Genomic DNA, 124899 nt, shown 5'->3' with positions numbered 1-124899 from the left:
CTTTTTATACACAGGCTGCAGGTGCAGATAATTGAGCAGCAGCCTTGTCCTACAAACAGAGATGGACTAGGTATTGGGGAACCCGCCCTGCTCTTCCCCAATCCAACTCCAGTCCCTTTTTCCGGTTTTTCCTTAAGCCGAGATTGGAAAGCTAGAGCTTTCTATTGCAAAAAATGCTCATTCCCTGGAGCCTAGGATACATATGACAGGATTCTAGGGGAAATGTACCTTCCCTCAATGACTTTACCTGTCACTGTCTCACAATATGTATGTGTGTACGTACGTTTGTATGTGTGTTTGTATGTGTGTATATGTGTGTGTATGTATGTATGTGTGTATGTATGTATGTATGTATGTATGTATGTATGTGTGTATGTATGTATGTATGTATGTATGTGTGTATGTATGTATGTATGTATGTATGTATGTGTGTGTGTGTTGGATCAATTAGTCCCTTCATGTGGCTCTTGCCCCCTGTTTGTACTTAGTGAATGTGCACATCTAGTTGTGTAAGGAATGTGTTTGTATATATGTAATTACAGGATTCTCATAGGGGGCAGGTCACTTTCAAATCTTGGACTAGTCGGGGCCCCCATGTTTTATACAGCCCAGCGCCCATAGTAAGCCTTAATATACCCCTAGGATTAGAGACACCAGCTCGGTTGCACATGAGAGGTTTAGATGTATTAGCTCAGTAGCAGTTTCACGCGTGAGAGGCTTAGATACACCAGCTCCATAGAACAGAATCACACATGAGTGGCTTAGATACACTGGCCCCATTGCAAAGTATTACACATGAGAGGCTTAGATACACCAGCTCCATAGAACATTATCACACATGGGAGGCTTAGATACACCAGCTCCATTGCACAGTTTTACACATGAGAGCAGGATTGGCGTTAGCAGCCAGCAAACCCAGGTAAGTGCTGGGGCCCATTGCCCCAAAGGGGTCCGCCAGGTGCTTTACACTGCCACCTTACATAGCGGTTGCGGACTGGCCCACTATCTTGTGTGCTATAACGGCTTTTGCTGCATTACCTTCTCTTTACCAGCAGGTGTTGCTGTTGCTGCTCTTTCTCATTTTTCACTCTGATATCTGTAATAATGTTGCGAGTTGCTGAGATTGGCGCATTTGTCAGTTTTTCATTTGAGACGATCTCCCAGACTGAGAGCGATGGTATCTATGATGATTACATGGTAGCGAGAACTATTTTCACCTCACTTGTATTGAAGATTCATGGCTTATTTACATGTAGATTTCATTATTCATTTTTATATTGGGTTTCACTATCTTAAATGACAGAAGACGAATACCCTAATAATAATAATATACATAGAAATACACAGTAATATATATACATATACAGCAGACAAAAAATGGTGACCGCACACTACGAACACCAATGCAACCTAAACCACTAAATATATATACACACACTACCGTTCAAAAGTTTGCGGTCACCCAGACAATTTTTTGTTTTCCATGAAAACTCACACTTATATTTATCAAATGAGTTGCAAAATGACTAGAAAATATAGTCAAGACATTGACAAGGTTAGAAATAATGATTTTTATTTGAAATAATAATTTTCTCCTTCAAACTTTGCTTTCGTCTTGGAATGCTCCATTTGCAGCAATTCCAGCATTGCAGACCTTTGGCATTCTAGCTGTTAATTTGCTGAGGTAATCTGGATAAATTTCACCCCATGCTTCCAGAAGGCCCTCCCACAAGTTGGATTGGCTTGATGGGCACTTCTTGCGTACCATACGGTCAAGCTGCTCCCACAACAGCTCTATGGGGTTGAGATCTGGTGACTGCGCTGGCCACTCCATTACAGATAGAATACCAGCTGCCGGCTTCTTCCCTAAATAGTTCTTGCATCATTTGGAGGTGGCTTTGGGTCATTGTCCTGTTGTAGGATGAAATTGGCTCCAATCAAGCGCTGTCCACAGGGTATGGCATGGCGTTGCCAAATGGAGTGATAGCCTTCCTTATTCAAAATCCCTTTTACCTTGTACAAATCTCCCACTTTACCAGCACCAAAGCAACCCCAGACCATCACATGACCTCCACCATGCTTGACAGATGGCGGCAGGCACTCTTCCAGCATCTTTTCAGTTGTTCTGCGTCTCACAAATGTTCTTCTGTGTGATCCAAACACCTCAAACTTCCATTCGTCTGTCCATAACACTTTTTTCCAATCTTCCTCTGTCCAATGTCTGAGCTTTTGCCCATATTAATCTTTTCCTTATATTAGCCAGTCTCAGATATGGCTTTTTCTTTGCCACTCTGCCCTGAAGGCCAGCATCCCGGAGTCGCCTCTTCACTGTAGACCTTGACACTGGCGTTTTTCGGGTACTATTTAATGAAGCTGCCAGTTGAGGACCTGTGAGGCGTCTATTTCTCACACTAGAGACTCTAATGTACTTGTCTTGTTGCTCAGTTGTGCAGCGGGGCCTCCCACTTCTCTTTCTACTCTGGTTAGGCCTGTTTGTGCTGTCCTCTGAAGGGAGTAGTACACACCGTTGTAGGAAATCTTCAGTTTCTTGGTAATTTCTCGAATGGAATAGCCTTCATTTCTAAGAACAAGAATAGACTGTCGAGTTTCACATGAAAGCTCTCTTTTTCTAGCCATTTTGAGAGTTTAATCGAACCTACAAATGTAATGCTCCAGATTCTCAACTAGCTCAAAGGAAGGGCAGTTTTATAGCTCCTCTAAACAGCAAAACTGTTTGACTAAAAATACAGATGTCAAAGATTTTTCTGATACAAAGTTCCAAATCCTCTGTATAGACAAAGATTTAGGGCATGACCACACGTGGCGGATTTCCTCCGCAACTGTCCGCATCAATGCCGCACAGAATCTGCGTTGCAGATTCTGCTGCGGATCTGCACAAAATGTGCAGTACATTGATGCGGACTAGCTGCTGCGGACTGCGGGAAAAGTGCTTCCCTTCTCCCTATCAGTGCAGGATAGAGAGAAGGGACAGCACTTTCCCTAGTGAAAGTAAACGATTTTCATACTTACCGGCCGTTGTCTTGGTGACGCGTCCCTCTTTCGGCATCCAGCCCGACCTCCCTGGATGACGCGCCAGTCCATGTGACCGCTGCAGCCTGTGCTTGGCCTGTGATTGGCTGCAGCCGTCACTTACACTGAAACGTCATCCTGGGAGGCCGGACTGGAGACAGACGCAGGGAGTTCTCGGTAAGTATGAACTTATATGTTTTTTTACAGATACATGTATATTGATATCGGTAGTCACTGTCCCGGGTGCAGAAACAGTTACTGCCGATCGCTTAACTCTTTCAGCACCCTGGACAGTGACTATTTACAGACGTCTCCTAGCAACGCTCCCGTCATTACGGGAGCCCCATTGACTTCCTCAGTCTGGCTGTAGACCTAGAAATACATAGGTCCAGCCAGAATGAAGAAATGTCATGGTAGTAAAACCAATACGCTCCGCAGCACACATAAGATCTGCGGACTTCATTGCGGAATTTTGACTCTCCATTGAAGTCAATGGAGAAATTCCGCCATGAGTCCGCCACTGCTCCGCAACAGACAGAGCATGCTGCGGACACCAAATTCCGCTCCGCAGCCTATGCTCCGCAGCGGAATTTTACGCCTCGTCTAAACGAACACTGCTAAATTAAAGTGTAAGTCAATGGACAAACGGCACCGCTGCGGATTAACGCTGCGGAGTGTCCGCAGCGGAATTTTAGTGAAATTCCGCCACGTGTGAACCCAGCCTTAAAAGATAACATTATGTATACCTGCAGCCTCCACTAGGGGGAAGCTTAGGACCTTAGTGCATACTGTGTTATTATTGAGTTCACCCTCTTATGAGTATGCAGTAAGCTCCTGGGCTCCCCCTAGTGGTGGCTGCAGGCAGACAGAATGTTATCTGTATAAAAAAAAAACGAAGATTTGACTGCTATACATATGTTAAGAAATCAGAGGGTTGTCCCATGAAGGCAATGCCTAGTTGTATCAAAACCGTGCAGACACTCAGCCTTTTTAAATCAGCACAGATTTTGAGTCTATTTAGATTAACCATTTTACTGCCAGGGATTTTGGAACATTTTGCATTTCCGGTAGACAGGACAATTTTTCACACTTTAAACATGTACAAAAAAAAGCTACATTATAAAATAAAGAATTATACTAAACCACCGAAACCTATATATTGTCTCAAAGTAGACACCTGGCACATTGTCAAAATGCTATTCAGCACTTTATACACACAGGCACCGTCATGCAATTTTGTTTCAAAGTGTAATTTTTCATAAAATCTGCATAAAAATTATATTTGTGGCTACAAGTGCGATTCAAGCAGGAAATTCGATGCACCGCACATCCTAAAAATAAAAGTTCAATCAGTGCGGAGTTCATGCATAAAACGTATGCCTATGTCTACATGCACACCTCTTCATAAAGTCACTAAAGAGACCAAAAATCTGGTTTTAAGCTGGAAATGGAAAAGAGTCACAACCTATAAAATACAAGGATTACGCACCTTAAAAGCAGGTGCACCCCAAACCCTATGTATTCCCTGAAAGCAGACAACCTGAAAAGTGCAATGATCTTAACGTCCTGTTGGCGGCCATGTCCAACTTTGTAACAAAAAGGAAACATTTTTGAAAAAAAAAAAATTGCCTTAAAACTACTTTTTTGCCTAAAACTCACATAGAAGCAGAGGATTGCCCCCCCCCCAAATGTCAAAATAATAGCTCAAGGTGTGAAAAGTTCATATATACCAGAAGAACCTACATCGACAACAGCTTATTCTCTCAAAAATGCTGAAACCGAAGGCATGAAATATTTTTCCGTCATCCACAAATGGGTTCAAATCTATACTGCATATGGGGTCTTAATAAAACTTTCTTTAAAAAAATGTAAAAATAATCTATACTGCACACCACAAACAGCTACCAAAATCTACTTTTTTTGAGAACGCACAGTGAAATGTGCATAAAACCACAACTTAATACTACACACAACCACCTTCATGCAACTTTGCATCAAACATTAATTGACATGCGATCTAGCCCCAGATAAATCCTTCAGTAGCAGAGACGCATCAGATTCATCTTTGACTACTGAAGTGCCTCGATGCCGGGACATTTCTCTTTTTGCAGATGACAACAAGCTGTGGAGTGACGTTCAGTCTATGGAGGATGTTCACAAATTACAAACCTGGACACGCTGAGTGTTTGGGCGTCCACTTGGCAAATGAGTTCCATTTGGATAAATGCAAAGTTCTGCTTCTTGGAGGAATAATCTGCAGCATCATATGTCCTAGGGGGGCTACACTGGGGGAGTCACTTGTTGAGAAGGATCTGGGTGTAATAATCTGCAGCATCATATGTCCTAGGGGGCGCTACACTGGGGGAGTCACTTGTAGAGAAGGATCTGGGTGTAATAATCTGCAGCATCATATGTCCTAGGGGGCGCTACACTGGGGGAGTCACTTGTTGAGAAGGATCTAGGTGTAATAATCTGCAGCATCATATGTCCTAGGGGGCGCTACACTGGGGGAGTCACTTGTAGAGAAGGATCTGGGTGTAATAATCTGCAGCATCATATGTCCTAGGGGGGGCTACACTGGGGGAGTCACTTGTAGAGAAGGATCTGGGTGTAATAATCTGCAGCATCATATGTCCTAGGGGGCGCTACACTGGGGGAGTCACTTGTAGAGAAGGATCTGGGTGTAATAATCTGCAGCATCATATGTCCTAGGGGGCGCTACACTGGGGGAGTCACTTGTTGAGAAGGATCTGGGTGTAATAATCTGCAGCATCATATGTCCTAGGGGGAGCTACACTGGGGGAGTCACTTGTTGAGAAGGATCTGGGTGTAATAATCTGCAGCATCATATGTCCTAGGGGGCGCTACACTGGGGGAGTCACTTGTTGAGAAGGATTTGGGTGTAATAATCTGCAGCATCATATGTCCTAGGGGGTGCTACACTGGGGGAGTCACTTGTTGAGAAGGATCTGGGTGTAATAATCTGCAGCATCATATGTCCTAGGGGGCGCTACACTGGGGGAGTCACTTGTTGAGAAGGATCTGGGTGTAATAATCTGCAGCATCATATGTCCTAGGGGGCGCTACACTGGGGAGTCACTTGTTGAGAAGGATCTGGGTGTAATAATCTGCAGCATCATATGTCCTAGGGGGAGCTACACTGGGGGAGTCACTTGTTGAGAAGGATCTGGGTGTAATAATCTGCAGCATCATATGTCCTAGGGGGCGCTACACTGGGGGAGTCACTTGTTGAGAAGGATTTGGGTGTAATAATCTGCAGCATCATATGTCCTAGGGGGCGCTACACTGGGGGAGTCACTTGTTGAGAAGGATCTGGGTGTAATAATCTGCAGCATCATATGTCCTAGGTGGCGCTACACTGGGGGAGTCACTTGTAGAGAAGGATCTGGGTGTAATAATCTGCAGCATCATATGTCCTAGGGGGGCTACACTGGGGGAGTCACTTGTTGAGAAGGATCTGGGTGTAATAATCTGCAGGTATCATATGTCCTAGGGGGCGCTACACTGGGGGAGTCACTTGTAGAGAAGGATCTGGGTGTAATAATCTGCAGCATCATATGTCCTAGGGGGCGCTACACTGGGGGAGTCACTTGTAGAGAAGGATCTGGGTGTAATAATCTGCAGCATCATATGTCCTAGGGGGCGCTACACTGGGGGAGTCACTTGTTGAGAAGGATCTGGGTGTAATAATCTGCAGCATCATATGTCCTAGGGGGCGCTACACTGGGGGAGTCACTTGTAGAGAAGGATCTGGGTGTAATAATCTGCAGCATCATATGTCCTAGGGGGGGCTACACTGGGGGAGTCACTTGTAGAGAAGGATCTGGGTGTAATAATCTGCAGCATCATATGTCCTAGGGGGCGCTACACTGGGGGAGTCACTTGTAGAGAAGGATCTGGGTGTAATAATCTGCAGCATCATATGTCCTAGGGGGGGCTACACTGGGGGAGTCACTTGTAGAGAAGGATCTGGGTGTAATAATCTGCAGCATATGTCCTAGGGGGAGCTACACTGGGGGAGTCACTTGTTGAGAAGGATCTGGGTGTAATAATCTGCAGCATCATATGTCCTAGGGGGAGCTACACTGGGGGAGTCACTTGTAGAGAAGGATCTGGGTGTAATAATCTGCAGCATCATATGTCCTAGGGGGCGCTACACTGGGGGAGTCACTTGTAGAGAAGGATCTGGGTGTAATAACCTGCATGCATCATATGTCCTAGGGGGAGCTACACTGGGGGAGTCACTTGTAGAGAAGGATCTGGGTGTAATAATCTGCATGCATCATATGTCCTAGGGGGGGCTACACTGGGGGAGTCACTTGTAGAGAAGGATCTGGGTGTAATAATCTGCATGCATCATATGTCCTAGGGGGGGCTACACTGGGGGAGTCACTTGTTGAGAAGGATCTGGGTGTACTTGTAGATCATAAACTAAATAACAGCACAATGTCAATCAGCTGCTTGTAAGGCCAGCAGGATATTGTCGTGTATTATAGAGGCATGGACTCGCGGGACAGGGATGTAATATTGCCACTTTACAAAGCATTAGTGAGGCCTCATCTAGAATATGCAGTTCAGTTCTGGGCTCCAGTTCATAGAAAGGAGGAAAAATACAAAGAAGAGCAACGAAGCTAATAAGGGGCGCGGAGAATGTAAGTTATGAGGAAAGATTAAAAGAATTAAACCTATTTAGCCTTGAAAAAAGACGACTAAGGGGGGACATGATTAACTTATATAAATATATTAATGGCACATACAAAAAATATGGTGAAATCCTGTTCCTTGTAGACACTGAAGCGCCTAGGGAGAGTGTCAGGGACTGCAAGGGGTTAAGAAAGGATGGAACGGTTTAAAATAATGCCCAGGACCAGGATTGGTCAACAAGGGGTAAGAGGGGCGTGGTTAAGAAGATATAAGGCAGGGGTTTGGAGCGGGAAGCCCTCTTACCTTCAAGCTGCAGTGGAAGAAACACCTTTGCTGCTGCTGTGGAGATTCAGAGCGTTGGTCGTTTGAGAAGATGGCAGAAGAACTGTTGCGGAAGGTGGCACAGCGGGTAGCGTCGGAGGGGCCTGCCTGGCTGGAATCCCTGTTGGAGGAAGGAGAGAAGCGAGGATCTGAGCGGGGCACGGAACAGTCGGGAGCGGCTACCCGAGGTAGGCCTCAGCGCGTTACACGCCCCCCAGTTCGACTGAGCCCTAGCCCTGTTGCTATGAGGGGTGCTGTGACTGCTGCACAGTCATGCGGTGGTCCCAGCAGGTCCCCTAGGCCTATGTCGACGGGTGCCTCGTCGGTCGACATAGTGCCCCCCTCCCCCCCGCCCACTCGTCGCGCTGGCGTCCTTCCCCATGGCGGTAAGAGGGCGGCTGTTAAACCGGCACGGGCACGGTACAACCCGCCTCGAGCTGCTGATGCGGGCGCGGAGGCAGCGGCCGGCTATCGTGACAGCGGGGTTAATATGGCGGACTCAGGCGACTGGTCCGACATGGTCGCTTACCATGCGGCATGTTCACAGGAGCTGGGACTTGCTTCCGGGGCCTGTGTGCAGCCGGGGTCGGCGCCATCTTTCCCCGTGCTGTTCTCTACGCAGCCAGAATTGGCGGCGGGGGGAACAGGGGCGGGACGTCCTGGCAGGCGCAGTGCGGCCTGGACACAAGATGGCGGCTCACGAAAAAAGAAGATGGCGGCGGGTGCGGGGAGGCGGACGGTGAGCAAGCAGCCCAGCCAGGGGGCGGGGGCTTCTGCGGTGTCTGTCGCTTCTCCACCCCGGTCCCCCCCGGGCCCCTGTCAGCATGGGTCAAGGCCAGGGGGGGAGGGTGCTAAGAAAGATAGGGTTGAGGGTGTTTTGGATTCTATTTGCCCTTCTCCTGCCTTGTCATCTTTCTCTCCTGCAGGTCCAAGAAGGGAGCGTTCCAGGCGAGGGAGGAAACGCCGGGCTGGTGGACATCGCCGGCACGGCCATCATGGACGTCGCAGGTCAGGTGACGGGAAGAGGCGTGGTCGACGGTATTCCTCGTCTTCCAGCGATGGTTTCTCCTCCTCGTCTGCGACGACGTCCGCATCATCTGGATCATGGAGGAGGTCGTCGAGGAGATCCTCACGGCCGCAGAGACGCAGTCGACGCCGGGAGGTGCAGCGCTTGTCGGTGGATCAGGAGCAGCTGTCCCAGGTTGTCCCTCCCGCCGGGCCGGTGGAGGAGGTGCAGGCCGTGGTTCCAGTGCCGCGGCAAGTGGCGGAAGGACCCTCTGGAGTCGGTGGGACCTCTGGGAGCGGTGAGTCGGCCTGCGGTGACGCATGGCTTAATAAATCTAATGCAGCGGGTGCGGATTTGATTTCTGTTTTGAAAGCCGTGGTGGCTGGGTTAAAAGTGAATGAGGGAACGTCGTGTCCCTCGGTGCCACCAGAGGGAGCTATGCCCCCGTCTGAAAAAGAGAATGCTTTAGCTAGTTTGATGTTTAGAGATTCATTGTTTTGTGGAGTCGCTCCTCTCGGGACTCATTTGTCAGCTGCAGGGCCGCCATCAGGAATTTCAGGGCCCCCTACAGCTAAATTTTTTGGGCCCCCCTACCGTGGCACCGCCTGTTAACGGTACTCCGTCCAGCACTATATCATGGTACCCAGGGCGGCCATCAGGGGGGGTATTAGGGGTACTGATGTGAGAGGCCCGGCCAAACCTAATTGAAAGGGGGGCCCGGCAAACTGCCGCGACTTGCCTTTGGTAGAAAAAAAAACAGGCCCCTGCAATGGGGCCCGTTTTTTTCACCAAAAGAATGTTGTGAGCTGCGGGCCCCCCTTTCAATTAGGTTTGGCCGGGCCTCTCACATCAGCACCCATAATACCCCCCCTGATGGCGGCCCTGGGTAGCATGGGGGTCGTCATGGGGCCGTCAAACACCGCCGCCCGTGCGACCGATCGCGCGCACCCGCAAACTCCTGCGCATGGGCACCCGCGACCGCCTGGAACCGCGCACCGAATTTTGAGGCAGATATTGACCTGCCCACACTATCTTGCCGCGTTTTTTGCCCACGGCGATTGATGACAGCAGACAAAAAACGCAGGGAAAAATGCATTTTCTGCCTCCCATTGATTTCGATGGGAGGTCAGAGGCAGAACCGCGGCAAGAAAGGACGTGCTGCTTTTTCTTTTTTCCGCGACTGGCTCCCATTGATTTCAGATTAAATCAATGGGAGGCGGTTTTGGAAGTTTTTTGGTGCTGATTCTGACGCCGTGTCCGAGTCAATATCAAGGCCCAAAAACTCTGTGAACTGGGCCTTATTGTTAGGGCTTATTCAGACGAACGTGTAATACGTCCGTGCAACGCGCGTGATTTTCACACGGACCTATGTTACTCTATGGGGCCATGCAGACTGTCAGTGATTTTCACGCAGCGTGTGTCCGTGTGTCCGCTGCGTAAAACTCACGACATGTCCTATATTTGTGCATTGTTCGCGCATCACGCACCCATTGAAGTCAATGGGTGGGTGAAAATCACGCCCAGCACTTCCGCAGCAGTATAAACTATGAATGAAAACAGAAAAGCACCACGTGCTACAAACATACAAACAGAGTGTCATAATGATGGCGCGAAAATCACGCAGCCGCGCATCATACGCTGCTGACACACGGAGCTGTTATGGAACTTTTGCATGCGCAAAACGCCATGTTTTTGCGCGCGCAAATAGCACGCGCTCGTGTGAATCCGGCCTTAGGGTAGGAACACACTAGGCATGAACACTGCAGATTTTATGCAACACATTTTATTGTGGAAAATCCGCAGCGTATCACAGTCGCAGCAGAGTGGATGAGATATGAACAAATCTCATCCACACTCTGCAAAAAAAATTGACCTGCAGTGTAGCTTTTGGCTTTTTAAGCCGCAGCGTGTCAATGTATTCTGTGGAATCGCCGCTCCTCTGTTGTGGAAATGCTGCGATTCTGCCGCAAAAATCACAAATGAGAAAAAATAAAAAGGCACTTTTTTAAATTTATAAAAAAGTTTAGACTTGCCCCGGCCGTAGTCCTGGTGACGCGATCCTCTAGTCTTAGCGCAGCTCAGCCTTCTGTCATGACGTTTCATCCCATGTGACTGCTGCAGCGGTCACATGGTCTACAGCGTCATCCCAGGAGGCGGGGCTACGTTCAGAAGAGAGAGATGCGTCACCAGGACTACGGCCGGGGGAAGTCTAAACTTTTTTTTCCCTGCAGGATTCCCGCAGCGGACACGCCTCACGAAACCTGCACCACTACTTGGTGCGGTTTTGCTTGCAGAATTCCCTGCGGCTCCCGCGATAAGCTGTGGAGTTTTTCTCAGCATATCCGCCTAGTGTGTCCCTTATGATGTCGCTCCTGGAGCTGCTGCCGGTCTCTAAATAGGCAGTTGGTCCAGTAGAATTTGGAATTATTTTTTTTTGTGAACCAGCTTAAAAAAATACAAAACTTTTGTGTTAGGGCCTGTTCACATCACCGTTCGCTTCCGCTCCGGGGTTCCATCTGAGGTTTCCGTCGGGTGAACCCCGCAACGGAAAGTGAAAGTGACAGCACAGCTTCCGTCACAATTAGCGCAGTCGACTGCACTATTGATTCCGTCCGAAAACCAGCCGGAATGGTGACGAACGGAAACCATTAGCGATGTTTCCGTCACCATTGAGATCAATGGTGACTGAAACGGAAGCTGTACTGTCACTTTCACTTTCCGTTGCGGTGTTCACCCGACAGAAACCTCAGATGGAACCCCGGAGCGGAAGCGAACGGTGATGTGAACAGGCCCTAACACAAAAGTTTTGTATTTTTTTAAGCTGGTTCACAAAAAAAAATAATTCCAAATTCTACTGGACCAACTGCCTATTTAGAGACCGGCAGCAGCTCCAGGAGCTGCGCTAAGAATAGAAGATCGCGTCACCAGGACTACGGCCGGGGTAAGTATAAACTTTTTTATCAATTTAAAAAAGTGCCTTTTTTTTTTCTCTTTTGTGATTTTTGCGGCAGAACCGCAACATTTCCGCACCAGACGAGTGGCGATTCTGCAGCATAAATTGACATGCTGCGGCCTAAAAAGCCACACTGCAGGTCAATTTTTTTTGCAGCGTGTGGATGAGATTTGTTCATATCTCATCCACTCGGCTGTGACTGTGATACGCTGCGGATTTTCCACAATAAAATGTGTTGCATAAAATCCGCAGCGTTCATGCCGAGTGTGTTCCTACCCTAAGGCCGGATTTACACGAGCGTGTGATTTTTGCGTGCGCAAAAAACGTGGCGTTTTGCGCATGCAAAAGGTCCATAACAGCTCCGTGTGGCAGCAGCGTATGATGCGTGGCTGCGTGATTTTCGCGCAGCCGCCATCATTATGACACTCTGTTTGGATGTTTGTAGCACGTGGTGCTTTTCTGTTTTCATTCATAGTTTATACGGCTGCGGGAGTGCTTCCATGTGCTGGGCGTGACTTTCACGCACCCATTGACTTCAATGGGTGCGTGATACGCGAACAATGCACAAATATTGGACATGTCGTGAGTTTTACGCAGCGGACACACGCTGCGTGAAAATCACTGACAGTCTGCACGGCCCCATAGACTAACATAGGTCCGTGCGAGGCGCGTGAAAATCACGGGCATTGCACGGATGTATTACACGTTCGTCTGAATAAGCCCTAACAATAAGGCCCAGTTCACAGAGTTTTTGGGCCTTGATATTGACTCGGACACTGCGTCAGAATCAGCACCAAAAAACTTCCAAAACCGCCTCCCATTGATTTAATCTGAAATCAATGGGAGCCAGTCGCGGAAAAAAGAAAAAGCAGCACGTCCTTTCTTGCCGCGGTTCCGCCTCTGACCTCCCATCGAAATCAATGGGAGGCAGAAAATGCATTTTTCGCTGCGTTTTTTGTCTGCTGTCCTCAATCGCCGAGGGCAAAAAACGCAGCAAAAAACGCGGCAAGATAGTGTGGGCAGGTCAAAATCTGCCTCAAAATTCTTTAAGGAATTTTGAGGCAGATTTTTTTGGCCTGCAAAAATACTCTGTGTGAACAGGGCCATACATAAACAGCACTTTCAGACACTTTACTCACTGTGTCAGAAGAGCTGCTCCCTCTCCAGTCCTCGTCAGGCGATGTCTTCGGTCCAGATGTCGTCCTTCACCTCCAGGCTCCAGAAAATTGCGGGGATCGAAGAACTCCTGCCGTCGCGCAAGAACTGGACTCCTCCCCCTCTCCTTACGCAGCTACGCTCTGGAGGAGGAGAAGAAGGAGGAGGCGGAGGCGGAGTCGGACGAGGAGGCGCTGGACGAGGAGGCCGAGGAGGAGGACGAGGAGGCGGAGGAGGAGGACGAGGAGTCGGAGGCGGGCCAGCAGGTAATTAGACTGTGCGCCGCTGTTCTTGCCAGTTGATTGGTCGCTGTACTTTTGGTGCGTGCGCACCGCATCCCTCTCGGCGGCGGGCACGAGCGGGTTGCTTTCCAGCCTTCCCCAGGTCGTTCGCGCGTGAGCGCGCGTTTGCGGTAACGAGCGCGCCGGCGCGCGCTTGCGGTCGTTCGCGCGCGCGGTCGCGCGCGGTGTTTCGCGGCAGTGTTAGATGAGAGGGGGGCCCGCAGCTCACAGCGGTGTTTGATGAGAGGGGGGCCCGCAGCTCACGACATTGCTTTGGTGAAAAGAACAGGCCCCATTGCAGGGGCCTGTTTTTTTCTAACAAAGGCAAGTCGCGGCAGTTGCCGGGCCCCCCTTTCAATTAAGTTTGGCCGGGCCCCCTACAGTAGTACCCCTAATACCCCCCTGATGGCGGCCCTGGTCAGCTGAGATCAAGGACAAGATTTGGAGGAATGAATTTGTGGATATTTGGTCCTTGGTCTCGGTGGAGCAGGTGACTGTCGACAAAGAGCGGGGTTTTGAGAGAGGGTCAGATAGGAAAGCGAAGGTAGCAAAAACATTTGGCAACTGGGTACAGTGTTACGCTACACTGGCTCATGTTATTTGCCAACGCTATCCTGGGAAAGGGGCCGAGTTGTTTGTCTATTTTGACACAATTTTCAGCGCCCACAGGCTGCACGGTGGTGCGGCCTGGTGGCGTTATGATGAAGAATTTCGGCGTCGTTTGGCTTTGTCGCCTGATATTAGTTGGGCGACGAAGGCAACGGATGTGTGGTTGCAGCTTATCTTAGCGCAAGGGAGCAGGCAACAACGCCCCTTTCCCAGTGCGGCCGCAGCGCCGGGCCCCGCCCCTGGAGTTGCGGCCGCTAGGCCCACGGGTGCCTGTTGGCTCTACAACGAGGGCCACTGTCGTTTCTTTGCCACGTGCAAATTCCGACATGAATGCTCCATCTGTGGGGGCGCTCATGCGGCGCTCCGGTGTTTCCGGAGAGGTAAGCAGCCGGTTAAGGCACCTCCTTCCGGCGCAGCGGAGAACGCCGGTGAACGTGCTCGAGATGGGCCCATGGTTAGAGCGGTACCACAGGAGGCGGGAAGCAGAGGTGCTCACTAGCGGGTTTTCGTTTGGTTTTGAGATTCCTTTTGAATATTCTGCGACATTGTCATTGGCTGACAATTTGAAGTCGATCAATGAGAATGTGGGCATTGCGCGGCTAAAATTGGCAAAAGAAGTGGAATTAGGGAGAATGGCAGGTCCATTCAGTGAGCCGCCGTATACGAATCTGCGAGTTTCCCCCCTTGGTTTAGTTCCAAAGAAGGAACGAGGAAAGTTTAGGCTGATTCATCACCTTTCCTTTCCTCGCGGTGGTTCTGTTAACGACGGTATTTCTAGGGCGGAGGCGGCGGTTTCGTATACGTCTTTCGATGTTGCAGTAAGGCTGGTACAGGCGGCTGGACAGGGGGCGTTGTTGGCTAAATCTGATATTGAAGCGGCCTTTCGTTTGCTGCCGGTTCATCCGGAGTGTTTTCACCTGCTGGGTTGTTGTTTAGATAAAGGGTTTTACGTTGATATGTGCCTTCCCATGGGTTGTTCAATATCATGCAGTTACTTTGAGATGTTTGCGTCATTTTTAGAATGGGTAGTTCGTTTGGAGTCTGGTTGTGACTCGGTTATTCATTATCTGGATGATTTTCTTTTTGTGGGCCCGGGGGGCTCTGGGTTGTGCAGCACGTTGCTGAGAGTGTTTCGACAGGTGATGTCGCGTTTCGGGGTACCTATTTCCGAAGATAAGACGGAAGGTCCTGTTACTGTTTTGTCATTTTTGGGTATCGAAATAGATAGCGAGCGGATGATTTTTCGCTTGCCCGATGATAAATTGGCAAGGCTAGTGACGCAAGTTGACCAGGTCATGGGGTCGAAAAAAGTGACGTTAAAACAGTTACAGTCGTTAATGGGATTGCTGGTGTTTGCTTGTCGTATAATTCCAATGGGTCGTGTTTTTTCTAGGCGTTTGTCTTTAGCCACTAGAGGTATTTCGAAGCCAAATCATTTTATCCGGGTAACTTCTTGTATGAAGAAGGATTTGTTTGTCTGGCATTCTTTTTTGAGTTCGTTTAATGGGAGGTCGGTGTGTCAGGAAGCTGAGTTGTCTAATGTAGACTTGGAATTGTTTACGGATGCAGCCGGAAGTGATGGTTTTGGAGCAATTTTGGGCCGAAGTTGGTGTAGATCCCCTTGGCCTTTGCATTGGAGTGATTTGGGAGTTTTACGTAATTTGACGTTATTGGAATTGTTTCCTATTATAGTTGCAATAGAGTTGTGGGGTAACGTAATGGTGAATAAGAGGATTGTATTTTGGACAGACAACATGGCGGTGGTGCATGCGGTGAACGGGTTGTCGTCTAGTTCATTGCCGGTATTAGCTTTATTAAGACGGTTGGTTTTGAAGTGTTTGCGTTTGAATGTGTGGTTTCGTGCGAAACATGTTCCGGGTGTCCGTAATGTGATGGCTGATGCTTTGTCTCGTTCACAGATGTCCCGGTTTCGGGAATTGCACCCGGCAGCTTTGGCAGAAGGGGTGTCCCCCCCCCTTCACTTATGGGCCCTGGTCGAGGACAACTTATGAGGCTGTTGAGGGGTTCGGTGGTACCGGCGACTTGGAAGAGTCATTGCAGAGCGTGGGATCGGTGGTTGGAGATTGCGGGGAATAACTTCCCATCACAGGATGGTTGTCACCTGGACGTCACGTTAGCAAGTTTGGTACAAATACGTCAGGAAGGGGGTAGTGCGGCCACAGCGAGCAAGTTTTTAGCAGGGGTGGCCTTTATGTTAAAATTGTGGGGATGCAGAGATGTTACAAAAGAGTTTGTAGTTCGGCAGTCTTTAAAAGGGTGGAAGAAAGAGGCGTGTTCCAGGGACACGAGGCGGCCAGTATCTTTTTCACTTTTGGGTCGGCTTCTAGCCGTTTTATGTTTTGTGTGTCGGGATGAATATGAAGTGTCCTTGTTCGGCGCGGCGTTTTCTTTGGCTTTCTTTGCCGCATTACGGGTTAGTGAGCTGGTTCCGCACAGCGTAAGTGCAAGCGGTGGTCTTCTCGGATCGGATGTAGTGACGTTGGGAGATTCTCTCAGGGTCTGTGTGCGGCGGTCAAAGACTGATATGGTAGGGAAGGGGGCTTGGTTGTCGATTGGGAGGATTGGGGGGCAGTATTGCCCGGTAAAATGGGTCCAGGAATTCGTGTTGGTCCGAGTGGCCGGGGCTCAATTCTTGATCCATCAGGATGGATCCGCAATGTCGCGTTTTCAATTCGAGGCGATTTTTAAGGCCGGTTTGAAGTACCTAGGTTTGCCACCGGGCGAGTTTGGTACACATTCGTTTAGGATAGGTGCGGCAACGGAGGCGGATGCCTTGGGCCTGGATTCAGCGGCTATCATGAGTCTGGGTAGATGGCGTTCTAATAGCTATAAGTCATATGTGCGACCTGATTTGGTTTTAAAGACTTTGTAAGCTGGAAGTTTGCATAGAAAAAATGTCGTCCCCTCATCCCCCCCTTCCCCCCCCTCCCCCCCCCACCCCTGTTTTCCTTCCTTGTTAGATGGAGTGATATGTTAATCCTGCCTGTTTCTTCATTTGACCGGAATGTAGCTTAATTTCTTTGTTAGGGTCGCGGCGCCCCAAGTGTGGATCTTGGGGCATTCGTATGTGCATTGGGCAGCGGTTCGAGCGGGTCGAAGGCCATTAGGTCCGAATTTGGGCCTCGCACAGGCCGACGTCCATTGGAGAGGTGTCCGGGGATTACGGTGGGTGCAGTTACTGCCAGAAGTAGTGGCAGTTACAAGGCACACGTACGGACCTGTTGTCCTGATCATACATGCGGGTGGAAATGATATCGGCCAAGTGAAAATGGCTGAGTTATTGTCATTTATACGGACTGATTTGGCGCGTTTTCAGGATCTGTTCGCCCGTTGCGTGATAGTTTGGTCCGAAATAGTGGCGCGTACGGTGTGGCGAGGAGCGAGGAATATGGCAGCGTTGGAGAGAGTGCGCAGGCTAATCAATGTGCGGGTGTCGCGGTTCATTCGCTCTATAGGGGGGATTGGGTTGCGACACCAATCCCTGGAGGGGGATAATGCAGATCTGCTGGCGCCGGATGGAGTGCATCTGAATGATATCGGGCTCGATATCTTTTTATTGGATCTCTTGGATGGTGCCGAGAGAGGGTTGGCGTTGCTTGGTGGGGGTGGTCGGGGGACTGAGTAGGTTTCTCAGTTCCCCCTTCTTGGCGGAAAGTACGGCAGATGAAGACGGAGGTAGCACCCTACATGCCTGATGGAGACAGGGAGCATCGGCATTTCAGGAGAAGGAGAGAAAATAAATATATTTATGTCTTCATGCCGATGTTTGTAAATAAGAATAAAGCTGTGGCCACTTCCACATTTCCATAAAGAAGGTGTTGGTGTGTTAATTCAAAGAAGGATGGTTAAGGTCCTGGGCAGGTAAAGTGGATAATGGGTCCTTGCAGTCTTGTAAAACCCCCTCAAAAAACAAGGGGGCGCTCCCTCCGTCTGGAGGAAAAAAGGTTCAATCTGCAGAGGCGATAAGTCTTCTTTACTGTGAGAGTAACACCATTTTTTAGGGGGTTTTGTTTTTACTGCGTCCATCAGGCGGCAAAAACGACATGTGCACCTTATTCTACAGGTTGATACGATTGCGGCGATACCAAACTTATATGTTTTGGTTTATATTTTACCACTTTTAACAACTATTTGCTAAAATAAATGTATTGTGCCGTCGTGTTCTTTGTTATTTTTCCGTCAATTTAGCGATGTGAGGGCTTAATTTTTGCGGGGCGAGCTGTAGTTTTCACCGGTACCATTTTGGGGTACATCGGGGACTTTTTGATCACTTTTTATTACATTTTTTTTTAGAGCGAATGTGACCAAAAACCAGCAATTAGTGTGTTTTATAATTTTTACGGCGATCACCGAGCGGGTTAAACGCAATATTGTGATAGTTCGGACTATTTACGGACCCCCCGCGATACCAGTTATGTTAACTTTTTTTAACATTACTTTAGGAGAAATGTTAACAGTTTTTTTAACTTTTTTTATTAGTCCCCCTAGGGGACTCGAACCAGCGTTCGTTGGACCGCTTGCATGATACACTGCAATAATAATGTACTGAAGTATTTAGTGATGCGGACTGTCTCCCTTGAAGCCCTGCCGGAGGCAGAGCGTCAAAGAAGTACAAAGATGGCGGACCTGGGGGCCTTTATTAGACCCCCAGGCTGCCATAACAACTATTGGAAACGGCCGATTGCGCTGCAGGGGTGGGGGTGGCGTGTTTGAGGGGGCGCCCCCCTGATTCTAACAATTTAAATGCCGCGGTCACGATTGACCGCGGCATTTAAAGTGTTAAACGGGCGGAATCAAAGTGAACTTTGATTACACCCGCTGGAGTGAAGTGTCGGCTGAAGTGTCGCCGAGTATGGAGCGCGCTCACCCCGTGAACCCGCTCCGTACTTCCCCTTGGCGACATCTCAGGAATAGTACGTCGGATTTCGGCCAAGGGGTTAAAATTGCCATTATGATAATTCAGAATATGATCAATCAGGCGTGGAGAGCCCTCCCCCGTAATAATAGATCGCATGTGCTCCCCGAATATCTTGAATATCGGGCTGATGTAGAAGAGACCACAGGGACCCAAAAAAGGCGAACCCCAACCCCTGGGCGATCCTCAGGTGGGTTAGTCCAACTCTGTTAGCAAATATGTCCAGCAGTTAACGGGTTAACATAAAATAAGGGCTTGTACCTCTCTTAAAATGTCATTGACCATTCACCTGCATTATTTTACGGTCAATGAGAGATAATTTTATTACCTGTTTTTTTTTACCAATTTTCCTTTGCTGCCTTTTCCTATTAAGCCGCAAAAACCCTGGAGGCGCTGGCAGCGGAGGTCAGGAGATCTACAGATCTATCCTCCCGCGTCACCACTGCGACATACAAAGAGATCGCTCTAATGCCTGAAGCCACAGACAACACAGCAGCAGCAACTGACGGACCAGCGGATTATCAGGTTTAGCTGCCGGCGCCATAAAACTGGCTGATAAGTGCCCAAAATGCTCCTAAGGCCTCATGCACACTTCAGTGTTTTCCTTCAGGGTGCTATCTGTTTTTCTGACGGCTCGCACCCTGACCCATTCATTTCAATGGGGCCATGCACACTTCAGTTTTTTTGACGGTCCCGTTGCTCGGTTCCGATCCACAGTTGAGCATGTCCTACTTTGGTCCGAGATTCCGTGACCGTGAGGCCCATGCAAGTTAATGGGGCCGTCAAAAAAACTGAAGGCACACGGAAGGCATCCGTGTGCCGTCCGTGTGTGACGGAGCCGTTGCCTAGCAACCGACGGGCGGGCAGAAAAACATTACAGAAATATTACACTAATCGGCAGCCACTTCTCTCTATCCAGCACTGATAGAGAGAAGAGGCTGCTGATAAAAAATAAAATAAAAAACATTTCATACGTACCCGGTCGTTGTCTTGGTGACGAGTCCCTCTTCTTCCTCCAGTCCGACCTTCTTTTGTGACGCGGCAGCCTGTGATTGGCTGCAGCGGCGACATGGATTGAACGTCATCGCTGAAGGCCGGACAGGAGGAATGTAAGTATGAACTTTTTTTTTAAATTATATTAAAATTGTATTTTCCCTGCGTCGAGCATGGTACTGTCACCCTGGACAGTACCATGCTCGGCGCACGGAAACGGAAACACGGAGCGCACATGGAAACCACACAGCCGCTAAAACGGGTTCACGGACCCGTCAAAAGCGGCCGTGAAAACGGTGATGTAAGTGTGCACGAGGCCTAATACGACACTGAGACCAGGTGGGAAATTTAAAGTAAAACTCCCATCATCCCATAATGTGACCCTAGTGTCCCCCGGTAGGACCCCAAACATGATTAGACTTTAAAATGACAGAATGGAAATGTATATTTCCTGTATTTCTCTATTACATGATGGGTATTTTGATATTATCATATTATCATTTTAGAGACCTCCCGTGCTGTGGGCGGAGCTTAGTTGTCACAGGACTAATAAAGAAAGAAACAGAAGGGGAGTCTGATACCTACTTGGTCCGTGTGCCATCAGTGTGCTTTGTGTGTGGCATCCGTTTTTCCCATCCGCGATTATCCTCGGCACGCACTTCCTTTTTTTGTTATTCCTCTGCGTTTTTTTAGCAACTGACACGTGAAACACCGACAGCCCACGGATGTCGTCCGTGTGCTGTCCGTGGTTTTCATGCACCCGTAGACTTTATTAGGCGTCAAGGTCCGCAAAAACGGAGCAATATAGGACATGCCGTGAGTTTCACGCAACGTACACATGCCGCATGAAAATCACCCAGGTCTGAATAGCCCCATTGATTACGATGCCATGGGTCGTCCGTGTGCTGTCTGTTATGTCAACGGACAGCACACGCACGCGGAACAAGCTCATCTGAATGAGCCCTTACTGGCAGGGGAAAGGGTGGGAAACGGAGATAAGCTGCAACAAATGTAGAAACTGTTCTGTTACCCTGTAATGTAAATTAGAGTAAATCCCTGCCCAATGTTTATTAGGGTGGGTTCTCAACTGTGAAACCTGATGTGGAGGTACAAAATGTTGCATGGAAATAGATGCGCTATTATTCTATGGTCTCCTCCAATTAGACGGAGAGACCTCTTGGGCCCCCTCATGCTCCAGGGCCAGGGTGCGACTGAAATTGCTGCACCCCCTATAGGAACGCCCATTATAAACACGTGGGGTGTGTGACATCATCAATTTGTCCACAACATAAAAATCTTGTAATACTAATAGTAATAAAGTCACTTCTAAACTTCTATTCCCAGAACTAAATAACGCCAACTTTGTTAATCTTTTATTACACCCGAGTTCACACATCCCGTTAACCATGTTGGTTGCCGGCCCCTGAACTCTCTCCAGCTCTGGTAATTATACAATACAGCATGTGTGTTTAGACTAGTGATTTGTATGTTCCCATCATGTTCATGTACATCTCCTTTTGATGCATCCCATGATCTCATTTGCCTTGGCAGCAGCTGCCTGGCACTGGTTGCTTCAGTTTAGCTAACTATCCACTAATATACTTCATTATATTGTTACAATGGCAGCTAATAAGGGGTGGGATATATTAAGCAGGGGTGTTACTCTTATGTAGTGGTTAGTGCCTACTATAAGTGCTCCAAGGAAGGGTAGCTGGTGAACCGGTGACAGGGTCTTGGACCCTCATTGATGTGTGTGGGGGGAGGGAAGGCTAGCCCGTCTGGTATAATCTCACGGAAGGGCTGCTGTAGCAGGAATTGCTGAAAAAGTTCCTGCTGACTGTGATAGAAAGGATAGTCAGAACACGCAGAGCATCGCAGCTTGCTGTGACTGCATGGAAGGTCCGTACTTACATATTTCCTTAGCCCATTCGCTTTGTAACTTAACTAAAATAAAGACCAGGACACTTCTGGGGAATGGCCACAGCTTTATTCAACATAAACATTTAACTTAAACACTTGGCCTGAAGGCATATTTATCCACTCGTGTATCTTTTCTTATCTCCTGATACGCCCCACCTGCTGTCCAGCCTTCTAGACCATAACTCCGCCACGGAGGGGAAGCGAGACGCCTCCTCGCTTCACCGACCACCCCACCCAACATAGCCAAACCCCTTTACGCACCTTCCAAAAGCCCCAACAGAAAAAAAATCAAACCCAATAACGTTAAGGTGCACGCCATCCGGACCCAGCAGATCGGAGTTGTCCCCCTCCAGCTCGCGATGCCGGATCGCAACTCCTGACAAACGTACAAAACGTGAAAGACGAACATTCAAAAGGCGACGTGCCCCTTCCCTCGCGTTTCTCCAAAACCTGCGAGCAACCACCTCAGACCACACTAGCACGCACCATATAAATTGGCACCCCATGCGATCCAAATCAGTTTTTATCAGGGACAACAACTCAGCCAACTTGATCTGACCCAAGTCATTGCCCCCCGCATCAATAATGAGAACCACCGGCCCGTAAACATTTCCTGTTAATGGATACCAGTTCGGGCAACAGTTGTACCCACCGTAGACCCCTAATGCCTCTCCAATGCATGTCGCATTGCATGAGACCCAAATTGGAGCCAGTGGGGTGCCGGGCAGCGCGCCTGGAGGCCCAATGGATATATGAATGTCCAACAATCCATATCTGTGGCCTTGAACAACCTAATCAAAACAGAAATTAAGAAAATGAACAAAAACTAAAACCATTAACACAGTAAATCAGGCCGCACATAACAATCTAACTTCGACTACATACACTCCTGATCTCCCCCTCACCCAAACCCAGCGAGGCGGCCTCTGTAGCCGCACCTATGCGAAAAGAGTGAGTCACAAACTCCGCAGCCGGCAAGCCCAACTTATCCAGGCAAGACTTAAAAATCGCTGTAAACTGAAAATGGGTGAGAGGGAGGCCATTGGTGTGGCTCAGATATTGCAGACCGAAAGGCTGCTGGGACCCGAAGTACCAGACGGCCGATACAGGGCACGTCTCCCCCCCCTACCCAGCCGACTGACAACCATTCACCTCTACCCATCCGATTCGTTTTGGATTTACGAACTGCATCTTGTAATAAGATCACGTCGTCTGCCAATAAGCCCCCCACCTTACTAACACTGGGGGCAACCAGCTCACTAATGCGAAGCGTGCAGAAAAATGCTAGTATGAACGCCGTCTTAAATAAACACTGTTTGTACTCATCCATACATACGACCCCCAAGCCGCCCACATTTCTCACCAGCAATGCAAAGGACACGGGCCGCCGCATATCGCGCGAGACATGTTTTGGCGTACTACAAAGTCCGTTGTGATATCACGAGCACCCCACAACTTCAACATAAAGGCTACCCCAACCAAAAACTTGACGCGCTGCTACCCACCTTCCTCAAATGGACCGGTAAATCCAGCGTGATTTCGAGATGCCTAGTCGCATCGCTCGGGAATACACCGGCAGCAAATTCCAACCACTTAAACCAAGCCCGACAATGACTTTTCCAGGTAGATGAAACCACTGAACCTTCCGGCAGGCTCACAAGTTGTTCTTGACCAGGGCCCACAAGTGAGGGGGAGAAACCCCCCTTCCCTCGCAGCCTGCGGATGCAACTCCCGAAAAACGGACATCTGCGAACGAGATAAAGCGTCAGCTAATTTGTTGTCAATGCCAGGTACGTGCTTCGCACGGAACCATACATTGAGACACAAATATTTCATAACTAGACGACGTAGCAGAGCGAACACGGGCAGAGAGCTGGAAGACAAACTATTAATTGCCTGGACAACTGCCGTATTATCAGTTCAAAAACAAATGTGTTTGTGTGCTATATCTGCCCCCCATAACTCCAGAGCCACTACCATAGGGAAAAGTTCCAACATAGTGATCTTCTTAGTCAACCCGAGGGACTGCCATTGCACTGGCCAGGGTGCGTTGCACCAGCGCCTACCTAAAACTGCTCCAAAACCACAGCTACCCGACGCATCGGTGAACAAACAAAAATCTACATTGGAAACCTCACTGTCCTGACAAACTGCACGACCATTAAACGAATGTAAGAAAGAGCGCCATACGATGAGATCCTCCCGCATACTCTTGGACACCCTAATAAATTGATCCGATTTAAGGACGCCCTTAGTAGCTAAAGACAACTGACGAGAGAACACCCTGCCCATGGGCATAATCCGACTAGCAAAGACTAAGAGACCCAATAGAGACTGTAGCTGCCTATGGGTAACCTTTTTAGACTTAGCTACCTGATCTACCTGAGACACCAAACTCATAAGCTTCTCAGCCGGAAGTCTAAACACCATTTCGCGCTTATCTATCTCAATACCTAGGAAAGACGAAATCGTAACTGGGCCCTCCGTCTTTTCCTCGGACACTGGAACCCCAAAACGCAACATGATCTTCCTGAACGCGCTTAGTAACATAGCGCAAACTCCGGAATCACTTTGGCCTACAAAAAGGAAATCGTCCAAATAGTGTATGATGGAAGACACACCTGTTTCAGAACGCACTACCCATTCTAAAAACAAAGCAAACATCTCAAATAACAACATGAAGTAGAGCAACCCATCGGGAGACACATATCTACATAAAACAGCCCATCCAAACAACAACATAATAAGTGAAAACAGTCCGGGTGAACCGGCAACAGACGAAAGGCATATTCTATATATATTTGCCAATAGAACCCCGCACTACGAACTAGGTGTACCGCTACATCAGACGACGTGTACGGCACCGCCGCCTCCTTTTCGATATCCCATCGTTGACAGAGCCCCCACGAGGAAATGATGGATGGTGAATCATCCTAAACTTAGCACTACCTTTTTCGGGGACCAAGCCAAGAGGGGAAACCCTCAAGATTGGGTAAGGGGGCTCCTCAAAGGGGCCAGCCACCCTACCCAATGCAACTTCTTTAGACAATTTTTGCCTAACCACTTCCATATTATCCCTAGCAGATTTTAAGTTATCCGACAACAGCATAACTGACGATTCTTCAAAAGGAATAATGAAATCCACACTAAAACCGTTAGCGAGGGCCTCGGCTTCCTGTCTCCTGTGGTACCGCTCTAACCAAGGTCCCATTGCGAGGACGCTCACTGGCGTTCTCCGCTGTGCCGGCAGGGGCCCCTTTACCAGGTTGTTTTCCCCTGCGGAAGCATCAAAGTGCCGCGTGAGCGCCCCCGCAAATGGAGCATTCGTGACGAAACTTGCAGGTTGCAAAGAACCTGCAATGTCCTTCGTTGTAAAGCCAACAGGCTGTTGTAGGGCATGCGGCTGTGGTCCCTGGAGCTGCTCCCGAACCAGGCTGATGCCCCACATCCAATACTTCTCCAGCTCCTGCAAGAGCAGAAGGGGCAGTACCTTGCAGCACTCCTGCTGTTGCACCCCTGTGGCGATTCCTCTGCCCAGCCTTCCTCCTACGTACATCCTCTTGCGCAGATACCGCTGCCCCTGACACCTCACCTGTTCTCAGATTCAGCGGAGGTGCAGCGGTAAAGGTTAGGGGGGGGCGCGCTGTAGGCCGCACCCTGTGCGCATGCACGGCCCATCTCCTCTGCACAGGCATCGTAGTAGGCCACCATGGCGGCCATATCCTCCGGAGCAGCCCTAGCAGAGCACGGCGGGTGGAGGACGCATCCGGAGCAGCCCTGCCAGCAGCTATGCCCAGCACACCGCTCCGGCCGGCACCCAGGTTAGAAGGGAGGGCGCGCACAGCATGGAATGCCTGAAGTGCGCGTTGGGACGGGGGAACTACCTCGTCAGAGGATGAGGCCGACATTACAGGCCAGGCCCGGTCTGTATGTTCAGCAGCACTAACAGGGGGAGCGACCGCTGCAGAGCGGGCCGCTCTGGGAAGGGGACTGGAGCTGAGGTGCACGGGAGGGCGGGTGACGCATTGGGGCCTACCTCTAGTTGCTGCAGCAGCACGTCCAGGAGCCGTTGCATCCACTTCACCCTCCTTTCTCCTCCAGCCAGGTGGTACATTCAGCCGCCACCCACCGGACCACTTGCTGCAAAAGATCATCAGCCATGCTGGAACAGATGAAATGGACAGAGAAGAAAAAGAGACAAAATATGAAAGAAAGAAAATTCTGCTCACTACACGAAGTGTCACGCAGAGATGTTACTTCACGCTGCAGCAGAAGGTAAGGGAGGGCTGTGTCCTTGAACTCTCCCCTATATCCCCTATAGCCACTCCTCCCTTAACTTATTAGCCCAATCACGCTCCTGGGCATTTTTTAATTTTCTCACTCCTCCTCCTTCTCTTCCCTGCAGTCCCTGAAGCTTTCCCTATGCGGTTCAGTTTCTCCAAATATGGGGCTGTGTAGCTGCAGACCGGTCAGAGCGCCCATGCCGACCCCTGTCCACTGCCGAAACTGCCTACAATGGGCAAGTGATCATCAGAACTGGAGCAATGGAAGAAGGCGTCTGGTCTGATGAATCATGTGTTACATCATGAGGACAGCCGGGTGTGTGTGCGTCACTTACCTGCGGAAAAGAGATGGCACCAGGATGCATTATGGGAAGAAGAGAAGCCGGCGGGGGCAGGGTGGTGATCTGGATAATGTTCTGCTGGGAAACCTTGTGTCATTCATGTGGATGTGACACGTACCCCCAACCTAAACATTGCTGCAGAATCCCCATCATTGCAGCGTATTCCCTAATGACAGTGCCCTCTGTCAGCAGGATAACGCCCCCGCCACACTGCAGACATTGTCCAGAATTAATGAGGAACTTGACAAAGACTTCAAGATGGTGTCTCCAAATTCAACAGATCTTAATCCGATCATCTGTGGTATGTGCTGAAAAACCATGGAGGCCACACCTCACAACTTACAGGATTTACAGGATCTGCTGCTCATGTCTTGTGCCAGAGACCACAGGAGCCTTCAGACGTCTTGTGCCAGAGACCACGGGAACCTTCAGACATCTTTTACCAGAGACCACAGGAATCTTCAGACGTCTTGTACCAGAGACCACAGGAACCTTCAGACGTCTTGTGCCAGAGACCACAGGAACCTTTCAGACATCTTGTGCCAGAGACCACAGGAACCTTTCACAAGTCTTGTGCCAGAGACCACAGGAACCTTTCACAAGTCTTGTGCCAGAGACCACAGGAACCTTCAGACGTCTTGTACCAGAGACCAGAGGAGCCTTCAGACGTCTTGGGCCAGAGATCACAGGAATCTTCAGACGTCTTCTGCCAGAGACCACAGGAACTTTCAGACGTCTTGTACCAGAGACCACAGGAGCCTTCAGACGTCTTGTACCAGAGACCAGAGGAACCTTCAGACGTCTTGTACCAGAGACCACAGGAGCCTTCAGACGTCTTGTACCAGAGACCACAGGAGCCTTCAGACGTCTTGTACCAGAGACCAGAGGAGCCTTCAGACGTCTTGTGCCAGAGATCACAGGAGCCTTCAGACGTCTTGTGCCAGAGACCACAGGAACCTTCAGACGTCTTGTACCAGAGACCACAGGAGCCTTCAGAAGTCTTGTAACAGAGATCACAGGAACCTTCACACACCTTGTGGAGTCCAGGCTTCGATGGGTCACAGCTGTAGGGGCGGCACGAGGGCGACTACACAATAATAGGCTGGTGGTTATAATGTTATGGCTTAAGGGTGCATGTGAGGTTCCTGTTCATTTCCATTCAACCTTCAGACGTCTTGTGCCAGAGACCACAGGAGCCTTCAGACGTCTTGTACCAGAGACCACAGGAGCCTTCAGACGTCTTGTACCAGAGACCACAGGAGCTTTCAGACGTCTTGTACCAGAGACCACAGGAGCCTTCAGACGTCTTGTACCAGAGACCACAGGAGCCTTCAGACGTCTTGTGCCAGAGACCACAGGAGCCTTCAGACATCTTGTACCAGAGACCACAGGAGCCTTCAGACATCTTGTACCAGAGACCACAGGAGCTTTCAGACGTCTTGTACCAGAGACCACAGGAGCCTTCAGACGTCTTGTACCAGAGACCACAGGAGCCTTCAGACGTCTTGTGCCAGAGACCACAGGAGCCTTCAGACGTCTTGTGCCAGAGACCACAGGAGCCTTCAGACGTCTTGTACCAGAGACCACAGGAGCCTTCAGACGTCTTGTACCAGAGATCACAGGAACCTTCACACGTCTTGTGGAGTCCAGGCTTCGATGGGTCACAGCTGTAGGGGCGGCACGAGGGCGACTACACAATATTAGGCCGGTGGTTATAATGTTATGGCTTAAGGGTGCATGTGAGGTTCCCATTCATTCACAATCAAGTTGCACCAATTTTATATAGAATCATGTGACATGTCGCACACGCTATTTTGTAAATACTTCTTAATGGCACAATTAGCCGACATGTAAAAAAATCGTACACAGCGTCGAACGTCTCTCTTTTATGAAAATACAGAGTTCAATCAGTCCTGGCGACTGGGATATTAGAATGTTTATTACATGCTGCTATTACATGGTAAGCAATCTCTTCATTACCATATTCATTAACTGCATTAATATCGCTGTAATCTGACCGGCAACCTCTCAGGCTTTTCATTTAATCTCTCCGTTAATGCATCTAAAGCTTTAATTCAATAAGTAACAATTCTGCAAAGTGCATTACGAGGCTCTCCCCCGGAGTATTGGCGAGTGACTCATTCCTTTTTCGCTAGTTATTCTAATAAGGTTAACGTCTTCTTCAGTCAATGACAATAATGCAATTAGCTGCACATCCAGAACTATTCCTTTTATTACAATTCGGTATCACGTCGTCTTGGGACATAACACAAAGCTGTTTATTAAAATTTCCGGAGCGGCAGAGTCGTCTCGTCACGTTCAATTTTGCAAGTTTTCGGGGATTTTTAATCAATTGTTTCACAGTAAAGGCTTTATAAAAGTTTATGGTTCGTTTTCTGGGTACAGATAGTATGGAGAATCTTCTTAAAGGAAAACACTGGCAAGGAGACAACGAAAACGATGAGGGAGTCTGCCGGGTGGTGCAAGTCGCAATTGGAGCGGTGATACACGTGGGGCCTTTATCCCCATGTATGGATGTATCTTTCTCCTTATAAGAGATAAGTGAAGCGTTTCTAAGCGACTCAAATTTGGGCCAAATTTTCCCAAAATTTGGGATTTGGCAAAATAGAGGCTAATTCGATTTGGTCCGAATAAATTTGCCGTGATTTGCAAGAGCTCCAGTTGCTCTTTCTGACTCTCTGATGTATTCTAGAACTGTATCCAAGTTAAATACAGTCCTAGAAGACATCAGAGAGTCAAACAGGGCAATAGGGGCAGTTGCGATTCTACCCCTAAAATTTTGCACAGGAGCTACAAGTTACACCTTTGCATGCAATACTGATCGGGAACATCATGATCTACAATCGACAATCATCAAGTGATTTTACTGTCATGTCCGTGGCTGCCTGCTGTCAGCTCCGTTCCTCCCCTGACAGCCACAGCCACGAGTCGGCGAGCACTGGCCCCAGCCTCCTCCTCAGGAGAAGCCAACACTCGCGTCTACTCACCAATGCCGGATCCCGTAGGGTGCGCGCGCACACTCGTGCCCGCTCTTAAAGGGACCTCGTTCCTGACCTGTGAGTACTCTGGACTATAAGAGGGGTCCAGCCCCCTAGTTCTATGCCTGAGCTTTGTTGTTGTATCCCTAGTCTGTCTTGCAAATGGCCCCCTAGTGTTTCCTGCTCCCAGTGTTTTCCTGTTCCTGTTTCCTGTTCCTGTATCCTGAATCTAGTGTTGTGCTTGCTGTAGCCGTGCTGTATTCTACGCCTGTCCTGCCTCTCCACACCTGTCGTCCACCTGCTGCCAAGTTCCTGCCTAGCCTGCCTCGCTACTATCTGAGCTGCCACAGGTACCTTATACGAACTATAGACTTTGACCTGCGTCCTGTTGGCCAGCTGCCTTACCGCCAAGACGGTACGGCCCAGTGGGTCCACGAAGCCCTCGTAACAGTTACTGTCACCTGATAACGATCTTTTTTCACAGAGGGCATCAATGTCGCATTTGCCGTAACAAGACCTCATACAAACCAACATTTGAAACCTAAACGGCCAATTATTAGTAAGCCCCAACCCGTTCCACACAGAAGCAACCCCTGAACCACCAGTAATGCACGTTGTAATGCAACATTGGCATAAATTCAACCCTTTTGGGGTCCGGTTCACAGGACAATACCGCAATGGTCAGTGTCATCCTCTGCTATATCTATATGACTTACTTCTACGCTGGCCAGTGCCCCTCTCCTACAATCCACCTCTGCTGTTATTGTTACCTGTCCGTGAATAGTATCTCCTAGTATTATTACCCTTTTGATCCTGGTTATGAGTAACGTCCTGACCTTGCACTGACCGTGCCCCGTCAGATTTACTATGTCCTGACTTTGGCTCCAGCCTCTGGCTATGTCTTGGATCGTCTCTAATACCTCTGCTGTCTATAACCACCTTCCTGGTATCGGACCTTGCTCATCCCGACCTGCTCATCACTACATTCCTGCTTGTCATTCTCTGTAGCGCTCCTGCTGCCATCCGGTGACTTCTCTGGGGGCTGCGATCCGGGATCTGACCCGGAAAGTAAATAGCTATAGAGATAAGGGTGAAGAACAGGCTCCTTAGGCTCCGTGCCCTGGTTACTCAGCACCAACCTGGTTGTGACACTAGAAGTTCCAATTCTAATTCTTCTCTATTGTCATTGTATTATATTATTTTTTTTTTTTTTTTTTGCAATACAATATACACAGTCGAGTCCTATTATGGTGACCACCTCCTACTTTCGACATTGGCAGCGTGCAGCCCATGAAAGAGTGATGTGTCGGGGTCTTGGTGGGTATATGAGGTGTGCGGTCGGCTGTCTGATGACATATCAATCGTTGTCATGTGTAAAAGGGGCGGTATTTCTCAAACAGCACAGTTTGTGAAGTGTTTGCGTGCTGCTGTGGTGACAGAGTATCGTGAGTGGACAAATGGCGCCTTTAGGAATAACCGGCATGGAAACTGTGGAGCACCACGCGCCATTGATGTGAGAGGTGAACGTCGGCTACAAAGGTAAGCGAGGGCCGACCGACACGCTACAGTGGAGCAGCTCACCGGGAAAATAAAATCGGGGCTACCAGACGTGTGTGTAAAACAACAGCGAACCCGACTGCGTATGGGGCTCCGAAGAAGACGGATGGTCACCACTCCTATGTAACAAAGGTGCAGCGGAAAAAAAGGCTTCAATTTGCCCGGCAGTATCGGAATAGGACCACAGATGATTAGATAAGGGTCGTCTTCTCCGATGAGTCATGTTTTCTGCTTCATGGAACGGATGGACGTTGGCGTGTCAGGCAAAAAACATCAGAGAAAAAACACCCGGCGACCATTGCTGGAAGGACACGAGCCGGTGGCGGCAGCGTTATGGTCTGGGGAATTATTTCATGGCATTCTCTGGGCCACTCATCCATGTGGACGGCTCTGAAGCGATTTGGGTATGAATCCATGGCTGCAGATCACGTCCACCCCATACATACTGATTGTCTTCCCCGGGGCGGGTGGAATCTTCCAGCAAGAGAACGCGACATGTCACACGGCTAGAAATGTCTGACAGTGGCTGGAAGAGCACGACCAAGACCTCCAAGTACTTCCCTGGCCCCCTAATTCGCCAGACTTAAACCCAATTGGGCATCTGTGGGGCATCTGCGATCGTCTTGTTCGCTCTATGGATCCCCCCCACGCACCCTCCAGCAAATGTGCGATGTTCTGCAGTCAGCATGGCGCCAGATACCGGAGACCACCGACCAGCACCTTATTGAGTCACTGCCCGCCCATCTAGCGCTGTCCGTGCTGCACACGGCGGTTACTCTGGATATTAGTGCTGCTCAGAATAATGGGACTCCACTGTGTATGACATGAAGTGTAAAATTACTTGCAGGAAAATGTCTAAAAAAGCTTTACTTTGAAGTTACAAATGTATATTTTCTATTTCATAGAGATCAAATAAACACAATTTTCACGGCACAAAGGAAACAATTTTCAATCTCAATTTAGAAGGAAATAACATCCTGTGTCACCTTTATAATAGTGGACGAGAGAGACGGCACAGACGTTCCATGTCACACATTGAAAGTTACCCGTGTTTTCCTTCATCGGATATTTTGATAACATAGACGCCCAAAATCACAGAAGACGAGCCTCGTGTCATGTATAGCAACTAGAAGCCCAGTAATCGTACACATGGCTTCATCTTCTACTAAGATACAGTCACCTGAAGAAAAGATCAATAGAGATGAGTGAACCAACAGTCAAACGCAAATTACCTATTCATAAACATGAAGACACCAAGACTTAACCCCCTCCACTCTCCCAGACCACCAAGGAAGCTAACATTAACCCTTTCACTACCCTAGAACACCAAGGAAGTCTCAAATTAGTGGGAAATTCTTAATAAATATTTATTTTCTTTTGTCTAAACATCTATGCATCTTATAACTGTTATAATTAATAAATATAAACTCAGGATCAGTACAGGATAAGTAATGTAATGTATGTACACAGTGACTCCACCAGCAGAATAGTGAGTGCAGCTCTGGAGTGGGTGGAGTAGGACGTGTGGAGAGAGCTGCTGAGACTACCGTGCAGGCCTTGGATCCAGGGACTTTCCTTATCCTATCTGCCCAGGCCTCATACCATCTGCCTGGGCTTGGAAAGTACCCTGAGGGGGGTTCCATCCTAGGATGGAGCCTCAGACCTCTACCTCCCGGAGCATGCCAGCGGGGGGTAGAGGGTCATCCCAGCTGGCTGGGAATATGAAAACAGTCGCGGGGGTGAGGAGATCATCTCGGGGCAAGGCTGTCCTGGCTCACCCTGAGGCTGGAACCCTGGATAAGGGTATGGAGACGCGGTCCGGCAGGGTGATAGAGGTTTTGTCGTCTGGAGAAGGACCCGCGCTGTCCGGACATTTGGATGGCAGTCATGTGGAGGAATGGGGACAGCTGAGGACCGGAGAGACGGTGGAGAACTTCAGCTCCCGTCTGGCTATGCGGTTGGAGGAGTATCGGGACCTCAGGAAGTCGCTGCAACGGCTCCGTGCGGACTTGGCGGTCGCCAGAGGAAGAGCTGCAAAAGCCTCAGGAGGTAAGAGGTCCCGATACCTTTTAAATGTGAAATCCTTGTTGGAGGAAATAAAAGAAGTGGAAGAGAGACGTGATGAGATTTTGGCAGGCGGAGGGGTGTTTGGTGAAAAATTAAAAAATGAAGAGAGGTTTGCCGAGATGGCAGCACCTATAAAAATAGAAAGTGTGGAGGAAGATAGCAGAGCCCCAGACACAGCAAAGGAAAATGTGGGGGAGAAAATGGAGCATGAGAATGCAAAGTCCAGAGAAGGCTCAGATTCTGATGCACCCAGGAGCAGTGAGGAGGAGGAGGGTGGACTCACAGCTGGGAGAAATCAGGAGAGTTTTGATACTGACAGTGAGCGGCCTCCAGGATTACTTACACTGATCCGTAACGTGGAGTCGCCGGTATCCTTCCAGGGATTTTGTTTCGGTGCAGAGTTACCCGCAGAGGAGGAAAAGCAAAAGAAAAAAAAATTTAAGAAGAAAAAAAAGACAAAGGAAAAAAAATCTGCTGAAGGTTCATTTAAAATGGTGTATACAGCAAGATCCTTCCTGTGCTCTGAGCCAGATGCAAGTCAGGATCAGGGCGCAGGTCCCGCAAGACCCCCAGCTCAAGCCTCTGCAGTGGGGCTGGAGCGGGAATGCGGGGAGAGTGTTACGGGTCCGGCATTAGAACACGTGGTGGTCAAAATGGCGCCGGACGCCAACCCCTGCAAAGGGGGTGGTACTGGTGGCCTGGTGACGCCAGGGGGTGTGTCCCCGTGTCCGGTTAATGGCGAGCCCGGGAAACTGGTCTCTGATGCGAGTCAGCGGTCTGGAGAACGGGTAAACCAGAAACCGGATGTGGTGTCTGAAAGCCGGAAGTCTGTCGGTGTCAAGCCGTCAGACGTTCCGGACAAGGGCGGTCACAGAGGGGGCTCCGGCTCTGTTGGCCACTCCTCTGTGGGAGGGGGGAGTGGTCCGGCGCCGGAGGCGGCTCCAGTGACATCAGTGGCTCCTTCGTCCGCATCACTGAAAAGTGGTGTAGGCGAGAAGGGGGCTGCTGGCGTCGGGGGCGGCGGTGGCCCCTTTCCGAAAAATGTTCCGCACATAGAAAAGATGGAGGTTAATGAGGCGGAGGGCACAGCGGGGACACCGCTTATAACATCTGGTGGCGTCCCTGCAAAGGTGCCTGATGATGCGGAGACTGAAGCAGTGTCTACCCACACAAAATGTACAGGAAAAATACATAACATAGAACCAGGCCTGGCCAGAAGGATGACTGCAGGGGGACCTGGTGGGTTAAATAAAAAAGTTGCGGCTGTGGATGTGGGAACTGCTGGGGGTATGCAGGTGTCTGTAAATAAAGTTGCTGGAGTGTCTGCTGGTAATGGGGTGTTGAGTGCTGTGTCTGTAGGTGGTGAGGTGGTGGGTGGTGGGGATGGGGTATCAACCAGGGGCAATGGGCCTGGCGCTCCTCTTGCTGTGACATCCGGCAGGTCTTATGCTGGTGTGGCAGCGGGGGGACAGCGGGCCCACCCATCTTCATCCTCAAGGTCCGGGGACGGTAACTTGCAACAACGTCTCTTGGACGCTTTAAGAGAGGGAAAGCAAACCCTAACCATAGGGGGAGTGCAGAAGGACCTGTCTTTCTGGATAGACAGATATGGTCTAAATGCCTTCCGAGAGCAACGAGGAGATCAGTGGTCGCTCCCAACAGCCGGGCAGGCTGTAGCCAGGAGGAATGTGGTCCGTCTCCGGTGGCGTGGCAATGATGCGTGCCCTCCCAGAAAGAGGGTGGTGGAGCTGCTGCTGGGGATGGGCTTCAAGGCGAGTGACATCTTTGCCTTGATACATCCTCATGGCTCGGTCGAGTTTGACATCAGCTTTGTTCACCTAGGGGGCCTTGAGGTCTTCTGGGGGAACTACGAGCTGATGAAGGACGAGCCTGGCTGGCGAGACTTTGCTGCACAAGCAATTTCTCGCCAAAGTGGTCCCAAGAGAGTGACCGTTCTTACCCGTAATGAGTCACTCTCTTGTATTGATATCATGACCTGGTTGGGAAGGTACGGAGAGGTAGTAGAGATGCCACGGAAGAACATGGATGAGTTTGGCATCTGGTCAGGGGCCTGGACGTTCATGGTTAAATTAAAGCGTCTGGGACAGACGGTGTCCCACATACCATCGTCTGCTTTCCTGGGAAGAGATCGGATCCTTGTCTTCTACCAGGGGCAGCCGAAGTTGTGTCACCGGTGTGGCGACCCCTCACATTTGAGTGCAGGCTGCAAGGTGCAGAAGTGTGCTCATTGTGGGGGGATTGGTCATCTAGCCGCATCGTGTGACCGTATTCGGTGCAACCTGTGTGGTGACTTAGGTCACCCGTTCAGTCGGTGTCCTCGCTCTGTTGTCAATGCTTGTTCCAAACCTGCGGAGGATGAAAGGAGGGAGGCCTCCGTGGGTGAGGGTGCGGGCAGGGATGATGGGGCACAGGGGCAAGGGAAGAATGCAAAGAAGGGTCCCCCTTCTCGCCAGAGAAGGGCGGAGAAGCGAAGGAAGGAGAGGATTTGGAGGGCGCTCCAGGAAACTGGGACAACCTCTGATTCGGATCTGGATGCCCCCCCTGAATCTGATGCCCCTGGGGAGGCCGAATTGAATGGGGAGATGAGGAGGATCCAAAGGGAGCAGAGGGCTGAGGACTCTCAGTCCTCCCACTATGAAAGTGTGGGAGAGGAAGAGAGGACTCAGCCTACAGCAAAAGGGACACCGGGCAAAACCCAAGGGCCAAATACATCTGGCCCCGCCCTGGCCCAGGAAGGTAAATCCTGTACCCCCCTGGTGCGCTCTACTGATCGATACCATGCTCTCGTGGACATTCCAGCCTCTCATACTAAGAGGGAGGGCATGGTAGGGCACCCTAGAGTCGTTGAGCCTCCCCTGCTGCAGGGGCCGTTGCCCCCAGAGGGGGAGGTTGACCCGGTACTTGGGGATGAAGATGGGAATAGGGTGGTGAATATGGACTCCTCAGTTTGCAAGAAGCGAGGCAAAGAAGGGGGGTCCTCATCAGATAGAGGGGGGGGTGGGAAGAAGAAAGCCGTCTAACTCAAACATCCATGATGGCGGCACCCACTCCGTTGACGCTGGCATCAATTAACGTTGCCAGCATTAAGTCAGATAGGGCGAGATTTGCAGCCTTTGATTTTCTTGGCCGAGTTGAAGCCGACATTTTGTTTTTGCAGGAGACCAGGCTGTCACTTTTGGCAGACGTCGTTAAATCTAGGAGGGAGTGGCGACGCGGGCCCTCCTACTGGTCTCTTGCGGCTGAGCCCTATAGCGGAGTGGCGGTCCTTTTCACCGCACCGGTAACATGCCGACGGATGATTGAGTTAGAAATTGGGAGGTGCTTGATCTTAGATGTCCTCATGAGGGGACAGGAATTAAGATTAATCAATATATACGGACCCCAGAGCAAATGGGACCGTAAAAGTCTCTTCATGAGGATTAAGCCTTTCCTTTTTTCAGGTCGACAAGTTATCTTTGGAGGGGACTTCAATACTGTCATGAGACCCCGAGATAGAGGAGGTTCCGGAGATAAAAAATTGACCTACGATAGTGTAGCATTAAAAAATATAGTTAGCGATGCTCGCCTGGTGGATATCCACATCAGGCATACCCCAGGCCACTCGGGTTTCACCTATCGTAGAGGTAGTTGTAGGTCTAGGATAGACAGGTTTTTTTTGAAGGAGGAAGCCATCTCTTCACCAGTGTCCGTTGTTGAGGTGGAGTTCTCCGATCACTGTATGATTATTTTCTCTTTGAACATTGCAGAGTCCCTCCAGATGGGAAGAGGTATATGGAGGCTGAATTCTACTCTCTTGGAAGAAGCGGAGATAAGACAGGCCTTTGAGGATTTTCTTCAGAGCCAGGTACCTTTGTTGGATCTCAGTGGTACTAAGTCTGAGTGGTGGGAGTTGTTTAAAGTCCGGGTGGCAGGATTTTTCCGCAGGCTCTCGAGCCTCAGGTCCATGAGTAGGTACCGCCTATATCAGGAACTGAGGAGGAAACTCGAACATCTGGTCTCAACCGGGGGTAGTGGGGAGGAGATCTCCGTGGTGAAAGCTTTGCTCAGGAGGTGTCAGTATGATAGGCACACATCTTTAGTTCTTGAAAGGGATTTCGGGAGGTACCGCTCGCCCGACCCCTACAGGAACTGTAAGATGTCAGTGAGTCGTAAGGTTGTGACAGGACTGATTGATAGTACAGGATCTCTGAAGAGATCCAAATCAGGGATCTTGGAGGTCGTCAGATCCTTCTACTCGCACCTCTTGGGGAAGCAAGATCCAAACCGAGACGAGATGTCGGCTTTCCTGGCTGAAACCATCCCTGAGCCAGGGGTAGACCCCTCTCTCGGTGTTTTGATAGATTCGATCAAGGAAGAGGAAGTGGGATTGGCGATTGATGGGCTTGCCCTCAAAAAATCGCCAGGGCCGGATGGCTTAACATCCGAGTTTTATAAGACTTTTAAAGGAACCCTAGTTCCCCTCTTGACTGAGGTGTTTAATGAGTGCCTTTCCTCGGGTACTTTGCCAATGTCAATGAGGAGGTCGGCCTTGATCGTTTTATCGAAGGGTAAAGACTCGACCCGTATTGAGAATTGGCGTCCCATAGCGCTGCTCAATACGGACAGAAAGGTTCTCGCAAAGGTGCTGTTTAATCGGCTGGTGAAGTTTGCATCCCGGCTCCTTTCGCCGGTCCAGCATTGCTCTGTTCCATTCCGCAGCACATTTAGTGCTGTCCTCAGTGTCAGAGAGGCAGTGGAGCAGGGAAATTCTGGTCGGTGGGAGGGGTACATCCTGTCCTTGGACCAGGCCAAGGCTTTTGACCGGGTGGACCACGAGTACCTCTGGTCGGTCCTTCTGAGGTACGGCCTACCGGGGGGGTTTGTCAATTGGCTACAGACCTTATACACTGGGGCTGAGACTTTTGCGCTGGTGAACGGTTGGGTTGGAACCCCCTTTGAGGTTGGGTCTGGTGTCCGCCAGGGTTGTCCCTTGAGCCCTTTGCTATATGCGTTCGCAATTGATCCTTTTCTTAAAAGGATCGATCGTGGGCCATTGGCGGGAGTCGGGGCCGGCCTGGAGGGGCCGGAGGCCACTCAGAGGGTGGTTGCGTACGCAGACGACGTCTCCATTTTTGTCTCCTCGAGAGGGGAGGCAGAGTGGGTGATGTCGGAAGTGGAGCGTTACTCATTGGCATCTGGGTCCAAGATCAACCGGGATAAGTGCAAAAGTCTCTGGCTGGGAGGAGGAGATCCTGGTTTTGATCTCCCGGACACCCTTCCAGAGCCTCAGGGGTCTGCTAAGATCTTAGGAGTCGAATTTGGCCCGGGTGATTACCCCAAGAAGAACTGGGAGGATAGGCTGAATCTAGTTGCCCAGAAGGTCGACCAATGGAAGGGTTGGTCCTTAACCCTGAGGGAAAGGGTTCACTTGGCCAAGGCCTACCTGGTGCCCATGTTGCTTTACCTGGGCAGTGTGTGCATCTTGCCAGAACCTCTCTGGACTCGGGTCTATAGCCTGTTCTTCCAGCTGTTATGGGGGAACAGGCTCAACCTAATCAAGAGGGAGGTTACTTACCTACCAAGGACACTAGGCGGGTTAGGTATGGTTAACCCGGTGGTGTTCCTAGTGAACACCTTTGTTAAGATCAACCTGGCAAACCTCTGGCAAGAGAGGGCTCCTTGGTGGATATCCTCCTGCAGGGGGTGGTTTCGGCCTTTCTTCCAGGAATGGGAGAGAGGAGGGCAAGTGAAAGACCTGCGTACACCTCACGGACATCTCCCGGCTTATGCCACCCTGGCGCTGAAGATTGTTCGCCGGTGGGGTCTGGAGGTGTGGGAGATCAGGACCATGTCGAGAAAATTTCTTGACAGGAGGGTCCTGATGACCCACTTCCAGAAGCCCCTGGCGCTCAAAGACTGCCCAAGTAGTGACCTCGGGGTGGGATTAAAACTTTTAAATTCAGCGAGGATTCCCCAGAAGTTTTGGGATCTGGCTTGGCGTTGCTTCCATGGGAGACTGTATGTGAGGGACAATCTAAAGTGCAGAAGCTCTGATGATCGGGATTGCCCCCGGGAGGAGTGTGGCGGAGTGCTGGAAAGCATGGAGCATTTCCTGCTTCATTGCCCTTTCAATACAGAGGTATACAAAAGGGTGGGAGCCTCCATTGGTTGGCCAGGCCTAACCAGCCTCTCCTATGCTGGGTGGGCCTATGGAGTGTTCGGAGACCTCGGTGGTAGGGACCATTGCACCTTGTTTCTAGTCAGTATAGTGGTCAGGCACTTTATGTGGAATGCACGATGTCTAGTTTCTACCCAGAAGAAAATCCTCCTAGTGGATGAGGTTGTTAGCAATATCATGGGTGACCTGGTGAAGGTGCATTCTTTGGAGGTTGGCAGATTGGGAGCATCCAAAGCCTCTCGTCTTTGGAGGGGCTTTTCCTTTTGGGTGCCTTAATGTGTCTGCCTTCATGAGGGAGGGGGAGTCGTCACCGGTGCTCAACTGGAGGTGGGGGTCTGCGTTCCGCTGAGGCACCAATAAAAAATATAGCGATAGGACTCGGAATAAGGGAAAGGTGAGGGTCAGCATAGGGTCAGCTTTCAATAGGGTCAAGAAAGGGTTAGTAATAGGGTAAGGAGATAGGGCAAGCGATAGGGAGGGTGCAGCGGTGGACGTGGTACCTTGGCCTCTGGGGGGGAGCTGGGGGGGGCTTTCCCTTCTCTCTATCTGGTGATGGGCTAGGTAAGCACTGGAAGATTTTTGTTTTGTTTAGGATTGAAATGGCAGGAAAAAGGTTTACAAGCGACCGAACTTGGTGCTTTCGGGTACGGTGTATTTTGTATATGGTTTGGTATTTGGACAGGTTGGTGACGTGTATTGTATTATAATGTAGAAATGTTGTTAGAATAGGGATAGACTTAAGGGGGTTAATAGATAGGTTGGGAGGGGGTCGGGGGGGGGGGGGGGGTTTGCCTGACCCAGCCCCGGACTATGCGGACATGGGAGGACATGGGGCGGGGGGCTGGGCTGGGGTGTTGGGTGTGGTGGTGGGGGCCAGCATCTGGACTATGCGGACGTGAGAGGACATGAGGCGAGATGCTGGCTGGGGTGGTGGAGTTTAGGTAAGAAGGGTAAGGTTAGGGAAAGTCAGGATGTGTATAGTGTGATTAAAAAATATATATATATAAAAAAAAAAAAACGGATAAAAAAAAAAAAAATTGGGATTAGTATTATTATATTTTTGATTTTTGGGGTTATTATTATTATTATTTTATTATTATTATGTTGTTGTTTTATTATTATTATCATCATTATTATGTTGTTTCTTTAGGCCCTTGGTTGACGCGGGTCGGGGGATTTTCTGTTGGTACTTTGGATTACGTTTATATGATGTTTGTATATATTCTAGTTATTGTTTAGTTTCGGATGAAGTGTAGATGTAAGTATATAAGAGTGGGGTGTATGTGGCCGGGTCTGGTATCGTTTTCTCTTCTCATATACAGAGATGTATATAAGAAAATTTGTTTATAAGAATTGGGTTGTGACTTTTTGGTTATATGGAATTAGTTATGTATTTGTTTTTCAGTTTATGTTTTGTAAATTTATATAAAATAAAGAGATACAGGATATAACTCAGGATCAGTACAGGATAAGTAATGTAATGTATGTACACAGGGACTCAACCAGCAGAATTGTGAGTGCAGCTCTGGAGTATAATACAGGATATAACTCAGGATCAGTACAGGATAAGTAATGTAATATATGTACACAGTGACTCCACCAGCAGAATAGTGAGTGCAGCTCTGGGGTATAATACAGGATGTAATTCAGGATCAGTACAGGATAAGTAATGTAATGTATGTACACAGTGACTCCACCAGCAGAATAGTCAGTGCAGCTCTGGAGTATAATACAGGATGTAACTCAGGATCAGTACAGGATAAGTAATGTAATGTATGTACACAGTGACTCCACCAGCAGAATAGTCAGTGCAGCTCTGGAGTGGGTGGAGTAGGACGTGTGGAGAGAGCTGCTGAGACTTCCGTGCAGGCCTTGGATCCAGGGACTTTCCTTATCCTATCTGCCCAGGCCTCATACCATCTGCCTGGGCTTGGAAAGTACCCTGAGGGGGGTTCCATCCTAGGATGGAGCCTCAGACCTCTACCTCCCGGAGCATGCCAGCGGGGGGTAGAGGGTCATCCCAGCTGGCTGGGAATATGCAAACGGTCGCGGGGGTGAGGAGATCATCTCGGGGCAAGGCTGTCCTGGCTCCCCCCATGGCTGGAACCCTGGATAAGGGTATGGAGACGCGGTCCGGCATGGTGATAGAGGTGTTGTCGTCTGGAGAAGGACCAGCACTGTCCGGACATTTGGATGACGGTCGTGTGGAGGAATGGGGACAGCTGAGGACCGGAGAGACGGTGGAGAACTTCAGCTCCCGTCTGGCTATGCGGTTGGAGGAGTATCGGGACCTCAGGAAGTCGCTGCAACGGCTCCGTGCGGACTTGGCGGTCGCCAGAGGAAGGGCTGCAAAAGCCACAGGAGGTAAGAGGTCCCGATACCGTTTAAGGCCTCATTTACACGAGCGTGTGCGTTTTGCGCGCGCAAAAAACGCTGCGTTTTGCGCGCGCAAAAGGCACTTGGCAGCTCCGTGTGTCATCCGTGTATGATGCGCGGCTGCGTGATTTTCGCGCAGCCGCCATCATAGAGATGAGGCTAGTCGACGCCCGTCACTGTCCAAGGTGCTGAAAGAGCTAACTGATCGGCAGTAACTCTTTCAGCACCCTCGACAGTGAATGCCGAACACAATATACACCAACCTGTGAATAAAAAAAGACTTTCATACTTACCAAGAACTTCCTGCTTCCCCCAGTCCGGGCTCCCGGCCGTTGCCTTGGTGACGCGTCCCTCTCTTGTCATCCGGCCCCACCTCCCAGGATGACGCCGCAGTCCATGAGACCGCTGCAGCCTGTGATTGGCTGCAGCCTGTGCTTGGCCTGTGATTGGCTGCAGCTGTCACTTGGACTGAACTGTCATCCCGGGAGGTCGGACCGGAGTTATCGGTAAGTCAGAACGTCTTTTTTTTTTTACAGGTTCATGGATTTTCGGAGCGGAAGTCACTGTCCATGGTGCTGAACCAGTTTAACGCTGGACAGTGACTGTCTCCTGACGTCGCGTACCCGAACATTTTTTACCGGTTTCGGTCAAAACGAGTTTGGCCGAACCTGGTGAAGTTCGGTGCGCTCATCTCGAATTTGACACTCCGTTTGGATGTTTGTAAACAGAAAAGCACGTGGTGCTTTTCTGTTTACATTCAGGAGTTTGACAGCTCTTGCGCGAATCACGCAGTTCGCACGGAAGTGCTTCCGTGCGGCATGCGTGGTTTTCACGCACCCATTGACTTCAATGGGTGCGTGAGTGCGCGAAAAACGCACGATTATAGAACATGTCGTGAGTTTTTTTCTGCGCACACGCGCTGAGCGCAATTCACGCATCGTCTAAACTGCCCCATTGACTAATATAGGTGCGTACGACATGCGTGCAAAGCACGCGCGTCACACGCGCGTATATTACGTTCGTGTAAATGAGGCCTAAATGTGAAATCCTTGTTGGAGGAAATAAAAGAAGTGGAAGAGAGACGTGAGGAGATTTTAGCAGGCGGAGGGGTGTTTGGAGAAAAGTTAAAAAACGAAGAGAGGTTTGCCGAGATGGCAGCACCTATAAAAATAGAAAGCATGGAGGAAGACACAGCAAAGGAAAATGTGGTGGAGGCAATGGAGCATGAAAATGTAAAGTCCAGAGAAGGCACAGGTTCTGAGGCACCCAGGAGCAGTGAGGAGGAGGAGGGTGGACACACAGCTGGGAATAATCAGGAGTGTTTTGAAACTGACAGTGAGCGGCCTCCAGGTATACTCACTCAGATCCGTAATGTGGAGTCGCCGGTATCCTTCCTGGGATTTTGTTTTGGTGCGGAGTTACCCGCAGAGGAGGAAAAGGAAAAGAAAAAAAAATTTAAGATGAAAAAAAAGGAAAAGGAAAAAAAATCTGCTAAAGGTTCATTTAAACTGGTGTATACAGCAAGATCCTTCCTGTGCTCTGAGCCAGATGAAAGTCAGGATCAGGGCGCAGGTCCCGCAAGACCCCCAACTCAAGCCTCTGCAGTGGGGCTGGAGCGGGAATGCGGGGAGAGTGTTACGGGTCCGGCATTAGAACACGTGGTGGTCAAAATGGCGCCGGACGCCAACCCCTGCAAAGGGGGCGGTACTGGTGGCCTGGTGACGCCAGGGGGTGTGTCCCCGTGTCCGGTGAATGGCGAGCCCGGGAAACTGGTCTTTGATGCGAGTCAGGGGTCGGGAGAACGGGTAAACCAGAAACCGGATGTGGTGTCTGAAAGCCGGAAGTCTGTCGGTGTCGCAGTAAAGCCGTCAGACGTTCCGGACAAGGGCGGTCACAGAGGGGGCTCCGGCTCTGTTGGCCACTCCTCTGTGGGAGGGGGGAGTGGTCCGGCGAAGAAGGCGGCTCCAGTGATGTCAGTGGCTCCTTCGTCCGCATCGCTGAAAAGTGGTGTAGGCGAGAAGGGGGCTGCTGGCGTCGGGGGCGACGGTGGCCCCTTTCCCAAAAATGTTCCGCGCATAGAACAGATGGAGGTTAATGAGGCGGAGGGCACAGCAGGGACATCGCTTATAACATCTGGTGGCGTCCCTGCAAAGGTGCCTGATGATGCGGAGACTGAAGCAGTGTCTACCCACACAAAATGTACAGAAAAAATACATAACATAGAACCAGGCCTGGCCAGAAGGATGACTGCAGGGGGACCTGGTGGGTTAAATGAAAAAGTTGCAGCTGTGGATGTGGAAACTGCTGGGGGTATGCAGGTGTGTGTAAATAAAGTTGCTGGAGTGTCTGCTGGTAATGGGGTGTTGAGTGCTGTGTCTGTGGGTGGTGGGGATGGGGTATCAACCAGGGGCAATGGGCCTGGCGCTCCTCTTGCTGTGACATCCGGCAGGTCTTATGCTGGTGTGGCAGCGGGGGGACAGCGGGCCCACCCATCTTCATCCTCAAGGTCCGGGGACGGTAACTTGCAACAACGTCTCTTGGACGCTTTAAGAGAGGGAAAGCAAACCCTAACCATAGGGGGAGTGCAGAAGGACCTGTCTTTCTGGATAGACAGATATGGTCTAAATGCCTTCCGAGAGCAACGAGGAGATCAGTGGTCGCTCCCAACAGCCGGGCAGGCTGTAGCCAGGAGGAATGTGGTCCGTCTCCGGTGGCGTGGCAATGATGTGTGCCCTCCCAGAAAGAGGGTGGTGGAGCTGCTGCTGGGGATGGGCTTCAAGGCGAGTGACATCTTTGCCTTGATACATCCTCATGGCTCGGTCGAGTTTGACATCAGCTTTGTTCACCTAGGGGGCCTTGAGGTCTTCTGGGGGAACTACGAGCTGATGAAGGACGAGCTTGGCTGGCGAGACTTTGCTGCACAAGCAATTTCTCGCCAAAGTGGTCCCAAGAGAGTGACCGTTCTTACCAATAACGAGTCACTCTCTTGTATTGATATCATGACCTGGTTGGGAAGGTACGGAGAGGTAGTAGAGATGCCACGGAAGAACATGGATGAGTTTGGCATCTGGTCAGGGGCCTGGACGTTCATGGTTAAACTAAAGCGTCTGGGACAGACGGTGTCCCACATACCATCGTCTGCTTTCCTGGGAAGAGATCGGATCCTTGTCTTCTACCAGGGGCAGCCGAAGTTGTGTCACCGGTGTGGCGACCCCTCACATTTGAGTGCAGGCTGCAAGGTTCAGAAGTGTGCTCATTGTGGGGGGATTGGTCATCTAGCCGCATCGTGTGACCGTATTCGCTGCAACCTGTGTGGTGACTTAGGTCACCCGTTCAGTCGGTGTCCTCGCTCTGTTGTCAATGCTTGTTCCAAACCTGCGGAGGATGAAAGGAGGGAGGCCTCCGTGGGTGAGGGTGCGGGCAGGGACGATGGGGCACAGGGGCAAGGGAAGAATGCAAAGAAGGGTCCCCCTTCTCGCCAGAGAAGGGCGGAGAAGCGAAGGAAGGAGAGGATTTGGAGGGCGCTCCAGGAAACTGGGACGACCTCTGATTCGGATCTGGATGCCCCCCCTGAAGCTGATGCCCCTGGGGAAGCCGAATTGAACGGGGAGATGAGGAGGATCCAAAGGGAGCAGAGGGCTGAGGACTCTCAGTCCTCCCACTATGAAAGTGTGGGAGAGGAAGAGAGGACTCAGCCTACAGCAAAAGGGACACCGGGCAAAACCCAAGGGCCAAATACATCTGGCCCCGCCCTGGCCCAGGAAGGTAAATCCTGTACCCCCCTGGTGCGCTCTACTGATCGATACCATGCTCTCGTGGACATTCCAGCCTCTCATACTAAGAGGGAGGGCATGGTAGGGCACCCTAGAGTCGTTGAGCCTCCCCTGCTGCAGGGGCCGTTGCCCCCAGAGGGGGAGGTTGACCCGGAACTTGGGGATGAAGATGGGAATAGGGTGGTGAGTATGGACTCCTCAGTTTGCAAGAAGCGAGGCAAAGAAGGGGGGTCCTCATCAGATAGAGGGGGGGGTGGGAATAAGAAAGCCGTCTAACTCAAACATCCATGATGGCGGCACCCACTCCGTTGACGCTGGCATCAATTAACGTTGCCAGCATTAAGTCAGATAGGGCGAGATTTGCAGCCTTTGATTTTCTTGGCCGAGTTGAAGCCGACATTTTGTTTTTGCAGGAGACCAGGCTGTCACTTTTGGCAGACGTCGTTAAATCTAGGAGGGAGTGGCGACGCGGGCCCTCCTACTGGTCTCTTGCGGCTGAGCCCTATAGTGGAGCGGCGGTCCTTTTCACCGCACCGGTAACATGCCGACGGATGATTGAGTTAGAAATGGGGAGGTGCTTGATCTTAGATGTCCTCATGAGGGGACAGGAATTAAGATTAATCAATATATACGGACCCCAGAGCAAATGGAACCGTAAAAGTCTCTTCATGAGGATTAAGCCTTTCCTTTTTTCAGGTCGACAAGTTATCTTTGGAGGGGACTTCAATACTGTCGTGAGGCCCCGAGATAGAGGAGGTTCCGAAGATAAAAAATTTACCTATGATAGTGTAGCATTAAAAAATATAGTTAGCGATGCTCGCCTGGTGGATATCCACATCAGGCATACCCCAGGTCACTCGGGTTTCACCTATCGTAGAGGTAGTTGTAGGTCTAGGATAGACAGGTTTTTTTTGAAGGAGGAAGCCATCTCTTCACCAGTGTCCGTTGTTGAGGTGGAGTTCCCCGATCACTGTATGATTATTTTCTCTTTGAACATTGCAGAGTCCCTCCAGATGGGAAGAGGTATATGGAGGCTGAATTCTACTCTCTTGGAAGAAGCGGAGATAAGACAGGCCTTTGAGGATTTTCTTCAGAGCCAGGTACCTTTGTTGGATCTCAGTGGTACTAAGTCTGAGTGGTGGGAGTTGTTTAAAGTCCGGGTGGCAGGATTTTTCCGCAGGCTCTCGAGCCTCAGGTCCATGAGTAGGTACCACCTATATCAGGAACTGAGGAGGAAACTCGAACATCTGGTCTCAACCGGGGGTAGTGGGGAGGAGATCTCCATGGTGAAAGCTTTGCTCAGGAGGTGTCAGTATGATAGGCACACATCTTTAGTTCTTGAGAGGGATTTCGGGAGGTACCGCTCGCCCGACCCCTACAGGAACTGTAAGATGTCAGTGAGTGGTAAGGTTGTGACAGGACTGATTGATAGTACAGTATCTCTGAAGAGATCCAAATCAGGGATCTTGGAGGTCGTCAGATCCTTCTACTCGCACCTCTTGGGGAAGCAAGATCCAAACCGAGACGAGATGTCGGCTTTCCTGGCTGAAACCATCCCTGAGCCAGGGGTAGACCCCTTTCTCGGTGTTTTGATAGACTCGATCAAGGAAGAGGAAGTGGGATTGGCGATTGATGGGCTTGCCCTCAAAAAATCGCCAGGGCCGGATGGCTTAACATCCGAGTTTTATAAGACTTTTAAAGGAACCCTAGTTCCCCTCTTGACTGAGGTGTTTAATGAGTGCCTTTCCTCGGGTACTTTGCCAATGTCAATGAGGAGGTCGGCCTTGATCGTTTTATCGAAGGGTAAAGACTCGACCCGTATTGAGAATTTTGCGTCCCATAGCGCTGCTCAATACGGACAGAAAGGTTCTCGCAAAGGTGCTGTTTAATCGGCTGGTGAAGTTTGCATCCCGGCTCCTTTCGCCGGTCCAGCATTGCTCTGTTCCATTCCGCAGCACATTTAGTGCTGTCCTCAGTGTCAGAGAGGCAGTGGAGCAGGGAAATTCTGGTCGGTGGGAGGGGTACATCCTGTCCTTGGACCAGGCCAAGGCTTATGACCGGGTGGACCACGAGTACCTCTGGTCGGTCCTTCTGAGGTACGGCCTACCGGGGGGGTTTGTCAATTGGCTACAGACCTTATACACTGGGGCTGAGACTTTTGCGCTGGTGAACGGTTGGGTTGGAACCCCCTTTGAGGTTGGGTCTGGTGTCCGCCAGGGTTGTCCCTTGAGCCCTTTGCTATATGCGTTCTCAATTGATCCTTTTCTTAAAAGGATCAATCGTGGGCCATTGGCGGGAGTCGGGGCCGGCCTGGAGGGGCCGGAGGCCACTCAGAGGGTGGTTGCGTACGCAGACGACGTCTCCATTTTTGTCTCCTCGAGAGGGGAGGCAGAGTGGGTGATGTCGGAAGTGGAGCGTTACTCATTGGCATCTGGGTCCAAGATCAACCGGGATAAGTGCAAAAGTCTCTGGCTGGGAGGAGGAGATCCTGGTTTTGATCTCCCGGACACCCTTCCAGAGCCTCAGGGGTCTGCTAAGATCTTAGGAGTCGAATTTGGCCCGGGTGATTACCCCAAGAAGAACTGGGAGGATAGGCTGAATCTAGTTGCCCAGAAGGTCGTCCAATGGAAGGGTTGGTCCTTAACCCTGAGGGAAAGGATTCACTTGGCCAAGGCCTACCTGCTGCCCATGTTGCTTTACCTGGGCAGTGTGTGCATCTTGCCAGAACCTCTCTGGACCCGGGTCTATAGCCTGTTCTTCCAGCTGTTATGGGGGAACAGGCTCAACCTAATCAAGAGGGAGGTTACTTACCTACCAAGGACACTAGGCGGGTTAGGTATGGTTAACCCGGTGGTGTTCCTAGTGAACACCTTTGTTAAGATCAACCTGGCAAACCTCTGGCAAGAGAGGGCTCCTTGGTGGATATCCTCCTGCAGGGGGTGGTTTCGGCCTTTCTTCCAGGAATGGGAGAGAGAAGGGCAAGTGAAAGACCTGCGTACACCTCACGGACATCTCCCGGCTTATTCCACCCTGGCGCTGAAGATTGTTCGCCGGTGGGGTCTGGAGGTGTGGGAGATCAGGACCATGTCGAGAAAATTTCTTGACAGGAGGGTCCTGATGACCCACTTCCAGAAGCCCCTGGCGCTCAAAGACTGCCCAAGTAGTGACCTCGGGGTGGGATTAAAACTTTTAAATTCAGCGAGGATTCCCCAGAAGTTTTGGGATCTGGCTTGGCGTTGCTTCCATGGGAGACTGTATGTGAGGGGCAATCTAAAGTGCAGAAGCTCTGATGATCGGGATTGCCCCCGGGAGGAGTGCGGCGGAGTGCTGGAAAGCATGGAGCATTTCCTGCTTCATTGCCCTTTCAATACAGAGGTATACAAAAGGGTGGGAGCCTCCATTGGTTGGCCAGGCCTAACCAGCCTCTCCTATGCTGGGTGGGCCTATGGAGTGTTCGGAGACCTCGGTGGTAGGGACCATTGCACCTTGTTTCTAGTCAGTATAGTGGTCAGGCACTTTATGTGGAATGCACGATGTCTAGTTTCTACCCAGAAGAAAATCCTCCTAGTGGATGAGGTTGTTAGCAATATCATGGGTGACCTGGTGAAGGTGCATTCTTTGGAGGTCTGCAGATTGGGAGCATCCAAAGCCTCTCGTCTTTGGAGGGGCTTTTCCTTTTGGGTGCCTTAATGTGTCTGCTTTCATGAAGGAGGGGGGGTCGTCACCGGTGCTCAACTGGAGGTGGGGGTCTGCGTTCCGCTGAGGCACCAATAAAAAATATAGCGATAGGGCTCGGAAAAAGGGAAAGGTGAGGGTCAGCATAGGGTCAGCTTTCAATAGGGTCAAGAAAAGGGCTAGTAATAGGGTAAGGAGATAGGGCAAGCGATAGGGAGGGTGCAGCGGTGGACGTGGTACCTTGGCCTCTGGGGGGGTGCTGGGGGGGGCTTTCCCTACTCTCTATCTGGTGATGGGCTAGGTAAGCACTGGAAGATTTTTGTTTTGTTTAGGATTGAAATGGCAGGAAAAAGGTTTACAAGCGACCGAACTTGGTGCTTTCGGGTACGGTGTATTTTGTATATGGTTTGGTATTTGGACAAGTTGGTGATGTGTATTGTATTATATTGTAAAAATTTTGTTAGAATAGGGATAGACTTAAGGGGGTTAATAGATAGGTTGGGAGGGGGGTCGGGGGGGGGGGGGTGTGCCTGACCCAGCCCCGGACTATGCGGACATGGGAGGACATGGGGCGGGGGGCTGAGCTGGGGTGTTGGGTGTGGTGGCGGGGGCCAGCATCTGGACTATGCAGACGTGAGAGGACATGAGGCGAGATGCTGGCTGGGGTGGTGGAGATTAGGTAAGAAGGGTAAGGTTAAGGAAAGTCAGGATGTGTATAGTGTGATTAAAAAAAATAAATAAAAATAAATCAATTTGGATTTGTATTATTATTATATAAAAAAAGAAAAAATGTGTGGATTAGTATTAATATATTTTGGATTGTTTATTATTATTATTTTATTTGCTATTATTATGTTGTTTGATTATTATCATCATTATTATGTTGTTTCTTTAGGCCCTTGGTTGACGCGGGTCGGGGGATTTTCTGTTAGTACTTTTGATTACGTTTATATGATGTTTGTATATATTCTAGTTATTGTTTAGTTTCGGATGAAGTGTAGATGTAAATATATAAGAGTGGGGTGTATGTGGCCGGGTCTGGTATAGTTTCTCTTCTCATATACAGAGATGTATATAAGAAAATGTGTTTATAAGAATTTGGTTGTGACTTTTTGGTTATATGGAATTAGTTATGTATTTGTTTTTCAGTTTATGTTTTGTAAATTTATATAAAATAAAGAGATACAGGATGTAACTCAGGATCAGTACAGGATAAGTAATGTATGTACACAGTGACTCCACCAGCAGAATAGTGAGTGCAGCTCTGGAGTATAATACAGGATGTAACTCAGGATCAGTACAGGATAAGTAATGTAATATATATACACAGTGACTCCACCAGCAGAATAGTGAGTGCAGCTCTGGAGTATAATACAGGCTGTAACTCAGGATCAGTACAGGATAAGTAATGTAATGTATGTACACAGTGACTCCACCAGCAGAATAGTGAGTGCAGCTCCGGAGTATAATACAGGATATAACTGAGGATCAGTACAGGATAAGTAATGTAATGTATGTACACAGTGACTCCACCAGCAGAATAATGAGTGCAGCTCTGGAGTATAATACAGGATGTAACTCAGGATCAGTACAGGATAAGTAATGTAATATATATACACAGTGACTCCACCAGCAGAATAGTGAGTGCAGCTCTGGAGTATAATACAGGCTGTAACTCAGGATCAGTACAGGATAAGTAATGTAATGTATGTACACAGTGACTCCACCAGCAGAATAGTGAGTGCAGCTCCGGAGTATAATACAGGATATAACTCAGGATCAGTACAGGATAAGTAATGTAATGTATGTACACAGGGACTCCACCAGCAGAATAGTGAGTGCAGCTCTGGAGTATAATACAGGATGTAACTCAGGATCAGTACAGGATAAGTAATGTAATGTATGTACACAGTGACTCCACCAGTAGAATAGTGACTGCAGCTCTGGAGTATAATACAGGATGTAACTCAGGATCAGTACAGGATAAGTAATGTATGTACACAGTGACTGCACCAGCAGAATAGTGAGTGCAGCTCTGGAGTATAATACAGGATGTAACTCCGGATCAGTACAGGACAAGTAATGTAATGTATGTACACAGTGACTCCACCAGCAGAATAATAAGTGCAGCTCTGGAGTATAATACAGGATGTAACTCAGGATCAGTACAGGATAAGTAATGTAATGTATGTACACAGTGACTCCACCATCAGAATAGTGAGTGCAGCTCTGGAGTATTATACAGGATTTAACCCAGGATCAGTACAGGATAAGTAATGTAATGTATGTACACAGTGACTCCACCAGCAGAAGAGTGAGTGCAGCTTTGGAGTATAATACAGGATGTAACTCAGGATCAGTACAGGATAAGTAATGTATGTACACAGTGACTCCACCAGCAGAATAGTGAGTGCAGCTCTGGAGTATAATACAGGATGTAACTCAGGATCAGTACAGGATAAGTAATGTAATGTATGTACACAGTGACTCCACCAGCAGAATAGTGAGTGCAGCTCTGGAGTATAATACAGGATGTAACTCAGGATCAGTACAGGATAAGTAATGTAATATATGTACACAGTAACTCCACCAGCAGAATAGTGAGTGCAGCTCTGGAGTATAATACAGGATGTAACTCAGGATCAGTACAGGATAAGTAATGTAATGTATGTACACAGTGATTCCACCAGCAGAATAGTGATCACAGCTCTGGAGTATAATACAGGATGTAACTCAGGATCAGTACAGGATAAGTAATGTAATGTATGTACACAGTGACTCCACCAGCAGAATAGTGAGTGCAGCTCTGGAGTATAATACGCCTAAATTCCCAATAACATGGGGCTTTTTTTTTAGCACTATTTAGACTGTTATAAAATATGGCACATGACCTTGATTCACTGTTATATTTTTTCTTTAATATGGACAAATCTGGTACATTTTTTTGCTTTTCTGTTAAAGTTGTATTATTTCAAAATTTCACTTGGAGACCCTTTTTTCCTGCACTGCCTCTCATTGAGCACCGGGAGGTCTCTTTACGGACATAACGCTGCATTCAGGAAGGTAGTATCCTGTGCCGGTTGGTTGGAAGTTACAAGTCAAAAATGGCAAGTTCATGAGGGAGACGTGTGCTGTGCTTAGCGTGGACGCAGTGGCTGTAAGGAAGACATTGTGGCTGGCACTGGCGGCACTCTACACATCCCTCTTTTGGCATGTATATCGACAACTAGTGACGCCCGGTCATCGCTATGGTTTATCCGTTGAGGCGCTAGAAGAAAAAGATCCTCTGGTCTAGAAGGTTTCATCGTAGTCCTTTTGGACCACATAACCAGCTGAGAGGACATACCGTATAACACGAAGCAGTATGGCATTTAGGAAATGGTGGGCATTTAGTAGATGCAAATACAGGGATCTATCATTGTGACACGGGCTCAGATCCGTGGTTGTGGTCAATTCTCTTTAACAATCTCAAGTACTTTATCCAGATTAAACAGGTCTGGCAGAAATAAACATTAAGTTGAGAATTTAACAGTCTACATAAATTCTCAAGACAAAGACTTGGACAAATCCAGGAGGTAATTTAGTTAATGCACTACGTATAAATTTCAAGCCAGAGCGTGTAAGAACCCAACTTGTAAAGTCAGTAAAATTACTAAGGACGGCTTACGTCTCTACAAAGTGAGGACAGGCTGAAATTTATGGCTTGGCTAAGTATCCGGTGGGGATAAACATTTCATTACACTCAGGGGCGTAGCTAAAGGCTCATGGGCCCGGGTGCAAGAATTCAGCTTGGGCCACCCTACCCCTCCCCAACACCACTATCATCAGACCCCTGCGCACGCCTATGCGCAGACGCCTTGCCCAACAGCCCCCATAGTATAATGCCCCTACACAGAATAATGCTCCCATAGCTGCCCCCACACAGTATAATGCCCCATACAGTATAATGCCCCATAACAGCCCCATACAGCATAATGCTCCCCATATCAGCCCCCACAGTATAATGCCCCACATAGCTGCCGCCATACAGTATAATGCCCCCCATATGAGCCCCCCTTATCAGCCCCCCATACAGTATATTGCCCCCATATCAGCCCCCATACAGTATAATGCCTCCATATCAGCTCCCCATACAGTATAATGCCCCACACATCAGCTCCCCATACAGTACAATGCCCCGCCATATCAGCTCCCCACACAGTATAATACCCCCCATATCAGCCCCCATACAGTATAATGCCCCCCATATGAGCTCCCCATACAGTATAATGCCTCCATGAGCTCCCCATACACTATAATACCCCCATATGAGCTCCCCATACAGTATAATGCCCCGCCATATCAGCTCCCCATACAGTATAATACCCCCCATATCAGCCCCCCATACAGTATATTGCCCCCATATCAGCCCCCATACAGTATAATGCCTCCATACAGTATAATGCCCCCCATATGAGCTCCCCATACAGTATAATGCCCCCCACATCAGCTCCCCATACAGTATAATGCCCCGCCATATCAGCTCCCCACACAGTATAATACCCCCCATATCAGCCCCCCATACAGTATAATGCCCCCCATATGAGCTCCCCATACAGTATAATGCCTCCATGAGCTCCCCATACACTATAATACCCCCATATGAGCTCCCCATACAGTATAATGCCCCACCATATCAGCTCCCCATACAGTATAATACCCCCCATATCAGCCCCCATACAGTATAATGCCTCCATACAGTATAATGCCCCCCATATGAGCTCCCCATACAGTATAATGCCTCCATATCAGCCCCCCATACAGTATAATGCCCCCCATATCAGCTCCCCATACAGGTAAATGCCCCCATCTTATCAGCCCTCATACAGTATAATGCCCCCCCATAACAGCCCCCCCATACAGTAGAATGCCCCCATATGTGCATAATAGAAAAATAGCATAATTACTTACCTATCCCCGTTGCTTCGCCTCCTCCGGTGTGTGCTATGAGTGACTCGGCGCAGACAGGCGCGATGATGTCGCTACATCCCACCTGCCTGTGTCGAGGCGCTGAGGGCACAGTGAATGCTGGACGTCAGCTCCTTGCTGAAGCATTGAATATAAACCGGGACCTCAGTGAGGGACTCGCGACCCCCGGAGGTTCTCACACGACCACCCCAGAGGGACGCGACCCACAGTTTGTAATGTATTGTGTTGTATTGTGCAGTTTGAGGTGGAGAGAGGAGGGGGGCTGTAATTTAACGGGCCCCCAGTCTCCACCGCAAACAGCACAATACATTACAAGGCAACACAATACATTACATTATATTACAAGACAACACAACACAACACATTACAATACAATACAACACAACACATTACATTATATTACAAGACAACACAACACATTACAACACAACACAATACATTACATGACAACACAACACAACACAATACATTACATTACAATACATTACAAGACAACACAATACAATACAAGACAACATATTACATTACATTACAGACTCTGCAGCTCACCTGGAGTCCTCCGCACTGACTCTTCCACTGCACTGGCTGGAAGACGTGTCACGTGACAAAACGGTCACATGGTACACGAAGTGTACCATTTGACCGTAACTAGGAAGTGCCGGCTTCACGGCACAGAAGATTTATTTAACAAGCATGCTGTATGGCAACGGGGGTCCGTGGGTCCCCCAGGCTTAGGGGCCCGGTCGCAACTGCGACCCCTATAGCTACGACACTGATTACATTGGTGATAAGCAAGATTGTAACTGCAAATGCATATAAAAGTTACCTCTGCAAATGTTGGTTCGGGTATATTTTCCCCTTTGCTCTCCTGCTTTGACTCGGATGCTGTAAACTGTAATATCTTGTGCTTCCTGTTGCCTGAGTTGGAGAGACCTAAAAAAGTCTGTGCAGCAAGGAGAGGTAATCTACTGTATGGCAGGTAGAACTCCCTGTGACCACATCGATACACGTTGCTACACGGACTCAAATAGTAGTCACCCAGACAGGAAGTTAAGTGGTCGATAGGTAATTTGTCGTATCACAGGCGGCAGAGTACACTAAGGGGAGTTGCAAGAACAGAAATAGACGTAGCAGTGAGTAAGTGAGTAGTACTTATTATACTCCGTGTATGTAGGTCATGTAGTGAAGTTATGCCATAAAGTGTTTCTACCTTTTTTAAAACCTTCTGATTCTGACATGTTAGAAGTTTTGATTGGTTTAGGGGAAAGGGGTATTAGAAGATTTTGCCGTTAATGATGCATCTATTAGCGCATTCTTCCATGTGTTTCTAACGTGACCTACACTCTTCTGGGATTCTCCACTTGATCGTGGCTGTAGGGATTCTCACCAGTTCAGGAATAGGAGCATTAGTAAGATCAGACCCTATTGTTGGGTGATAAGACCTGGCTCATAGTTAGAGCTTCTTTTCATAAGACATCCAATTTCAGAAGCAGTCCATGACCATTATTTTTTTCTCTACCAGACTTCAAGGGGTTGTCCCATGAAGTCCGGTTTCTCTCAGCCCCGGCAATGAACTGTTAACGCCAGGGGAAACTGCGGCCAGCCATGCATCTCCCGCGCAGCGGGCGTAATGTACCATTACATGCTGGTTCTTTCAATAAAATGCAACGATGACGGGTTAGGAGTGGCTCTTACGGAGCGGCTCTCTGTTCCAGCACATAGATGGGGTCCCAAGCGGAGGACTCTCTCTATGACATTCATATGTACTAATAGGACGTGGGGACTGGGGTTGTACTGATGGGACAGTCATCACGATAACCTATTAGGGCATTTGGATATCATAGAGGGGATCGCCTGCTCAGGACCCCCTTCTATGAGCCAGAGCAGCTTCATCTGAATGGCCGTCGTGTAATATTATATTTAACCTTTTGCATTCCTTTCATTATTTTTTTTAGTGGTGCCCACCCCTCTTCTATGGTTCATTAAGACTGATGTATTACTGCGCTGTATAACTGCTTGACGCAGAATAATACGCCAATTTTTGGTGGCACTATTATTAGCAATTAGATATATGCAAAACAGTAGTGACATCACATCGGTGACATCTGTATCAGCAGGCAGTGGCACGCTATCAACACCAGAAATTTAATTTAAATTAAAATCTATTTATTTAAAAAAAAGATTAGTAGACTCAAGTATAAAGGAGCAGTATAAATGCTTGACGTAGAAGACTACGCTATTGTTTGGTGGCACTATTAGAAATATGCAAACCAATGAGTGACATCATGTCTGTGACATCTGTTTCAGCGGGCAGCGGCACGATATCAGCAACAGGATTAATATTATTGAAGATTTGTGAATGATGTGATGAAGAATGGTGATTCACAAATTAATGTAAGATTTGTATAGCTGTAGCAGCACTCACTCACAGCAATGGCTGCTTGTCTAACTAAACGGCCTTTTACACCGGCCGACCCTCTTCCGGTGCATCGAGCTCCGATCAATGAGACATCGTTGATCGGTGTTCGTTTGCTCCTGTCACACGAAGCTATGGATTGGGATGAGCGGTCGTTACACCGATCGCTCGCCCACATACATTATTACCATGTCGGCAGTGCGTCTCCCGGTTTACACAGGGAGATGTGCTGCTGACAACGATAATATTTCACTTTTTTAAAACGATACAACCAGCAGACGATCGAGAATTTGCTGATCGCTGCCCTGTTTACGCAGGGCAATTATTGTCAACGAGCGTTATGTGAACGCTCGACTGCACGATAATCGCCCAGTGTAAAACCCCTTTTACACACTGACACTGACTGACTCCTAACTCTCTCTGAAATCTATGTAAATCTAACTATCTATTCTCTTCTCCTCACTAAAAACCACCCTCACTGACACTAATCCACTAGCTATCTGTATTCTGTGTTTTACTATCTCTCACTCTCTGTCTGACGTCCTCTCTCTCCTATCTGCATCCCCACAAAGCAGCAGCATTTCCTGGATGAGCTGTTTTTGACGCAAATGACTGTCATCCACGGAGTCTTCTGTGACACACCTATACCCGTCATGATTGACTGTGCTAGAGGGAGGGCTGCCTAAAAGGCATTATAGGGTAGCATGCCGGCCGCCGGCCGAGGTCATGTGATCTTTCTTCTCTGACTTCTTGTCTTGTCTTCTTCTTATCTGTAAAATGGCAGCTGCCTTTTTGAGAAATTCATGCGGGATGAATCTCAAAAATGTGGGATTCGCTAAAATACGAATCTTTTGGAAAATTTGTAACTTAATATTCGTAGAATAATTCACTCGTCTCTAGTCATAGCAATCCTTGCTCTATTCGGCAGTGAGGACTCTATTTGTATGCAGCTCCTCCTGTTCCACCTTCATTAGCTTCCAGAATCCTAAAAGCCGGAGAAATGTGCCGAGTCAGACTTATAATAATAATAATCAGTGCATTAGGGTATTACAGTACAACTACATATTAAAGAACGTTATCCTAGAGGGAATTTTACCAAAGAATTAAAAATCTCCATTTGGAGATGACGAGCAGGTTATAAGCAAGGCTGAAATGAAATATAAAAATTAATTAAAGAATATTAAATATCTATTACAGACTCCAATTAATTGACAGTGGGCAAGAAGCCATCAAATCCATTATTCTATTATATGAATATCTCAAAGCAACTGTACAGGAATAAAAAATATATATCTTTTTGTAAATTGTATTTTCCACAAACTAATTTACCAGCGATTTTTTCCCCCTTCTATTTAGCTACATCCTGTATTATTGTAAAGGATCTGCCAGGCACAACTTCTGTGTATACGCCCATAGGTAATCAGTCTGCACCTGAGTCTATGTCTCTGAGACTGACTCCAGCTTCCACCACTCAGGATGGCAGGCTTAGGAGTGGGAGAGCCTATCGCAGCCTGGCCAGACGGAGCTAGCTCCCGCCCTCTGTCTATTTATACCTGCATTTCCTGTTCCTCCTTTGCTTGTGATTCTTCTCGTGTAGTTTCCCGGCCCAGCTACAGCTTCTGACTATTTGATCCTCCTCCATACTGACCCTGGCTTTCTGACTATTCTCCTGCTCTGCGTTTGGTACCTCGTGCACTCCTGGCTTGACTCGGCTCGTTCACCACTCTTGTTGCTCACGGTGTTGCCGTGGGAAACTGCCCCATTTCCCTTTGCTTTGTGTTCCCTTGTCTGTTTGTCTCTTGCACTTACTGAGCGTAGGGACCGCCGCCCAGTTGTACCCCGTCGCCTAGGGCGGGTCGTTGCAAGTAGGCAGGGACAGAGTGGCGGGTAGATTAGGGCTCACTTGTCCGTTTCCCTACACCGTCATTACAATTATACCCCAGAGCACTCACTATTCTGCTGGTGGAGTCACTGTGTACATACATTATTTATCCTGTACTGATCCTGAGTTACATCCTGTATTATACTCCAGAGCTGCACTCACTATTCTGCTGGTGGAGTCACGGTGTACATACATTACATTACTTATCCTGCACTGATCCTGAGTTATATCCTGTATTATACTCCAGAGCTGCACTCACTATTCTGCTGGTGGAGTCACGGTGTACATACATTACATTACTTATCCTGTACTGATCCTGAGTTACATCCTGTATTATACTTCAGAGCTGCACTCACTATTCTGCTGGTGGAGTCACTATGTACATACATTACACTACTTATCCTGTACTGATCCTGAGTTATATCCTGTATTATACTCCAGAGCTGCACTCACTATTCTGCTGGTGGAGTCACGGTGTACATACATTACATTACTTATCCTGCACTGATCCTGAGTTATATCCTGTATTATACTCCAGAGCTGCACTCACTATTCTGCTGGTGGAGTCACTGTGTACATACATTACATTACTTATCCTGTACTGATCCTGAGTTACATCCTGTATTATACTTCAGAGCTGCACTCACTATTCTGCTGGTGGAGTCACTGTGTACATACATTACATTACTTATCCTGTACTGATCCTGAGTTACATCCTGTATTATACTTCAGAGCTGCACTCACTATTCTGCTGGTGGAGTCACTGTGTACATACATTACATCACATCCTGTACTGATCCTGAGTTACATCCTGTATTATACTTCAGAGCTGCACTCACTATTCTGCTGGTGGAGTCATTGTGTACATACATTACATTAATTATCCTGTACTGATCGAGCTGCACTCACTATTCTGCTGGTGGAGTCACTGTGTACATACATTACTTATCCTGTACTGATCCTGAGTTACATCCTGTATTATACTCCAGAGCTGCACTCACTATTCTGCTGGTGGAGTCACTATGTAAATACATTACACTACTTATCCTGTACTGATCCTGAGTTATATCCTGTATTATACTCCAGAGCTGCACTCACTATTCTGCTGGTGGAGTCACGGTGTACATACATTACATTACTTATCTTGTACTGATCCTGAGTTACATCCTGTATTATACCCCAGAGCTGCACTCACTATTCTGCTGGTGGAGTCACTGTGTACATACATTACATTACTTATCCTGTACTGATCCTGAGTTACATCCTGTATTATACTTCAGAGCTGCACTCACTATTCTGCTGCTGGAGTCACTGTGTACATACATTACATCACATCCTGTACTGATCCTGAGTTACATCCTGTCTTATACCCCAGAGCTGCACTCACTATTCTGCTGGTGGAATCACTGTGTACATTACATTACTTATCCTGTACTGATCCGGAGTTACATCCTGTATTATACTCCAGAGCTGCACTCACTATTCTGCTGGTGGAGTCACTGTGTACATACATTACATTACTTATCCTGTACTGACCCTGAGTTACATCCTGTATTATACTCCAGAGCTGCACTCACTATTCTGCTGGTGGAGTCACTGTGTACATACATTACATTACTTATCCTGTACTGACCCTGAATTACATCCTGTATTATACTCCAGAGCTGCACTCACTATTCTGCTGGTGGAGTCACTGTGTACATACATTACATTACTTCTCCTGTACTGATCCTGAGTTATATCCTGTATTATAATCTAGAGCTGCACTCACTATTCTGCTGGTGCATTCACTGTGTACATACATTACTCATCCTGTACTGATCCCGAGTTATATCCTGTATTGTACTCACTATTCTGCTGGTAGAATCACTGATCAGGACCTACCTCTGTTAGCCTTAGCAGACAACCACCGAAAAAAAGCTCTGAAAAATTCATTTGAATAGATGGGACGTATTTAATTTACCCAACTGACCACCAGGCCTTGACAATTGCAAGGCTCTAAGTGAGTAACATTTGAAAAAATTAATATTTTTTTTTGTCCAGGATAGAGGTTGAAAAAACTGGGCAAAAATAAAACAAAATAGTTTTCTCTTCTTTTTAATTGTTTTTATTTTACCCTTTAACTCCTTTGTCGAATTTGTCTGGAAATCAAGTAAATTTTTATGTTTTGATATGTACAAATATAACCTAAACTGCTAAATAAAACATTCATACTAAACCCCCATAACTATGTATTTTCTAAGAGTAGACACCCGATACTGGTTAAAATACCACTCAGCACTTAATATATCAAGACGCCTTCATGCAATTTTGAGTCAAATGGCAATTTTCCTTATACAAATGCAAGGCAGGATTCTTGGTTTTGATACAAGATCAAGATTGCGGCTCCAGCTGTGATCTAACTCGAGCTCGGGCCATTTGTAGCAAGGACGTATCCAATACGTCCTTGGCTACTGAAGTGCTTTCCTGCAAGGACGTACGAGATACGCCCTTAACAGGGAAAGGGTTAAAAAATATCACTTCTATGTGAAATAGACACAAATCTCAGCTCTTGTACAATAAACACAACTTGCTCAGTGCACTCTGCTCAAGTTTAATTATCTGTTGTAATGAATTGATGCATTTGTAGTCTGATAAAACTGGTTAACAAATGGCGCACCAGCGGAGGGGTCATAAAAATGTTTTTAACTTTTTGAATTTTTGACGCCAATTTCTGAAACAACAAATAATTAAAGCTAGAAATCAGATTATTGGGACGAGTCTGTGTAGACGGATCTGATTAGCGGTGCTCATAGAGCGAATGTTCTTTTATATTACACAGGACACCTATGGGCATTAGCCAGAATTAAGATGCTGGAAAAACAAGAAAAACTTCTGCCTGATCTCCTCACAGGATTCTGGTGCCGGAAGTTTCCGAGCAGTGTTTTCCTTCTACTTTGTGGTCTTCTTTAGACACCATGTTTAACCTGCTAATAACCTGCCACTGGTGTTATGCTGGAAGCTAGCTACACCTGACCGACTATTTGTAGGATTTGCTGGCTTATTACAGGGCTGGACAAAATCCACCCTCCAGGTCGCCAGGGTGACGTCAAAATTGACCATGGCAATGGGATTTTGCGTCCCTCACTCAGCGGCCACCTGGTGGCAAATTCATTGAGCTGGATAAATGTCATATTATCTAAAATAATTTTTTCAATAGTTTTTCACATTTTTGGGATGTTCTGGCCAATTATTTGGACTTTATGATGCCGGGTCTTTCCTTTATGGGGTTAACCCTTAGAGTGTGATTTATGTGATGTTACAAGCAGAGTCATTGATTTAGCTCTATGCCCCTGGTTACGTGTGTCTGAATTGAGGACCCCCGATGTGATGACAGTGCTGTTCCTATAACGCACCCACCACATGCAGGTGCGGGTGGTGAGCCGTAGGAGCACGGTCACTGCGATTTTCCTGCCTTACACATGATGGTGGTATCACAACGACCTGGTCTAACCATATGATTGTTTTGTCATGGACATACGTGCAGAATAAGTGACGACAAGTGTATCGTTAACCCCTTCCCGCCGCACCCATTTTTTGGATTATCATATTCGCTTTTTTCCTTCCCGCCTTCCAAAAGCAATAACTTTTATACTTTGTGTTGATATAATCCTATGAGGACTTTATCTTTGCGGGTCGAGTTGTAGTTTTTCCTGGCACCATTTATTGTACCATATGATGTACTAGGAAACAGGAAAAAAAATCTTTGTGGGGTGGACTGGGAAAAAAACATTAATTACTCCATTGTTTTTTGGGCTTGGTTTATATGGCGTTCACCGTGCAATTAAAACAACAAGTTAACTTTATTCTTCGAGTCAATCCGATTACGGCGATACCAAATTTCTATAGTTTTTTGTTTTTTTTTACTACTTTTACACGGAAAAACATAATTGTTAAAAGTAAAACTTATTTTTTGTCAGCACATTCTGAGAGGCAGAACTTTTCTATTCTTCCGTCGATTGATACAGGGGCGTAGCTAGGGGGGGGGGGCAGGCGGGGCATGTGCCCCGGGCACAACTAGGTGGTAGGGAAGGGGGCGCGCCGTGGCAGAGCAGCTGATTAGGAAGAGCCAGGAATTCATGTGGCGCAGGCAGCGGCGGAGTTCCTTCTGACTAGGGTCTGTGACAGCCAGGGAGTGGACCAGTCCAGTCACCTGACCTGTCACCTGACCTGTCACCTGACCTCATGTCAGTGACATGAGGTCAGATGACTCAGGTCAGGTAACTGGACTGGTCCATTCCCGGGCTGTCACTGACCCTACTCAGAAGGAACTTCGCCGCTGCCTGTGCCGCATGACCTCCTCGGCTCCTCCGGTGAGTCACGTCAGGCAGAGCGGAAAGTGGTAGAGCTAGGCTACCACTCTCTGCTCTCTTTACAGTGTGATGCTATTTACAAGGGGTGGGGAGTGTGGCGCTATTTACAGGGGGGTGGCGGGCTGTGTGTGGCACTATCTACAAGGAGGGCTGTGTGTGGCGCTATCTACAAGGAGGGCTGTGTGTGGCACTATCTACAAGGAGGGCTGTGTGTGGCGCTATCTACAAGGGGGACTGTGTTGGGCACTATTTACAAGGGACTCTGTGTGGCACTGTTTACAAGGGGGGGGGGCAGTGTGGCGCTATTTTACAAGGGTGGTCAGTGTGGCGCTATTTACAAAGGGGTCAGTGTGGCGCTATTTACAAAGGGGTCAGTGTGGCACTATTTACAAAGGGGTCAGTGTGGCACTATTTACAAGGAGGGGCTGTGTGGCGCTATATACAAGTGGGGCGGGGATGCATTATCTACAAGGGGGGCTGTGTGGCAGTATCTACAAGGGGGCTGTGTGTGGCACTATCTACAAGGGGGGCTGTGTGTGGCGCTATTTACAATGGTGTACCTTTATCTACAACAGGGGGGCTATGTGGCGTTAACTACAAGGGGGGCTGTGTGGTGCTATCTACAAGGTAATCTGTATATGGCACTATCTACAGGGGGCTGTGTGTGGCGTTATATACAAGAGGGGGCTGTGTGGCGCTATCTGCAAGGTAATCTGTGAATGGCACTATCTACAGGGGGCTGTGTGTGGCGTTATATACAAGAGGGGACTGTGTGGCATTATATACAAGAGGGGTCTGTGTGTGGCGTTATCAACAGGGGGCTGTGTGTGGCGCTATCTACTGGGGGCGGTGTGTGGCGCTATCTACAGGGGGCTGTGTGTGGCGCTATCTACAGGGGGCTGTGTGTGGCGCTATCTACAGGGGGCTGTGTGTGGCGCTATCTACAGGGGGCTGTGTGTGGCGCTATCTACAGGGGGCGGTGTGTGGCGCTATCTACAGGGGGCTGTGTGTGGCGCTATCTACAGGGGGCTGTGTGTGGCGCTATCTACAGGGGGCTGTGTGTGGCGCTATCTACAGGGGGCTGCGTGTGGCGCTATCTACAGGGGGCTGCGTGTGGCGCTATCTACAGGGGGCTGTGTGTGGCGCTATCTACAGGGGGCTGTGTGTGGCGCTATCTACTGGGGGCTGCGTGTGGCGCTATCTACAGGGGGCTGTGTGTGGCGCTATCTACAGGGGGTTGTGTGTGGCGCTATCTACTGGGGGCTGCATGTGGCTCTATCTACAGGGGGCTCTGTGTGGCGCTAATTACAGGGGGCTGTGTGTGGCGCTATCTACTGGGGGCTGTGTGTGGCGCTATCTACAGGTGGCTGTGTGTGGTGCTAGCTACAGGGGGCTGTGTGTGGCGCTAGCTACAGGGGGCTGTGTGTGGCGCTTTCCAGCAGCACAGGCTTAAATTAAAGTTGGTGCAAGCCTTAGGCAACTGAGCACAGTCCCTCGAAAACAGTGGTCTCAAACTCGGCCGGGTAAGTGGGCCACATATAGAAAAAAAGTTGATGGGCCCATTACTTTCAAATTTAATACAATACAAAATTATTGTTAATCAATTCGTTATTTGAACTACTATAACAATACTACATCACTATAATAATACTACATTACTATAATACTACATTACTATGACAATACTACATTGCTATAATACTACTACATTACTATAACACTACATTACTATACTACTACATTACTATAATACTACATGACTATAACAATACTACATTACTATAATACTACATTACTATAATAATACTACATTACTATAACACTACATTACTATAACAATACTACATTACTATAATACTACATTACTATAATACTACTACATTACTATAATACTACATTACTATAATACTACATTACTATAACACTACTACATTACTATAACACTACATTACTATAATACTACATTACTATAATACTACATTACTATAATACCACATTACTATAATACTACATTACTATAATACTACATTACTATAACACTACATTACTATAATACTACATTACTATAATACTACATTACTATAACACTACATTACTATAACACTACATTACTATAATACTACATTACTATAACACTACATTACTATAACAATACTACATTACTATAATACTACATTACTATAATACTACATTACTATAATACTACATTACTATAATACTACATTACTATAACACTACATTACTATAACACTACATTACTATAACACTACATTACTATAATACTACATTACTATAACACTACATTACTATAATACTACATTACTATAACACTACATTACTATAACAATACTACATTTCTATAATACTACATTACTATAATAATACTACATTACTATAACAATACTACATTACTATAACACTACATTACTATAATACTACATTACTATAATACTACATTACTATAATACTACATTACTATAACACTACATTACTATAATACTACATTACTATAACACTACATTCCTATAACACTACATTACTATAATACTACATTACTATAACAATACTACATTACTATAACACTACATTACTATAACACTACTACATTACTATAATACTACATTACTATAATAACACTACATTACTATAACAATACTACATTACTATAATACTACATTACTATAATAATACTACATTACTATAATACTACATCACTATAATACTACATTACTATAATAATACTACATTACTATAATACTACATTACTACAACACTACATTACTATAATACTACTACATTACTATAACACTACATTACTATAACACTACATTACTATAACACTACTACATTACTATAATACTACAACATTACTATAATACTACATAACTATAACACTACATTACTATAATACTACATTACTATAATACTACATTACTATAACACTACATTACTATAACACTACATTACTATAACACTACATTACTATAACACTACTACATTACTATAATACTACATTACTATAACAATACTACATTACTATAATATTACATTACTATAACACTACATTACTATAACACTACATTACTATAACACTACATTACTATAACACTACATTACTATAACACTACTACATTACTATAACACTACATTACTATAACACTACATTACTATAATACTACATTACTATAACACTACATTACTATAACACTACATTACTATAACACTACATTACTATAATACTACATTACTATAACACTACATTACTATAATACTACATTACTATAATACTACATTTCTATAATACTACATTACTATAACACTACATTACTATAACACTACATTACTATAACACTACATTACTATAACACTACATTACTATAATACTACATTACTATAATACTACATTTCTATAATACTACATTACTATAACACTACATTACTATAATACTACATTACTATAACAATACTACATTACTATAACACTACATTACTATAATACTACATTACTATAATAATACTACATTACTATAATACTACTACATTACTATAACACTACATTACTATAATACTACATTACTATAATACTACATTACTATAACAATACTACATTACTATAATACTACATTACTATAACACTACATTACTATAACACTACATTACTATAATACTACATTACTATAATACTACATTTCTATAATACTACATTACTATAACACTACATTACTATAATACTACATTACTATAATAATACTACATTACTATAATAATACTACATTACTATAATAATACTACATTACTATAATACAACATTACTATAATACTACATTACTATAACACTACATTACTATAATACTACTACATTACTATAATAATACTACATTACTATAATACTACATTACTATAATAACACTACATTACTCTAACACTACATTACTATAATACTACATTACTATAACAATACTACATTACTATAATACTACATTACTGTAATAACACTACATTACTCTAACACTACATTACTATAATACTACATTACTATAACAATACTACATTACTATAATAACACTACATTACTCTAACACTACATTACTATTATACTACATTACTATAACAATACTACATTACTATAACACTACATTACAATAACAATACTACATTACTATAATAATACTACATTACTATAACACTACTACATTACTATAATACTACATTACTATAACACTACATTACTATAACACTACATTACTATAATACTACTACATTACTATAATACTACATTACTATAATACTACATTACTATAATACTACATTACTATAACAATACTACATTTCTATAATACTACATTACTATAATACTACATTACTATAATACTACATTACTATAACACTACATTATTATAATACTACATTACTATAATACTACATTACTATAACAATACTACATTACTATAACAATACTACATTAATATAACAATACTACATTACTATAATACTACATTACTATAACAATACTACATTACTATAATACTACATTACTATAACAATACTACATTACTATAATACTACATTACTATAATACTGCATTACTATAACAATACTACATTACTATAATACTACATTACTATAATAACACTATATTACTATAATAATACTACATTACTATAATACTACATTACTATAACACTACATTACTATAATACTGCATTACTATAACAATACTAAATTACTATATCAATACTACATTACTATAATACTACATTACTATAACAATACTACATTACTATAATACTACATTACTATAATACTACTACATTACTACAACAATACTACATTACTATAACAATACTACATTACTATAACACTACATTACTATAATACTACATTACTATAACACTACATTACTATAACAATACTACATTACTATAATAACACTACATTACTATAACAATACTACATTACTATAATACTACATTACTATAATAATAATAATAACAATAATAATAATAATAATAATACATTACTACATAACTATACTATAGCAATACTATATTACATTACTATAATACTACATTACTATGATAATACTACGGGTTTTCCTCCGCAGCTGTCCGCATCAATGCCGCACAGAATCTGCGTTGCAGATTCTGCGGCGGATCTGCCCAAAATGTGCAGTAAATTGATGCGGACTAGCTGCTGCGGACTGCGGTAAAAGTGCTTCCCTTCTCTCTATCAGTGCAGGATAGAGAGAAGGGACAGCACTTTCCCTAGTGAAAGTAAAAGAATTTCATACTTACCCGGCCGTTGTCTTGGTGACGCGTCCCTCTTTCGGCATCCAGCCCGACCTCCCTGGATGACGCGGCAGTCCATGTGACCGCTGCAGCCTGTGATTGGCTGCAGCCGTCACTTAGACTGAAAGGTCATCCTGGGAAGCCGGACTGGAGACAGAAGCAGGGAGTTCTCGGTAAGTATGAACTTTTATTTCTTTGACAGGTTGCTGTATATTGGGATCGGTAGTCACTGTCCAGGGTGCAGAAACTGTTACTGCCGATTGCTTAACTCTTTCAGCACCCTGGACAGTGACTATTTACTGACGTCTCCTAGCAACGCTCCCGTAATTACGGGAGCCCCATTGACTTCCTCAGTCTGGCTGTAGACCTAGAAATACATAGGTCCAGCCAGAATGAAGAAATGTCATGTCAAAAAAGCAAGACGCATCCGCAGCACACATAACATGTGCATGACAGCTGCGGACTTCATTGCGGAATTTAGAATCTCCATTGAAGTCAATGGAGAACTTCCGCCATGAGTCCGCTACCAGTCCGCCACTGGTCCGCAACATCCATTGTATGCTGCGAACACCAAATTCCGCACCGCAGCCTATGCTCCGCAGCGGAATTTTCAGCCACGTCTAAACGAAGACTACTAAAAAGAAGTGGAAGGCAATGGAGAAACGGCTCCGCTGCGGATTAACGCTGCGGAGTGTCCGCAGCGGAATTCAAGAGCAATTCCGTGGGGCTTTGCCCTAATACTACATTACTATAACACTACATTACTATAATACTACATTACAATAATAATACTACATTACTATAACACTACATTACTATAATAACACTACATTACTATAATACTACATTACTATAATACTACATTACTATAATAACACTACATTACTATAACAATACTACATTACTATAACAATACTACATTACTATAATAATACTACATTACTATAATACTACATTACTATAACAATACTACATTACTATAATAATACTACATTACTATAATACTACATTACTATAATACTACATTACTATAACAATACTACATTACTATAACAATACTACATTACTATAATAACACTACATTACTATAACAATACTACATTACTATAATACTACATTACTATAACAATACTACATTACTATAATACTACATTACTATAATAATACTACATTACTATAATACTACATTACTATAATACTACATTACTATAACAATACTACATTACTATAATACTACATTACTATAATACTACATTACTATAACAATACTACATTACTATAATACTACATTACTATAATAATACTACATTACTATAATACTACATTACTATAATACTACATTACTATAACAATACTACATTACTATAACAATACTACATTACTATAATAACACTACATTACTATAACAATACTACATTACTATAATACTACATTACTATAACAATACTACATTACTATAATACTACATTACTATAATACTACATTACTATAATACTACATTACTATAACAATACTACATTACTATAACAATACTACATTACTATAATACTACATTACTATAACACTACATTACTATAACACTACATTACTATAACAATACTGCAAAACTATAACACTACATTACTATAATACTACATTACTATAACACTACATTACTATAACACTACATTACTATAATACTACATTACTATAACACTACATTACTATAATACTACATTACTATAACACTGCATTACTATAACACTACATTACTATAACACTACATTACTATAACAATACTGCATTACTATAACACTACATTACTATAATACTACATTACTATAAAACTACTTTACTATAATAACACTACATTACTCTAACACTACATTACTATAATACTACATTACTATAACAATACTACATTACTATAATACTACATCACTATAATACTACATTACTATAATACTACATTACTATAATACTACATTACTATAACAATACTACATTTCTATAACACTACATTACTATAACAATACTGCATTACTATAACACTACATTACTATAATACTACATTACTATAACACTACATTACTATAATAACTCTACATTACTCTAACACTACATTACTATAATACTACATTACTATAACAATACTACATTACTATAACACTACATTACTATAACACTACTACATTACTATAACAATACTACATTACTATAATACTACATCACTATAATACTACATTACTATAATACTACATTACTATAATACTACATTACTATAACAATACTACATTACTATAATACTACATTACTATAACACTACATTACTATAATACTACATTACTATAACAATACTACATTACTATAACACTACATTACTATAATACTACATTACTATAACAATACTACATTATTATTACTATAACACTACATTACTATAATACTACATTACTATAACACTACATTACTATAATACTACATTACTATAATACTACATTACTATAAAACTACATTACTATAATACTACATTACTATAATACTACATTACTATAATAACACTACATTACTATAATACTACATTACTATAACAATACTACATTACTATAATACTACATTACTATAACAATACTACATTACTATAATACTACATTACTATAACACTACATTACTATAATACTACATTACTATAACAATACTACATTACTATAACACCACTACATTACTATAATACTACATTACTACAATACTACATTACTATAATACTACATTACTATAACAATACTACATTACTATAATACTACATTACTATAACAATACTACATTACTATAATACTACATTACTATAACACTACATTACTCTAATACTACATTACTATAACAATACTACATTACTATAACACTACATTACTATAATACTACATTACTATAACACTACATTACTATAACACTACATTACTATAATACTACATTACTATAATACTACATTACTATAACAATACTACATTACTATAATACTACATTACTATAATACTACATTACTATAACACTACATTACTATAACACTACATTACTATAATACTACATTACTATAATACTACATTACTATAACACTACATTACTATAATACTACATTACTATAACACTACATTACTATAATACTACATTACTATAACACTACATTACTATAACACTACATTACTATAATACTACATTACTATAATACTACATTACTATAAAACTACATTACTATAATACTACATTACTATAATACTACATTACTATAAGGGCATGACCACACATGGCGGAATTCCTCCGCAACTGTCCGCATCAATGCCGCACAGAATCTGCGTTGCAGATTCTGCAGCGGATCTGCACAAAATGTGCAGAAAATTGATGCGGACTGGCCGCTGCGGACTGCAGGAAAAGTGCTTCTCTTCTCCCTATTCAGTGCAGGATAGAGAGAAGGGACAGCACTTTCCCTAGTGAAAGTCAAAGAAATTCATACTTACCGGCCGTTGTCTTGGTGACGCGTCCCTCTTTCGGCATCCGGCCCGACCTCCCTGGATGACGCTCCAGTCCATGTGACCGCTGCAGCCTGTGCTTGGCCTGTGATTGGCTGCAGCCGTCACTTACACTGAAACGTCATCCTGGGAGGCCGGACTGGAGACAGACGCAGGGAGTTCTCGGTAAGTATGAACTTATATTTTTTTTTACAGATACATGTATATTGAGATCGGTAGTCACTGTCCCGGGTGCAGAAACAGTTACTGCCGATCGCGTAACTCTTTCAGCACCCTGGACAGTGACTATTTACAGACGTCTCCTAGCAACGCTCCCGTCATTACGGGAGCCCCATTGACTTCCTCAGTCTGGCTGTAGACCTAGAAATACATAGGTCCAGCCAGAATGAAGAAATGTCATGGTAGTAAAAACAATACGCTCCGCAGCACACATAAGATCTGCGGACTTCATTGCGGAATTTTGACTCTCCATTGAAGTCAATGGAGAAATTCCGCCATGAGTCCGCAACCAGTCCGCCACTGCTCCGCAACAGACAGAGCATGCTGCGGACACCAAATTCCGCTCCGCAGCCTATGCTCCGCAGCGGAATTGTACGCATCGTGTAAACGAACACTGCTAAATTAAAGTGAAAGTCAATGGAGAAACGGCTCCGCTGCGGATTAACGCTGCGGAGTGTCCGCAGCGGAATTTAAGTGAAATTCCGCCATGTGTGAACCCGCCCTAATAACACTACATTACTATAACAATACATTACTATAACAATACTACATTACTATAATACTACATTACTATAACAATACTACATTACTATAATACTACATTACTATAACACTACATTACTATAATACTACATTACTATAACAATACTACATTACTATAACACTACATTACTATAATACTACATTACTATAACACTACATTACTATAATACTACATTACTATAATACTACATTACTATAACAATACTACATTACTATAATACTACATTACTATAACAATACTAAATTACTATAATACTACATTACTATAATACTACATTACTATAACACTACATTACTATAATACTACATTACTATAACACTACATTACTATAATAACACTACATTACTATAATACTACATTACTATAACAATACTACATTACTATAACAATACTACATTACTATAATACTACATTACTATAACAATACTACATTACTATAACACTACATTACTATAACACTACATTACTATAATACTACATTACTATAATACTACATTACTATAACACTACATTACTATAACACTACATTACTATAATACTACATTACTATAATACTACATTACTATAACACTACATTACTATAATACTACATTACTATAATACTACATTACTATAACACTACATTACTATAACACTACATTACTATAACACTACATTACTATAATAATACTACATTACTATAACACTCCATTACTATAATACTACATTACTATAACACTACATTACTATAATACTACATTACTATAACAATACTACATTATTATTACTATAACACTACATTACTATAATACTACATTACTATAACACTACATTACTATAATACTACATTACTATAACAATACATTACTATAACACTACATTACTATAATAATACCACATTACTATAATAATACTACATTACATTACTATAACACTACTACATTACTATAACAATACTACATTACTATAACACTACATTACTATAACACTACATTACTATAATACTACATTACTATAGCACTACATTACTATAATACTACATTACTATAACACTACATTACTATAACGATACTACATTACTATAACACTACTACATTACTATTATACTACATTACTATAATACTACATTACTATAACACTACATTACTATAATACTACATTACTATAATAATACTACATTACTATAATACTACATTACTATAATAATACTACATTACTATAATAACACTACATTACTATAACACTACATTACTATAACAATACTACATTACTATAATACTACATTACTATAACAATACTACATTACTATAATACTACATTACTATAACACTACATTACTATAATACTACATTACTATAACAATACTACATTACTATAACACTACATTACTATAATACTACATTACTATAACACTACATTACTATAATACTACATTACTATAATACTACATTACTATAACAATACTACATTACTATAATACTACATTATTATAACAATACTACATTACTATAATACTACATTACTATAACACTACATTACTATAATACTACATTACTATAACACTACATTACTATAATAACACTACATTACTATAATACTACATTACTATAACAATACTACATTACTATAACAATACTACATTACTATAATACTACATTACTATAACACTACATTACTATAACACTACATTACTATAATACTACATTACTATAATACTACATTACTATAACACTACATTACTATAACACTACATTACTATAATACTACATTACTATAATACTACATTACTATAACACTACATTACTATAATACTACATTACTATAATACTACATTACTATAACACTACATTACTATAACACTACATTACTATAACACTACATTACTATAATAATACTACATTACTATAACACTCCATTACTATAATACTACATTACTATAACACTACATTACTATAATACTACATTACTATAACAATACTACATTATTATTACTATAACACTACATTACTATAATACTACATTACTATAACACTACATTACTATAATACTACATTACTATAACAATACATTACTATAACACTACATTACTATAATAATACCACATTACTATAATAATACTACATTACATTACTATAACACTACTACATTACTATAACAATACTACATTACTATAACACTACATTACTATAACACTACATTACTATAATACTACATTACTATAGCACTACATTACTATAATACTACATTACTATAACACTACATTACTATAACGATACTACATTACTATAACACTACTACATTACTATTATACTACATTACTATAATACTACATTACTATAACACTACATTACTATAATACTACATTACTATAATAATACTACATTACTATAATACTACATTACTATAATAATACTACATTACTATAATAACACTACATTACTATAACAATACTACATTACTATAATAATACTTCATTACTATAATACTACATTACTATAATACTACATTACTATAATACTACATTACTATAACACTACATTACTATAATACTACATTACAATAACACTACATTACTATAACACTACATTACTATAATACTACATTACTATAATACTACATTACTATAATAATACTACATTACTATAATAACACTACATTACTATAACAATACTACATTACTATAATAATACTTCATTACTATAATACTACATTACTATAATACTACATTACTATAACACTACATTACTATAACACTACATTACTATAATACTACATTACTATAACACTACATTACTATAATACTACATTACTATAATAATACTACATTACTATAATACTACATTACTATAATAATACTACATTACTATAATACTACATTACAATAACAATACTACATTACTATAACACTACATTACTATAAGGGGAGATACAGACGGACGTTGCGTTTTTGCGCGCGCAAACAACGCTGCGTTTTGCGCGCGCAAAAAACATTTGACAGCTGCGTGTGTCATCCGTGTATGATGCGCGGCTGCGTGATTTTCGCGCAGCCGCCATCATAGAGATGAGGCTAGTCGACGCCCGTCACTGTCCAACGTGCTGAAAGAGCTAACTCTTTCAGCACCCTCGACAGTGAATGCCGAACACAATATCGAAAAACCTGTTGAAAAAAAAGAAAAAGTTTGTACTTACCGAGAACTTCCCGGCCGTTGCCTTGGTGACGCGTCCTTGGTGACACGTCCTTGGTGACGCGCCTCTCGACATCGGGCCCCACCTCCCTGGATGACTCGCCAGTCCATGTGACCGCTGCAGCCTGTGCTTGGCCTGTGATTGGCTGGAACTGTCACTTGGACTGAATTTTCATCCCAGGAGGTCAGACTGGAGGAAGAAGCCGGGAGTTAACGGTAAGTCAGAACTTCGTTTTTTTTTCTACAGGTTCATGTATATTGGGATCGGAAGTCACTGTCCATGGTGCTGAAACAGTTTAACTCTTTCAGCACCATGGACAGTGACTATCTCCTGACGTCGCGTACCGATAATTTTTTTGCCGGGTTCGGCCAAAACGAGTTCGGCCGAACCCGGTGAAGTTCGGTTCGCTTGTCCGGCTTCGCTCATCGCAAAGACACTCCGTTTGGATGTTCGGAAACAGAAAAGCACGTGGTGCTTTTCTGTTTACATTCATCCTTTTGACAGCTGGTGCGCTGTTTCAGTCAGTTCGCACGGAAGTGCTTCCATGCAACCTGCGTGGTTTTCACGCACCCATTGACTTCAATGGGTGCGTGATGCGCGAAATACGCAGAGTTATTGAACCTGTCGCGCTTTTTGCGCAGCTGACAAACGCTGCGCAAAAAGCACGGACTGTCTGTACTGCCCCATAGACTTGTATTGGTCCATGCGTGCCGCGTGAAAACCACGCGGCCCGCACGGACCGAATACACGCTCGTGTGAATCCCCCTTAACACTACTACATTACTATAACACTACATTACTATAATAATACTACGTGACTATAATAATACTACATTACATTACAATAATAATACATTACTATAACACTAGTACATTACTATAATAATACATTACTATAATACTACATTACTATAACAATACTACATTACTATAACACTACTACATTACTATAATAATACTACGTGACTATAACACTACATTACTATAATAACACTACATTACTATAACACTACATTACTATAACACTACATTACTATAATACTACATTACTATAATACTACATTACTACAACACTACATTACTATAATACTACATTACTATAACAATACATTACTATAATAACACTACATTACTATAACACTACATTACTATAATACTACATTACTATAATACTACATTACTACAACACTACATTACTATAACACTACATTACTATAATACTACATTACTATAACACTACTACATTACTATAACAATACTACATTACTATAATAATACTACTACATTACTATAACACCACTACATTACTATAACAATACTACATTACTATAATAACACTACATTACTATAACAATACTACATTACTATAATAACACTACATTACTATAACAATACTACACTACTATAATACTACATTACTATAATACTACATTACTATAATAATACTACATTACTATAATACTACTACATTACTATAACACCACTACATTACTATAATAATACCACATTACTATAACAATACTACATTACTATAACACTACATTACTATAACAATACTACATTACTATAATAACACTACATTACTATAACACTACATTACTATTATACTACATTACTATAACACTACATTACTATAATAATACTACATTACTATAACAATACTACATTACTATAATACTACATTACTATAATAACACTACAATACTATAACACTACATTACTATAACAATACTACATTACTATAATAACACTACACTACTATAATACTACATTACTATAATACTACATTACTATAATAACACTACATTACTATAACACTACATTACTATATCAATACTACATTACTATAACACTACATTACTATAACACTACATTACTATAACAATACTACATTACTATAATACTACATTACTATAACACTACATTACTATAATACTACATTACTATAATACTATATTACTATAATACTACATTACTATAACACTACATTACTATAATAACACTACATTACTATAACACTACATTACTATAACAATACTACATTACTATAATACTACATTACTATAATACTACATTACTATAACACTACATTACTATAATACTACATTACTATAACACTATATTACTATAACACTATATTACTATAACACTACATTACTATAACACTACATTACTATAACACTACATTACTATAACACTACATTACTATAATACTACATTACTATAACACTACATTACTATAATACTACATTACTATAATACTACATTACTATAACACTACATTACTATAACACTACATTACTATAACACTACATTACTATAACAATACTACATTACTATAATACTACTACATTACTATAACAATACTACATTACTATAATACTACATTACTATAATACTACATTACTATAACTATACTACATTACTATAATACTACATTACTATAACACTACATTACTATAACAATACTACATTACTATAATACTACATTACTATAACACTACATTACTATAGCACTACATTACTATAATACTACATTACTATAACAATACTACATTACTATAACACTACATTACTATAACACTACATTACTATAACAATACTACATTACTATAATACTACATTACTATAACACTACATTACTATAACAATACTACATTACTATAATACTACATTACTATAACACTACTACATTACTATAATAATACTACATTACTATAATACTACATTACTATAACACTACTACATTACTATAATACTACATTACTATAACACTACTACATTACTATAATACTACATTACTATAACACTACATTACTATAATACTACATTACATTACTATAATACTGCATTACTATAATACTACATTACTATAATACTGCATTACTATAACAATACTACATTACTATAATACTACATTACTATAATACTGCATTACTATAACAATACTACATTACTATAATACTACATTACTATAACACTACTACATTACTATAATAACAGTACATTACTATAATACTACTACATTACTATAACAATACTACATTACCATAACACTACATTACTATAATACTACATTACTATAATACTACTACATTACTATAATAATACTACATTACTATAACACTACATTACTATAACAATACTACATTACTATAATACTACATTACTATAACAATACTACATTACTATAATACTACATTACTATAACACTACTACATTACTATAACACTACTACATTACATTACTATAACACTACATTACTATAACACTACTACATTACTATAATAACACTATATTACTATAATACTACATTACTATAATACTACATTACTATAACACTACATTACTATAATACTACATTACTATAACAATACTACATTACTATAATACTACATTACTATAACACTACATTACTATAATACTACATTACTATAACAATACTACATTACTATAATAACACTACATTACTCTAACACTACATTACTATAATAACACTACATTACTATAATAACACTACATTACTATAATACTACATTACTATAATACTACATTACTATAATACTACATTACTATAATACTACATTACTATAATACTACATTACTATAATAATACTACATTACTATAACAATACTGCATTACTATAACAATACTACATTACTATAACAATACTACATTACTATAACACTACATTACTATAACAATACTACATTACTATAACACTACTACATTACTATAATACTACATTACTATAACACTACTACATTACTATAACACTACTACATTACTATAATAACACTATATTACTATAATAACAGCGCTAGGTTTAAAATTAATGGAAATTTGCGGGTTTACTCCACGTGCTTATTTTAACAATCCATTGGGCTACCCCTTTTTAGATAATGCCACAGTGCTCTCTGTAGATACTGCCACACACCCACCTGTAGATAATGCAACACCCCCCTAGATAATGCTACAGTGCCCCCTGTGGATACTGCCACAGTGCCCCCGGTAGATAATGCCACACCTCCACTAGATAATGCCACAGTGCCCTCTGTAAATAATGCCACCGTGCCCTCTGTAAAGAATGCCACACACACACACACACACACCTGCCTCTATATATCTTAATTGGGGCACCCTCTAGAAGTGGAATCCTCAGCCAGAGCGTTGCTGATGCTTAGGCCGGGGCTCCTCTGCTGGAGGAACCCCAGACGTTACTGCCCTTAGACCGTGACGTCAGGGGATCCTCCTGGACCGGAAAGTGATATCATGGGCAACCCCGGAGCTGGAGTCCCAGAGCAGAGCACTAGTATAGGCTCTACTCCGGAACTCTGGGGAAGCCCCTGACATCACTCACACTGTACATATATGGACAGTAATGTCAGTGGCAACCCCAGAGCCAGAGTCCCAGGCTGAGCACTAGTAGCTCTCTTCCTGGGACTCCAGCTCTGCTCCTAACATCACTGTTCATATATAGACAGTGATATCAGGGGCTTCTCCAGCCGGAGTCCCGGAGCAGAGCTGCTTCTAGCATTCTGACTGGGACTCCAGCTCTGCTCCTGACATCATATATGAACAGTGGTGTCAGGGCCAAGCCCAGAGCCGGAGTCCCGGACAGAGCGCTACTGGCGCTCCGCGTGGGACTCCAGCTCTGCTCCTGACATCACTGTCCATATATAGACAGTGATGTCCGGGGTTTCCTCAGAGCAGGAGTCCGGGAGCAGATCGCTGGTATAAACTCTGCTCTGGGATGTCATGAAGGGGCGCTGGCGCACTCCTCCTTCGGCCTGCTCTCTCTCCTCTCCCGAGGGAGCTACGTTGCCCCTCGGGCCGCAGATGACAGCCTCAGGGGCAGCACCCACAAAGGCTTATGGTGAAAAAAGAGGGTGCTTTATTGACCCCAAAAGTGCGATGTTTCGGCTCACACAACCTGAGCCTTTCTCAAGCAGAAAGGTGACCAAAACTTATTAGCAGTGTACTCTCTGCAGTATGCGAGTACAGTCGATAATATACATTCCGCTCCCCCATTGCCCTGATTCTGAGATTTTCACTGATTTTTATAGTGCTGGTGGGGGACCGGAAGTCTAGTTGCACAGTCTTCTTTGATGACGATACGACTCCTCATCATGTGACCGATCCTGCTGTACTCCATGTACTTGCTGTACTACTACTCCTGCTTGTACACAGAATACAGCAGGATCGGTCACATGACGAAGAGTCGTAAGTGGAGAGCGGTTACATAGAGCGTGTCTCTCTCTCTGGAGGATCTGTCCTGTCCGGATGTCACTCACCTTCATTTGACTATCTGTAAATTGCGCTCATTTACAATGATGCATTTTCTGCTGTTTGGAATAAGCAAATAGAAAGCACAAAATTAATGAAGAAGGTTAATTAACGTGACAGCCACGACAATCAATTCCTCCACTCTCTGCTGCCAATACAAAAGACAAATTGATGGCTGGAAATCAAGGGAGGTGTGTGATAATTAACTCATTTCACATCTACCCGAGCTGTCGACTGATCAATGAAGCCGCTCTATGGAGAAATGGACCCAGTTGCTGCTCCATGGACTGATTATTATTGATAGAGAGATATGGAGGCAGTTAATTTTCCAATTTTTATTCCAAAATCTTTGGCAGAAGGTTACTAAGCCATCTCCGCGGCCACGGATGCCGCATTGTTACTGATAAGTGTTTTGCAGTGCTCCACTATCTTCGATGGAGTTATCGCTCGGTTTATTCTGAGCTTGAATACAATGCTAAAGCTGCAGTAATGGGAGCGACGAAGCAGGGCGCAGTCAAGGCGAAGTAAGGGGGCTTAACGGTGGTTGACGTGAGAGTCAATATTCGGAAGATGGGTTCTGTTCCGAGTGGGATAATAGGGCTACAATATGCCTTTTCATGGGTTATTTAGGCTTAGGTAGAAAGTAGGAAATACGTAGGGGCAGACATGGATGCTGTCATGGAGGGCTAACATGTCAGTTTTGGTCGGCAGCCCTGCAGAATGGTGAGGAGTGGATGCAGGCCATCCTGGGGAGTGGGGGAGGATGCGGGCACGACGCTCAAGACTGTTAAGATTAGAAGCCACTGCACAGTCCGTTGTCAATTTGGGAACCCCAGCAGGCACCCTAGGGCCATGTTCACGTGTCTGATTTTCACGTATATTTTGTTGCATAAACCGTGTGTATTCTGTGTTGAAATACTCAATGAAAACCAATCATGAAAAGCGTCCTATTGATCTTAATGGGGAACCACCCCATTGCGAATACAGTGCAGAATTTTGCAAGCGGAAAATAAGTTACAATCACTTCTTGATGCATTTCTGCGCATATTAAATGTGGAAAAAGTGTTTTGCGTAGCCACACGCAGATTGTAATAGCCCCATTGAATTTGCATGCGGAGCAGCGGCAAAAGATAATGCAAATCTAAATTCTTTGGAAAATCCAACATCTAAATATAGTCTAAGACACCTGGAGCTAGGACCCAGACATTTTCCTTGCCGTGGGTAGCCAGGAGAAATCAGCTATCACGACCGGATGGGAGGTCCGGAAGAGGTCCTTCGGGGGTTTTCCCGCCCCGACATGACTGAGAAACACATAGGGGCACCATACAGCCAAACACAAAGTAATACAGAACTTCTGTATGCCCCTGTACAGAATCTGTGCCCACAGCTCTGCAGTGTTCTGGAGACCTTAGGGGAATGAACTAGAAAGGTGAGAGCTCATGGCAGCAGAATGTTGGTAGTAGAGGAAAACTAGACCAGATAGAGGCAGAAAAGTGGTTGTCCTAAGAGAGCTGCCACTCAGTATGGTCAATTGGACTATCTATGGAGAGCCAACCAAATGAGGAGGTGCTAAGTCTAAGCTGGTGTCTTGGATCCCCCAAGAAAGTTGACAGGTTTGGGACCATGAACTTCTCACACTAACTCAAGAGACAGAGCTCATGGCAGCAGAATGTTGGAAGCAGAAGAAACCTAGACCAGGTAGAGACAAACAAGTGGTCTGTCCCAAGAGGGCTGGTATTCTGAGGAATGCTTAATTTGACTATCCAACATGGTGAGAAGATGCTTTGCCTGAGCTGGTGACTTGGATCCCCAAAAAAGAGTAAGAAGATCTGTGACCATGACCTTCCCACACTATCTCCAGAGGTAGAGCTCATGGTAGCAGAATTTTGGAAGTAGAAGAAATCTAGACCAGGTAGAGACCGACAAATGGTCAGCAGAATGGTCAATTAAATTACCCATAGAGAGTTAACAGGCTGAGGAGAGTCCTATGGCTGTGCTGATGACTTGTATCGCCCAAGGAGGTTGACAAAGTCTTGGAGATAACTGCAGAAGGAGATCTCATAACAGCAGAATGTTACAAGCCCAAAAAATTGGGATCTGGTAAAGCCTGACGAGCGGTCTGTCCCAAGAACGTTCGCATTCAGAAGAATGGTGAATTGAACAACCTGGGGAATGAAAACAGGGTTAGGTGGATGCTATGCATGAGCTGGTGACTTGGATCCTCTAAGAAAATTGGCAAAATCCAGGACCATTCCAAGCCATTTAAAGAGCCAGAGCTGATGGCAGCAGAATACTGGAAGCCGGTAAAATCTGGACATGGTAAAGACAATTAGATTATTCGAAGAAAGCTGGCATTCAACAATTCAGTCAATTGGACTACCCATCAAGAGCTGGGTAGGATTTTATGACTGTACTAGTGACTTGGGTTCTCCAAGAAGGTTGATAATGTCTGTTTCTAGGACCATCTCAAGCCAATTGAAGAGGTAGAGAAAACATGGTAGCAAAATGTTTGAAGCAGGAGAAATCTGACCAGAAACATAGTCTGTTTCAGGAGAGCTGCCATTCAGAAGAGTGGTCAGCAGTACAGATGAGCTTATCGATTCTACATAAATCGAAGACAATCCAAATTTCCCAAAAGTTTTGGATTTGGTGAATTCCGAAACATTTGAGGTTTATGGTGCACGAATCGCGGCAATATGTCGACCGTCGGTGAGAGCCTGCCACCTTTTTACAGATTAGAAAAAGTATTGCATGACCTCAGGAGTACTTTTCTATAATGCCTTGCAGGCTGCTTTTACAAAATGCACTATAGTTATCCCTCCCTCTACCCATGTATTATCTACTTTATGTCACAGTCATGTTGACATTACACGCTGGCCTGGTATGAACGATCTTGAATGAGGTTGGATTTAACTTGGATATAGTCCTAGAAGATATCAGAGAGTAAGACACAAGTTTTCAGGGTATTCGGAGCATTTTTGCTCATCTCTAGTCAGTAGGAAACCCCATGGAGGGCCAACAGGCTGAGGAGCATCCCATGCACGTGCTGATGACTTGAATCCTCCAAGAGGAATGACAAGGTATGTGTTCAAAACAGCAGAAAAGTAAAATTAATACTATCAACTAAAAAGGTTAGAGTGATCATGTAGATACAAAATGAAGAGGGTCCTGCTCATATGAGATTACACTAAAGGTCACGGGATTGAAAACCTGGGATTTTGGATGAAGGGTTAGCTGTGTCTTGGTAGCCCTGGGGTAGCAACTGAAGAGATGGTCTAAGAGCAATACTGAAAAGAGAGTCTAAGACTAAAGAGATGGTCTAAGACCAAGACTCAAGAGATGGTCTAAAAACAAGACTCAAAAGATAGTCTAAGACCAAGACTCAAGAGATGGACTAGGACCAAGACTCAAGAGATGGACTAGGACCAAGAGTCAAGAGATGGACTAGGACCAAGACTCAAGAGATGGACTAGGACCAAGAGTCAAGAGATGGACTAGGACCAAGAGTCAAGAGATGGACTAGGACCAAGAGTCAAGAGATGGACTAGGACCAAGACTCAAGAGATGGACTAGGACCAAGACTCAAGAGATGGTCTAAAAACAAGACTCAAAAGATAGTCTAAGACCAAGACTCAAGAGATGGACTAGGACCAAGACTCAAGAGATGGACTAGGACCAAGAGTCAAGAGATGGACTAGGACCAAGAGTCAAGAGATGGACTAGGACCAAGAGTCAAGAGATGGACTAGGACCAAGAGTCAAGAGATGGACTAGGACCAAGAGTCAAGAGATGGACTAGGACCAAGACTCAAGAGATGGACTAGGACCAAGACTCAAGAGATGGAATAGGACCAAGACTCAAGAGATGGTCTAAAAACAAGACTCAAAAGATAGTCTAAGACCAAGACTCAAGAGATGGACTAGGACCAAGACTCAAGAGATGGACTAGGACCAAGAGTCAAGAGATGGACTAGGACCAAGACTCAAGAGATGGTCTAAGATCAAGACTCAAGAGATGGTCTAAACCCAAATCTCAAGAGATGGTCTGAGATTGTATGCCTGTGAATGTTAGGTTGCTTTGAAAAGTTTGGAGAGTAGAAGAGATTGTTGACTGAGGAGGGTAGAGGCGTTTCAAAAGTCCTGGAGATGAGAATGTATAGAAGAACCAGGTAGAGAAGAAAAGAAGGTCATCTTCAGAGCTGAGATTATGTCTGGGCTTATATCCAGAGGCTAATGCAGAGATGTACGGAGGAGCCAGGTTCGGAGGAGCTTTGTAAGTCAGTGTTAAGATATTTAACATTATTCACAACATAATTGGTAGCTTGTGGTGCCAACCTGTGCGATGGCCTGCTGGAGAACAGTGAGTGGTAGCAGTTAGGTTCTTTTGAGTGCATGTACTAACCTCATAGTGGTGGCCGGCCGGAGTAAGAAAGGGGTGGATGAGCTGGCAGGAGAAGGAGTTATTGGAATTCTCAAAAACAGCAACTGTTAGTTTGGGCAAGGGGCTGCTGAAGATGGCGGAACGATTATGAGTTGGAGATGTAATAAAGAGAGATGGGACATAATTCACTAATATAGTATATGGCAATGGGCTTTCTAAACTGGACAATCCCTTTAAGCCTCCTCAGGTAATGCAATACATTTACATTTCTGTAGTTGTGTTCCTGTACGTGAGGACATTACTACCCCCTCTCTATCTGTTCTCCTATTTTCTACTCCATTAAGACCAACCATTAATACCAGTTCACAGCACATCTATCTGCACTGAATGGTTTGCATTGAAAAACACAGCAGGAGAACGTCTTGTGAAATCTGGTTATTAGAGCAATGTTTGCAGAAAATGACATTCATGTGCACTGATACATTGTGACAAATTGTCACATTTCTCTGCATGCTGTGGACATGAATTGTTAGAAGAAATGGTGTGAGGTTTATTCAGAGGCTACAGAGATGCAAAACTTTTCGTGGGACAGAGAGATGGAATTTTGGTGGCTAATGAGGCAGTTGAAGAAATGGAGCAAAAGCCAAAGTTGGTCCAATGTTTTCCTGTCTATCATTATTTGCTGAGGGCCCCCATCCAACCCTTGGAATTTCTATAGTAGCCACATAGGGGCAGCCAATGGACCTATCCAAGTTATAAATATAGCCGAGCCAGTGACTCCTCTTAGACTCCAAAAGAGAGAGCCATACACATGCTTCTGCACCTTTTCTCGGCCGGAGACAATTGCTGAACAGCCTTCAGGGGATTCCTGTCATCCCGAGAGGTGGGGTCCCACTGGCCCTCTCTCCTCAGTGTAGGCCCGTAGGACATAAATGCCTAATTAAAGGGTCTTTTAAGCAATATATAGATCAATATAAGAGTGATAGACAGATATAACCTGCTGTTGTGGAGGCTTCCTAGGTTCTCAAAGTGATGGAGGCCTTGGGGCACTAGCCCCTTGTACCCTTTGTATAATCCAGCCCTCGGGGTTCATTTAGTTGACACAGATCCTCTTCCTGGGCATGACCTACTACTTTGCTTGCCGAGCAGCAATAAAAAACATTGAAACAGTTTTTTTATGAGACCATAGATATGAGATTTGATGTGAAAGGTAAATGGACAATTGTATTTTTGGCCAATGCTACCACAAACATACATAAAAAAGATCGTCAGATTCAGCAGGGAGCAGGAGAAAGCCTGGCAGTGAACCACCCAACCCCTTTTTATTTTAAATTTGACATTTGGAGGAATGGAGCGCCACCACTTGAATAGAAGATATTTATAATTAGAGACGATTACATTTTTGGAAATCCACTTCATTGGCTTTTCAACTTATCCAAATATTGTATTTGCTGCAAGACGAATATACAACAGGTGAAACAGGTAATAAAGGTCCATATTCTTTCTATAGAACAGAACGGAGGTGTATTATGAGTCTGTAGTTTTAGATTCCATTGACTCTTATTACGAGAATTCGGATCCATAGGTTCTATATTTGTCTGTGGTAAATCAGAACTTTTATGTAACTTTTTGGAAAGTTGTGAACACTTTAGAACATCTCTTTTTACAATATCTATGGGTAACTTTCTAATTTAATGTATTGTTAAAATCTGAGCCAGATTGTAGGGCAAGAACACTGGGGACGTGCCCCCACCATCCTGAGGGCCTATGGAGCATCCATTTACCCACATTTGCTGCTACGGCTAGCTCTGCTTGTTATCCTGAAAAGTCAAATGAAACGACAGGTGCCCTTTAAGAATTATATCGAATTGGACCTTATATAATGAATAAATAACAGTATACAAGTCGATGTCATTGAGTCCAGTCCTGACCTGCTCCCCATCACTAATGATCTTACTTTGAAGGATCTCAAACAAACATGTCAATACAGCAGACACGATGCCGGGAACACTCATTTTCATCTAATCGATACGATCGATCATGGTCTCGCTCATACTATCTGTGCCTCATACTATTATAAATATATGTTTTATTTAATTACAGTATTTTTAAATCATGGATTATAATATATAAAATTATTCTGTATAAGATGGTGTCATGAGGTCGCCTGTGACTCCCAGTGAAATTAAGGCCGTAACATGATGCGACTTCAATGTTTCCCTTTGGGGAAATGAAATCACAGGCATCAAACATGAGTTGGTCGCAAAGTCGATTGAGATTGTGTTGTTGTAATCCCACAATTTTACCACAACTCTTGAGTGGCGCTGCGTCGCAGTGTAGCCTCATTTTGTTTCCATATTCTTCCATATACAATACACGGACGTGTGGTGGTAATCAAATTTTCCATCCTTCATTTATACATGGAATCAATATCATCCATCATTCCCATCCGTTACATTCATCATCCCATTGAATTGAGAGTTTTTCCTGGTGTGATATAAGATGTACTGTTTGTTCTGACCAAGCAGCTTGCTGCTCCCCCTCCCCTCTCACAGCATGACTCTCACGCACAAGCTGAGGCAGAGTGACTGCAGCTTCAACTCCCTCCTCTCCCATCCTTTAACTTTTCCCTGTATCTACAGTTACTCTGTTACTGAAGATGCGTTTTTATGAAGGAGTAGGTTTCTGGACATGCAAAGAACCTGCCGGCCGGGAAAGGAGAACTACAAACTGCTGGAACCATAGGGTCACATAGCAAAATTCTAAATGTGCCCCACTCCCAAAACTTCCTGGGCAGATCATGACAACCACTAACCATGACCTGAGTGTATAGGCTGCAGGATCGGCCTGCCTGAAACCGCCCATGGATTCCCCGATCAGGGTGGACCATGTAGATGAGACTTTGGGGGTTGGGTGGGTGTCTCTATTCTGGACAATTGCTTTATTTTAAACTTCTGCCCAGAGAATAACTTAAAAGTTAATTTTCAACAATTTTTTTTTTAACTCATTTTTTATTCTTGCTTCCTTTAAATAACTAAACATTTTGGCGCCTGCATGGATTTAAATTGATATTTTTAACAGCAAAGAAATCATAGCTCAGGAATCAGGCTGCAGATTTAATTACACCTAAAATGTTGTTTAGTTTGATTTCTATCCACAATTTACTAAGACTATGTTCTAATATTGACCAGCCATTATAGGATACAGATCGTTCTATGGGGTGTAATTAATGGTGGAAGTTAATTGCTCTGTACAGATGGAGTAGAATAATAAATTACCAGCCCTAAGGAAACTGCACATAAATGTTCTAGAACATCCATTTTTAAAGGGATGTCTCGTTTAGAAAAGCCATTTTCCTCTATCCTTTAAAGAAGTTCAAAAGTTTAAAAGAGATGGCGTCCTCTGTTCAGGAGCCTCATCGAATAGCAAAAGTGCAAAACAGTTACAAAGCGTTTCTCACTCTTTCACTCACCCTGTCCTGCATTACACAGATAAGGCTCTGTTCACATGTGCGTTGGGGTCCCGTTCTGACGTTCCGTCTGAGCTTTCTGTCAGAACGGGACCCTGAACAGATACAAACTGACATGAACAGAAACCAGAAGTTTCTGTTTCCATCACCAGTGATTTCAATGGTGACGGATCCGGTGCCCATGGTTTCCGTATATCTCTGTTGTGTACCGGATCCGTCGTTTTACCAGAAGCAATAGCGTAGTTGAATATAACTACTATAATCCTGCTCCTATATACAAGAATGTAACTACTATAACACTGCCATCTATATACAAGACTATAACTACTATAATACTGCCCCTATATACAAGAATATAACTACTCTAATACTGCACCCTATATACAAGAATATAACTACTATAATACTGCCCCCTATGTACAAGAATATAACTACTATAATACTGCCCCTATATACAAGAATATAACTACTATAATACTGCTACTATATAGAAGAATATAACTACTATAATACTGCCCCTATATACAAGAATATAATTACTATAATACAGCCGCCTATATACAAAAATATAACTAATATAATACTGCTTCCTATATACAAGAATATAACTACTATAATACTGCTCCTATATACAAGAATATAACTACTATAATACTGTTCCTATATACCAGAGTTTAACTTCTATAATACTGCCCCTATATACAAGAGTATAACTATTATAATACTGCCCCCTATATACAAGAATATAACTACTATAATACTGCCCCCTATATACAAGAATATAACTACTATAATACTGCCCCCTATATACAAGAATATAACTACTATAATACTGCTCCTATACACAAGAATATAACTACTATAATTCTGCCCCTATATACAAGAATATAATTACTATAATACTGCTGCCTATATTCAAGAATATAACTACTATAATACTGCCCTATATACAAGAATATAACTACTATAATACTGCCTCCTATATACAAGAATATAACTACTATAATACTGTCCCTATATACAAGAATATAACTACTATAATACTGCCCCCTATATACAAGAATATAACTACTATAATACTGCCCCTATATACAAGAATATAACTACTATAATACTGCTCCCTATATACAAGAATATAATTACTATAATACTGCCCCTATATACAAGAATATAACTACTATAATACTGCTCCTATATACAAGAATATAACTAAAATAATATTGCCCCTATATATAAGAATATAACTACTACAATACTGCCCCTATATACAAGAATATAACTACTATAATACTGCCCCTATATACAAGAATATAACTACTATAATACTGCTCCTATATACCGGAATATAACTACTAAAATACTGCCCCTATATACAAGAATATAACTACTATAATACTGCTCCTATATACCAGAGTTTAACTTCTATAATACTGCCCCTATATACAAGAGTATAACTATTATAATACTGCCCCCTATATACAAGAATATAACTACTATAATACTGCCTCCTATATACAAGAATATAACTACTATAATACTGCCCCCTATATACAAGAATATAACTACTATAATACTGCTCCTATATACAAGAATATAACTGCTATAATTCTGCCCCCTATATACAAGAATATAACTACTATAATACTGCCTCTATATACAAGAATATAACTACTATAATACTGCTCCCTATATACAAGAATAACTACTATAATATTGCCCCTATATACAAGAATATAACTACTATAATACTGCCCCCTATATACAAGAATATAACTACTATAATACTGTCCTCTATGTACAAGAATATAACTACTATAATACTGCCTCCTATATACAAGAATATAACTACTATAATACTTCCCCTATATACAAGAATATAACTACTATAATACTGCTCCTATATACAAGAATATAACTGCTATAATTCTGCCCCTATATACAAGAATATAATTAATGGTGGAAGTTAATTGCTCTGTACAGATGGAGTAGAATAATAAATTACCAGCCCTAAGGAAACTGCACATAAATGTTCTAGAACATCCATTTTTAAAGGGATGTCTCGTTTAGAAAAGCCATTTTCCTCTATCCTTTAAAGAAGTTCAAAAGTTTAAAAGAGATGGCGTCTTCTGTTCAGGAGCCTCATCGAATAGCAAAAGTGCAAAACAGTTACAAAGCGTTTCTCACTCTTTCACTCACCCTGTCCTGCATTACACAGATAAGGCTCTGTTCACATGTGCGTTGGGGTCCCGTTCTGACGTTCCGTCTGAGCTTTCTGTCAGAACGGGACCCTGAACAGATACAAACTGACATGAACAGAAACCAGAAGTTTCCGTTTCCATCACCAGTGATTTCAATGGTGACGGATCCGGTGCCCATGGTTTCCGTATATCTCTGTTGTGTACCGGATCCGTCGTTTTACCAGAAGCAATAGCGTAGTTGAATATAACTACTATAATCCTGCTCCTATATACAAGAATGTAACTACTATAACACTGCCATCTATATACAAGACTATAACTACTATAATACTGACCCCTATGTACAAGAATATAACTACTATAATACTGCTCCTATATACAAGAATATAACTACTATAATACTGCTCCTTTATACAAGAATATAACTACTATAATACTGCTCCTATATACAAGAATATAACTAAAATAATATTGCCCCTATATATAAGAATATAACTACTACAATACTGCCCCTATATACAAGAATATAACTACTATAATACTGCCCCTATATACAAGAATATAACTACTATAATACTGCCCCTATATACAAGAATATAACTACTATAATACTGCTCCTATATACAAGAATATAACAACTATAATACTGCCCCTATATACAAGAATATAACTACTATAATACTGCTCCTATATACAAGAATATAACTACTATAATACTGCCCCTATATACAAGAATATAACTACTATAATACTGCCTCCTATATAGAAGAATATAACTACTATAATACTGCTCCTATATACAAGAATATAACTAAAGTAATATTGCCCCTATATATAAGAATATAACTACTACAATACTGCCCCTATATACAAGAATATAACTACTATAATACTGCCCCTATATACAAGAATATAACTACTATAATACTGCCTCCTATATAGAAGAATATAACTACTATAATACTGCTCCTATATACAAGAATATAACTAATATAATACTGCCCCTATATACAAGAATATAACTACTATAATACTGCTACTATATACAAGAATTTAACTACTATAATACTGCCCCTATATACAAGAATATAATTACTATAATACAGCCGCCTATATACAAAAATCTAACTAATATAATACTGCTCCCTATATACAAGAATATAACTACTATAATACTGCTCCTATATACAAGAATATAACTACTATAATACTGCTCCTATATACCAGAGTTTAACTTCTATAATACTGCCCCTATATACAAGAGTATAACTATTATAATACTGCCCCCTATATACAAGAATATAACTACTATAATACTGCCCCCTATATACAAGAATATAACTACTATAATACCGCCCCCTATATACAAGAATATAACTACTATAATACTGCTCCTATACACAAGAATATAACTACTATAATTCTGCCCCTATATACCAGAGTTTAACTTCTATAATACTGCCCCTATATACAAGAGTATAACTACTATAATACTGCCCCCTATATACAATAATATAACTACTATAATACTGCCCCTATATACAATAATATAACTACTATAATACTACCCCCTATATACAAGAATATAACTACTATAATACTGCTCCTATATACAAGAATATAACTGCTATAATTCTTCCCCTATATACAAGAATATAATTACTATAATACTGCCACCTATATACAAGAATATAACTACTATAATACTGCTCCTACATACAAGAATATAACTACTATAATACTGCCTCCTATATAGAAGAATATAACTACTATAATACTGCTCCTATATACAAGAATATAACTACTATAATACTGCTCCTATATACCAGAGTTTAACTTCTATAATACTGCCCCTATATACAAGAGTATAACTATTATAATACTGCCCCCTATATACAAGAATATAACTACTATAATACTGCCCCCTATATACAAGAATATAACTACTATAATACCGCCCCCTATATACAAGAATATAACTACTATAATACTGCTCCTATACACAAGAATATAACTACTATAATTCTGCCCCTATATACCAGAGTTTAACTTCTATAATACTGCCCCTATATACAAGAGTATAACTACTATAATACTGCCCCCTATATACAATAATATAACTACTATAATACTGCCCCTATATACAATAATATAACTACTATAATACTACCCCCTATATACAAGAATATAACTACTATAATACTGCTCCTATATACAAGAATATAACTGCTATAATTCTTCCCCTATATACAAGAATATAATTACTATAATACTGCCACCTATATACAAGAAATATAACTACTATAATACTGCTCCTACATACAAGAATATAACTACTATAATACTGCCTCCTATATAGAAGAATATAACTACTATAATACTGCTCCTATGTACAAGAACATAACTACTGTAATACTGCTCCTATATACAAGAATATAACTACTATAATACTGCCCCCTATGTACAAGATTATAACTACTATAATACTGCCCCTATATACAAGAATATAACTACTATAATACTGCTCCTATATACAAGAATATAACTACTATAATACTGCCCCCTATATACAAGAATATAACTACTATAATACTGCTCCTATATACAAGAATATAACTACTATAATACTGCCCCTATATACAAGAATATAACTACTATAATACTGCTCCTATATACAAGAATATAACAACTATAATACTGCCCCTATATACAAGAATATAACTACTATAATACTGCTCCTATATACAAGAATATAACTACTATAATACTGCCCCTATATACAAGAATATAACTACTATAATACTGCCTCCTATATAGAAGAATATAACTACTATAATACTGCTCCTATATACAAGAATATAACTAAAATAATATTGCCCCTATATATAAGAATATAACTACTACAATACTGCCCCTATATACAAGAATATAACTACTATAATACTGCCCCTATATACAAGAATATAATTACTATAATACAGCCGCCTATATACAAAAATATAACTAATATAATACTGCTCCTATATACAAGAATATAACTACTATAATACTGCCCCTATATACAAGAATATAACTACTATAATACTGCCTCCTATATAGAAGAATATAACTACTATAATACTGCTCTTATATACAAGAATATAACTAATATAATACTGCCCCTATATACAAGAATATAACTACTATAATACTGCTACTATATACAAGAATTTAACTACTATAATACTGCCCCTATATACAAGAATATAATTACTATAATACAGCCGCCTATATACAAAAATATAACTAATATAATACTGCTCCCTATATACAAGAATATAACTACTATAATACTGCTCCTATATACAAGAATATAACTAATATAATACTGCTCCTATATACCAGAGTTTAACTTCTATAATACTGCCCCTATATACAAGAGTATAACTATTATAATACTGCCCCCTATATACAAGAATATAACTACTATAATACTGCCCCCTATAGACAAGAATATAACTACTATAATACTGCCCCCTATATACAAGAATATAACTACTATAATACTGCTCCTATACACAAGAATATAACTACTATAATTCTGCCCCTATATACCAGAGTTTAACTTCTATAATACTGCCCCTATATACAAGAGTATAACTACTATAATACTGCCCCCTATATACAAGAATATAACTACTATAATACTGCCCCTATATACAAGAATATAACTGCTATAATTCTGCCCCTATATACAAGAATATAATTACTATAATACTGCCGCCTATATACAAGAATATAACTACTATAATACTGCTCCTACATACAAGAATATAACTACTATAATACTGCCTCCTATATAGAAGAATATAACTACTATAATACTGCTCCTATGTACAAGAACATAACTACTGTAATACTACCCCTATATACAAGAATATAACTACTATAATACTGCCCCTATATACAAGAATATAACTACTATAATACTGCCCCCTATATATAAGAATATAACTACTATAATACTGCTCCTATATACAAGAATATAACTACTATAATACTGCTCCTATATACAAGAATATAACTACTATAATACTGCTCCTATATACAAGAATATATCTATTATAATACTGCCCCTATATACAAGAATATAACTACTGTAATACTGCCACCTATATACAAGAATATAACTACTATAATACTGCCCCTATATACAAGAATATAACTACTATAATATTGCCCCTATATACAAGAATATAACTACTATAATATTGCCCCTATATATAAGAATATAACTACTACAATACTGCCTCCTATATACAAGAATATAACTACTATAATACTGCTCCTATATACAAGAATATAACTACTATAATACTGCCCCTATATACAAGAATATAACTACTATAGTACTGCCCCTACATACAAGAATATAACTACTATAATACTGCCTCCTATATACAAGAATATAACTACTATAATACTGCCTCCTATATACAAGAATATAACTACTATAGTACTGCCCCTACATACAAGAATATAACTACTATAATACTGCCTCCTTGCTGTGAGGTTGTGTGTCTGTAGCTCTCCTCATGTCTGGAGATAGCCCAGGGCGGGGCCACCCCGGGCGGGGACTCTCCCCACGCAAGGCCCAGGCTTCCAGGCCTCTACTGGGAGAAAACTCCCAGGCTCTTTCTAATGTGGATACAAGTCCCAAAGTGAATGTTGAGCATTGTAACACTCAGGATGGAAGCACCAGCGGCACAAGGAAGGAAGATGAAGAATGTAAAGTGAGTAAAGCTAATGTTGCAGCAGTAAGAAGTACTTGTGAGAGTGAAGCACTGGTGGGGCAGAGCACATTACAGGCACCTGGGGTGCAGCTCACCCCTCCAGCATCCAGACAGCGGAGAACATCCCTGGAGAGACTGACATTGCAGCAGAGTGAATGGGTGGCCAGCGTGGCGTGCTCAGGCCGCACAAGGTCTAGCAGCAGTAAAAACATTGAAAAGTCTGTGGAGGCAAAACCTGCAAGGAATACTCAAGGTGTTTCTACAACTGTTACAAGCCTTGGAGAGTGTGATCCAGCAGGGTGTGAGACCAGTGGAGCTGGGACGGTTAATCTGGAGGGGTCAGCGGCATTCAGACAGCCTGAGATCCTGCACCAGCAGAGCCCACAGTCTAAAGAGACAGAGCGTGCGCCTGAGCTGCAACTGGCGGAGGAAATCCCTGCTCTGGTGAGGAGGATGGGAGAGTTACAGAGCCAAAAACAAATGCTGCAAATACAAATTGACTGTGTATATAAACTGAAGAACGCCAATCCTAAGAATGAAGCCGTATATGCTGCTCAGCTTTACTCACTCGGGATGCAACTCGCACAAGTGGTGGGGGAGATGGACTCTGTCCTGGAGAGGATGGGGCCACTCGCAGAATCCTATAAAAACAAGGAACGGTTTTCTACTATGACCGACAGACAGAACTTTGATCCAGAGTTCAGATTCTCTGAGGCGGACTCGGGGTCAGATATTTTCCCAGATGATCCCCGGCCAGAGACCAGACTAGTGCTGCAACCTGCAAGGTTCTCATTTCTAGAAGCGGACGCACAGAAAGAGGAGAAAGAAAAACGGCAAAAATCTGCAGCTGTGTCTGAACAGGGGCATGGAAGTCGGATACTAGCACAGGCACCACAAGTCCCAGGATGCTCAGCACAACAGGACAGTGGACGTTCATCCATGGGTCAGGATGATGCGCTGACACAGCAGAGCTGTACTGCTGGGGCACAGACTGGGGGGAGTGGGAATGTACCTGAAGGGTTGTTGGTTGGAGGGAACGCACGGCTTGTGTATGATGTAGGTTTATCTGATGATGACATAGAGGTTGATGGGTCAGAAGATGTTCAGAATAATGTGCTTGATTTCCCCCCTCTAATTGTAAGTACACAAGGTGTGACAGACCCCTCTAGAGCAGACACTCGCCCTATAAGTCAGGACAGTGAGACCCGCCAGCCTCCTCCCAGAAATGCCTGGAGCCGCGGTGCTCCATCTTTTACCTCTGGCGCTAGCTATACAGGCCAGGCCTTTAAAAGGAGGAATGTGGTGAGGTTCAAGCACAAGGGCGCCAAGGAGGACCTTCCAGATAGGAGGTTTGTGGTCCGAGAACTTCTGTGTCACCAGATGGGTTTTGTGCCAGCAAATATCTTGGCAGTAATAAATCTACCAGACAGACAGGGCTACGATGTCAGCTTTAAGCTTACGCCTGACTTGGATAGATTCTGGGCACATTTTTCCAAGTTCAGGGACAAAACCGGTTGGGACAAATTTAGCTTTATTCCAGTGTCCAAGCCAGATACCGTTGGTGTCAACATCATTTTTTGGAATGAAGCTGTTCCTCCCCAGGATATTGTGGTCTGGCTCAGGCGACACTGTGACCTGGTGTCTGACCTGACCAAGAACAGAGACGCTGATGGTATCTGGACTGGAGGGTGGAGGGTTCTGGTAAAACTGCGCCAGCATAACACGTCACTTTACATTTACCCAATTCCTTCTTCATTGGGAGAGAAAAGGGTGTTTGCTTTTATCCTGGTCAACCCAGAAAGTGCTTCAAGTGTGGTAAGACCGGTCACCTGGCAAACATCTGCACCGTGGTAAAGTGTAACCTGTGCGGTGAAGTTGGCCATCTAAGTTCCAACTGTCAGAATGTCCGATGTAATCTGTGTGGGAGGGTGGGTCACCCGCACAGGGACTGTCCTGACGCGTGGCACAATATCTGTAAACAGATTCCGGTTGAGGAGTTTATGACTGAGACGGACGCTGTAGAGGAGGAGGCTCTAATGTCAGGGTCAATAATGACCAGACAGGAGGTCCAGCAGGAGTCAGGTCATCCAGGTCCAGAACACCAGCAGTCGGACAGTACACAGGAGACCATGGAAGTTGTCCCTCGTGACCAGCCACCGGCAGCCTCTTCTTCTGCATTACCATCTGAGGAAAGGAGGGGTATGCAGAATAAGAGGAAAAAAAAAGACACGTCCTCTCGTAAGCCTGAGGGAGAGGAGGAAAGAGGCAGGAAGAAAGGGACCAGACCAGAAGTAATGGTCGTATCTAATAGATTCAGTGTCCTGTCAAAGTCAGATGGGGATTTTGAACGAGAGTTATTAAAAATAGATGGTGAATACGAAGAAGACACAAGGGACCATCCCTTAATAAAAAAGAAACCTTGCACTGTAGAAACCCCAGGACCGTTAGATATGGAAACAGGTGGTCGGCAGAGTGACCCCAATTCTTAGCCATTATGATGGGGGTCATTTATTTGCTTTTCTTTTTGTGTTGTGCTCTGATGGCCGGGTTTTCCTTAAAAGTTGCTTCCAGCAATGTAAACAGTATTAAAGTGAGGAAGACGAGGTTTACAGTCTATGATCATCTCCGATATCTGGATGCAGATGTCATCTTCTTACAAGAGACTCGTTTAACCACAATAGGGCTTATACGTGAGGCGGAGAGAGAGTGGAGGTCCGGTCCTTCTTTCTGGTCACTGGCTGTGGAGCCTTATGCCGGGGTCGCTATACTGTTTAACACCAATCATGTGACTGTACATAGGTTAACGGAGGTGTGTATGGGACGGTGTCTGGTCCTAGAAGTTACAATCCACGGTAGAAGGCTCCGACTCATTAATATATATGGCCCACAGACAGTGACCGACAGGGTCCAGCTTTTTAATGATGTGAAACCATATGTCTTTACCTCTGTTCCTGTGGTGATGGCTGGGGATTTCAATGTCACGAGGACATCAGGTGACAGATCCTCTGGCAGAGCAGTGACCAGGGACTCGAATGTCCTAAATAAAATGATCTTACAGGCAGGCTTGAGTGATGTCTTCACACAGGGTGGTAGGAAGCCAAAATTCACATATTGTTGTGCGGACAGGAACAGTAGGATCGATTTGGCTTTTGTCAACGCTACAGAGATGGTTACTGGGATAAGTGAAAAAGTGGTGCCTTATTCAGACCATATGGCACTGTGTTTCTGCTTAGGAGCCACTAAACGGCCAGACATTGGTAGGGGGCTATGGAAACTTAACTCTAGTCTCTTGGACGATAGTCATGTGCAGAGTTGTGTTGTCTCCCTTTTGCAAAGTCAATTGGAGAGAGTAGATTTTTACGATGGTGCTGCTGACTGGTGGGAGGATGTCAAGAAGGACATTGCATCGCTCTTAAAGAGACTGTCCATTAATAGAGGCAGGAGTAAGTACAGCCAGTATCTGAAGCTGCGTAGGGAACTGGAGTCACTTTGTTCAGAGGATAAGGATGACAGAGCAAAGATTGATCGGCTGAAATCTGAGATCAAGCAGTATCAGTATAGTAGGTACACGTCCCTGCTTCTGGAGAGGGATTATGGGCATTTAGGGAAGCCTGATCCGTTTGAAAGTTGCCAAGACCAGGTAAAAAACAGAGTGGTCACAGGTTTGGTGGATTCCCAGGGTGTTCTTCAGGAATCTCGGGAGGGCATTCTGGGTGTGGTGAAATCCTACTATTCTGTCGTGTTTCAGAAGAAGATATTGGATAAAGAGAAAATGACTCAATTTTTAAGGGCAACTCCAAGCCCTGATACTGCTAATGTGGATTTTTCACCCTTGACAGCAGAATTGACAGTGGAGGAAGTTATTGAGGCCATCAACAACTTGCATCAAAAGAAGGCACCAGGTCCGGACGGTATAACAGCCGAATTTTATAAGAAATTTAAAAACCTTTTAGCACCAATTCTGGTGAATGTGTACAAAAGCTGCCTAGAAAACCACCTGATGCCTTCCTCCATGAGAGTGTCTTCGTTGATTTTGCTGTCCAAGGGTAAAGACCCTGGTGAGATCAAGAACTGGAGGCCAATTGCCCTCTTGAATGTTGACAGAAAGATTTTTGCAAAAATTCTGTTTTCTAGATTGGTCTGTCTGTCCCCAGCACTGTTGGCAGGCTCCCAGTTCGGCACAGTAAAAGGGCGGAACATCTCTGGGGCCGTTATCTCCATCAGGGAAATGTTTGAGAGATGTAAAGCTCTTGGGTGTGGGAGATATGTTGTTGCTCTAGACCAGGCTAAAGCCTTCGACAGAGTAGATCAGGATTATCTATGGGCCACTTTGTTAAAGTACGGTGTTCCGGGACAATTTATTGATTGGCTTAAAACTTTGTATTGTGAGGCAGAGAGCTTTCCTTTGATCAATGGCTGGCAGGGAGACAATTTCGGGGTTGAGTCGGGGGTGAGACAGGGTTGCCCGTTGAGTCCACTTCTGTATGTTTTTGCCATAGACCCATTTCTGCGGTTACTGCAGCAGTGTGATTTTCGAGGTGTACCGATCCCGCTTTGCTCACCCCTGAGTGTTGTCGCCTACGCGGATGATGTGACGGTAGTGATATCTGAGCCTAGTGAGGTGCAGATGTTGTCTGCAGCCATCAGAAGCTACTCTGAGGCCTCTGGGTCTCTGGTCAACTTTGAGAAGAGTGAAGCTTTCTGGGTATTGCACAGTGATCCAGACTTTGATCTGCCACAATTTGCGAAAGCCTCCACCGATATTAAGATTCTGGGAATTAAATTTGGGAGGGATGATAATGCCAAACTAAATTGGGAGCAGAAATTGGAAGCCGGAAATGCAAAGGTTCAGCGATGGAGAAATTGGAGGCTGACCTATAGTGAGAGGGTTAAAATGTTGAAGACTTACCTGGTCCCCGTCGTCTTGTATGTTTCTGTCATTTTTCCTTTGCCAGAATCTTTCTCCGCTAGGCTCTTTAGCCTGTTCTTCCAACTTTTTTGGGGGAACAGGTTGAACCCAGTAAAAAGAGGGATTACTTACCTACAGAGGAGAGAGGGTGGGTTGGGTATGTTGAATCCAAGGGTTTTCTTTGACTCCTTGTTTCTTAAAACAAATTTTGGCAACCGGGACGTAAATAACAGTGCCCTGTGGGTAAACAGTATCAGGGATTGGATATTGCCTTTTGCAGAGTCTTGGATACGGGGCGGCAGTCTCAAAAGGGGGCGATTGACACGAGACTTCCTTCCCCAGTATCTGGATTATGGTCTTAGATGTCTGAGGAGATGGGGAATAGACAAGTCCTATATTGAGAGTAAGACCAGGAGAGATCTATATTTCACCGTATGTAGGACTTTCTTTTCTTTACAGCCGGCACTTAAAGATTGCACAACAGCAACCTTACAGGAGAGTCTGAGGTTTCTCAATGGAGCAAGACTCCCGGGTAAACTTTTTGACATTGCATGGCTGTCACTGCATGGGAAACTTTATGTTAAAGGGAATCTAAAATATTTGAGTGTGTCAGATCGGAAGTGTCCCTTGGGTTGTCAACAGGAGGAGACAATGGAGCATTTTATAACCGAGTGCTGGGGAGGACAAGATATATGGCAAGAAATATCCTACAAGTTAAAAATCCCAAGACTACAGTCTCTAAAATACCCAGAAATTATTTATGGAGTACCAGCTAATGTAAATAACATTGACCGGGGGACCTTGTATCTGATAATTAATGTAGTCAAATATTACCAGTGGCATACAAGAACCAGAATGTCCATTTATAACGAGCCATTTCACCATATGTCAGCCGTGAACCTGATCATGTCAGAACTAAGGTGGATCAAATCCCTATAGAAATTAGGAAAAATGAGAAAAACACCGCATTATGGAGGAATGTATATATGGAATAATGCTAGTTCTCTGTATAATGCAAACTTGTTGGTTTTTCTCCCTCCTTCCTTTTTAACAGCAATGGACTCTTGTTAAGTTAAAGTTATTTTCTAGTTTATTTTTCATCGTCATGTATGAGTTCTGTTAAATGATCATTTGCTTTGGAATTTTAATGGAATGTTAAATTTGTTTGTTTTTTTACTAATAAAAATCGCCTCCTATATACAAGAATATAACTACTATAATACTGCCCCTATATACAAGAATATAACTACTATAATACTGTCCCTATATACAAGAATATAACTACTATAATACTGCCCCTATATACAAGAATATAACTACTATAATACTGCCCCCTATATACAAGAATATAACTACTATAATACTGCCCCAATATACAAGAATATAACTACTATAATACTGCCCCAATATACAAGAATATAACTACTATAATACTGCCCCCTATATACAAGAATATAACTACTATAATACTGCTCCTATATACAAGAATATAACTACTATAATACTGCTCCCTATGTACAAGAATATAACTACTATAATACTGCCCCCTATGTACAAGAATATAACTACTATAATACTGCTCCCTATATACAAGAATATAACTACTATAATACTGCTCCTATATACAAGAATATAACTACTATAATACTGCCCCTATATACAAGAATATAACTACTATAATACTGCCCTCTATATACAAGAATATAACTACTATAATACTGTCTCCTATATACAAGAATATAACTACTATAATACTGCTCCTATATACAAGAATATAACTACTATAATACTGCCCCCTATATACAAGAATATATCTACTATAATACTGCCCTCTATATACAAGAATATAACTACTATAATACTGCCCCCTATATACAAGAATATATCTACTATAATGCTGCCCCTATATACAAGAATATATCTACTATAATACTGCCCCCTATATACAAGAATATATCTACTATAATGCTGACCCTATATACAAGAATATATCTACTATAATACTGCCCCTATATACAAGAATATAACTACTATAATACTGCTCCTATATACCGGAATATAACTACTAAAATACTGCCCCTATATACAAGAATATAACTACTATAATACTGCTCCTATATACAAGAATATAACTACTATAATACTGCTCCTATATACAAGAATATAACTACTATAATACTGCTCCCTATATACAAGAATATATCTACTATAATACTGCCTCCTATATACAAGAATATAACTACTATAATACTGCACCCTATATACAAGAATATAACTACTATAATACTGCTCCCTATATACAAGAATATAACTACTATAATACTGCCTCCTAAATACAAGAATATAACTACTATAATACTTCTCTCTATATACAAGAAAATAACTACTATAATACTGCTCCTATATACAAGAATATAACTACTATAATACTGCCCCTATATACAAGAATATAACTACTATAATACTGCCCCTATATACAAGAATATAACTACTATAACACTTCCTCCTATATACAAGAATATATCTACTATAATGCTGCCCCTATATACAAGAATATAACTACTATAATACTGCTCCCTATATACAAGAATATAACTACTATAATACTGCCTCCTAAATACAAGAATATAACTACTATAATACTTCTCTCTATATACAAGAAAATAACTACTATAATACTGCTCCTATATACAAGAATATAACTACTATAATACTGCCCCATATATACAAGAATATAACTACTATAATACTGCCCCTATATACAAGAATATTACTACTATAATACTGCCCCCTATGTACAAGAATATAACTACTATAATACTGCTCTCTATATACAAGAATATAACTACTATAATACTGCTCCTATATACAAGAATATAACTATTAGGGCATGCCCACACGTGGCGGATTTCCTCCGCAGCTGTCCGCATCAATGCTGCATATAATCTGCGTTGCAGATTCTGCGGCGGATCTGCCCAAAATGTGCAGTAAATTGATGCGGACTAGCTGCTGCGGACTGCGGTAAAAGTACTTCCCTTCTCTCTATCAGTGCAGGATAGAGAGAAGGGACAGCACTTTCCCTAGTGAAAGTAAACGAATTTCATACTTACCGGCCGTTGTCTTGGTGACGCGTCCCTCTTTCGGCATCCAGCCCGACCTCCCTGGATGACGCGGCAGTCCATGTGACCGCTGCAGCCTTTGATTGGCTGCAGCCGTCACTTAGACTGAAACGTCATCCTGGGAAGCCGGACTGGAGACAGAAGCAGGGAGTTCTCGGTAAGTATGAACTTCTATTTTTTTGACAGGTTGCTGTATATTGGGATCGGTAGTCACTGTCCAGGGGGCAGAAACAGTTACTGCCGATCGCTTAACTCTTTCAGCACCCTGGACAGTGACTATCTACTGACGTCTCCTAGCAACGCTCCCGTAATTACGGGAGCCCCATTGACTTCCTCAGTCTGGCTGTAGACCTAGAAATACATAGGTCCAGCCAGAATGAAGAAATGTCATGTCAAAAAAGCAAGACGCATCCGCAGCACACATAACATGTGCATGACATCTGCGGACTTCATTGCGGAATTTAGAATCTCCATTGAAGTCAATGGAGATATTCCGCCACAACTCCGCAACATCCATTGCATGCTGCGGACAGCAAATTCCGCACCGCAGCCTATGCTCCACAGCGGAATTTTCATCCTCGTCTAAACGAACCCTACTAAATAGAAGTGGAAGTCAATGGAGAAACGGCTCCGCTGCGGATTAACGCTGCGGAGTGTCCGCAGCGGAATTCAAGAGCAATTCCGCCACGTGTGGCTTTGCCCTTATAATACTGCCCCCTATATACAAGAATATAACTGCTATAATACTGCACCCTATATACAAGAATATAACTACTATAATACTGCCTCCTAAATACAAGAATATATCTACTATAATACTGCCCCTATATACAAGAATATAACGACTATAATACGGCTCCTATATACAAGAATATTACTACTATAATACTGCCCCCTATATACAAGAATATAACTACTATAATACTGCCCCCTATATACAAGAATATAACTACTATAATACAGCTCCTATATACAAGAATATAACTACTATAATACTGCCCCCTATATACAAGAATATAACTACTATAACACTGCCCCTATATACAAGAATATAACTACTATAATACTGCCCCCTATATACAAGAATATAACTACTATAATACTGCCTCCTATATACAAGAATATAACTGCTATAATACTGCACCCTATATACAAGAATATAACTACTATAATACTGCCTCCTAAATACAAGAATATATCTACTATAATACTGCCCCTATATACAAGAATATAACGACTATAATACTGCTCCTATATACAAGAATATAACTACTATAATACTGCCCCCTATATACAAGAATATAACTACTATAATACTGCCCCCTATATACAAGAATATAACTACTATAATACAGCTCCTATATACAAGAATATAACTACTATAATACTGCCCCCTATATACAAGAATATAACTACTATAACACTGCCCCTATATACAAGAATATAACTACTATAATACTGCCCCCTATATACAAGAATATAACTACTATAATACTGCCCCCTATATACAAGAATATAACTACTATAATACTGCCCCTATATACAAGAATATAACTACTACAATACTGCTCCTCTATACAAGATTATAAGTATTATAATACTGCCCCTATATACAAGAATATAACTACTATAATACTGCCCCCTATATACAAGAATATAACTACTATAATACTGCCCCTATATACAAGAATATAACTACTACAATACTGCCCCCTATATACAAGAATATAACTACTACAATACTGCCCCCTATATACAAGAATATAACTACTATAATACTGACCCCTATATACAAGAATATAACTACTATAATACTGACCCCTATATACAAGAATATAACTACTATAATACTGCCCCCTATATACAAGAATATAACTACTATAATACTGCCCCTATATACAAGAACATAACTTTTATAATACTGCCCCTATATACAAGAATATAACTACTATAAGGGCATGACCACACATGGCGGAATTCCTCCGCAACTGTCCGCATCAATGCCGCACAGAATCTGCGTTGCAGATTCTGCAGCGGATCTGCACAAAATGTGCAGAAAATTGATGCGGACTGGCCGCTGCGGACTGCAGGAAAAGTGCTTCTCTTCTCCCTATTCAGTGCAGGATAGAGAGAAGGGACAGCACTTTCCCTAGTGAAAGTCAAAGAAATTCATACTTACCGCCAGTTGTCTTGGTGACGCGTCCCTCTTTCGGCATCCGGCCGGACCTCCCTGGATGACGCTCCAGTCCATGTGACCGCTGCAGCCTGTGCTTGGCCTGTGATTGGCTGCAGCCGTCACTTACACTGAAACGTCATCCTGGGAGGCCGGACTGGAGACAGACGCAGGGAGTTCTCGGTAAGTATGAACTTATATTTTTTTACAGATACATGTATATTGAGATCGGTAGTCACTGTCCCGGGTGCAGAAACAGTTACTGCCGATCGCGTAACTCTTTCAGCACCCTGGACAGTGACTATTTACAGACGTCTCCTAGCAACGCTCCCGTCATTACGGGAGCCCCATTGACTTCCTCAGTCTGGCTGTAGACCTAGAAATACATAGGTCCAGCCAGAATGAAGAAATGTCATGGTAGTAAAAACAATACGCTCCGCAGCACACATAAGATCTGCGGACTTCATTGCGGAATTTTGACTCTCCATTGAAGTCAATGGAGAAATTCCGCCATGAGTCCGCAACCAGTCCGCCACTGCTCCGCAACAGACAGAGCATGCTGCGGACACCAAATTCCGCTCCGCAGCCTATGCTCCGCAGCGGAATTGTACGCATCGTGTAAACGAACACTGCTAAATTAAAGTGAAAGTCAATGGAGAAACGGCTCCGCTGCGGATTAACGCTGCGGAGTGTCCGCAGCGGAATTTAAGTGAAATTCCGCTATGTGTGAACCCGCCCTTATACTGCCCCTATATACAAGAATATAACTACTATAATGCTGCCCCTATATACAAGAATATATCTACTATAATACTGCTCCTATATACAAGAATATAACTACTATAATACTACCCCTATATACAGGAATACAACTACTATAATACTGCTCCTATATACAAGAATATAACTACTATAATACTGCCCCCTATATACAAGAATATAACTACTATAATACTGCCCCCTATATACAAGAATATATCTACTATAATACTGACCCCTATATACAAGAATATAACTACTATAATACTGCCCCCTATATACAAGAATATAACTACTATAATACTGCCACCTATATACAAGAATATAACTACTATAATACTGCCCCTATATACAAGAATATAACTACTACAATACTGCTCCTCTATACAAGATTATAAGTATTATAATACTGCCCCCTATATACAAGAATATAACTACTACAATACTGCTACTATATACAAGAATATAGCTACTATAATACTACCTCCTATATACAAGAATATAACTACTATAATACTGCTCCTATATACAAGAATATAAATACTATAATACTGCTCCTATATACAAGAATATAACTACTATAATACTGCCCCTATATACAAGAATATAACTACTATAATACTGCCCCTATATACAAGAATATAACTACTATAATACTGCCCCTATATACAAGACTATAACTACTATAATACTGCCCCTATATACAAGAATATAACTACTATAATACTGCCCCTATATACAAGAATATAACTACTATAATACTGCTCCTATATACAAGAATATAACTACTATAATACTGCCCCTTTATACAAGAATATAACTACTACAATACTGTCCCCTATATACAAGAATATAACTACTATAATACTGCCCCTATATACCAAGAATATAACTACTATAATACTGCTCCTATATACAAGAATATAACTACTATAATACTACTCCTATATACAAGAATATATCTACTATAATACTGCTCCTATATACAAGAATATAACTACTACAATACTGCCCCTATATACAAGAATATAACTACTATAATACTGCCCCTATATACAAGAATATAACTTTTATAATACTGCCCCTATATACAAGAATATAACTACTATAATACTGCCCCCTATATAGAAGAATATAACTACTATAATACTGCCCCCTATATACAGGAATATAACTACTATAATACTGCTCCTATATACAAGAATATAACTACTATAATACTGCCCCTATATACAAGAATATATCTACTATAATACTGCTCCTATATACAAGAATATAACTACTATAATACTACCCCTATATACAGGAATACAACTACTATAATACTGCTCCTATATACAAGAATATAACTACTATAATACTGCCCCCTATATACAAGAATATATCTACTATAATACTGACCCCTATATACAAGAATGTAACTACTATAATACTGCCCCTATATACAAGAATATAACTACTATAATACTGCCCCTATATACAAGAATATAACTACTATAATACTGCCCCTATATACAAGACTATAACTACTATAATACTGCCCCTATATACAAGAATATAACTACTATAATACTGCCCCTATATACAAGAATATAACTACTATAATACTGCTCCTATATACAAGAATATAACTACTATAATACTGCCCCTTTATACAAGAATATAACTACTACAATACTGTCCCCTATATACAGGAAAATAACTACTATAATACTGCCCCTATATACCAAGAATATAACTACTATAATACTGCTCCTATATACAAGAATATAACTACTATAATACTACTCCTATATACAAGAATATATCTACTATAATACTGCTCCTATATACAAGAATATAACTACTACAATACTGCCCCTATATACAAGAATATAACTACTATAATACTGCCCCTATATACAAGAATATAACTTTTATAATACTGCCCCTATATACAAGAATATAACTACTATAATACTGCCCCTATATACAAGAATATAACTACTATAATACTGCCCCTATATACAAGAATATATCTACTATAATACTGCTCCTATATACAAGAATATAACTACTATAATACTACCCCTATATACAGGAATACAACTACTATAATACTGCTCCTATATACAAGAATATAACTACTATAATACTGCACCCTATATACAATAATATAACTACTATAATACTGCTCCCTATATACAGGAATATAACTACTATAATACTGCCCCTATATACAAGAATATAACTACTATAATACTGCCCCCTATATACAAGAATATAACTACTATAATACTGCCCCCTATATACAAGAATATATCTACTATAATACTGACCCCTATATACAAGAATATAACTACTATAATACTGCTCCTATATACAAGAATATAACTACTATAATACTGCCCCCTATATACAAGAATATAACTACTATAATACTGCTCCTATATACAAGAATATATCTACTATAATACTGCTCCTATATACAAGAATATAACTACTACAATACTGCCCCTATATACAAGAATATAACTACTATAATACTGCCCCTATATACAAGAATATAACTTTTATAATACTGCCCCTATATACAAGAATATAACTACTATAATACTGCCCCTATATACAAGAATATAACTACTATAATACTGCCCCTATATACAAGAATATATCTACTATAATACTGCTCCTATATACAAGAATATAACTACTATAATACTACCCCTATATACAGGAATACAACTACTATAATACTGCTCCTATATACAAGAATATAACTACTATAATACTGCACCCTATATACAATAATATAACTACTATAATACTGCTCCCTATATACAGGAATATAACTACTATAATACTGCCCCTATATACAAGAATATAACTACTATAATACTGCCCCCTATATACAAGAATATAACTACTATAATACTGCCCCCTATATACAAGAATATATCTACTATAATACTGACCCCTATATACAAGAATATAACTACTATAATACTGCCCTCTATATACAAGAATATAACTACTATAATACTGCTCCTATATACAAGAATATAACTACTATAATACTGCCCCTATATACAAGAATATAATTACTATAATACTGCCCCTATATACAAGAATATAACTACTATAATACTGCCCCCTATATACAAGAATATAACTACTATAAGGGCATGGCCAGACGTGGCGTATTTCTAGAGACACTGTAGGCATCAATGCTGCACATAATCTGCGTTGCAGATTCTGTTGCGGCTTTGCCTAAAATGCGCAGTAAATTGCTGCGGATTAGCCGTTGTGTCTTTTAAAACATTTCATCTCAGTCTGGCTATAGACTTCGAAACATATAGGTCCAGCCAGAATGAAGAAAGTATTACAGTAGTTAAAGGGGTTATGTGGGGACCGAAAATGATTATCAGTGTAGTCCATGCAGTATGTGAGTACTCTCACTAATATACATTCCGGTCCTCCGTCATGCTGATTCTGAGATTCTCATAGATTTTTATAGCGCTGCCGGGGGATCGGAAGTCTACTTGCACAGCCTTCTCTTGCTGTACTCTATGTACAAGCAGGAGCAGTACTACAGCGATTACATAGAGTACAACGGGATCGGTCACATGAGGAAGAGTCACACCATCATCCAAGTAGACTGTGCAACTAGATTTCCGGTCCCCCGTCAGCGCTATAAAAATCTATCAAAATCTCATAGTCAGCGCGACGGGGGACCGGAATGTATATTAGCGAGTGTACTCACATACTGCAGGGACTACACTGATAATCATTTTTGGTCCCCGCATAACCCCTTTAAATTGAAGTCATATCTACAGGGGGAGCTGTATGGTGCTATCTACAGGAGGGGGGGTCTGTATGACGCTATCTACAGGGGGAGCTGTATGGTGCTATCTACAGGAGGGGGTCTGTATGAACAGGGGGAGCTGTATGGCGCTATCTACAGGAGGGGGTCTGTATGAACAGGGGGAGCTGTATGGCGCTATCTACAGGAGGGGGGTCTGTATGACGCTATCTACAGGGGGAGCTGTAGGGCGCTATCTACAGGAGGGGGTCTGTATGGCGCTATCTACAGGAGGGGGTCTGTATGGCGCTATATACAGGAGGGGGGTCTGTATGACGCTATCTACAGGGGGAGCTGTATGGTGCTATCTACAGGAGGGGGTCTGTATGAACAGGGGGAGCTGTATGGCGCTATCTACAGGAGGGGGTCTGTATGAACAGGGGGAGCTGTATGGCGCTATCTACAGGAGGGGGGGTCTGTATGACGCTATCTACAGGGGGAGCTGTATGGCGCTATCTACAGGAGGGGGTCTGTATGAACAGGGGGAGCTGTATGGCGCTATCTACAGGAGGGGGTCTGTATGGTGCTATCTACAGGAGGGGGTCTGTATGGCGCTATCTACAGGAGGGGGTCTGTATGGCGCTATATACAGGAGGGGGGTCTGTATGACGCTATCTACAGGGGGAGCTGTATGGTGCTATCTACAGGAGGGGGGGGTCTGTATGAACAGGGGGAGCTGTATGGCGCTATCTACAGGAGGGGGTCTGTATGAACAGGGGGAGCTGTATGGCGCTATCTACAGGAGGGGGGGTCTGTATGAACAGGGGGAGCTGTATGGTGCTATCTACAGGAGGGGGTCTGTATCAACAGGGGGAGCTGTATGGCGCTATCTACATGAGGGGGTCTGTATGACGCTATCTACAGGGGGAGCTGTATGGTGCTATCTACAGGAGGGGGTCTGTATCAACAGGGGGAGCTGTATGGCGCTATCTACAGGAGGGGGTCTGTATGACGCTATCTACAGGGGGAGCTGTATGGCGCTATCTACAGGAGGGGGGTCTGTATGACGCTATCTACAGGGGGAGCTGTATGGCGCTATCTACAGGAGGGGGGTCTGTATGACGCTATCTACAGGGGGAGCTGTATGGTGCTATCTACAGGAGGGGGTCTGTATGACGCTATCTACAGGGGGAGCTGTATGGCGCTATCTACAGGAGGGAGGTCTGTATGACGCTATCTACAGGGGGAGCTGTATGGTGCTATCTACAGGAGGGGGTCTGTATGAACAGGGGGAGCTGTATGGCGCTATCTACAGGAGGGGGGGTCTGTATGACGCAATCTACAGGGGAAGCTGTATGGCGCTATCTACAGGAGGGGGGTCTGTATGACGCTATCTACAGGGGGAGCTGTATGGCGCTATCTACAGGAGGGGGGTCTGTATGGCGCTATCTACAGGAGGGGGGGTCTGTATGGCGCTATCTACAGGAGGGGGGTCTGTATGGCGCTATCTACAGGAGGGGGTCTGTATGGCGCTATCTACAGGAGGGGGGCTGTATGGCGCTATCTACAGGAGGGGGGCTGTATGGCGCTATCTACAGGAGGGGGTCTGTATGGCGCTATCTACAGGAGGGGGGGTCTGTATGGTGCTATCTACAGGAGGGGGGGTCTGTATGGCGCTATCTACAGGAGGGGGGGGGGTCTGTATGGTGCTATCTACAGGAGGGGGCTGTATGGCACAATCTACAGGGGGGCTGAATTTCACTATCTATATGGGGCACTATCTACAAGGGGGGGCTGTGTGTGGCACCCAGGGGAGGGGGTCCCAGTCAAACATTTTCTATGGGGCCCAGTCTTTCCTAGTTACGCCCCTGAGAGAAGGATAACCGCAGTGCATTCTGGGAAGCCCATCTGAGTTCATGTGATCTTTTTTTCTTATCTGTAAATTGTCCATGAACACCAAAAGTTTGCCGAATCCAAAACTCGCTGGAAATTTTGACCGAGTTCAGTTTGCGTAGAATCGATTCGGTCATTTCTACCGCTGTTACTTTTTGTGTCCATGGGGTACAAATAGACTTAGAAGCCCCCCACCCCTTAGCTTCAGAGCCCTTACACAATGTCTACGCATCCTGTGGTGGAGACAGCGCCTCATTTTTTGGATTACTCGAATCCAAAAACATTCAACTTTTTGAAGGAGAGCGATGTAAACGTGTAATTCCCTCTGACTTCCAGATTCCCGCTCCATCCTGGGAACCATCATTTCGATCACCGCCTGTCGTCTGTGCCAGCAGTTTTGACTTAACAGCTAAAGTGGTTGGGAACCAGCGAAGGTTAGACAATGAAAGTAAGTACACCCATCGCTTTCTTTTGTTTAGTCCCCGTTTCACTGTGTAAACTGATCAGAGGCCAAATGAATGAAACTTTTTAAGAAGGCGGGATGGGGAATTTACTTATTAGGGGAATCAGATGGAGGGAACGTGTTGTCGTTTCAGGGCTAAGCAGTTTTGCTAGATCGCTGTGACCTTCACAAAACCCTCAAATTTTTGTATTAAGTGAATTTCGCTTCTGTGGGACAAAAGTACAAGCTGTAATTTAATTGTTATGACTCAACATTCACTGGCAATAAACCTTTCAAAGGACCAATTCATGGAGGCGACATTAAGAAGAAATTAGCAGCTGGCAACGTGGCGAGAGATATTGAATTTTGCTGCGCTGTGATTGGCTGTGAGAGATCAGCACCGGTCCATTGTTACGGGTAATAATGTTATTCCAGTGAACTCTTGGTGGCCGTCTCTCAATTGTGCGAAGCTCCTTGACATCAGCAAGGGTTAAATGAAGCGCTGGGTTTATTATTGGTGCCCGCTCCATGTTTATGTGGGTCCTTGGGCACCAGAGTGGCAGCGGACGGACAGTAGAAAAGTGTCAAAACCCTCTGAGCATTTCCACTTGACTAAGTTTGTAATGATTGTACACTATATAGAGAAAAGTATGTGCCCCCCTCTCAATCATTGTCTTCCGGTGTTTCCCCAATCCCCCCGTTGTATAACGCCCGGCAGTCACGTTACAGACATTACTGATAGAACGGGTCGTTGTAAGGAGATCAGTGACCTCCAGCGCGGTCCTGTAATAGGACGTCACCGATGTAACAAGTCCGTTCCGGAAACTTCTTCCCTCCTAGATATTCCACCCTCACCTGTGAGTGATATTATTGTATCCCTCTGGATAAATGGGCAACAATTACCACAGACACCCCAAAATCTTGTAGGAAGAGTGGAAGATGTTTTACTGCTGAGAGGAACAACTCTATATTAATGTCTATGGATTTATAATGGGACGGCTATAAAAGCAGGTGAAATGTGGAAGTGTCCCAATACTTTTGTCCATATAGTGTATATTGGGGGGTCAAGTGAGGATGTTTAAAACCCACAAATACAAGCCCGAGCAGGTCCAGGGGTGGAGGGGTTGGTTTGCCATCTCACGGACCCCTCAGCAGCTTCATAGGTGGTCTCTATGACCCAGCAGTTCAGCTTTCAGTGCAAAGTCTTGAGGGTAAAATATCCTTGCAGCATGCAGACCCCCTCAGGGCAGTGGCCCCCGATATTTGCCCAGGTCATACTTCACCCTAAATTTATGTAAACTTTCTTGTTAATCTTATATGTAAATGTTTATGGTTTGTTCTGAAAATTTCTGATATATTTTGTGTTTAAATACCTCATCCTTCTCAAGATCTCTGCTTGTTGTCAGTGAATGCAAACATTCTTGTTTACACCCAGAGACTGAAAATCATTACAGACCTCATACTTCTCACAGCTGGGAATTTGCTACAATGTATCCAGTCTAGACAATCCTCTGAGAGGACATCAACAGCACAAATCTCTCTCCTGTTCTGATTTTTTGCTACAATGTATCAGTGCAGGTAAAATGTATCAGTTCAAGCTGCAAAAATTTGCTCTGTAATCGGATCGGATCGGCTCATACTGTTTATGCAGTACACAGATTTTAATCAGCACAACTTTTCACGATGATAAGAGATGATCATATGGGTTTTCAGCAGCGGGAAAACCTGCAATCTACTAGTGGACGAAGCCCCTTGTAACAAATACGGGTTTTCAAACTGTACATTACCTTTAAACATGAGTACACGAGCATCGGTAATGCTTATTGACCGCAGGATTGGATTTCATGCCCATGTGAGAAAGCCACTCTGGTCCTCTGCCTTCTGCAGCATACAAAATTATATACATCTGAATCCCTATACCCAACTGCCACCTAAAAGCATCTTGCAAGACTGGTAGAGAAGATTCTGTAGTAAAAATAACTGTAAAAAAGACATATATGTCAGTTGGCAGGAGCACTCAATGCCAGGCAGCTGGTTAGCAATAAGCAGAGGATGAGCGCTCAATGCCAGGCAGCTGCTGCAAAAGCCACTACAATCTAGTTGCATAATTAAAGATACATTTTAATGTTGAGAATGTTCTGCACCTAGTTGGTAGGCAAAGTACCACTACTATAGTATAACTGGGAAAAACTAGAGAGTAGAATAACCTCTATATACCAGTTAGCGTTACGCTGAGGATGAGCACTTAATGCCAGGCAGCTGCGGCAAAAGCAACTAAAATCTTACATTGCATAAATAAAAATACATTTAAATGTTGAGGAAGTTCTGCTCCTAGATGGTAGGTAAAGTACCACTACTATAGTATAACTGGGCAAAACTAGAGAGTAGAATAACCTGTATATACTGGTTAGCAATAAGCTGAGGATGAGCACTTAATGCCAGGCAGCTGCAGCAAAAGCAACTAAAATCTTACATTGCAAAAATAAAAATACATTTAAATGTTGAGGAAGTTCTGCTCCTAGATGGTAGGTAAAGTACCACTACTATAGTATAACTGGGCAAAACTGGAGAGTAGAATAACCTGTATATACTGGTTAGCAATAAGCCGAGGATGAGCACTTAATGCCAGGCAGCTGCAGCAAAAGCAACTAAAATCTTAAATTGAATAAATAAAGATATACAAAATCCGTGGGATATGTTTGTAGTGTATAAATAGGGAGTACTGTGTAAATAATGAGAAACTGGTTATTGTATTTTTATCCAGGATGGATCAGTAAAGACGAATATGTATATTTATGTATTTCATTTATACTCTCTGAGCCAGACAGTGAAAATAGGATGTTCATGGGCAGAGCACTAAATTACCCAGACAAACGCTGCAGGAAGCTTTCCTCTTTGATCAGTCGTCTCATTCCTCAGAACATCTTCTTTTGAAACCTAAAGTATTTGCTATTCACATTTTCCTAGATGCCGAAGATTGGGGAGAAAACTGTCAGCGGCCCGACGTGTGATGGAGATTAATGAACATGTGGAGACGTTTTTCTGCTGCGATCACAAATATCACATAGAAAACCAACTAATCTGGAGCTTTCCGATCAGGAGAGATGAAGATAAAGCCGACACCGGGACGTTCATTCATTTTTACGGCTTATGTTTTACTTATAAGAAAACGGAAATTTAGCATCAAATACAATTTTCAATAACAAAGTTGAAGGAATGTTGGAAATTATTGTCAAACTCCTTTTACTCTATAATGTAACAGATTACAGCGCGAAAACCATTTCGAAACATCTTAAAGGGGCATCCACGGAATAGGTGATAAATATTACATCAGTGGAGACCCAACGGCGGGGGTGATCACCAGGAGAACAATCATTAGTCCTCCGTCCTTGCAAACCTGTACGTCTGTGGTGAGGTGGAGTTGCACGGAACTTGCTGTCTTATTAGGACAACTGATTTTCTAAATACGAACCCGTCAGCGGATCGTCAAGGGTCCGGCAGCTAAAACTTCTGGCGATCAGCTGCTATTACCAAGAATCAGCACTGGGTGATCGCGGGTTTTCCCTGCAGTGGTCATTGCAGGGAAGAGGTTGTATCAGGGCGGATACGCTGCGTAAAAGTGCACAGCGTATCCACCCTGTGCGCCGCAGGGAAGTCCGGCCAGAAAACCGGACCAAATTGTGGTGCAGTTTTTCGGCCGGAATGTCCGCTGTGGAAAACTGCACATAAAAAAAGTTTCATACTTACGTAGCCATGGCGAGACGTCCCTCCGCTGTCCTGCAGCCCGCAACAAACAGCAGATGTTTCAAAAAAGCTGCAATTTCACCGCAAAAAACGCAACTCAGAAAAAAAAAAGTTATACTTACCCAGATCTCGATACATCTGCGTCCAGCCCGGCCTCCAGGGATGATGTTTTATCCCATGTGACTGCTGCAGCCAATGACAGGCTGCAGCGGTCACATGAGATGAAATTTCATCCCGGGAGGCCAGGATGCAGTACGTCAGAGGGACGCGTCGTCATGGCTACGGGTAAGTATAGGCTTTTTTTTTACCAGCTATTTTCCACGGCGGATATTCCGGACGAAAAACTGTACCACAATTTGGTGCGGTTTTTCAGCTGGGATTCTCTGCGGGCTCCAGGGTATATACGCTGTGTACTTTTTACGCAGCGTATCCGCCCTATGTGAACTTGGCCTTGGAATGTGTTGTCTGCTCGGTTCACGCTCGCTCTTAAAAGTATAGTATGCAGCACTATTCTTGTCATTAAAGAGACAATTTCCTAAAATTCGATTTGGAAAAAGAGCTAACCCTAAACTGGCTAAAAGGAATATGTCTTACCAGGTTCGTGACAGAAATGCCATACATATTTCTGCCACTAGGTGGCACTTTAAAGCCTTGCACTGCATGAGCCTGAATGTAACCACTTTGTGCTCTTTATTGATCCTAGACCTTTTTATCTCTAACAGCACACCATCAGGTCAGACATGGTATTGCAAATTAATCAATAAATGGGTATTCCAGGCAAGACTCAAAAAGTTTTGCTCATCTTTCTTCCAACCTAAAATCTAATCGAGGAGCATTGGTGGTAGGCCACAGGGCACAGCTTGTCATGTGACATACTCCATGCCATCGTTCTCTATTTCATACATTATTAAACGTAAGATTTTACCTAGAATGTACCTTCAGTGTTATCAGATATTTATGATAGTTGTATTTATGAAGGTCACAGACATCTCTGACTTCATCCACTTTATAGAAAAGGGGGACAATAAAACTTTTCTTAGCATTTAAAATGTCGTGAATTATTTTGACAGAAATCTGTTATTACATCTGTTGTTGAGTCATTGGCCTCTCAAACCCACTTCCCGAAATTATAGTTTTAAGATTGTGCTACTTAATTTCTCAAGAGCTTTGTCTCGTTGAAAAACTAAACCCAACGTGAGAGGCTATATCATATAAAGCCCCATTTTCTTTAGGTTCTCCATCTAAAATACAATGAACCTGCGCCATTTGTTGCACATTATTGATGGAAAAATAAATGTTTGGTCACGGATACCAGATGTGAGAGGGATGTGCAGGTTCTCTCATTGTGAGCTAAGTGAGAAAAGGTGAAATACCCTCTGAGTGACCGAGTGACATATAAACTATCCTCACTAAAGATAAGATGGTGGACAGTGGTAGCTCTTGAAGGCAGGAGATGTCTGGAGCCAAGTGTTAAAACAGGCAAAAACCTGCGCACAGTGGGGGACATTTACTAAACACGTGCAAATTGCACCAAAAAGGTGGTGTAGATGGTGCCAAATTTAGTATGTTTTAGACGCTTTTGGCACCTTCCTCCACAGCCTTGAAAAGTGCCTAGAAATGAAGGCGTGGATAACATTACACCGTGTTCCAAATTATTATGCACATTGGATTTAAGTGTCATAAACATTTAATTATTCGTTTTTCAATGAAACTCATGGATGGTCTTGTGTCTTAGGGATCTTTGGATCATTGTAATCAATCTTAGACACCTGTGATAATTAGTTTGCCAGGTGTGCCCAATCAAAGGAAAACTATTTAAGAAGGACGTTCCACATTATTAAGCAGGCCACAGGTTTTAAAGCAATATGGGAAAGAAAAAGGATCTCTCTGCTGCCGAAAAGCGTGAAATAGTGCAATACCTTGGTCAAGGTATGAAAACATTGGATATTTCAAGAAAATGTAAGCGTGATCATCGTACTGTGAAAAGATTTGTGGCTGATTCAGAGCACAGACTGGTTCGTTCAGATAAAGGCATAATGAGGAAGGTTTCTGCCAGACAAATTAATAGGATTAGGAGAGCAGCTGCTAAAATGCCATTGCAAAGCAGCAAACAGGTATTTGAAGCCAGTGGTGCCTCTGGAGTCCCGCGAACCTCAAGGTGTAGGATCCTCCAGAGGTTTGAAAGTGTGCATAAAGCTATTATTCGGCCACCCCTAAACAATGCTCACAAGCAGAAACGGTTGCAGTGGGCTCAGAAATACATGAAGACTAATTTTCAAACCGTGTTGTTTACTGATGAGTGTCGTGCAACCCTGGATGGTCCAGATGGATGGAGTAGTGCATGGTTGGTGAATGGCCACCATGTCCCAACAAGGCTGCGATGTCAGCAAGGAGGTGGCGGAGTCATGTTTTGGGCTGGAATCATGGGGAGAGAGCTGGTAGGCCCCTTTAGGGTCCCTGACGGTGTGAAAATGACCTCAAAGTATGTAGAGTTTATGACTGACCACTTTCTTCCGTGGTACAAAAAGAAGAACCGTGCCTTCCGTAGCAAAATTATCTTCATGCATGACAATGCACCATCTCATGCTGCAAAGAATACCTCTGTGTCATTGGCTGCTATGGGCATAAAAGGAGAGAAACTCATGGTGTGGCCCCCATGTTCCCCTGACCTCAACCCTATTGAGAACCTTTGGAGCATCCTCAAGCAAAATATCTGAGGGTGGGAGGCAGTTCACATCAAAACAGAAGCTCTGGGAGGCTATTCTGACATCCTGCAAAGATATTCAAGCAGAAACTGTCCAAATACTCACAAATTCAATGGATGCAAGAATTGTGAATGTGATATCAGAGAAGGGGTCCTATGTTAACATGTAACTTGGCCTGTTTAGTTTTTTTTTTTAATTTAAAGTGCTTTTGATTTCTGTAAATATGACCTCCTGATGCTGCAAATTCAACAAATTACCACTTTACTTCTCTTTACAACCTTTACAATGTTTTGATCTCTGTTGTGCATAATAATGTGAAGCATTTTGAGGTTTTTATTTCTAAAAAAAATCTGTTATCATTAGGAGATTTGTTCAATAAAATTTGCATTATACTCCAACGGTTGATGCTTAAAGATTATACTGACTGTCATTTGCATCGACTATTTAGGAAAATCATCGAAAAATAACATTTGCATAACAATTAGGAACGCGGTGTAGTTACATACTGTCCTAGATGTATTAATGGCGTGTAACCATTTTTTGGCCGCACAATATTTATGTCAAGTATGACAGCCATGAGGTTACGTAAGAAAGATAAATGTCTAACATGTCTAGCAAGATGCGCCAAATTTATCATACCGCGTGTGATAAATTTGGAGCAGGTTCAGCCTGTCTGGTATAGTCTTATCCTAACTTTAAGGCAATATTAATACATTTCCTTCAATGAGTTTGATGCAGTATGTACCAGGGGTAAGTAATTGCAATGGTCGCAGACCGCCGGCATTACCCGAAAACGGCCGCAACCGCAGACCTGTGATCTCTCCCTCCTCTGAGACGCCGACACACAATATTGCCCTCAGCTGCTGCTATTACACCAAGAAGCCCACAGAACATTTCCTTCCCTACTGGAAACCAAGAAAACAATTGTTTAATTGAGTCTAATTCTTGAAAACTAAGGTGTCTATTGTAACAATGTGCTGAGCTTACCATGATGAGAACATTTTATGAAATACAAAAAAAATAAAAAATGCGAAGGAAAAAATTGCAAAACTTTTTCGATTTCTGAAACATTTTAGAAATGGATATTTGTATGCACCATCAGTATTGGGAGCTTTATTCTGCTGTACGCTCTGAAGACTTGCATTGTCTTTTGGTCCTCATCTCTTTCTATTTATGGTAGTAATAATAATATCTCGTCCTCTTCTGGGTGACCCAACATGGTCCATGTGACTACAGAGTGACCTTGTCAGTGCGAGTCGGTGGATATTAAATAACTAGATGTCTTTCAGCTTCTTTCTACAGAACTCAAACTCGTGACCCGAATTGAACGTTTGTTGAGATGACCTGACATTAAACCATCTATTTTGACACTTCACCACTTGACATTTTATTGCGGTCTGTGTACCGTACATCGTTTTCAAGTAAATATCTGTTCTCAAAAGATAGTGATTATTTATTTGAAACTGGCAGAGTACACGTCACTTATGTTCTTTTTTTAACTTGCTGCACGACTCCAAAATTCTGTTTGCCAAAGTACTAAATCATGATCATTATTAATCTGAAGAACTGCTCGGACAAAGCGTTCTCTCTACAAAAATACTCTAGGTCTAAAGAGGGAAATTATCCCGGGTGTCCAGACAGGAAATGCATTAACGCCTTGGAGGTTTGGTGAAGACTTTAGAGAAGACCAAGGACTGCAAGGAGAACAAACAAGAAGATCCTCAACCCAATCAAGCTAGATCTTCTCAATATAGTTCCAATGGCCTTGGAGGTTTGTTGAAGACTTTAGAGAAGACCAAGGACAGCAAGGAGGACAAACAATAAGATCCTCAACCCAATCAAGCTAGATCTTCCAAATATAGTTCCAATGGCCTTGGAGGTTTGGTGAAGACTTTAGAGAAGACCCAGGACAGCAAGGAGAACAAACAAGAAGATCCTCAACCCAATCAAGCTAGATCTTCTCAATATAGTTCCAATGGCCTTGGAGGTTTGTTGAAGACTTTAGAGAAGACCAAGGACAGCAAGGAGAACAAACAATAAGATCCTCAACCCAATCAAGCTAGATCTTCTCAATATAGTTCCAATGGCCTTGGAGGTTTGTTGAAGACTTTAGAGAAGACCAAGAACAGCAAGGAGAACAAACAAGTACATCCTCAACCCAATCAAGCTAGATCTTCTCAATATAGTTCCAATGGCCTTGGAGGTTTGTTGAAGACTTTAGAGAAGACCAAGAACAGCAAGGAGAACAAACAAGTACATCCTCAACCCAATCAAGCTAGATCTTCTCAATATAGTTCCAATGGCCTTGGAGGTTTGGTGAAGACTTTAGAGAAGACCAAGGACAGCAAGGTGAACAAACAAGAAGATCCTCAACCCAATCAAGCTAGATCTTCTCAATATAGTCCCAATGGCCAGAGTGCAGGTTCATCTTGTGCTATATGAGGGTGATTTAGTAGTCGGCTGGTGCTACCTCTACCCATTAAATTCTATAGGGACTGCAGCGGCCGCAAATTGGTAAATGGGGGTCATCGTTCTCCTAGCTTTCAGTGACCTCCTTCGGTTCACGTTTCTACTGATCTCCTTGTACCTTGACCCAGCTTGTACTGATGACACGTCTGGTTCTTTGATATTGCTACCGTCACATACTGGACATGTAGACTCTCTAAGTCATCATCCATTTGGCGCTGGCTATACTAGAGTGTGAAATCGAAAGGATCCCCTGGGTCTTCACCCTTTGCAAGGAGGTATGGACTTTGCTGCTGGAGGACGTCCAGGTCACGGTCACCAGAATATATGCAGATTGGCGACATTAGCGCTGGTGAATTAGTAGCATAGTCAGGAATGGAGCAAAGGGTCGTCCCTAGGAGAACGTTCAGTATGCGATAGGCCAGCAGATGAGACGGAAGCGTAGTCAGGAATGGAGACAAGCCTGATTCCATCTTGAGCACCGGTTAGCCTTAGCAACCCAGTGATGCTATGCAGCCAACAGATGAGGTCAGAGGCCATAGCAGCAGAGGAAGAATTGTCTGGTTGCCTAGCAGCCAGTCATAGCTACCCACAGAAGCCATTCCTACCCACAGGGTCGCGGGAATGGAATCTGACAAGGTGAGTAACAGATATTTTGGGGGAGATTTATTAAGACTGGCACTCATATGCCAGTCATCACTGGTATAAGATGCGCCTAATTTATTAAGAGGCGCGCGCTGTGCACCAGAGAGTCAAACCAGCTAAAAGTTGGGGTAGATTAGTTTCAGGCGTAAATTAAAATTAATTTGTTGGGCTACGGCTTGCCCTTCCAAAAAGCCCCACCGACTTTTTAGAAAAGTCACAAAATGACACAAAAGTAAAAAATTTTCCTGCAAATAACGACTTTTGTGTCATTTGCTACTTTTCTGTTCCAGTAAACAGACATAGAAATGTTATTAAATTCGCCTCTTTATACTCTCCCCATCTTCAGATTGGTTTCCAATCTCAGGTTAATTATCCAGGGTGAATAAGATAGATGTGAGCATATTTTATTAATAATAATACAATTATTAATAATTATTATTATTTTAGCATTTTTTTATTGTAGTTGTTGTTGTTGTTGTTATTATTATTATTATTATTATTATTATTATTATTATTATTATTATTATTATACTTTCCTTTATTTTTATTATTTTTATTATTACTATTATTTTAGCATTTTATTATTATTATTATTATATTTTCCTTTATTTTTATTATTATCATTATTATTGTTATTTGAAAATGTTATTATTGTTGTTATTATTATTATTATATTTTCCTTTGTTTATTATTATTATAATTATTATAGAATTTTTTATAGTTATTATTATATTTTCCATTATTATCATAATATTATTGTATTATTATTATTACTTTTATTATTACAATTTTGAATTAAATTCAAAATCAATAAAATAAAATAAATATTTTTATATATTAATCAGACGTATGCATGACTCACTGTCAGCCTTGTAGAATGTATATAGATGAGGAGGAAATGACTTTGTTAATTATTTTGTGGATGAAAGTTTCAAGAAAATCCATATAACGTGCCCTGCCGATAGATTATCACCGTGTAGGTAATGGAGCACTTGAAGTCCCATTATGAATCTCGCTGCAGAAACCTGAGCGGCGTGATTAAAGTAATGATTTTTAAGAAAGAACATTCAGCCCCGATTTGAGCATAAAATTGTAAACAAATAAAGCTAAAGATGCAAAACATAATGTAAATCAATAATCCCACGTAAAGCCCCATTCACAGAATGTTTTTTTCCCTACATTGGCCTACGGGTGTCCTTTTGACCTCCGTAGGGCTGGTATACGTCGATATATCTTTTTTTAAGATAAATATATGTAATAGCGTAGTAGACTACGCTTTTCTATCCAGAGGGATCATGCAAAAAAAAAAAACACTTCCCACGTGATATACATGTTTTATAACATGAGATTCTTTGGTGAGGAAAGCTACTGTATGGCCCATTTCTACCCAGAAGTAAGGTGCGGTTAGTGATGACTATGGGCAGTGGAATGGGGCGTGGACATTTATAAGTGGCCCGATTTTAAGTTTAACCTAACTTTTTGCATTATCCCTGTACTGTGACATCATTACGCTATTCTCCAGTCCTGTGATGTCACAGTGTACACGGTGAACTTTATGGTGTGTATTATTTCTGTGCTATGATGCCTTTGCCTGCATTATCCATACACTATGACATCACTGTGTGCCTTATTCGTGTACTGTGACATCGTCCTGTGCTTTGCCACTGTATTGTGCCATGACAGTACGATTCCTGTGCTGTAACATCACTGTGTAGATTATGCCTGTACGGGACATCACTGTGCTCATTATCCCTTAATGGTGATATCACCGTGTGCATTATCCCTGTACTGTGACATCATTACGCTATTCTCCAGTCCTGTGATGTCACAGTGTACATGGTGAACTTTACGGTGTGTGTTATTTCTGTGCTATGATGCCTTTTCTGTGCAATGATGCCTTTTGTCTGCATTATCCATACACTATGACATCACTGTGTGCCTTATTCTTGTACTGTGACATCGTCCTGTGCATTGCCACTGTATTGCGCCATGACAGTATGATTCCTGCGCTGTAACATCACTGAGTAGGTTATCCCTGTACGTGACTTCACTGTGTAGATTATCCCTGTACGTGACATCACTGTGCTCATTATCCCTGTATGATGATATCACTGTGTGCATTATTCCTGAACTGTGACATCATTATGTTTTTCTCCTGTCCTGTGATGTCACAGTGTACACGGTGAACTTTATGGTGTGTGTTATTTCTGTGCTATGATACCTTGGTGTGCATTATCTATGTACTGTAACATTACTGTGTGCCTTATTTTTGTACTGTGACATCGTTCTGAGCATTTCCATTGTACTCTGACATCACGGTTAGTATCATTCCTGTGCTGTAACATCACTGTGTAGATTATCCCTGTACGTGACATTTCTGTGCTCATTATACCTGTATGGTGACATCACTGTGTGCATTATTGCTGTTCCAAGGCATCACTTTGTGCATAGTACCTGTGCATTAGGTAGATCAAAATAATCACAAGCTTTTAATATTCTGAACAATAATAATGAATGAATGAATGCTGACAATACACAGATTGGGAGAATTCATCCTACACTGTCATGGACAAACTAAGAGGGGTGGGGGGCATAGTACCCTGAAACCTCCCTTTAAATAGTTCAGGTAAAAACATTGGGGAGATTTACTAAGATAAGTGTGCTAGAATTCCTCCTCAAAAACGGTCTTATATGCCTTGTGC

The 124899-nt window shown here is 43.1% G+C and overlaps 1 long non-coding RNA gene across 1 annotated transcript; it reads left to right on the top strand.

The window, feature by feature from the left end:
* The first annotated feature begins 8525 nt into the window (after positions 1-8525).
* Positions 8526-115814, top strand: LOC142653080 (uncharacterized). The gene is made up of 3 exons (XR_012848043.1): positions 8526-9320; positions 112532-112643; positions 115605-115814. It is a non-coding gene; the product is annotated as an uncharacterized LOC142653080 (long non-coding RNA).
* Positions 115815-124899: the final 9085 nt, after the last annotated feature.

The sequence above is a fragment of the Rhinoderma darwinii genome, chromosome 5 (genome assembly GCF_050947455.1).
Source record: "Rhinoderma darwinii isolate aRhiDar2 chromosome 5, aRhiDar2.hap1, whole genome shotgun sequence".
NCBI classification, from domain to species: domain Eukaryota; kingdom Metazoa; phylum Chordata; class Amphibia; order Anura; family Rhinodermatidae; genus Rhinoderma; species Rhinoderma darwinii.
The sequence above is the reverse complement of the archived record's forward strand: the minus strand, read 5'-3'. Positions and strand labels throughout refer to the sequence as shown.